The sequence below is a fragment of the Mercenaria mercenaria genome, chromosome 14, assembly GCF_021730395.1.
Source record: "Mercenaria mercenaria strain notata chromosome 14, MADL_Memer_1, whole genome shotgun sequence".
Taxonomy (NCBI): domain Eukaryota; kingdom Metazoa; phylum Mollusca; class Bivalvia; order Venerida; family Veneridae; genus Mercenaria; species Mercenaria mercenaria.
In genome coordinates, this window is record NC_069374.1 from 15,718,443 (window position 1) to 15,862,621 (window position 144,179).

At 33.9% G+C, this 144,179-nt stretch overlaps 2 protein-coding genes across 2 annotated transcripts; one reads left to right on the forward strand and one right to left on the reverse strand.

The window, feature by feature from the left end:
* Nucleotides 1–1,316: 1,316 nt before the first annotated feature.
* Nucleotides 1,317–48,879, reverse strand: LOC123528005 (glycine receptor subunit alpha-4-like). Its single transcript, XM_053522496.1, has 9 exons — nucleotides 48,742–48,879; nucleotides 48,007–48,236; nucleotides 7,906–7,970; nucleotides 5,050–5,117; nucleotides 4,309–4,535; nucleotides 3,095–3,177; nucleotides 2,589–2,729; nucleotides 1,784–2,069; nucleotides 1,317–1,380 (listed from the first exon to the last, which is right to left on the reverse strand). The coding sequence occupies exons 1-9, from the start codon at nucleotides 48,877–48,879 to the stop codon at nucleotides 1,317–1,319; spliced, it is 1,302 nt and encodes a 433-aa protein (XP_053378471.1).
* On the forward strand, nucleotides 23,082–61,593 carry LOC128548376 (uncharacterized). Its single transcript, XM_053522978.1, has 4 exons — nucleotides 23,082–23,224; nucleotides 51,392–51,671; nucleotides 51,949–52,110; nucleotides 57,708–61,593. Exons 2-4 carry the CDS (start codon nucleotides 51,392–51,394, stop codon nucleotides 58,157–58,159), a joined length of 894 nt encoding a protein of 297 aa, XP_053378953.1. The 5' UTR covers nucleotides 23,082–23,224; the 3' UTR covers nucleotides 58,160–61,593.
* The last annotated feature ends 82,586 nt before the right edge of the window (nucleotides 61,594–144,179 follow it).

A 144,179-nucleotide genomic window follows, 5' to 3' on the forward strand; every position in this document is an offset into this window, starting at 1 on the left:
ATAAACATGTATAGATATATAAGGTAAATATCATAAATTTGTTCAATAGCCTGAATAGGATTGACAATATTGAACTAAATAGAAAAAAAGTGCAACAACAAACACTGAATTACGTCACGCACCCGAAATGAAATTCAGGCGTCAGTGTATGGAAAAATATTGACGTTTACGTTACCAGTGTAAGTTAACGGGGAATAGAACTCAGTATGTAATATGAGGAGATGCATGCTCATTCGAATATATATGATTAGAAATCATGCTAAGCTTTATTTTTCGAGGTAGTAATGAACATATTTTATGCCTCTTTGAAATGTAAAATCAATCGATTATTTTAATTATTCTAATTTCAAATGAACAAGGTTTTGCTTGTCTGAAACAATAATGACGTGACAAGAGCATCTAGAAATCTAAGTAAAACATTAAACAGTGTAAACACTTAGGACAACACCGACAGAAGCCTTCGACCTTTAAACACCTGTATAAACAAAAGTTATAGCTGACCTATCTTGAAAAATATCTTAATCATCTACTAGAAATACTTTTAATAACTCGATACGACATGACGACATGATGATACATGTATGAATAGATTGTTTATCACTTTTAGAGAAAAAAATGATAAAAAGAGATCTCATATCTGCATGCTTCAGATTAATGTAATTTTATGTTAATCGAGATTGATGTATTTTTAAAATTGATGACAAACACTGAGTTTTATAATCACAGAAAGTGTTCAGTATATTTTCTATTGATTTAAAAACATAAGTAAATTAATCAGAAAAAAACATTAACCCATTCTTCATTTTTCTTTACCAAACGACCAAATCACATACTTAACACATGCAAACAATGTTAGACCAGTTGCAAATGTAGAAGAGACGTTATGTTTCAATATGATACAAACTGTAGACGTGTATTTCGGTTAGTTTCGAAGTTACGGCATCAGTGTACGTATTTTTGAATGAAATTCCTTATTCATTGAAATCTTACTTCTGTTAGTTGGCCGCGATAGGACAAATAACAAGGCCGATACGAAATAGTATGATTTAAAACATAATATATACATGTTGACCGAAGTGTATGCTATCAGGCCTGTGCATAATGTACGTATTTAACAAATGTACTTAATACAACTATTTTAACTAATGTATAATAAAAAGAGAAGAATATTGGGTAAATAATGTAAGACAAGATTTGTATCTATTTAATGAAAAGTAATTAGTTTCCGTACAGTACACCTAGAAAAAAACCCCAATACACAATATTGAACACAAGGAACACAGATGGGAACACAACCCTTGAAGCAACATCAATCTTCATGGCGACACTGTGGCATCCCCTGTTAATTTGCATATCATATCCTTTTTCTTCAGCATTTCTCTAGAGTGAGAATTAAGATGATCAGGAAAATTAAATAACGATTGAAATAAATTACCCCGGTCCAAAAGTAAAAAGTTGCCCGAGATTTTGCATCAGAGGTGGAATACATGGCATTATGAAATAATTGTAATTTCAGCGGGTCAGAACTAATTGCCTGTAAACTAATTCTGTTAAAAAATGTGTAATAAAATGTTCAATATACTGGTGATGTTTAACCTTTTAAACATTTAGTTTTATGAAATAACAAGAAATCGTTTGAGGTTGAAAATATTAATATCACGTTGATTTTTTTCGTCAGTATGTATGTTGTTTTTTTATTTATTTTAGATTCGAACATTTGACAAAATTCTGTATTTAAACATAGCACATGTAGTTTGTACCTTTTGGACAAAGAAATAAATACTGTAACAGCGCTAAGAAGACAAGGACCAGGCAAGTGGACATGTAAACGTCTATAGCTTTTGTATAAGACACCTTAGGCAGTTGCGAATTCACATCAGCATTGTGCGTTACCATAGTGAGAACTGTCACAATACCCAGACCTAATCTCTCCGAGGCAGCATTGACGTCTATCCAGAAAGATATCCATGATATAATCACGGAAATGACGCAAGGGATATACATCTGCGTTAGGTAATATCCCATATTTCTCACGAAATGTAGTTCCATGCTAGCACGGCTGAAATTACCTGAAACAAGAAATATCTTTTATCAATATGTAGGAAAACTTAAATTGTTGTGGTAAAACACATTAATTGTTTTCTTACAATTCCTATATAAGTTTGTCCAAAAATGATTTCCTTGGTTGTAACAGGATATGTTATAGAACAAAATGTGCCAGACTTCTTTTTAAATGTGGTAAGGAAGCAATGATATTAAATCACATGCAGTGTTTTCCGTGATTTTCTTTCACAGGAAAATCTGTTATTTTTATAATGGCGTAGACTGACCTTTTTTGTTTCTGAACAAATTCTGGAATATTTTAATGCGATATTTAGACAATCTAACCACAATCTACACATATGAAAATTATGATATACGCAAAAAATCAGATTAAAATGCAAAGCTATTCACAGATACTTTTTATAGATTTCAATTTGTAACAATTGTAAGCAATGAAATTGCGACCACGATATCACAAACACTCAGCATAAACGTCCGGTCTAACTGCACTTGGTCGTTCTAGAAAGGTAGTATATATGTCCTACCGTCCTTATCTTTTGCAGTGATTGTATTCGTTTCTATTTTAAAAAGATCGAAATTAGGCAATGATCTAAAACTGTTCCCTTTCAATACTACTGGATTGTTTTCCTTCCATTTCAAAACAATGGTCTGTTCATCATGTAAAACTGGAAATGAATAGAAATAATCGGCGTTCATAAAATCGTAAATACTAAATAGATCTGATTGCAAACGCACATTTTCCTAATAATGCGATTTAAATTTCCAAATTTCTAAATATAACGGTATACGTAGTATTTCATATAATGAATTATTTCAAGGCCAAAGTTATAATTAAAAACAACTTTTAAATAACCCGGCACATATATCCCTATAATGTCAGTAGATCAATGTAAAAATGTGTGACAAGCCGATCTGTTGGAAGTAGGACAAAAACTTAAATATAAAGACGACACTTTCCTCAGAAAGACAAAATATACGAGAAAGCCTCTTGAAGTATGTCCTATTGATGACTATCACATAGTTTACTCACAGCTCTCTATTGCAATCATGCAAGTCTGCTTGTCAAACGGGTAAGCATAAAAATCCATGGGACAGCTCGCCGTCAACGAAAATCTAGGATAAAATAAAAAGATACGTGCAACAAGATTTTTTATTGCAAAATTGTTTGTTCAAGCAGAATAAAAGATGAAAAAATGATTACAGTTTAATTATTGACAGAATAATATTGACATCTTGCTCCAATGATCACGAGAACTGCTTGAAGTAGGCTTATCTGCCAAGTTGCCGTTCGTTTCTGGAACACGAATCCAGATTATTTCTGGTTTTCTTTACAACAGAGTGTTTCTTTTTGTTTAAATAGTGTTTCATTTATGGACCTCTGAACACTTTTGCAATTGCATTGAAATATTGCAACTTTAATTAATAAATCTATATTTTTTCGTGCACATGAAGGCACATGTTTATAGAATTCAATGCTGCTTCTAGTTGGCAATCAATGACAAAATAATTTTCTGTTAAAGTATTTTTGCACGTTTCTGAGAAAAATGTTCTACTAGATAGAATATTATTAAACCACGTTTTTGGCAAAACATCGGTGTAGTTGAAGGCAATTCAACCAGTAAAATAGGTAGAATCGTGTGCATTATGAAAGTATTGTTCGTCTGGCAAGTGTTCACATTTAGCGTCTATCCATATATACAAAACCGCACTTTTGTTGACATCTTTACGTATAAAACATATTCCATAATTTTCAATGAACCTTTTTAGTGTTGCACATTTACCCATTTTCAATAAAATAACTCAGATAAAATGTATAGGTCCTTGCCCTTGAATTTTCACATTTCGCCAAGTATCCTATAGTTACTGCTTATTATATGTTATATTCTAATATCTTTACGCCAAAGCCTATATTTTGTTAAAATTAATCTTCAGAAAAAACGCTGTTTCTTTAACTTTTCAAAAAACAGGGTGTAACAGATCCGAAACCCTTTTTGCGGCTTACAAGCTTTATTCTACGTGTTCCGTATACGTGACGTTACATCGTCACTTCCGGTTAATCACGTGTGCAGGACAACTTTAAAACGATATTTTTCTTACCGTTTTCTGTACCAGCCTCAGGTTCCCGTCGTTCATTACAAAATCTTACATTTAGGGCAAATAAACAAATTTTGCCGTGAAAATACATTAGGCCAAGAGGCATACAGTTAAGAAATGCATTTCACTATAAATATCTGCTATAGCTACCTTGACGAGTATGTCACATTTCCTCCAATATAAAGTGTATACTTCTTATTTGGCAAAAATGTTTTGTGGACATACACTCGCTTTTCGTTAAGGAAATATAGTTCAGGAGTCCAAAACCGATCAACCAATTCGTTATCAAGAACAACTCTGTCTACGTCTTTGACATCAAACTTGCCTAAGAATTCAATGTTATAACTAAACCTCAAGAGGAATGTTAAGGAAATATCCTGAAAAATAAATTATGGTTAAACAACGTAGATTTGTTTTAAAAGAGGAAAGTTTAACCATGAAAAAGTGTCAACTAATACCATATTTGTGACTGCGTGACTGTTACCAGATTTGAATGTCTTGTTCATATATTAATTGGAAAGACTCATTTTGTAATGTTCAAAAGATCATAACCAAGTACTGTATATTTCGGAAAGCCAAGTACTTATATGACACACGTTCAGGCATGAAACAATGTACTTATCAATTCATGTATATGTCATCCTTTATTGATATACATAACAATGAACTAGGGTTAACAAGAGTCACTAGACAGAAATCAGCTTTGAAAAGATTTGAACTTAAAATATATTAGAATGTTTTAATTAAGAAGCAAGTGATAATAGATGACAATGGTAAAATATATTAAATAGGGGCGTCCTGTAATCTGAACATGTAACGTAACGCCGATAATCGCTATTTACGATAAGATAGTCATCAAATTCAATATTTCGAGTAACAAAAACATTATACCATGTCATTTTCATTGATAGAATCGAAACTTTCAATTGTGAGTTCAGACGTAACCACTGCCGGCCTACCTGAAAACATTTTATAGTCCATTAAATATCTCGGAAATAGAATTAAACGCTTCCGAAGAATCTTCTTACAGATTTTATTAACTATCGAAAAAGCGTATTTAAGTCGTATTTATGTCTCCCCCAGGAGACATATTGTTTTTGCCCTGTCCGTCCGTCCGTCCTTCCGTCCGTCCGTCCGTCCGTACGTCACACTTCATTTCCGAGCAATAACTGGAGAACCATTTGACCTAGAACCTTCAAACTTCATAGGGTTGTAGGGCTGCTGGAGTAGACGATCTCTATTGATTTTGGGGTCACTCCGTCAAAGGTCAAGGTCACAGGGGCCTGAACATTGAAAACCATTTCCGATCAATAACTAGAGAACCACTTGACCCAGAATGTTGAAACTTCATAGGATAATTGGTCATGAAGAGTAGATGACCCTTATTGATTTTGGGGTCACTCAATCAAAGGTCAAGGTCACAGGGGCCTGAACATTGAAAACCATTTCCGATCAATAACTAGAGAACCACTTGACCCAGAATGTTGAAACTTCATAGGATGATTGGTCATAAAGAGTAGATGACCTCTATTGATTTCGGGGTCACTCCATCAAAGGTCAAGGTCACAGGGGCCTGAACATTGAAAACCATTTCTGATTAATAACTAGAGAACCACTTGACCCAGAATGTTGAAACTTCATAGGATGATTGTACATGCAAAGTAGATGACCCCTATGGATTTTGGGGTCACTCCATTAAAGGTCAAGGTCACAGGGGCCTGAACATTGAAAACCATTTCCGGTCAGTAACTTGAGAACCACTTGACCCAGAATGTTGAAACTTAATAGGATGATTGGTCATGCAGAGTAGATACCCCAAACTATTTTGGGGTCACTCTGTGAAAGGTCAAGGTCACAGGGGCCTGAACATTGAAGACCATTTCCGGTCAGTAACTTGAGAACCACTTGTCCCAGAATGACGAAACTTCATAGGATGATTGGTCATGCAGAGTAGAGGACCCCTAACGATTTTAGGGTCACTATGTTAAAGGTCAAGGCCACAGGGGCCTGAACATGGAAAACCATTTCCAATCAATAACTTGAGAACCTCTCGACCCAGAATGTTGAAACTTCATAGGATGATTGTTCATTCGGAGTAAATGACCCCTATTGTTTTTGGGGTCACTCCGTCAAAGGTCAAGGTCACAGGGGCCTGAACATTGATAACCAGTTCCGATCAATAACTTGAGAACCACTTGATCCAGAATGTTGAAACTTCATAGGATGATTGAACATGCAGAGTAGATGACCCCTATTGATTTTGGGGTCAGTCTATTAAAGGTCAAGGTCACAGTGGCCTGTTCATGTAAAATCATTTTTTGGAAATAACTTGAGAACCACTTGACCTACAATGTTGAAACTTAGTAGGATGATTGGACATGCAGAGTAGATGACCCTTATTTATTTTGGGGTCACTTGATCAAAGGTCAAGGTCACAGGAGCCTGAACAGTGACTTGAGAACCACTAGGCCAAGAGTGTTGAAATTTAGCGGGATGACTGGACATGCCAAGTAGATGATCCCTATTGCTGCCAACCATCAGTGTCTCTTTGACTTTCGCTCCAGACCCCTATTGACTTCTTGCCTATAGAACTTTGCATTGGGGGAGACATGCGCTTTTTTACAAAAGCATTTTCTAGTTGTATTTAGTGTTTTTATATTTTCCAGTAATTTGGGATCATAAAGTCCATTCAATACCTGTATAATAGAATTCTGCTTAAGCCGGTGTTAGGGGGCGGGAGGGATGTTGCAATTTCAAGGTCAAAACAGGTAAATAGTTTTCCCTATATATTCTATATAAAACTGACATTTTTTAAAGAGCAACCAAACATAGCTAGACCCATTTCAGAGAACAAGTCCTTACTTTTAAAGAGTAATTTTAAAACTGATATAAAATGAATAGAAAAGTAGGGGTCATGTATCTTCTAAGACAGATTTCTCTGATCACATTTGCTTACTGTAAACTGACATCAAAATCACACTGCTGTGACCTGGAAGTACTATTAATACTAAAATTGAGCTTAACTTGACCAAATACAAACTGCTCTCCCATTTTCCCTACCAAAATGTCAAAAATACATTCACAATGAAATTTAAACAGAAACTAGCTTTAATTTAGACCTATGTTGCCATGCGAAAAAATTAGTGTTCAAATACCTGGCAGCCATTACGCGACTAGACCAGATGGCTCCTACGCTTGTTCTTTTACTTAGTTAAACCTTCAATGAACTCCCATGAACAGACTTAATCAAAACGAGTCTTTTTTTTTTGGCTTGGATATCTTACAGATATAGACATACTATGATTAAAACAATATTGGGATACACTTACATATCAAATATATGAACTGACAATATGGTCGTACCATGTTACATAAAACAAATTTGTGCACCTTTATAATACGGAATGATAAATTATATATTAAGTAAGTTTAGAATAATGAAATGTGTAAAATATTAAAAGCGTCTGACTTTATCTGCTTCCGCTCTATATAATATAATATAATATAATATAATATAATATAATATAATATAATATTGAACATTTTGCAAAAATAAAGGATGTTAACAAAACTCAGTAAGTATTGACGTAGTCCAAACTTATATATCCACTAAATAGCAAACTATGCACTGACTGAATATGGCAAAACCTGCACTATGATAAGAAAGAATTTATTTGTTAAATTATCGAGATTGCATATCTATTCTCAATTCTCTAAAAGTAAGTTCACAATGACTAGCAGTCTTACCATCCTCATGATTCGGTAGAGACTTAACTGGCATATAGCTTGATAAATATGAGAGGAATTCATCCCTGAAACGAAATAATATAGTTTTTACAGACATAATATAAATCATGTATTAGATTTTAAAACACAGAAAACGGGCTTGTATTAAAAGTACATATGACTGATTATTCCCTGTTGATGAAAAAATTGTGCTTACTTTCGAGAAGGTGCTAGTCTGAACGGCCAATTACACGGTATAACTTGATGTATTTATGAAGGTAAGGTGCAAATTTTGTACGAAGTATATCATGTCATTTCGTGTGCAACTGATTTATTTCTCTCGAAAAAAATCCCTCAGTACAATGGAAACTCATAAGACAAATTGACAGTACGTTTATTTTGATTGGGTGCATTTTTGTCTACTCTGAATAATGACTTCACATCTTATCCAAAATTAACGTAGTTGCTTAGTAGGGCAGGAATGTGCTTCAGTTGAATGTATATAATTCCGTTACCATAAAATTCACAGTACGTCCGATTCAATACATTATTAATATATATCATATTGTCATTTTTTTATTTTTTAATTTTGAATGTCTACGCAATGCAGTTGTTTAGAATATATTTTCAAAAACTAAGAGTAACAGAAATCCCTTAAACTGTATGCTTAATTTACGTATGTATACTTTCAGACAATTTTCGATGGAGTGGACTGTAGCTGGGCTCGAAATATATTTAATCCAATATAATTAGGCTCCTACTAAAGGGGGATAATACGCATGTTCGCAGAATATGACAGGGTATTAAAAATTGTGTGCATTCAACATTACAGTAATTTTGAAGCTATGTGTTGGGCGAATGGTGGTAGTGCACTGTAAATGAGGCATAATTTGAAATAACATCACGAAACTTAACAGAAGGTAAAAACTTTCTGGGTTGGGGTGGATACTTTTACACTTGCCTTTATTGTATCTGACCCAAATTCAACAGAAATCGTTTGCTAGTACAGTATAAATTCTGAAAGATTTGGCTATAATACAATGTACTTTCTAACCTCGAGCTTGGAAAAACATATTTCCAGAACATCAGTCAGGTCCCTGTGACCTTGACATTTGACCCTTTGACCACAATGTCGGTAGGCATCATTCACACATATTGAAAGTCATACTAAATGACCTATAATACGATAACCATTTTCAAAGTTCCACTTACTGTAGCCTTGACTTTTGACCAATAAACCCCAAAACAGCTTTGATTTTTCTCTTTGATCCTTTTTAAATGGTATTGATTTATCAATTAAAGTTTGAACGTTATACATTGTCCTCTCTTTACTTGTAAATAAAACTTAACACAAACTCGATTTCGTCCTTGTAGCTTTGCACTCTGGCTACGGGACCATTTATTCCGATACGATATGAATGACATACTGTATAACAAATACTATCAACAAAAAGTACGTAAATCTCTTATTGTATCTTATAAATATGAAAAGTTACCACCCTAATGGCCCTTATATTTTAAAAATCGCATTGGACTGTGTTAAAAGCATAATTCAACTACATTTTTGACGCAGCTGAGACGTCACTGGTATAAAGATTTGTAAAATTCGATAAACTCCATTTGAGGCACGGGCTGCACGTGAAAAATGACTTTTTCGAACAATGTCGACATGTACGAAAATTCTATCGCAAATCATTCATCGCACTTGAAAGTTAGCCGACCGACTAAAAGGAATACTTTAAAAAACAAGAATATCTTTGCTAATAATTGCTAATAACAGGGTCTATAAGTAGTAGACCGCGCACAAACGATGAAAAAGTGACGTCAGTATTGTATGAAAAAATAAAGAGGTATATATTAAGTGGTAACTTTTCAATGATGCCCAGTATATAATATAAACATTGTTACTGTGTAAATCCATTCTTACAAAATCCTGTCTTTCATTACATATGCCATTCTTGTATAATCAAAACCTTTTGTCTTATAATGTTTTATTGAAAATCGTACCGGAATTCTCCATATCATTGAACAACACGACGTCCAGGAAGAAAAGGAGAATGCGACTGTGAAAACCTGTGTCCAAAAAACAATTCAGTGCTTTCCTCAATGGTGTGTGTGGACTTCACACATTAAAAAATGTTAATTTAATTGCGACACAAAATTTCTTTATGTGCATAAAATATATTTTATATTGTTAAGAAAAAACTTTCTTCTTACTATCAAGAAAAACTGACTCATTTATGTGCTAAATGAAGTATATCTACAATAGATCTACTTATTAATAACAACTTGTGCTTATTTTTAAAATTCAAATATGTAGCAAAGTTTCAAATGTAAAAACAAAATTATTCAAATCCTTATAAAAATATATATATATACTTCTTTTTTATATTAAGAAACTTGAAATTCATACAGTGCTAAATATGTGCACGCTAGAACTGACAAATATTTACAACACATCATACTTGTAGCTAATGTTAATTTCTAATTGGTCAGTTTGGGAATAAACAAATTCCCATTGGACAATATTCATACATACTTGACCAGTGCGGCTCAATAAACCGTAAATCAAAGACAAAACTTTCCCGCTATACTCCGAAACGCGGGAAAGTAATATTCTACCTTGCAGTCCAAAACAGAAAAAAAAATATCAGAAAATATATCGGATCCCTGTGACATTGATCACTTAGCTAATGACACTTAAACCAATAGGAAACTTGCTCTAGTGGCATTCAGTCACTTTAAAAAGTTTGAAAACTACTGTACTTTTTGACATTTCTTGACTATTGACCTATTTACTCCAAAAAAACCGGAATTCTCCTTATGTTTGAAAGCTGAAGATGTTTTACTTTATGACATATAGTCTGGAAATAATTTTCATTGCCGATTACTGTGACAATTACCTTTTTAGCTGTTTATCACAGAATCAATAGTGGTTCTCCTCAAGTGGTGCTTAATTCATAACGAGGAAAAATTTAAAGGCTATAGCTATTACGCTAGGACGAACAATAGAATTGTGTCAATGATACCTATGTTTAAAAAATCACGAAAGATATTTTGAAGATATAAGAAGCATGTTTCCTGCTCAGAGTCATGGCGTAATTAGTACGTATCTGTGAAAAATCGAACATCGAATCTCCACGGACACAGATATACAACCAGACACGAAGCGTAAAAATAGACTTGGGCAAATAAATTTTAACATGTGCGATTTTTTCACGAACGTGAACACGGATGCGGATACGGACTCGGATCATGGATACGATATACCTGAAATACTCGTTTATTTTCATATTTTCATCATTGTTAATACATAAGGCCAACATTAGGCCAGTTGTTGGTCATATTAGTCAGATATTAATAGAATGTTCTGTGGGTATTTTGTTTTGTTACTTAGTATAACTGTATAATTGCCGATGTAATTTGTAAGGTCATTCTGCTGTATTAAGTTTTACAAAATAAAAACTTTTTTCGTTGAAGTTGCATACTTACGTTTATACCTTTAACAATTTTTCGTTATTTTGTTGTTACTCATTGTCTCAATTCAGCATCTTTAGTGGAAAGTGTAATATGCATTATTGTATTTAATTTGTTTGCCTTATGTTAAGATCCTTGTATTTATTTTACCATGTCAAACGTTTTCTGTATACAGATATCTTAAAGTATCATAATGCCTTTGTTCATAATGTGGCTGCCACACATTTCGTTATCAATGTAAAATATATTAATTTCTTGGTAACTCCTATTTTTAATAATTGTTTTCTCTAATATTTGACCAAGATTTGAATATCATTTTGATATCAGGTGGGGAGTGTACTGCCCACTATAGTTTTTCAATTCTCAGTGGTTTGATTACTTTCTCTTAATTCAATATCTTTTGCCTGATTAAACAGCTCGTAAGCGTGGGCGGTCGGACATGTTGCATTTACTAGGCAGTGGAACTAAAAATACAAATTTCAAGTAGGCCCTGTTTTTAAAAAAAAAAAAAACCCACAAAATTTCACATGCTAACATATGTTGAAAAAGCTACTGCTGGAAAGATAACCATCTCTGCTACCCAAACATGTGCGTCAAAGTAGGGGAAATATCTCTAGAATTATTAGGAAATCAAAGAAAACAATTTTAGGACTGTTAGATGCATGACTGTGTTATCATGCATAGCATTTAATATATATAGCTTACTTTTCCATTGCATTGTGATATAACATAGACAGGTTATGGATTGACAAACGGTGTTCACTCAACAATATCACTCTATAAACAGATTGTTTCCCTTGTATTAAGAGGGGTTAGGGAAAGTTTCTATATTTAGTGCCCTCATGGTGTAAGTTCAAGGCAGATTTTTTTTTCTTTTTGGTATTCTATGTATTGTTAAATGTTTTCAGATAGTACTTTACACATTTCCTGTTAATAACGTTTCGTACCTGGCATGATTCAAACCTTTATTATAAAGTATTTTAGTATCGGTTGTTAAACGTTAATGTAAGTGAAAAAAATAGACCCAATGAATGTTTTTGACTCTTTATAGATATATTTTACTATGTAACACGTTGTGCTTTAATTATTGTTGGCAGTATTGCTTATTTTCATACTAGTTTAATTTGTATTATGCTAACTGCTGTTAAGAATCTATTATTTTGCAATTGTATACAATATATAAAATGCTAGCTTTGACATTACACACCCCTTATGTATCGTTGCTTTTTACCATCATTTGGTGCAATAAATAGTAACATTAAGCATCTGATATTTTGTGGTACCCGGTTAATCGGCTGTCCTACGGAGAAGCACTCTCGGGGACTGGCACAAGACACACCTAGTTTCATAATGTCACTCATGCAATTATTGCACTAAGAGTGTCTTTATAGCAAGAAGGCATAACTAAGCCATATATTAACCTTTTAATAAAATTTATGACGTTTTACATATTTTTCTATATATTCTATTTTTTTCAGTAATATTAATTTATGACAATTCAGTTCCATTTCATATTATGATCGGTAGTTTTGAAGTCTACAGATTGCTTTCGCTTGTTGTATCTGTAGCTGGAAACTTCACAGTCTTTTAGGCAGATGATACCGGGCCGTATTATTGCGTTTTGGTTTTTAAAAGCATGTAATAAACAATCGTTAAAGTAAAAAATAAACTGTACCGAAAGTAGAATATACAGCAAAATTCTAGATGCAATACCTCAAAAATGCGCGTTGACATTTTCGAAAACATTTTCTCTGTGTTTATTCTCATTGCATGCTACTTATTTCACTCCATACGTAGGATTTTGTTTAACCATGAAAGTTAAAATGACCGACCTATTAATTTATATAACCTCTGTAGATAGATTTTTTATATAAATCATTCTGTCTACTTGGATAGTTTAACTATTAGTAGAGATTCCAAGAAACTTATCATAACATTTCTTATCTAGGTAGTGTGAAGCTTTTCTTTTAAAATCCTGTGACTTGGTCAAAACGGGAAAACAAGAAAGTTCCTTTACGAAGAAAGATTGTGCATAAACATTCTTTGCAATTGAATAGTGAATCTTTGATTAGTTATTTGTATTTTAAATCATTTTTAATTCTGTACTATATGCGTTGTTTAATTCGTTTTTGATTGTACAAAAATTATTTGCTAGCAAAAACAGCAAAAATAAAAATATAAATTTTGTCAATTCAAAAACTGTATAGCTTGGCGACCTCTACGAAAGAGGCCGACATTTTTTCAATTTGTGGTTACATATACAAATGTAGTGGTTATGTCTGTGCTATTTTTAAGTTGAATTGGAATATTTTACTTCCTTGATAGCATGCACAGAAATATTCATATGTGGTTGTATAGTTGGTCTCAGCGATACACGATATTGCGTTATACAATACAGTGAATGTGGATTGAAGTATTAGACTAATTATTATATTAATGGTACTCAAATCATGGTCAGTCGTTCTTTTTTTTAAATTTTGAAATGTGGTCAAAAGCCTTTTTTTTTCAAGGGAACGCGTCCGCGTGAATAGTTTTTTTTAACTTCATATTACAGTATATCATTCTTAAGGAAACCATTCTTAATTGAAAACATCCAAAGTTCAGTTGTTTAAATATATCCTTTGAATAATAATGTCTTAGAAATTATGTTTAAAGGAAAATAGCTTTATTTAATCTAGTTTTTAAGACAAAAACGACGAAAATATTTTGTATTTGAATAAGAATAACTGTTAGTGCATAATTTCGGCATCTAGAGGCTTGTATCAAATTTGTAGATTATCGCAGAGATCGCATTGTTTGAGTATAATTTCTTAATTTCCATTTTAATAAAAATATGACCAGTAACAACAATTAACAAAATTACTGGGGCATTTAACTGGAGCATTTGTAAATGCTGTAATTCTTTTGATACAAGGTATTATGCAATAAACGTTCTACCTGTTGACAATATCATACATATTATATGTCAGACTATGGAGCTCCAAAGGTGATAAGAGGATTTTTTTATTTTTAAAAATGTTTATACATTTTGAATTTAATACCAAAACATAATTTTATAACTATAAAGGTCTTTTTAATATATAGTTTTAGCCATATTGAAAACCAGATTTTATTATTTTTCAATTTTTACTTTGTTCGTTGATGTATATTTATGAATTTTTTAGGATTTCTTCGCAAGCATTAAAGCAACATTTCCATTTAATTTGTTCGTTAAATTTCGAAAGAAAACAATTTTTCAAATTTTGTCATTTATCAGAATTTTCCACAGGGAAAATAATATACAAATGCCCAAAAAATTACTAAATATACTTTAAATATATAAAGTTTCATACTTTTAGCCCAAGCAAACCTTTCAATGATGTTTAACCTATTTTTGGATCTTTAAAATAAAAGCTGCATAAAAACACTGTTAAGGATTAGATGGAACAAACAGAATGTTTGTAATACCGTATTTGTGCTAAATTGTAGGAATAGTTTAAACGCATATTCTTTCGTATATCCCGTAAACTCTAACAGAATCTTCTTAAACACGGTTCACTTATGCGTTATATGCACGATATATCTTTATGGTTCGCACCGGGACGAGTATATAACAAACGTGCGTTGATAGCCCATAATCTTATAGCGGACGCAGTGATCCAGAGGTAAAACTGTCAGATTACAACAGTCTCAAAGCCTCCAACAAAACTTTACTTAATTTGGGACAAGTGTCCCGTGCATGTCCCTTTTACAGCTGACATGCTAAAGAATGAGGAAATAAATCTGTAAGAAGATCCTTTGGACGCATAGAAAGCAAAATGTTGGCAGACTCGGTTGGATTAAGTCTGTTCATGAAATGTGCAAATGTGATTTCATAATGTCTCATGAGCAGACTCCTTCCCTCGCGCCCCTAGCACCTGCTTAAGCGGAACTCTGTTACCCATAATCATTTGAATGTACTCCATGCCGGCAAAGGACAAGAAAATATAATAGCACTGAGTTTCTGGAGTTAGAGCATCTTCTGTATTTTGTCCTATCCTCTCACTAACAATACCAGCTGTCTTCTGGAGGAGTCACCCATATGTGGATTACCGAACAAACAAACATGATCACATATTTATTCGCCTATTCAAACACCCAGTTCTGGCAGCTTTATGCTAAAATCGTTGTTGTTTGATGGACACGAAATGTGTATATAGTAATGAACAGATAATAAAATGTAATTTTAGTCTATGGTAGTATCATTATATAACATAAGATTTTAACTTTGAAATTTCATCACGGGTCAGAACATGATATGATCATAAAGGCTGTAGCTTGGTCACGTGATGAAAATTTTATTCTGTCATGGAAGACATAACGAGGTTAACTGATTTATATCTTTACTTAATGTCTTGTATATCAGGCGCGTAGCTACCTATACGCCAGTACGCCAGTGAATCCACATAATTTTGCCATTTTTTATATTTTTTATTTCTTTTTTTACATCTTTATCCTAGATCTAGACTGGATGTGTTCCAAATAGTAATTAGTGTACTATATATGATAAAAGGGGCCTTAATCATAGGCGTAGGAGCCGGGGGCAGCGGGGGGGCCCCCCCCCCCCCCAAGCTAGGGCCGAACGTTAGTTTGCACCCCCTCCCCCCACTACCCCAGTATTTTGGAAAAGAGATATAAATTGCAGTCTAATATAACATTAACTTAGTATCATATAAGTCTTTCCAACCTGATTTCTGATTTGCACTTGGCCTTCCCTTACATTCTGACCTGTCTCTTTCCGTAAAGTGAGTATTGAAACCTGTATGCGCCGAGGATTGTTTGATTACATTTCATAAAAAGAATATAATATATATACAGTTCCGGTTTGAGCGTCTGCAAAAACGATGTAAGTATTTAGCCTGTTTACGTATGTAAACGTTATGTATTTACGTTTTTCATTGTCCATTCAAAGAAAATAATATTTCCACAACTTTATATCACAGTTAGACAACTCCAGCGCTATTTCATTGTATGTCCAATGCTTCAACAGAAGAATGTAAACAAGAAATATCTTTAAAAAAGATGATCGGCGTGATGTAACTGAAGCACAAGTTATATATGGGCAGAAACCTGTATTTTAAATCTTTTGGCTATGTTGAAAGAGGCCTCTGTGAAGTTTTGTATAAACGAGGACAGTAGTTCTGACGAAGACTGTGTTTAGAAAATGTGGAGGGACACACGACGGACACCAAACAATCACAAAAGCTCACTTTGGTGCTTAAAAGATGGTAACAGTAAGCAAACAATATTGAAATACGTTCTATACTTTATTTCTGGAATTGTTGGAAGCAACATGAACCCTTACCGTACCCACTTCAGCTTATTATCAAATTTATTTGTCTATCATCCAGAATATGTACAGTTACTGTACTGTTTTCACCGGAAAGATTAATTTAAAATTTAGAGTCTAAAATTTAATAGTATCGGAAATGTTGTTGCGGGTTAGTAATGATTTGCACTAGTGTAATGCAGGGTAAGAGTTAATGACTGTATAAAACAAATAACCTTTTTGTAAAAACAAAACTTAAGGAATGGAAACTTAACAAAACAGAAATAACTTAACAAGAAAACTTAACAAAACAGAAATATGTCCGGATGAGCGGATGAATATTTGGTTACGCACACCTATTCAAGTAGTACGCAGACAACCCGAAGGTGCTGTATTTACAGAAGTTATAGATGACGAACGCGTTGTCATTTCACTCAGTGTCATACATGACTCAGAGTGAAGCATTTTCAGCGTTTCCTCCAATCAGCGCCACTCTTACAAAATCTCTCATAATGGCTGAAAATACCGAGAATACCTTACCAAGCAATCCGAATGGTGTAATTATTCAGGCGACATAAGGTCATGCGAGGTCATAAAATCGTGCTTTATACGGCACACCGAAAAATATGGCACACTTGATTAGAACAATACATATTTTGACCGATTCAGTTACAAGCTGCAGACAGTAAGCGTATCATCAGAATACTCAATGATTGCTAAAACACAGAGGCTTGAGGGGGCCTATGGCCCATTTGACCCCTGGACAATGCTTTGTCATGAATGCACCGGGGATCCCTTGCCGCCCCCGCTGGCCCCCCTCCCACCCCCTGTCGGAAAGGTTTGCCTCCCGCACCCCCCCCCCACCCATCCCCAAAGTTAAACTCGCTCCTATGCCCATGTTAATTCAAAGCCCGGGTGTTAGTTTTAGAACATGTCCATGGCCGTAGCGAGAGACTAAATTTTACCGAGGCAATTGAGTACGAGCGTTTGTTCATGGCTGTTGGGTAAATTTGAGTGGTAAGGCAAAGCGACGACAGTCAGAGGGGTTAGTAAGAGAGGTTGTGTCCCACACTCCCCCATAGGAGGGTTTGTGGGGGATCCCCCAAGAAAAGTAGGATATTTGATAAAAACACACCTTGTTGCGCTGCTGTTGTACAGTACAACCTCTCCAGAGCGGCCCTCTCTTAAGCAAAAACCTTTCTATAACAACATCATCAAAATTTCCCTAAGCTGAAATATACTATCAAATTTACCTCTCCAGAACAACAGCCTCTACATAGCAGTCAATATTTATCTACCAAAGGGTGTTGCTCTACAGAGGTTGCACTGTAATTAAAGGAAAAAACATTACCCTATTATTCCGCGATCTACCCCGGGTACTTATACCGATTTGTGGTTCGTTTGTAATGTGTCTCTCTTGGGATGGAGGTCACAAGACCTACTTTTTGGGAGGTGTATGAAGAATATTCTTCTTGATGACGCTTATTCGAGTAAAATTAAATGTAAATATGTTCAAACCATAATCCCTATAAAGTTCCGTCTAATGTTGCTCTCATGCTGAAAAGGATATTAGACTTCTCTAAAAATGTTCTTCTTTTATACAATGACAAGGTGGATATCATTATAACTCACAACAGAGATAAGAGCAAAATGCGTATCAAATCATCAATACATTATTTGTGACGTTGATGATTACAGCATAAATAAAGTTTCATCAATTGATCGTGAAACCACATAACCCCGCGGCATCTGCATATAACGCTTCAACAGCAACTTAGCGCTTAAGGACGCTCGCTGCAGTTTCGAAATTTTTTTCTCAATAATAGATTTTGATGAAATGTTTTGTATTAAAAGACCATGTTATGATGTATTGAAAAATGAAATAAAAATACTAGGTCACCAGCTTTGTTTCAATTTAATTTGCCCCTAGATATGGTGCTATTTTAAACATTTTTCAAAATTTCTGTAATCCTAAAATATATTTCAGTAATATACCATAATCAGCATAAATTTGATTATCTAAGCATTTTTATAACGGAAAACAATATATCTATTTGAAACATGCTCAGAGAAATCAAAAGAACATGATTTTGTAAAGAAAGGAATACTTGTTCAGCAGACCCAAGGGCTATTTTTGCATATTTTTGTCAGTTTTAAGTTGGTACTTCTGCTATTTTATCGAGTTTCACATAATAGAATTTAATCAAACTCTGCACATACCTTTGGTTATGTCTACCTAATCTAAAACAAAAAGAAAATTGATAGGTCACCATATTAGATTTCGCTTAAATCAAATTACAACGAGGTGGGGTGTGGCGGGCATTTATACAACGCAGGTTGGTACGGAATACTCTTTCAGTGTTTGAGCAAATGACTTAGAAATATATAAATAAAATTATCAAACGGCAGATCTCTTAATAAGCGGATTTTAAGGTGTTTCTGAAGCATTTTGATGGCATAGAACGATGAAAATATCCACCATTTTTTAACAAAATCTATAGTTTACGAATGTACGGTACGGGATTAGAGACAGCTGTGACTATATGCAGAGTTTGAGCGCTGGTATAAATAACAGACTCCAGTATATGTCGGATTGAAGCAATTTGAACTAAAAGTACTTTAAATGTATATATTTTGTAACCATGGTGATACTTATCCTAACCTTTAATCAGTATATAATACATTTTGTACATTAAATGCATGCGAACATACAATAATTTGCGAATTTTTGCCGTACGCGACATTAGATAATCACTTCCGGGCATGCGCAGAAGACCGCACCAAATCTGCAGTGAGCTACATCGATTACAAATTGGCAAAGTGTTGGGGTAAATATCGACCCGTCCGGAAGAACTGTAGCGAGTGCCTTTAATATTCTTCAAAATCAGCGTTGCCCCATCAATGATATTTTGATAGAATGATATGATATAAACTAAAATCATAAATAATTAAATTTCAAGTGATTTTGCATTTGGCACCAACAAATTCGTCGGTTTATTTTGAATCTAAGCCATGTTTTGAAATTAGATTAGGTTTGGGGAAAACATGAATTTATATTGTAGGAAATTAAACATAAAATCGCAAGAAAACGTGGGATGTAAACTTTCCTTGTGAATGTTTTTGCTCCGGTTGTAAGTGCCCAAGTACGATATGACGATGCGAAGAGCGCGCATTTCAATTCGGGATCCGAATGTTACACGAATGATTTTTTTTTTCGATAATAAAATATAAAAAAAAATGAAAATCAATAAATAAAATTTAAAGGCTGAAGAGATGAGTTGTAAGATGAAATAGATTCAGAGACTTTTGTCACGCATTTAAACCCCAGGGCTCAGTATAAAAGGAATGGCTCCACACACAAAACGTCAATCATTGCAAATTCAAAAAACATTCAGATATCCTTCAGTTTTTTGTATTATTTCTAAATAACTCAAATAAGAATGAAAATTATTAAATATAGTTTGCCTCTGCATCAATTTTATCATGTCATTACTATAGCAACTGCCTGGTAAAGCCTGTCTGAGAAAAGCAGGCTTTCTCAGGTCAGTGACTTGAGAACACTTTTCACTGTTTAAACCTATGATTAAATCCAAGGACATCAGATTGTGTCCATTTTGCATTTAAAAATTATTACGCCCTCATACGACACTGAAAAAGGTCTTTAAAATCCCAAAATATAAAAAAGCGGAAAAAAACAACAAATGTTAACCTTGTGTTTTGTAACCACATCTCTGTTTTGCTGAACACGAAAGAATAATTTCAATTTGTTCCCAAGTGAAATTTTATCCAAAATTCAGTTGCTAGACGGACACCCATTCTCACCAAGCAAACGTTTGAAGTGAATTAAACAGGTCGGAGACTTCCCCTGGATTGAGAGACAATCTCTCGATCTAAACATTGTCTCTCGTTTGAAAGACAAAATGTCTTTCGATCGAAAGACTCAAATTAGCTTAAGCAATGAAAATCAATGAAAGAGTAATTAAAACTCTCTTTTTAGAATGCGCAAATTTATTTCAAATATAGAAAAGCATCTTTCTTTTATCAAATTTTCAAATTCAAAACTATTTGGGAATTTTGTTTAAGCATTATAATGCTTAAGCAAACTTCTATGACAAAGTGTTTCTTGTAAAGTTTACTTGAAATAACAAGCTGTTTCAATGAATAGATAATGCGACTGTAATGAAATGATTGTTTTAATAATGATTTCATGTTTTTTCAACACTTAAGCTAAAAACAGTCTTTCGATCGAAAGACTTTTGTCTTTCAAACGAAAGACAGTGTTTAGATCGAGAGACTGTCTCTCAATCCAGGGGAAGTCTCCGACCTGTTAAATACACACGCCATAACGCCGCTTGGCAGTACCGTTTCATCTACCGTTGATTTTATTCCATGAAAGTTCATTCCAGATGCAATATTCCATGATGTAAATGCAGAGAGCTAAAATCCTGAACAAACGCTTTGCATGAGTCATTTTCCGTTTCTACTAGCGTTTCCGTTATAAAAACATTTTTGTGGTAATTGCAAATATGGTAGGCATACGCTATACATTGTTGGAATGGTTTCACGTACCTATTAAGAGCTCGTTTATAAAAAAAATATTGGCGTAAATGTCTTTTAGCAGTTATTCTAAAAAAACAAGATGGCGTCATTTCGAAAAAAAAATAAAAAAAGAAGTTCGGCAAAACAGCAAAATTTGGTCCACCCCTATTTTTGCACTTTATTTCGCATAATGGTAGGATAAAAATTGTTAATAAATTATGGCATGATAAATAGAATAACAGGTTACTGTCTTTTGAGAAAGGGATTTCTCAGACTCGGCTAGATATGGTCCGGAAGGAGCTCGGCAAGCCTCGCTCCTTCCAGGTCCATATCTAGCCTCGTCTGAGAAACCCTTTCTCAAAAGACAGTAACCTGTTATTCTCAATCTCTAAGTTCTAATCTTTTTAATGATATTAAATTAAAGGTGTACAAAAATATCTCATAGGAGTTATTCTGCTTACAAAATAACAAGAATTTGAAAATTTGAGTTGAAATCTGAAATCTTTACTCTGACATTTGTCATGTGATAAAGCAGAGCAGTCAGCAGGAAAATGTAAACACACGGGTCTTGTCAGGTAACAAGGCACTAGTTGTTCTCAATAGTGATTTATCACACTGGCTACTTTACTGATAAGCTTGCAGTTCTAGATAGTCGGTGGTAATTATAAATTAATTAAATAAAGGTTAATGACATTTATCTATTAATCTGTCAATAAAACAAATTCATATAAATATGTATGCTACTATTGTTTCTTTTTTGTTTTGTTGTTGTTGTTTGATAAATTAATTAGTTCAAATTTGTTACTGTAATTCCTACTAATGTTTACTGTATTGTATTATTTTACATTTCACTAGTCCAAATCAAAGACTATTAACACTTCAAATCACAAAATGTGATCAAGTTAAATTAAATAATATTTACCAATTAAATCCATACTATATTTCACTATAGAAAATTCTGAAAGTGATTCTTTGTAGACTAAAACTAAAAAACATGGATGATTTAATAGTGCCTGTTTAGAATTCAAATTTTACACAATGAGTTTTAGAATAACATACATTACTTATGTATCTTCCATTTTTCTTCAATCGACTAAATTCTAGCAGTAAATTTTGAATACTTCCTCTGACTTTATGTACACAGCTGAGATTCAACAGGGATCAAATTACTCTACTAATATCTTTTATCAGGGTCAGTCGGCTGATTCACCTGGATGGATGGAACAAACTAACCGTTTCTTGACCTCACTCACATTCATGTATTTTTAGGAAGCTCCTCCTACAATCTGGGTATAAGGCCTACACCAGACTGGCCTTTAATGTTAAACTGCGATAGAGGTATACATTACATCCTGCCGTAGCGGTCACCTACAGGTATTTATTAAGCAGCTATTCTAGTATCATAACTTTTTATTAGTATAAAAAACTCGTACAATTTTGAAGGAATGGTAAGTATAAACGTGCAACAAGAAGTTTCTGTCTCTTAATATCATTACAAAGCAGCTGTTAACAGCTTTTTTCCTCATTTTGTTTTACAAATGCAATGACGCTGCAGCTTATGTGCATATAACATAGTAATGTGATCCAAGCAACTGAAATGCGAAGAAAAAAAACATTCTTTGCAGCATTCATTTCGCTATTTACATTTAAAAGCAATTTTTCCATTGTATTGTAAAAACTTTTTTTTTGCATTTAGCCGCAATGTTTCGATTATGAAACAAATGTATCTGATATGATATACTGTCTTTTTTACACAGTAAACAGATTTTAACCGCCATTATATCTGATGAAGATTACTAAAATTTCTTCATTGACGTGTCTGAATAATGAAAGGATCATGAAAGGATATCAAATTATGTTTGTCTGTCATCCACTTTTTGCAATAGTGGTAAAACTTATTTTGACATAAACCAGTATGGTGTCACGGTGAACATTTACAGTGAAATTAAAGTGCGCGACTACAGTAGAACTTATATGAATAACAATTGTGTGATATTTACTAAGCTGTAGGATTAGGAGTACCAAAATCTGCATAAGGTAAATATAAAACATTTATTTTGACCGTATCCCATAGTTTCAGATATGCATATGAAACCGAATGTTTTATCACTCACTGAACTAGATTATAAATAACATTTAAAAGTGGAACATTTTAATTGAACGACTGAAAAATCGAGATCTTATATTTTTTTTAATCATGTCCTCGTAAGTAGAAGTCCGAAATAGATGCAATAATTTACGCAATGATTTGTAACAGTTTTATTGAGGGGAGGAGATTGAGGTATGTGGTATTTAAGATCAAACAAAGTAGTCAAGCTACAGCCCTGTATTTACTTCTGAAATTCACAAGTCTACAACAATACAGTTTACTAATATATGGGCAAACACTGGCACTAGCTTCATACCCTCGCCTGATCTTATCATTGCTTCTTTCGATCTTTTATCCCCCATTTTTAGACTTTGATTGCAAATGTTACTTGGCGCAATGGGCAGAGTGAGTGTGCCGCGCTACGCACCCGGGAGTGACCTATACAGGCTGGTATTTTCGGATGATGCTGAGCCTGGGGAATATTGAAAACACTAATCTGAAATGCGCACTTTGAACAACCGTAGTACGATACTGACATATCTCACATACGTCACACAGTTGTGACCTGGTAGATATAGTTTGTTCCATAGTTTTTATAACACATCTATTCGAATAATACTTTCCAAACCGAGATCAGATTCTTGCAGAACGGCTGGTAATTCATACAGCTAAGGCAAAACAAAACCTGGATACCAAAAATAGTCGCCTTGCAAAAAAATCCACCGAGGCAACTGAGGCAAAAAAAATCGACAGAGGCAGAGGAGGCAGAAAAATTGACCGAGGCAAGTGCCTCGGTTGCCACAGTAGTCGCTACGGCATGATGTCTGGGTATTGGTGGTGGTATTATTGTTTTGTTTTTGTAATGTTTTAGGTGTTACTTTCCAGAGTTCCTTTCAAATAGATGTTACAAAAATATTTTAATACTGTATGCAAGTTATTAATTTACGAATTCATCCACAAGGATTCCCGCGGTTTCCCTCCCTGATTTAGACACAATACATCCAAGGGGACAACTGCCATGGCCATGAACTCTCTATACTCTACTTTTTATCATTAAAAACAACATAATAAAATAAAGAACAAAGATTTATTTAAAACTTATTAAAATCTACACGAACGATACAGCTAAAGATAATTTAACAGAAATTTGTTTGACGACACTGTTCCCTTTATGTTTTTAAAATGCTGCCACTTTTTAGTTATTAAAGATTTTTCTATTCTGTTTTTGATATCTTCTGCCCGTACTGTATTACATATATTTACTATAAAAACGAAATAGCTATTTACGATCGCGCTGTTTGAAATTTTACAGGTAATTTTATAACAAAAAAATCTTATCAAAATTGCCTTAAATTTTCTAGCGGTGCTGGAAGTTTCAGGTGATAATATTAAATAATGAATACACTATCACTGTGTAAGTAACGCCTAAATTTTGCGGTGTGTACATCATCACCGCTGGACTTTCTTATGGTTGCCGGTGTTCCGTGCGCTTGTATGCCACAATAGGTCCCTAACACATACATAAAAGAATGCTGGCCTAACTTTTAATGTTTATTTTGTAATGTTCTTAACTGTGTCCTTCAAAAAGTTATTTTGAGGCCATTTATATTAGTTCTAGTTAGATTAAAGATTATACTGTTTAAAATTTGCTAAAATTGAGTAAAATTCGATAGAATTGGTAAATTTTGATAAAATCAGAGTCGGCCTTTGCCGAAAAATGAAAACACAAAGACTCTGACTCTGATTTCTGACTATTATGTGTACCAAAATATCTTTAAAATTCTGTTCTAGAATTAAAGTTAAAAATAATTTAGTAAAAACCGATGGCCATCTTTGCCGAAATGTAAAGTGGGTGCGAGCTTTTGTCTCCTAATTTTTAACATCATGGTCTAAAATTGGGTTATATATGGCTTAAAATTTGTATTGGTTTATAAGGTTTCTTCAGTTAGAGCTACCATAAATTGTAAAATTTTAATCGGTGATATCAACAATAAGAGCTTGAAATATTAGATTATTTTCTGCAATCCATTTTGTCGCCGGGGGCTCTACCCTGGACCCGATGGGGACCTAAGCCGTCCCCATACCCCTCGCCTTTTTGGTGAATCCACTTTCTTTAGGCCATCCTACGCGCCTGACAAACTCTACAAATTAAACTAAATAATTGCATCCACATAAGTCTCAAGTCCATAAAAGCCTTATCAGCTGAGATAACAACTACTGTTCTGATTGGCTGACCTCACCTGGTGATTTATGACCACACACACACATACAAGCACGCACGCACGCACGCGCACGCACGCACGCACGCACACACACACACACACACACACACACTTATGACTGTTTTTCCACTAATTAGTGAAAGGTCTTCAACTTCAATCAGTTCAATATTAAACAGGAAGTTAAGATGTTGACAAAACTGACACATTTTTTGATTAAAAAAGCAATGATAGTCATAAAGTTTCTTTTATCTTGTTTAAATGTTTACCTACAATCAAGCATCCATTTGCAGGGGTCCCTTTATCTATATAGTTGTAAGTACTTATGAATCAAGAATAAATCAAGAAATAAAACATAATAAAATAATATAATGTTTTAATGAAAAGAATAAAACCAAACATGTACACAAAATGATTCAGGTGGTTCACATAGGATCCCTATGTACATATATATATTCAATGCAACCAGAACACAAAAGAAAACGAAGTGTGAAAAGTTTTGTGTTCACGTTTCAAGAAAAATGCTTAAAACTTATATATCTATAATCAAGATCGTAAAACCTAATGATAATAATTATTGTATTGCTGTCATGGGCGGATCCAGTGAGGGGGTCAGGGGGATCCGGACCCTGTAGAATGGTAAAAACTTTTATTAGACATATTGTGGAATGATTCATTAAAACCGGCAACAGGAGGCATAATGTTTTAGTCGAGTCTGTTATGGACAGGTGAATTGGCATAAATATATGTAAATTATACTGGATCTAAAATAAAATAGAATAAAATACAGCCACATAGATAATGGCAATACATGATTTATATTTCATTTTTGATATTCCTTTGGAAGTCAATGAGTCATTGGCAGTGGCCTTAAACTTAGTCAAGGCCAATTATAAATCTTTGCATGTTCGTCAGTGTACCCCCATTACGGTCGTTTTCATATCATGTGAAAATTTGTAAAATACTATTGGATTACTTATTTCCAAGATTATATTTTTTGATGGGATTTGAGGCTCGAAATTAGCTCTCAGCTCCACTCACCCCAAGGAACAAAAAAATTCCTGTGGAGGCCCCGCGTACCCCCACCAGCAGGAGGCAGACACACTCTTCAGCACCTATCACCATATGGCCCCTCCTGGGAAAAATTCCTGGATTCGCCCCTGGCTGTAATATTAATATCAAAATACAGATAAAAAAACAAACTCACTGCACATTCCATTCTACACCATTTCGATGAGAAGGAATACACACTACATGCAGCTGCAAATAATTATGAACAACCACAACACAAAAGAAAAACTTACAATTTTTGCGCCCAAACTACAGTGTAGTGCACTGTGAAAATAATAGATTGTGGAAATTACAGATTTCACATTCTTGAGTATTTTAAAATTATTAAATTCATAAAATATTCATGTTTTATTCTTTGTAAAATTCATGAATATTTCAATATTTTGTTAATGATTCTTCTGTTCAACATGAAGTGATACACTGTGACCTCAGTCCAACAAAATTCATTTCCAAAACATAAAAAGAAACTAAAATAGTGGAGGAAATTTTCGATTCAATTTTCATCGCTGCCGACACTTTTAAATGCCAATTACTTCACAAATCCAGGCCATAATTGCAAATAAATCTTACATGACTCAACAGGGTATTTAATTCCAACTTAATTTATGTGAAAATTATCATTTCATTTCCAAAATTACAAAATTGAAGATTTTATGTATTGTACTGTACTGTACATGTATTGATGGATAAAATTAACGTTTACCGCGTCACCACGACGTACAATATGAACAATTTAAGCGATTAAACCAATGCATCTTATCTTTATTCATTTTTGTCCTTCGAAGTTTTGATGTTTAGATTGCCCCTCACAAATATAACTTAAACAACCCGAATGCCTAATTATTTTGACTAGGACACACTTTATCATATAAAACTGCATGCATTTCTTTGCGCAGAGGCAGACATGATGGGCATGAACAAGAGATGCATGTTCAAAAGTTACTGATTACGGTATCAGACTCTGATAATGAATATTTCAAATGCTCAAAACAATGTCATAACAATATACAGGATCCAATAAGAGACTTGTATGCAAAATTTAAACAACTTTTATGGGACAAATTATGTATAATTCATGATATTTCCTCAAGCTCAAGTATAGACATCTTTCAAAGTGATGGCCACTGTCCAAAACATTTGCAGGGAGTTCATTCTACTGTTATTTTTGATACTTGTAATAAATGTTAAGCTATTGGTAAACAATTATAAAACACAAAATAAAACTGTGAATATCATTTTGTTCTGTAGGGTGCCTCAAGTAAAAGGACTTAATGAGACACTGAATTCTAACATTGAAAAGAATAAGGTTAAGCCCTGTCGGAATATCTCTGGCTTCCACGACCACACTCATGGCCTTTGTAGAGCCTTGAAAGCTATGGCCTTTATAGAGCCTTGACAGCTATGATCACTGAGACTGGCATCTACTTAACCAACATAACCCACCCATGATTCCATCAAAAAACGCTCAAACAGCTATTTATGGTTCTAGTACAATCTTTTGGAACCACTCCTCGAGTGAATTTCTGTTTTAGTTTTTCACGCCGCATTTACCTTGGTTCAACATGAACAATATACCAAACTTTTTATAATAAGTAGAAGAAACTTTCAAGACTGGCTATATTTTATTGAACAGCATACAAAATTTTGTCCTATATCACATGTACTTTGACTGTTCAAGTTCTGTTTTGTAGAAGATATCAAGTTTCTTTTTCAAAAGTATTTCGTCCTTAATTTTATGATTATTGTGTGTCTAACATATTTCTCCAGGTTCTCTGGAGAGAAAGTTGGTAGATATTTTCTACATAATAGAATGTAGACAATTTAAGTTCAATTGTATTGTAAGACAAAATACATGTTACCGAAAAAGTATTTTCTATCCCCTCAGAACAATTATGTCTATATATGTTATGAATATTACAGGTCTCCAGAGTGAAAGTTTACCCAAGGGATGGACTTTATCCAACTAATTTGACGCGATCCTATAAAATATTTAGATATTTTTTTCATATGGGCAATATCCCCACTCGCGTCAAACACTCGAATGACCAAAATAGTTGAAGCAACTTCCGATGAAATTATCATCGCTGCCGACGCTAATTACATGCTATAAAGGTAAAGGTAAAGATAAGTTTTATTTACTGTCGCTTGGTGAAACAATTAACATAAGCTCTTTAGAGCTTTTCTGCGACCCTATATTAAGAACAGTTAAAACCAATTATTGCTTTAGGTTTTAATGTCAGTTATTTCACGAATCGGCCATAAATTAAAATATAACTTACATGTTTCGAAAGGGGATTCAATTCCTCAATAATCTATGTTAAAATTATCAAATAATATCCAAAATTACGAATTTTCTGGTGATTTAACCTTTGTATGTACTGTAAACGATCAACGTTTACCGTGAGTTTACAAGCGATATAAAACCAATAACTTTACATGACTGTGTACTGTGATTTAACTTCCATTATTTTGGTCCTTCAAAGTTTTGACGTTTAGATTGCCCGTCACAAATATAAAACAATCTGAACGTTGAATTATTTTGACTAGGGGTGGTCTCAAAGGTGTTTACATGCATCCTAATTTTTACCTTTTAAATTATTATATAAAAATTATTTGAAAAAAAAAAATATCCAACTCGTCTATATGATCTTTGTTTCATTTTTAATTATAACATTTTACCTTTATATAAATCCCAGCTTGTTAAAAAGAATATGTTACAACATGATTTAGCTTACCAAAAGGTTCCTTCTAGCGCATATAAAATACCGGTATACTTTTTAAGGGATATTGTTTAAGCATTATGTTACAAATGTTTAATAAGGCAATGAGATATAAATATAATATTTCACTTCCGGATATTTTCATCACGCGACTACACCAGCCAGTACCTGCACACTTAACACAAAGAAATTCCATACATGCATTTGCGATTCGAAAAAAAAATATCACTACAGGAAGAGTAAAACGTACGCAAAAGAAAGCAACGTTAGAAGCTAAAAAATTCACGTGACCAGGGACAATTTCATTACGTAATTTTTTTGTGGCGGGAGTCTATTTTTAGATGATGCATATTCATTTCATTAATCTCGATTCTTTACTATGATATATTCAATTGAGGAGTTACATGATTTAAACTTTATCATTGTGTCTTGTTTTTCTGTTATTATACGTAGTTGTATTGCCCTAAAGACTGAAATAAAGATTATTTATGCGTAAACACATATTGGGCTAGAGGCTATTTAATGAATATGCATGAGTCCAAGATGGCGGCGCCCTACGGGAAATCGGGTTCCTTTGGCGACACCCTTGTATCCATTACATGTTCAGTCAAGTGTGACATGTTTACCATAAGTGTTCCTTCCCTTGAGCACCCTTGTTATCCGGATAATACGAAATGCTGTGATAATTCCAAAATGCTATAAAATGACAGATGAACACTTCTGAAAATTTCAGGTTTTTCGGTAAGTTGTTGTGGCTTGATAAGAGATTTTAACCTCCAGATGTTGCAAAAAGTACGAATGGTGTTTTGTTTCCATGGAACTCAAACTATTTTACTTTATTTTTGTTAATACAAACATAGTTTGTTAAATAGTTCACAAAATCTATGTAAGTTTAGTTTGGGAATTCATAAAAAATAATTAGAATTGTTTTTATGCTTGTAATTCACTGTATATACAGCTCTACCATGTAACTATCTGACATAGTTTAGAGTAAATTGTTTACTTTTGCCATCTTTATGTCGAAACCATTTATATTGATCCTTGTGTGAAAAATAGATAATAGCCAAAAATGACCATGGATAATGCCCTACATGTGTTGTCTTTGAAAGTGGATAATAGCCGTCATTGACTTCTTTCATTTACATACCATTACACATGGACCAGTTTTGTGTGTGGGGGCATGTTTTGGTGAATGAGTTCGTAACTACATGATTATCTGAACTTGTTAACGACTATTTTAGCACGACTATTCAAAGAATAGTCGAGCTATTGGACTCACCCATGCGTCGGCGTCCCTATTTGGTTAAAGTTTTGTATGTAAACAGGTATCTCAGTAACCACTTGTGGGAATGGATTGAAACTTCACACACTTATTCACTGTGATAAACTGACCTACATGGCACAGGTTCCAAAACTTTATCTTGCTTTTTTACAAAATTATGTTTCTTTTTCGACTTAGAAAGTCTTGGTTAAGGTTTTGTATGTAAGCTGGTATCTCAGTTCACTAATGGGAATGGATTGAAACTTCACTCTCTTGTTCACTGTCATGATTTGACATGCACTGTGCAGATCCCATAACTCTATTACATGTATGCATTTTTACAAAATTATGCCCCTTTTTCAAGTTTTTGGTTTTAAGTTTTTGTATGTAAGCTGGTATCTCAGTATCCGCTAATGGGAAAGGATTGAAACTTCACACACTCAGTCATGAGTTTCAGTCATGAGCTGATAAGCACTGTGAAGGTTCCATAACCCTTTTTCCCATTTTAACAAAATTATGTCCCTTTTTCGAATTTTGTATTCATTCAATTGACAAGGCTGTTAAATAGTCGGGCATTGCTGTCCTCCGACAGCTCTTGTTATACTGGTAACAGGCACAGCAAACAAATAAGTAGAGCATATGAGACCCATCGCAGATTAAGAGCTTTTGTCTCATATGTTATCGGAAAGAAATTTTAACACTCTCTTTCCATGACTGAAATCCTAACAATTACAGAGATAGTCCGAATGATGACTTTGGATAAAGACCCGATAAAGAATGCCGATAAGATATGGCCATATATTGGCGCTTGTTTCAGTGCTGGTTGGGGGTACCCGGCAGTCAACCTATACATATCTTTGGCTCCTTTACAGGCACAGCAACCAAATAAGTAGAGCATATGAGACCCATCGCAGATTAAGAGCTTTTGTCTCATATGTTATCGGAAAGAAATTTTAACACTCTCTTTCCATGACTGAAATCCTTACAATTACAGAGATAGTCCGAATGATGACTTTGGATAAAGACCCGATAAAGAATGCCGATAAGATATGGCCATATATTGGCGCTTGTTTCAGTGCTGGTTGGGGGTACCCGGCAGTCAACCTATACATATCTTTGGCTCCTTTAGAAATTACTTTTGGAGTTTGGCTGGAGGTTATCTTCAACCTACCAAGACCTACGAGACGTTAAATACTGTCTTCAAAAATGCCCAGGATTTTCAACACCGCAAAACATACCACAGATTTTGAACAGCAGTCAAAATGCCATGGTTATTATAGTCCAAGAAACAAAGCAAAAAACAATTGATCTCAATTACAATTCATAACACCAACTTAATGTATTGAACTTACAGAAGAAGAGGGAAGAGGATATTGAACAAATATTAAGTTAATGAACGTAGATCTTATCCTAAACACTGGGACCAGCTCTTTATATTTCAGTATAGAAATGCATGTGAGTCTTAAATTTTGGTTGGATGGACCTTGTATGGAAAGTTAAAGTGTACTAAATTATGAAGTACAATATGAAACTATTATCAGTTAGGGGATTAAGGGAATGTACTTATATGAATTCACAGCAGTATTTAACATATTAAAGTGTCATTATTTTCACACTCTTAAAATCCTAACAGACCCCTAGCATACTTAATTTCTAAATATGGGTGTACCCCTTCCCCCTGTGGAATCTCAGCTCATTTAGATTCAGGTGTTACCTGTTCTGGCTTGTTTAATTTTTTAACAAAATCTAGTAGAAAAGATACAGGCGTGTAAGCTTTAGAACCTTCTGACAGCGGACTTAATACTTAATGTTCCTTCTCAACACCCTTGTTATCCGGATAATACGAAATGATGTGATAATTCCAAAATGCTACAAACTGGAGGAAATGTAAAATGTATGGACATTGTTTTTGTCAATATTTTCTTATTACTCATTCTAATTGTTTAAAGTATTATAACTGATTCAACATGGTTTAGAAGCTATACCATTTGCACTAAACAATTTGAATATTGGACATATTGTTCAGTAAGGTCCAGATGTTGTTCTAAAGGTACCGATTGTTGTATATTGAAGAAGTATACTCATAAAATGTGGTAACTAATGGCTGTAGCATGCCCAAGATAATGTTTTATACACATGGTCAGTACCAGATGTTCCTTAAACATTTTATCAAAAGGGTAAATGTCTATATCTTTGTAAAATTCTGTTTTAAAAGTTTGATGAAGCACGCTTCCTTCTCCCGAGCCTTGCAGTAGAAATCATGTGACTTTCTGTGATAATAAATTCGCGTACCCGTTAAATACCGGGTTAAGCCAAAAGTTGTTGCATATTTCATTAACTCAATCAAAACGTGTGTGCTATAAGTTTTCTTGGTTTATGAAGAATTTTCATAAAGTGATGGTAATCAGTGGACTAACTTTAAGTATTACATTAAAGATAAGCAGTATAACACAACTATTTTTCATCAAAAATTCAACAAAATGGATTTTGAGTTAAAAACAACTGATGCACTGAAACATACATTTCTCTTATCGTTTTATTAAAGTTATTATCAGTGTTATCAAATAAACGACAGTATTAAGTGACAAACACGCACCAACTAAACATTACTATTACTAAAAAGCAAACTGTAAAAATGAATTTTTCAAAATATGAAACTGTTAATTTATTATATATAAGCAAAACATTCATGTTTTTAATCTATGCTAAAGTGTGTTTGTTTGTTTTGGGTTTATCGCCGTTTTTCAACACTGATTCTGTCATGAAACCTAACCAGTGTTCCTTGATTCTATGCCAATACAATCCTGTTCTCCGCAAGTAACTGCCAACTTCCCGACATGAATTATCAAAAGTGGAGGTCGAATGATTTCAAACAATGTCTATCAAATCGTCACGGAGAACCTACGCCCCGCCTGGGGATCGAACTCGCGACCCCGCGATATGTAGACCAACGTTCTCCCTACTGAGCTAAGCGGGCGGTCTATTATAGTATGTCAACCAATTAACACCAATAAACACTAAATTGCTTGACTGAATAAAGAACCCCAGGTAAATTTGAAATAGGGGATTCTGATAGCCATTAATTTTCATGACGGTTATTATTATAGCCCTAACATTTTCATGAAGGGGATTATGACACCCCTGCCCCTTTCATAGAGGGCAATTTATACCCTTCAAAACAATTAAGGGGATTTTGTAACACCCTTTCATTTTTCATGGGAGGTGATTTTGATCAAGGGGATTTTGATTGTCCCCCGAAAATACGCACAAGTGTACGCTGTTTTAAACTGACGAAAATAAAGTTGCCCAAATTGGCGAAAATGCATGAAAATTGATGCCTAACACAGGTAAGGCACAAACGCTAGAAAAACAGTGCAAACAGAATTTTTTTTTAAATAAAAAAGCTCAATTACTTCTTGTGTTAACCTGATGTTTTTATTATGCATTGACGGAATTATAATGGCACGTTTTCTTTCATATAAGCTATACAGTTACAAACAATTCAAGCGTTTGATGTGTTTCAGTTTTTTATTATTATTAAAATGATGTTAACAACCGGGATGCTTTTAAAATGGATGTCGGTACAGTTTCTCCACCATAAAAATATGATTTTGATGGTACATCAGATAAGTTAACGTCAAATGATAAGGTCCATTTGTTAACTTGTAAATGGAGAGCAGTGTCCGTTCGTACACTCTCCGATCTAGGTATATCTGTAGTAAAGCTATAATCAATTTTCTTAGTCACTTCATGAATCTTTATGCTACACAAAAATTGGTAATGAAATATGTTTTTTTTTAACAAATTCAAATGTTTCTGTAGTCATAAATGGAGTTTGTGTATAGACACATTTTATTGTTGATAAAAAACATCGTGTGTACAACATGCAAAGTTGTCCACAACTTCCAAATAAAAAAAATGGTCATAAAGTTGATAAAATAGTATGGGAATTGTGCTTAGGTTACAGCTGCAGAAGAATATCACTTGCTTTTATTTCTTAAAGATAACCGATTTCATAACACCAGCTTAAGTAGATTTCTATTATTGGCCGTTTTCTTAAATGTGGCCGAAAAAAGTCTTTAGTAGTGTTACATGGATGTTACGTGTGTCTGAGAAGAGGCGTCATTTTGCAGCCAAATTGTTACACATGTTACATCGCATTTTTTACATTTTGCCATAAAAACGTCTTTAGTTGTTTTATATAGATGTTACAAGGATGTTACATAAATGTTACTTATGTTACGTGTGAGAAGAGGCGTCTTTTTCTAGCCAAAATGTCTTTAGTAATGCTATATAGATGTAACAAGGATGTTACAAGGATGTTACATAGATGTTACTTATGTTACGTGTGTCTGCGAAGAGGCGTCTTTTTGTAGTCAAAATGTTACACATGTTACACCTCATTTCTTAAATTTGGCCGAAAAACGCCTTAAGTTATGTTATATAGATGTAACAAGGATGTTACAAGGATGTTACATGGGTGTTACTTGTGTTACGCGTGTCTGAGAAGAGGCGTCTTTTTGTAGTCAAAATGTTACACCTGTTACACCTCATTTCTTAAATTTGGCCGAAAAACGTCTTTAGTAGTGTTATATAGATGTAACAAGAATGTTACAAGGATGTTACACGGATGTTACTTATGTTACGTGTGTCTGAGAAGAGGCGTCTTTTTGTAGCCAAAATGTTACACATGTTACACCTCATTTCTTAAATTCGGCCGAAATACGTTTAGTAATGTTATATAGATGTAACAAGGATGTTACATAGATGTTACTTATGTTACATATGACATATGGTTCACAGACGAAGCACATTTTACGCTTGATGGACGGGTTAACACACAAAATATGAGATATTGGTCAAACTTGAAGCCCGAGTTTTACAGTGAAAATGCCTTACATAGTGACAAGTTCACAACATGTGTTGCATTAAGTTCTAGGGGAATCATCGGTCCATTCTCTTATGTAGTGGGTGGAGTAACAACTACTGTAAAGTCTGATAGATACTTGGAAATACTGACTGATAAGTTTATCCCTAACTTAACGAGTAAATATGGACTCCGTGCTGATGATATATTCTATCAACAAAATGGAGCAGCTCTGCATACATCATCTGTTGCGTTTGACTGGCTGTCTGAAACATTTGGTGGTAGAGTCATTTCATGGAAAACGGACACAGTCTGGTCGCCCCACTCTCCAAACTTGAACCTCCTAGATTTTTATCTTTGGGGACATCTTAAAAGCAAAGTATATCTCCCAAACCGACAAGTCTGAGCAGTCTGAAGAGGGTCATTGGACGAGAGATCAGTAAAATCAGTGTTTACACCTACAAGGCAGTAATCACTAATTTCAGAACCAGCATTTCTATGGTAAAATCGCAAAAAGGGAGACATATAGAACATCTTATGTGAAAAACATTGTGACTGTGATATATACATCCAAAGTATTGTTATAAATTCTCTAATAATTTTTTTTCTTTGTAAGTAAATATTAGTTTAATATATTGTTTAACAATAAAGTTATACAAGCTCAAAGATGTATCATGTTTTCTTGGGACACCTGGTATGAAATATGAAAACCATATATACGTACTGAACAGTCACTTCCTATTTGGTGTAAAGTTGACACGGTTGCTCTGTCTCGGGGCAATATATTGCTTTTAATAAGTGTAAGGATTTCGGTGATGAGACTAAGATAGAGCACAGTATATTGACAGAAGACCACCGGAAATGCATTTTGAAAGCATTCGCGTTTGTTTCCATGCTCTAATTTGTTAATGTCTGCTGCTATTTTCAGTTAAATATGAAGGCGATATGATACATGGAAAAAGGTAAAAATACAAAGATGCCATTTATAAGTCTTTGACAGAAAGTTGAGTAAGTTTCGCCCATATTAAAGCATGTCCTTATGTCGATACGATATATTCACTTTAATTGTTTATAATTAAAACCGAAAAATACAACATTGCCAATTAATAAACAGGCCCCGTGTTCACAAAACATTTTCAGTCTCAGCTGAGTTTGATAATGAAACGTTATTTGTCATTTATATCAGTTGGAATTTAACCTTGAAGTTTTAGTAAAAAGGATACTAAAATTTCAAACTCAAACTCAGCTGAGTCCGAAAATTGTTTTGTGAACACGGGGCCAGAGCATAATTTTTAGGATTTCAGAGGTTCTGATATCATACTCTTTTCTTGCTCAGTGCTTATTGAAATGAAGAGTGAACTTTCATAGTTGGTAATAGCTGTAGTGTCTTAACCTGAAAATTATTTCAAATGACTAAAACAGTATGTCGTCTTTTAGCTTTTATATTTGATATATCACTTATTGTCACTTTACCCGAGGATGTTTAATATTGCCATTATAAGTGGATTTCTAAAGTAACTGGAATATCATTTTTCTTCAGTATTGATTACCATAAATTTAAGAAATTACTCTAATTGGTGTCTGTTCATGTGAAGACTTACAAAGTCTATAAAAGATCAAGTAATCTGTCAGAAATTTTTTTTTCTTCATAAAGACATTTATAATTTCTAAGAAAACCTTTTTCTCTCTAGGCTCATCTCAACAGAGTCGGAGGGAAGAAATACTGTATTTTGTTTTTCGCTAAAAGTGCTATTTGAGAGGATTTAATGACAGAGATATTTATTTTAAAGGATTATAACGACGGAGGTCAGTCTACATTTATTACAATAAGTGACACATACGATGTCACAAGTGTATTTTATAGAGCCATCAGTATATTCTTCCGGGTATTACACGATCAGAATGAGTCACTGATTATCCGGTGTGTTGGGGAGAAAATGGACATAATCATGCAAAATTTGAATAGCCTCAGGAGTTATCGCTAGTGAACAAAACGTGCATGTCCATGTTTTATGTAAGCCAGTTCCTAATTTATAGCATTATGGACCTACACTTAACATTTTGGAGCATTTTCAAGGAGCATTTTGCATATACAGAAATGCACACAAACCTTATTACACATGTGTTCATAGTATCCATACTTAAGCTGTGAGTTTGGAAGATGTTCCATAGTGTTGACCAGTCAGATAAAATTCTACTGCTTCTACTTCTACGGCGTTACTCCCAACAATCATTTACTGATTATAACTGGGAGGTCGGGGGCAATCTGTTAAAAAAACCTGTGTAATATGATGAAAACCTAAATTGTAAGACTGCTACATACAATGTTAAGAGTAAAAACGACATGATGGATTAGTCAGTTAGTGCATGAAAGTATTAAGACTGACAGTGAAGCTTGCAAGGCCTTCACTGGCCTTGATGTTGTAAGGAAAGTTGTTCCAGTAACGAACAGTCCTGGGAAAGAGAGTTCATACGGTATTGTGTTCGTGAAGAAGGAATAAAGTAGTTGTGATTTCTTGCCTGAGTAAGATGGTTATGGTCTACAAATACGAGGTTATTACTGATTTTATACAACATGATTAATGAAGCTTGTTTTCTTCTTTGTTCTAGTGTTTGCCATTTGAGAGTTTCTAGCATAGATGTGACGCTGCTAAATTGAGAATAACCGTTTAAAACATATATAACCGCAGCCCTTTGCCTTTGAAAAATCCATTACAATTAAATCAGTTTGTTTTCCAGCTTCTAAATTGTTAAACATTTCTTGAGTGAATAAAAGAAATTGAGTCTCACAGCTGTGTTTTGAATGAAATCCATGTCTGAATGGAGAAAGTAGGTTATTGGAGTCAATGTAAGTCATGATATTTGAAACTAGGATGTGCTCAATTAATTTTGAGGCAATGCAAGACACATGACCCCTACTTTTCCTGGTACATTTTGTGGTTCATTTTAACCCATAAGGCTATATACCTAGAATTCTTTTTCTTAACTGGCTTAGATATGCATACCAGCTCTCAGAAAACTGTTGTTTTATTAAGGGATCCAGTAAAATTTCCACTGCTGTGCTACCTAAACCCTGTTCTGGTAGCATACTTAATTTATCATTTCAATTAGCGCACCAACTGCAACGCCTTTGAATGTTGCCTTCTTTCTAATTAAATAAAGGTCGTAGCAAAAGATCAGTTTGTAGATTAATAGTATAAATTTTATACACAATAACTATTCAAAATCTCTAACTTCCTGCAACTGTGGACGGTAGATCTAGTCTTGCTATTCTGAATAAAAAAAAATGCCCTATTATTCCGCTGTTATTTCTGTGTCACTTCAGCAGTGATTACTCATAAACTTCTTTCAACAACCATTCATGTTCTGCTTTTGTCGTACGCCAGTATAAAAATGTAAAAAAAAAATGTAAAAAAGTATACGCATTCTTCAAATTGATACTTAGAGAAGTAAAAAAGAAAAGGTAGAAACTTCACAGGTCGCACAACACGACAAAAACGAAAATGTTACAGGCTTGATTTGATTGAGCCTGTTCATTGACGGTAATGGAAATTGAAGCTACTGTCCACTCCCTTTAGCCTCGGATTGAGCAGAACTCAACATTTACACATGCTTCAAGTACAAAAAAACAATTTAGAGATATCCGCAGATGTGTTCATATGGCGGTTCACATAGAATCTTCAATGATACACTAGCGTGTAATTCCATGAAAAGCGACGTATTGTCCCAAGTCCAAAAAAAAATGGGTTTGCCCTAAACAAAAGCACAAAGGGCAGACAGAAATATACAGACTGGAATTTAGAAAGGGGATCTGAGGTTATGGAAGAACTGCCTAAAGACAAACTTAAAAAGCAGGAACCATTTCCAGGGGGTAATTATACAATATCCAAATGTATGAAAACGGGAATATTGGAATCCCCAAGTTCAAAATGTCCAAGCTGAGAAACTAAACAATAACAATAACACGATATGTATGAGAGTGTGCTAAACGATCTGAGAAGATCAAAATATAACAGCCCTGACTGAATGTACGGGAATGTATTTTACAGCCGTCACACGGCACAAACAAATGTAATAACGAAGTAGAACAAGAGGGGAATGATCTCAGATGTTAAACTTGGCCTTAGCATCATCAAGATAAACATTCTGACCAAGACTCATGAAGAAAGGGTCATAAATATGGCCTCTACAGTGTTAACAAGCTTTTCCTTTCATTTGGATGGTGACCTTGTTTTTGACCCGACATGCCCCAGTTTCAGTTTTGGCCTATGAATCATCAATATAAACATTCTGACCAAGTTGCATGGAAATAGTGTCATAAATGTGGCCTTAATAGAATTTACAAACTTTTTATTTGATTTGACCAGGTGACCTAGTTTTTGATGACATATATACCAGATTTAAACTTTGCACTAGAATCATCAAGATAAACATTCTGACAGTGATCCATGAAGATAGGATCATAAATGTGGCCTCTATGGTGTTTACAAGCTTTTCCTTTTATTTGACCCCGTGACCTAGTTTTTGACCTCACATAACCCAATTTCTAGCTTGGCCTAGAGATTATCGAGGTAAATATTGTATGCAAGTTTGTTTCAAATCAAAGCATAAATGAAACTTCTATATGGTTGTACAGGGCCGAAATAGAAAATTTTCCTCCTATCAGAGGCAGCAACAAGTGTGGTTAAAATCGAATATAAAATGTCGGGACAAAATTACTGAAACACATCTATGTCAATAAAGGTGACCGAGAAATGGCTGTAATGATATATGAATATCATTCATCACGTGAAGATATGAACCTTGGGTTATGTTGTGGATTTCACTCAGCATGAACAGGGTTGTGACTCCTGGCTCAATCAAAGACATGTATAAAGGGCCTAACAATTTGTGTCACAAAAAGCATATGACCTAGAATCATAATACTTTTTAGGAATGTTAATAGCATATGAGGTTGTGCACCCTCCCAAACAATTTGTTTTACTCTTTCAGTTTCCATTATTTTTATTTTTTGTTCCTTTATGATGTTTTGATATATCCATAACCCCCTCCACGGACTTGCATCCCATCCCGAGTAATATGAACGTTAACTTAGTTTTCAAATGTTAATAAGCAACATATGTACGTACAGGGACAGAAAAGTTTGAGCACCAGTTGCTTATTGACAGACATCTAGTTTTTATGCATTGGATGACAAATTCTCCCCAATGATTGTAACATTTAAGTCTTTTATAAAAGAGGGTAGTATATATATATTGAATAGATGACATCAATATTTTTCAAACTTATTTGATGTACATGAAGGAGTGTGGAATTGAACGGAGATGGCAAATTTCAAAAGATCTGGACATGCTGGATAGAAGTACCTAATTTCTAATGACGGTATCATAGGGCAACATAAGACTTTTGCAGTAAAATCCAATGTCACTGCTCTTTTGAATTCTATTGCTTGAAATATTACAAAATGTCCGCTATCTAAAACAATAACTTTTTTACTAAATCTTCATTTTGAATTCATTTTTATACCCGTATATATGGACTGATTCATTTTTAATTTTAGGACCAAGTGATGCATTTGCCCGAGGTTACGCCGTTTTTTCGCATTTGACTGTGCACATGTATGTCAAAAATGTCTCCTTCTTTGAAGCAATACACATGTTTATATATATATCTCCACGAAAAAAGTTACTGAAATGTACTGCTTGATTTTCGTTTTATATTGACCTTTTGGGAATTAAATTAAATATTGTTCATCAAATTGTCGGAGGAGACATTTTGTTTGTTTTTGGCTCAACGCGAAATCACGAAATTACGATATCGAAAACGCGACAACACGATGACGATAACGCGATCCTGCGATAACGAAAACACGACAATGCGATATTACGATGATGATAATGCGATATACTATCGCGTTTTCACAATCGTCCTATTGCGTTTTTCACCATCGTAATATCGTATTTTCGAGTTTCCGTTATCGTAGTATCATGATTTCGCAATTTTATTATCGTACTATCGCATTAACACCATCGTACTGTCCCGTTATTACTATAGTACTGTCACGTTATCATCAAAGTATCGCGTCTTTTTAACATAAAAATGCTGCTATTTAACAGCAAATGTCTGAGCTCCATTTTGACACCATCTGTTTTATCACAAAAACTGACCAAGATATGACTGCTCATCATCAATATGGTTGTCTTTTCCAAAATAAACGGTTGGCATGGAAACAGTGAAATCATTTATAGTTCAAAAGAATGTTTTCATGGGAACAGTTTTTAATTTGAAAGTGTTGGTCCAGCCGAACAATTTGGTACCTATGAAAAAGGTCTTGGTTGGTGCATGGTAGACCTTATTGGCCCCCCTACTATTATTTTCACACACAAGAAACCGCGTTCGAATCGATAACGAAAACGCGATCATCCTACTATCGTATTATTGCGTTTTCGTTATGGTAGTATCGCGTAATCATCATCGTTTTGTTTCGTTATCGTAGTTTCGTGATTTCGCGTTTTCATCATTGTACTGTCGGGTATCACGTTTCAGCTGAACACATTCAAAAGCGATGGCCCAAGTTTAAGTTAGTTACACTATCAGCAAAATACGTTGTTTAGTTACACAAACTATATTTTTGTTACATAGACTATTCATATCAAGATTTCCAAATTTCCAATTGACTACCTCATATTTTATCAAACATAGGCAAGAGATAAAGTTCTTCAAAAGATCATAGTTATAACATAAATCACCAGGGGTCGTATTCATAAAACATTTTAAGTATAAGTATAAGAAATTGATTATTTACTTAAGTATTACCTAGGTAAGAAATTCTTTTACTTAAGTATATTTGTTATTCATAAAACAACTTAATAAATAATTCTTGACTTTTATTGTGGACGAAAACATTAAAAAAGCAACATTAATTTCAGGCATATACAACATGCACAATTATGTTTAAAGTGCTTTTATCTGAAAAACAACACTTTAATCGTACTCACGACGCCATTTTGTTTTCTAACTCAAGTAATTTCTTACGTATCTTAAGTTTTAGCTTTTTTATGAATATGACTTAATTTTTTACTTAGACTTTTTTTGGTCAATTGATGGGTACTATTTATCCTAGGGAGCTTCAGTTAATTAAAACTAACAATTCGGATACTGATGCTTCATTTTTAGATTTACATCTCTCTATTTATGACAGTTTTATACATACCAAAATTTATGACAAGAGGGATGATTTTAATTTTAGTACTGTAAATTTCCCCCATTTGGATGGGGATGTACCTCAGGCTACATCTTATGGGGTATATATTTCTCAATTAATTCGATTTGCCAGAGCGTGTAGTCATGTCAAGCATTTCAATGAACGTAATCAATATATTACAAGTAAACTTCCTCAGCAAGGCTACCGTTATTACAAATTGCGTAAATATTTTGCTAAATTTTATTATCGTAATTCTGATTTAGTTTTAAAATTCAATAGTAATTTAAAGACACTTCTGCGAGAAGGTATTTCTAAACCCGTTTTTTATGGGGATGTGGTTTACAAACTTCGTAAGATCTTGGGTCATGGTAATTTTCCAAATGTATTTGGAAAGATTATCAAACGTTTTATTAAAAGAGGTTACGACCCAACTGTTTTGAGACATACCGCATGTTTAGTGTTCAACCCGTTTACAGTTGGACACTACGCTTCCCTCTTTGATTGCGTCTGACGGAAGAGGGGGGAGGACTCTATGATAAGCAGTTTTTAAATCCTACCAGGACTGAACTGTTTTGATATTTGTCTTCTGGCCTGTTTCGTCGGGCCCTTAAGGGTGTTTCTCTTGTTGCTCTGTCTTCTGAATAGGCATTGAGTACATACGTTTTTGGTTCTTAAGGTTTGTTTTTTATATATTTATACACGAGCATTTTTGTGTTTTACATGCCATACCTTTTTGTTTCCATTACGTGTGTAAGAGATTCACTTGGAGGGGATTACTTTTATTTACACTGTCCCATGTCTTTGGAACATGGTGGGGGTAAGAGTGAGGTTAGGTGCACCATAAACCGGTTTAAGCTCCCCAGTGGTGTTTTTGCCACTGACCGTTCCAAGGCGGTGCCCCACTGTGTTCCTTTGTTTGTTCGTTTTGTCCTTATGTGTTGGCTTTATGTGCGTGTGTGTTGTTCGTTTTGTCCTTATGTGTTTGCTTTGAGTGTGTGTGTGTGTGTGTGTGTGTGTGTGTGTGTGTGTGTGTGTGTGTGCACGCGTCTGCGTGCTGGGTGTTTCGTTTTGGGGAGGCTGCGTTTTTGGTGCGTGGCATTCCCTGTTTGATATTTTTCTTTGTTTTTTTTAGCTGAAATCACCACAAACTTAAGTAAAACCTTCAAATTGAGTCAAAACTTATACTTAAGATGCTTTATGAATACGGCCCCAGATATTGATTTAAATCTTACAGAGAAATATAAACCTCTCAAAATGACAACCTGAAATTGGTCACAGGTACAAAACTCGATAAGCTACAACTGTTCACATATTTATCATTATAAAAAATCAAATGGTGTGTACTTAAATAAGATACATTCCAAGGGAATGAAGAATTTGGTTATTCAGATAAATCTGATAAAGAAACCGTCGATTTCAAATTCGATTCTGTTACAATGATCACCATTGAAAGCTACGTTAAGAATGTGAGCTACTATTTCTTTTGATTTAATCAAGATGGCGCCATTTTCAAAATACATTCCTGAAAAGACGTTAGAATAATAAGATTTAAAAAGCTGCTTTTAACTGAAGACCATACGCCGCTTTTCATGGAATTACAATCTATGCACCATTGAAAGTTCCATGTGAACGGCCGTACGAAAACATCTGTGGATGTCTCTAAATTTAACTTATTAAACTTATAACATGTGTAAATTTTGACTCCTGCTCATCCCGGGGCTAGAGGGCTTTTTCTATTTTGTCGTGTGCCAGCCGTAAAAAGTCTCCCCGTACCTACTATCAGAGCTGTTATAACTATATTTCGATCAGAACGTTAAGCACGACATTTATGTTGTGTACTGATTAATTATTCATCTTGAATACCTCGGCTAGGATGGTCCCAATACTCCAGCTTTAATAGCTTAGGTATTGTTTGTTACCACTTGGATATAATGCCAGCTTTTTAATTTTGTCTTTTGGAATTTTCTGTGATATGCAGAATCGGATCCTCTCTCCTCTTCTGATTTGTTTAGTTTTGTTCATTGTCTTTTCGTTTAGAGCAAAGACATTATGTAAACTTGGGACCATACGCTGTTTTACATGGACTTGCACTCTGTACATCATTGAGTGTTCCATGTGCACCACCGTATGAATGCATCTGCGGATGGTACTTATAACAAGTGTATATGCTTAGTTCTGCTCAACTCGGTGCTATAGTGCGTGGACGGTAGCCCTAGTTTCCGCTACCGTCCATGAACAGGCTCAATCAACCCGAGCATGCAACATTTTAGTTCTTGTTGTGTTGGACAACCTTTGGTTTTCCACTTAATCTATATTTCTTTTAAAATAAATATAATACTCCCAATTTTCATTAAGAGGGTTTTGAATGTAACGAATATTGTTTGGTTTAGAGTTGGTGCATGTTAGATATTACATATACAGTGTATCCGAGTAAAATAACGAGCAATAGAGAATCGAAGATAGAAAGAAACTCTCGCTTTCATTTGATAGTCAATTGAAAAAAGATCATTGTTAATAAATAGTTATATATTAAAAATCAAAAGAATTTATAAAGTTTATGTTAAATGCTAATTGCATTTTCGTCACAGTTCAGGTGAGTTTTTCTGATCACTCGATGTCCGGCGTCTGTCGTCTGTCTGTCTGTCTGTCGTCTGTCGTCTGTCAACATTTAGCTTGTGTATGCGATAGAGGCTGTATTTTTCAACTGATCTTCATGAAATTTGGTCAGAATAATAACCTTGATGAAATCTAGGCCGAGTTTGAAAATGGGTCATCTGGGGGTAAAAACTAGGTCACTAGGTCAAATCAAAGAAACACCTTGTGTATGCGATAGAGGCTGTGTTTTTCAATTAATCTTCATGAATATTGGTTAGAATGATTTCTTTCATGAAATCTAGGCCGAGTTCGAAAATGGGTCATCTCGGGTCAAAAACTAGGTCACAAGGTCAAATCAAAGAAAATCCTTGTGTATGCGATAGAGGCTGTATTTTTCAATTAATCTTCATGAATATTGGTCAGAATGATAAGCTTGATGAAATCTAGGCCGAATTTGAAAATCCGTTTACTTCAGGCACCCTAGGGAAAATGATATTGACACTTTTATTTTAAGTTTTATAATTGTTTACCAATAGTTTATGCATATATGTATCTATACATGTACAAGGAACTTATCATATTTTCAAAGAGGGATATCTCGCAACCTCTCATACGTTAAAGTTTAGATTATATTTCTGTCATACGTCGATAGACTGATGTTACGGTGTAGTTTGTCTGCCTATGTAGTTCTGAAACATACGTTACCAAAACTGGATAAAGGTAGTTACGTACTAGCTTTAATGTCTTAGACACGGCTCCATACTGAAGTAGACTATATGGAACAGTTGAAATACATCTTTTCTTTTGAATAAATTGTTATTGTGCTTATTAATATTTTTAAAAGACGCACATATCTAAATAAGAACTCGGAATAAGCATCAATGATATTACAATATGAACCAGTCTTCCCATTGCTTTTAATAAAGAAAATATGCTAACGTCTCAAACAATGGGGACTTGTCATTTCCTTGAGCTTAGTCATTGATCTTGGTTGTGATTTGAACTGTTTCAGTGGCATTTTCTTGCAAGCTGACAGTAACGAAAACTCAGCATTGTACACATATGTGTTGATCTACATAATATGACCAACTAATCACATATCATACACCCCTATGTTCGTTTTAATCTTATCCAAACATGTGTATTTTTACCAAGAGACATTCGTTTCGGCTGGTTCATATTCACTCCTGATTTTATATCATTTTCCAGCATGGGAATCACTATAGTCTTTGCACATATTATCTAAAGTAATACTATTCAATTGTTTGTTCAAGATAAGTGTCATCCTTTTGTTCAATCTGAGCTTTGTATAAATCACCATTGTTTTCCAGTTTACTCACTGACTCAGTCACATTTCCTAACAGGATATGCATCTTTCGTATAGAACTGTAGGATTATTTACCTCTGTTATTAAGCAATGTAATTTTTGTTGACATCCCTAGGATAAAAAAAAATCTCTTGAACACATTAGAGTTAACACGATGGTGCATATTTTGATGTCTTTTTACATTTACAGGCCATACAATCGCCATTTTTATGATACGGTAAAGTTCAGCAAAGAGTTTTATGTTTTAGGTCATTGTGACGCGTTGGTCACTACTAATTGATCAATTTAATCCGAAACAACTAATTTTGACAGTTTTGATAACTTTTGGGGCCATTTTCTCCAGATAAGAGGGTTGGATTTTGGCAATGACTTCAGCAGCTCAAGCTTTCAGGCCTAAAATCACATTTGGCTCTTGTTTTAATACATTTTCAGTACAAAGAATACAATGCTGAACATAGATGTAAGAAAGATACTCTGCATTCAGACTTTATTGTAATTAAAAGCTATAGGTCTATAAAAGCCCTTTTAATATAACATTTTGTACTATTGTACAATAAATTTCTACCTACAGCCAGTATAATATTTGTACAGATTAAAAAAATTATCTTCATTACTTATTTATAGCAAAAGATAAAGTAAATCGCAATGGAACATGCCTAAGGACTAAGATCATAAATTATCCTGTCTTATAGAGGAAATGTCTGTTGCTTAACATTGTCTTTATATCCGCGTCAATATTTAAACGCTATAAACTGTCATAAATATACTAATCTAAATACAGATTTAAATACAAATATGTATTGAGTCTAGCACTTTTTTGTATTTTTCGAGAGTGCAGTATTACATAAATACTTGTTTTGTCATAAATTTAACGTCGCTACCTATAAACGAAAGAAATTCGGAACGGTCTTAATCTTATTTGATCAGTTTGTAGTTATAATGATAAATATAGTTCATCAGATGGTTGGATACTCCTGTTATCAAGAAGAAAGATACTTGTGATTACTTTTGATATCAGTGAGATACATTAAATTTATGTGTTCGACTGTATTTTCTGTATTTTTACATTAATAAACTGAGTCTTACAGTTTCTCTGGTTTACTTAGTTCTCCAGTACATTGAATCAAGAATATACCCTATTTGCGTTACCATTTACTTGAGTAAAGTTTGCCCAGAGGTCTACAATGCGCCTAGCCTACCAGTCTCCAAAGAACCACCAGTCGTAACAATATGATATGATTGCACAGAATAGTAATTCCTCCAAAAATAAGTTATTTAAAAAATTAGTCAAAGAAACAGAACTATTTGAAGATATATGTTTTACCAAACGTGATTATGATATTCGTCCATCGCTCAGCGAAGATGACCATGACATCATGCTCTATGTAGATGACTGGGTTCGGTGTGTCCGAAGGTGACTCGTCAGGCCAATTCGGGCACGAAAATATCTGCCACAGGTCGGGCACCTGTGTTCAGTGTCTGTAGTTGAGGTTCTCGTTGACCTCATCTTGCAAAGCGTACGTCTCCTCTTGCACTCCTCCAACCGTGTTGACTCAGCGTTTCTGGCTCCTGTTGATATTGCTGTTGTCCATGCTGTACGGCCCTTCGCCAATTCCTCCCATGTGTCTGTGTCAAATCCAAGGAACTTCAGGGATGCTTTCAGTCTTTGAAGCGTTTCCGCTGAACACCTACGGACCTAATGTTTGAGGATCATTGTATCTAGCATGCAGCAGATGTGACAAACCAACGTATATTGTGATCGAGGGAGGATGACGTATGTCGAGGGGAGTTTAGCTCGAGTGAGTATATCAGTGTCTGGGATTTTGTCTTGCTTCTTGGTATCCGCCAGCTTGCGAAGGTAGGTCAAGTGAAAGTGGTTTAGTCGTCGGGCGTGTCTGGCATAAAGTTTCCATGTTTTGCAAGCATATAGCAATTGTTGTAATGACGACAGCCCTGTAGACACTTGTCTTTGTTTCGAGATGTATGCCGCGACGTTTCCATACTGTGGGTTGCAGTCTCCCAAATGCAGCACAGGCTTTTGCTATACGACAGAGCGCTATAAAGGTAAGTAAACTTGTCGACGGCTTGCAGCTTAGCATCGTTCACTTGTATGCTGGGTTCGACATATGGCTTGCCTAGTGCGGGTGGTGGAGCACTTCGGTCTTCTTTGAGCTTATGGTAAGCCCGAAGTTGTCACATGCCCTGGATAATTGGTTGACAGTGTGCTGCATGTCTGGCTCTATTGTTGCATTGATGGCACAGTCGTCGGCAAACAGCAGATCACGGATAATGGATTCCTCCACGTTTATGACAAAAATAACATTTGTTTCACTACCCATGTTGCACCTGTATATGCATGATGTGCTATAAGAACAAAATGTGCAGTGTTTATTTTCATCAGGAATTACATCAGCAACTTTGAACATATAATACCTATAAACCGATAATTTTAGTAAATATTACAATCTTGTCTTTCATTAAATATCCAAAAACAAACGCATTGAAATATAAAAGCCACTGTCTTGAAGTCGCCGCAGTACAACGTGACGTATACACTATCCTAGTTTAAGTGTTACCTAACGTTCTATGTTATCTCAGTAACGGATATTTCATTTCATAATTTATGTTTCATTTCATCCTTGTAACGCTGTATCAAATGACTGAGTAGGAACTTTGCAGTGTTAATAAGCATGATTTATGCATTAGCCAGGCAGAATGATATACGAGATATGAAATTGTATCAAGGTGGCTTTTATAACAAGGTAGCGTATGTTTGTTTCTTTTCTCTCTTTTGTTTTCTTTTGAACTGCTTAAACATTTTTATATGTAGATATACATTTTTCAACAACACACATCAAACAATATGTGAACAGTTCATACTTCCAGAGAATATAAATAGGTATTTTCATATTCTTAAGTTGTTTCTTATTTTCATTACATGTATTTTAAAAAGCTCTTTAGAACGTATGTCTTATATATTTTTGTTTTCGAAAAACTTGATAAGTATATAAACATCGGTGTATAAATTGTTCCACATGTTCAAATTTTTTATTCTTTTTTCACTCAAAAAAAATATGATTTATATATACCGTATGAAATTGTGTTTAACAGTAGATTAATATCGTTATATCCCTTTAGTTCTACTTTATAGTCAATTATAATGCTTTTTAAATTTTTGAAAGATTTATTTATTCCACATTTTCTAAAAGTGGTGTCAAATTTTGACCAGAATGAATCTAAGTATATGCAACTAAGGAAGAAATGGTCATAGTCTTTGAATTCGTTACGAAATTTGCAATAAGGAATACTTTCAATGTTTCATTTTAACAAGTTTGAATTAGTTGCGAGTACAGTGGAACCTGTCTAATCCGAACATGCTCGGACCAACAAAAAAGTTCGGATTAATCAGATTATAAGCAGCATGTAGATTGCTTTGGTGTAATGTAAATTTCATGCTAATTCAACTCAATATAACTTGTAAACATTTTTTCACCATTCCTACATTCCCAGAAAGTAGCTAAAAGGAGAATATTTTACTTGTCCGGTTATTATAATGATCCGATTTAGTGCCACTTTCAGTAAATAAATTTGCAACTTTAAATGAACAAATTGCACAAACAGTTTTGAGGAAGGTACAGGATATTAAACAGATTAATATGGAACTATTACATTGGCAGAACTTATTGCATATAATGTCTATTCTTCCAAACTTCTGTTCAAACAAACTACTTGAGCTTGCTTCTTTTACACCTGTGCTTATTGCAAGGATCTACAAAGCAAAAATCTGGCATGAGTTTTGATCATCAGTGTTTGGGTCTATTGTTGTTGACTCCTTTATAAAGAGTAATAGTTAAAATTGTAAACAGACTCAAACAAGTCAAAAAGAGCAAGGTTTACATCAGAAACATTGACTAAGGTTCGGATTAGAAGAGTAGATTTTAATGCAATTAGATATAAAAATCACAAACGTTTGTACGGCTTTCGGAGTAGAGAGGTTTCGGATTACAAGGGTATTTTTACAAAAGAGAATGAATAAGAAAAAATGGGACCAAATAATTCGTTCAGTTTAGAGAGGTTTTCGGATTAGAGGGGTTCGGATTAGGGAGGTTCCACTGTATTCTGTGTATGGCTCTATATTTGAATTGTTTTATTTTGTTGTCAACATTACATTTGTTCAACATATAGTAAAAAGAATTCCAGTTAATTTCGTAGGACATAATATCTTCCCAGTATTAAATATGTATGTATGGTTTTGTAACTTGTGAAGAAAAAAGATATTATATATATCTCTGTTCGAACACACAAACGTTTCGGATTTGATATTATATTTCCATTCATTAGGCAATGATGGTTTGATGGTATTAATTTCTGCGATCCAGTTTTGTTTTCTGGCTAAATTTTTGGTAGGTAAAATTTGGATCTAATTCGCCATTGTTTGAAACAATATCATTTACAAAAATCAAATCAGAGACGATCCATGCATTGGTAAACATTTTATGTTAAATAAATTCGTTTCCCCAGATCAGTTGCTTACGAGTGTCGTAAAAAGTATGTACTTTCTTTGTTTTTTATTTCCCATGTATATATACTGTATCGTTTTTTAGAAGAAATATGCGTGCTGTATAGATATATTTGCAATTGAAATTTTATCTTTAGATAAAGAAAATTAACTGCTTCGGAGTTTTGGTGATTTGTTAAGAAAAGTTTAAATTTTACCACCAAAGGTAAACTTTTTTATAATCAATCTAATATTTTTGCTCAAAAATATTGACTGTAGTTCATATAACATTAAGGATATGATAATATGCTGATAATATATGCTAAAATATATAGTTATTTACTTTATTCCAGATGGAGGGATGGACATTGTGTATTATCATAATTATGATTGTGTTTGTAATTCCTGAAACGATTTTCCTATTCGTGGGATTCTTCACTCCTCACTGGGTGTCAGATTCGGCTTGTGATGCAGTTGGTTTGTTCTATAAATGTTGTTCAGTGTCCGACGACAACATTCGAAATATAACCGCCAATAGCACCAGTGATGTCAACCTCAGCAGTATGATTATTGTTAGCCGTTCTAACAATGAAACAGCTGTAACCACAAAATGTGAATATAAAGGTGCAGAGAGTAAGTACATGTATATAACCGACTGCACCGTGCTATATTATCATAGAAATACGATTTAAAGGGAATAACCCATATATGTTAGGCGAAAACTTATTTCTCTCAAAAATCCATAAAAAGTGAGTACTCTGAAAGTTGTTTGTGGTACAAACTTATTGACTAAGATTTATGCAAGATATTTTTATAAATAACCCAACATATTGTGCAGAAGATAGTAAACCGTTAGAACGCTTTTTTGTCTTTCTTTTCTTTGTCATTTGGATAACTCTTTTACTGCCAGGTCTAGATGTCCGTATTCTTGGACTAGAAGCAACAACATTAGCATTGGTAATGCTACCCGTTCTCTTGATACCTCTGTTGATACGCAATGATGTATGGATAGGATATAAAGACTTCTTGGAATGGTTTACAATTTTAAGTACCTTTAGCCATCTCATTGCAGGTATAGTCTTTAAAAACATCATTATTGATAAAAGCTGTTTGTTTTTGCGGGTAAACGAGGAATTCCATCGAACTGTGTTATGGTTAAAAGGTGAGGTTAGTAGCCTGTAAAATAGTTTACGTTACGCAGTGGTGATTTTTTCAACTGACCGTTCTAAAGTGGTGCTGTGCATAAGTTTCTTTTGTACATATTATTGTGTCTTTTTCTTTTTAAATATTACATTTTGTGTTTATGAATACACGTGTCTGGTTAGTGTACACGTGTAACATTTTGAATATACCCCTATATTTTATTATTATTATAATAAATTATATCTGCGATAGCAGAGAGATTAGTTGCTTATCATAGACAATAAAGACATTTTGTGAGACCAGCGAGGATATATCCCACAAAATATCAGTTTAAATTCCTACTGGTCTCTCAGTCGGGCGTGGACGGTAGCTTGCATTTCCACTACCGGCCGTGAACAGGCTCAACCAAACCGAGTCTGCAATATTTTCATTTCATTTCAAGTGTGGGCAACCTTTGGTTTTCCACTTTTTATACGCCCTTCTGAAAGACGGGACGTATTATGGGAACGCTTTCGGCGGGCGGGCAGGCGGGCGGTGTCCGCAAACATTGTCCGGAGCATTAACTTGGCACAAGTATTCACCATCATAAGATGGAGTGTCATGCGCAAGAACCAGGTTACTAAGTCTAAGCTCAAAGTCACACTTAGAGGTCAGAGGTCAGATTCAAGAATGACTTTGTCCGGAGGATTTTTTCTTCATGCATGGAGGCATTTTGATGTAACTTGGCACAATTGGTCACCATCATAAGACGGAGCGTTATGCGCAAGAACCAGGTCCTAGGTTTAAGATCAAGTTCACATTTAGAGGTCAAAGGTCAGAGACAAGAATGACAACTTTGTCCAGGGCTTTTTGTCTTCATGCATGGAGAGATTTTGATGTAACTTAACAAAAATGTTTATCACCATGAGACGGAGTGTCATGAGCAAAAACCAGGTCCCTAGGTTAAGGTCAAGGTCACACTTAGAGGCCAAAGGTCAGATACAAGAATGACTTTGTCCGGAACACTACTTCCTCATGCATGGAGGGATTTTGATGTAACTTGGCACAAATGTTTACATCCAGGTCCCTAGGTCTAAGGTCAAGGTCACACTTAGAGGTCAAATGTCAGATGCAAGAAAGACAACTTTGTCTGGAGCATTGCTTTGACCTAGATCTCAAGACTTATTGTATGGGTACCTGGAGACCTACTAAGACTAAAATTGTTACCTATACATTCACTGATAAATATGCAATTCAGGCAGCATCCATCGTTTTTAATGATAACCCTTGTTTTCGTATTTTTTAAGCTATTGTCATGATATTCGAATCAAATGTGCAGTTCTGTAACAAAACCTTTCTTCTAACAAGCTCTCTACGGGCGTATTTTGTGACTATGGCACCCTTGTTCTATCTTATTATCACAGCATGGCGGCCGTGAAACGTCTCCCCGTACTTTCACTTAGAGTTGTTTTCGATCTTTTCAGATCGACATTTATGTTGCGTTTGTAAACTGTTTAATTTTTCAGCCTGATCATTTTAGCTTGGGTGGTCCCAGTATTCCCGTTTTCATAGCTTGGATATGATGCCTGCTTTTTAATTTTGTCTTTTGGCAGTTTCTGTGATATGCAGGCTCCATAACCTTAGGTCCCCAATTCAATTTTCCAGCTTTCTGTCGTTTATGTAACACAATACAATAGAAGAACGGGCATTGCAATCTTAAGGTGATTAAAGAGATAGCTGTAATAGATACAGGCGAAAACATGCAAATGTGAATTACAATGCATGGGCAATGAATAGAGAGTAATGGAATGGTTTTATACCTGCGTATACTAAGTCAATACGTGCGTTTTCTTTTTAATTAAAAAAGGCTTCACAGCAGTAAACCATTTTTGGGAGTGCCATTTTTTCCGGTAAACTAAGACAATACAGTGTTTTTCTGCTCCGTAATGTTATTGTCAAACGGATTATTTCCTAAAAGTAGCAACAACGTACAAATAAAATTTGCGTAGGAAGCTTACCCATTTTTTGTTTAAATAAATTGAACTATACATTTACAGTCTTTAGAGAACCTAATGTAGTATTTCATAATTATTCCTTGTCTAAAGGTAAATAAGAATTTCAAGGTATTAGAACTACAGAACACTTTAAGAATATCGAAAACCTTCATGACAAGAGATTTTGTCCGGGTTTTACTGATGTTCGGTATTGTCAGAGTCTTGATAGAAATCATCAAATCATACGTATTTACCAGTAAGCGGGTAAAAACTCAACTAAGAGACATAAATCTCTGTATTTGTAATATTTATTCAGCCAACCTCTTTCATATTTATACGTATAGTAGAAACTAAAAATAAACGAATTTTCTGGATCGTTTATAACAAATAGCATTCGGGTTTGTCAACTTTCAGGATTGGCAAGAGTTCGTTTTTCTCAGAGTGTACTGTATAAACATTTCCGAGGACCGCCATTAATGTTGTATATTTACATTCACTATATAATTTTATAGAAAGAATAGAAAAAAACTGTTTAGTTTCGTATAAACAGCATTGCATTGGTGCAATAATATCAAGGGTTGTCCTTCCCGCGAGATTGCATGCGTTAGTTCAGATCATTAACAAAACATGAACAGAATAGCGTCGTTCGAAACTCTCTTTAGGATTTGTTTTAAAAAACAGAACATTACGTTATAAGTAAACATGTTTTTGTTCTGACGGTAATGTTACTGGATTTTATGATATTTTAAATAAAACTCAGGAACTGGATTTTTTATTTGAATGTCAATTCCAATTTAACATGGATCGATAGTCTGACGCATTGTTTTCTAAAACTTATAGAAAGAAAACACCTTTTTTGTAGCAAGCTACCGTAAAAAAGTAAACGTAAGAATTGGATGTTATTTTTATGCATTGAGACGGGTTTTAACCGCATTGGTATTTCTGGCAAATTATTCAAGAACCACTAGCGCCTAATATTTCAATGTGGTTTACAACCGTCTGAACGCACAAAAATAACATTTAATCCTGAATTTAACAGGAGATAAATCTTGTTTATCTCATAATTTATTGATTTCAGGCAGCATGTCATTAAATACGTTGATTTAGTACCAAAAACAGGTTGTTTGTTTATCAAAATGTCATAAATCTGATTTACAGTAGGATTTCTATGAAGTCTTCATTTCTTTCCAGCTATTCACAAGGCGCATTCGTGGTAACTATGAAAAGGTCAAGTTAATGTTCATCGATGTTATCGAACCTAGGTTTAAGAAGTTTTGAATTTTATCCCTTTTCATTTTTGATTAATCTGTGTCTTTTTAAAAGTATAGGAAACTTACCGTGAAAAGGTGTATATTTGAATCTAATGATGTGCGGGGAGCGGTGGTAATAATAATATAAAGCCACACATAAAGTAAATAATAGTAAATCAGAGACAAAGTTATAAAATTTTCACCAGTTAAAGTCCTGCAGGCATGTCATGATTTTTAGATGCGGAGTACATGCATAACCTAACAAATCGTTCGAAATATTTCACAGGATGAACAAAATGACATAAACTATAATATGATAAAACGGATTGTCACAAATATTGATATCCCATTTCTTTGAGTGATGGAGAAACATTGACTGTCAATGTCTGTCAGAGGGAACGTATCTGTACATTTCTACTAGCTGATGAAACAGCCAACAAATCTCTTTCATTACAACAATTTAATTCGATATATTGATTTAAATCGAATGTTTATATATGTACTTTATCTAAATGGTAGTCGTCAACGAAAAATACTTCATTCAGTTAATTTCGTAATACTAAAACATGGATGAATAATCAACTTGTAAACCCACTTAAGTGAAAGACACCAAGGAAAGATATCCGTTTGCAGATACTCGCTGTCTAATATGCCTTACAAGTCTGACTCATCTTTTGAAGGAAGACGATCAACTTCTAGATAGAGCGGAAATGGGTAGTTAGTAGGCAATAGGTGGGAAATTTAGGTAGTGTATGTAGTGTCTAGGTTGTAGTACATGACTGGAAGTAATTTTATCTACTCTGTATTTTAATATAGTATATGTTCGTAACTGATACTTAAACACATTATAGGTCTTTAGCTCATCTGTCACGTAGTGACAGTGTGAGCTTTTGTGATCGCATTTTGTCCGTCGTCCGTCCGTCCGTCCGTCGTCCGTTCACAATTTATTGTAAACACGATAGAGACCAGATCTCTTCATGAGTTCCAGAGTTATGGCCCCTTAAAGGGCCAAAATTTGCTATTTTTATCTTGTGAGCATGATAGAGACCACATTTTGCAATCAACTTTAATCAAACTCGCACACAACTTGTACTGGCATAATATCTCGGTTCTTTTTGAAAACTGGCCAGATCTCATCATGGGTTTCAGAGTAATGGCCCCTTAAAGGGCCAAACTTTGCTACCAAATCAAAGGAAAAGCTTGTTAACACTCTTGAGGCCACATTTATGACCCTATCTTCATGACACTTAGTCAGAATGTTTATCTTGATGATTCCTAGGTTAAGTTTGAAACTGGGTTATATGGAGTCAAAAGCTAGGTCACCCGGTCAAATCAAAGAATAAGCTTGTTTACACCCAAGAGGCCACTTCTTTTGGTCCAGTCTTAATGAATATTGGTCAGAATATTTGTCTCCGATGAAATCACTAGGTAAAACATGTTTACACTGTCACGTGGCCTAGTGGTTAAGGCGTCCGCCTCGGAATCGGGAGGTCGAAGGTTCGAGCCACATGGGGAGCGTTCGTCCGGGGGACTCGTTCCGAAAAAGCCGGTTCTCGAATGAATGAATGGTTACCGATTTCTATCCGCCTGGCGCCTGGCATAATGGTAGGAGTTGGGAGGTAATTGGTACAATAAAGGTGTCTCATAAGCCAAATTGGCTGGCCCTTTCAATAGGGGTGACACTGTAATAAACAAGACCTTTACCTTTTACCTTTTACGCTGTTATTGTGTGTTACTGAAGTGAGCGACTTAGGACCATCTTGGCCCTCTTGTTTTATAAATGGTACTGCAGCGAGGTTTTTCAATTCAACTTCTTCTCGGCGATATATGGCCAACATTTTCATTCATTTATTCTTTTTACAAAAGAATATTTGCCATAGAATTTAATTCATTTTACAGAACATACAACCGTCAGTTTTAAAAGTACATTTAAAAATTAATACACTTTACTCCTCTTTTCGTGGATTAATCTAATGATATGGCGCTAGCAAGTTTGCTGTCAAAAGCTACTGTAAAGTAAATCAAAAACAAAGTGTATATTTGCCGAGAGCATTTCCCTTAAAAGGCATGTAGGTAGTAGATAATTAAACAAAGTATAAATACGTGCAATGATGTATCTCGGAAAAAATTCTAATACAGTGCATGAAAAGTTTTCGATTTACGGAATTGATGCTTGATTGAGCTAGCATATATTTTGTCTGATAAAGAGCTACTGGAAATATATTTTATGGAAAGGAAATATTACAAATATTGATATAAATGTACAAGTATTTCTAAAAACACTACTGTCATTTCTATTTCAGCCGTCTTCAGTTTTTCTGGGTGCATGATTGTTGTAAGCGAGTACGAATCTTCTCAGTTTGGATATTCGTTCATTCTCTGTTTGAGTCATGGTTGTTACGGACTGTTTGCATTAGGTACACTTTCCGTTTCGTCTGTGATCGGTTATATGAAAGACAAGTCATCAAAGTCATGCGATCTTCAAAATCAGACATCAGGTCCTCAAACTCATAAAACCGTTGAAAAAAGGGAAAGTACTTTAATTGCGTCTGATGAGATTAACAGTGAGAGCACTCTTTTTCCGACTCCTACTCCCAATACCCTCGAACATGACTTTGGCAGCGATGGTAACTCAAAAGATAAAAACGAAAGCAATATTGTGCATGTACTGAGTAAGCTGAATTTTAAAAAGTTCTTTGTTTTTTCGGTTGGAAAGTGTCATTGTGTTTACGTCAAAAATAAGGATGACAATTAACTGAAAATGCATACACGTTTTGTGAGAATAGTGTTGTTAGATTCAAAATGACCTTTCTAAACATGTTATAGGTATTTAAATGTAAGGACGATATTTTTGGACAAATAGGTAAAAGCGAGGTGTAGTTCACATATAACGAATGGATAACCGTCTTATGTTACGATATTATGTTTTCAGAATACCATGCATTTGTATATATATCATAAACCTATAGGCAGAAGAGTAACAATATCTGTGAAAATAATTTTAAATCCGACGTCTCTCATATAAACATTGGGTGGTCGAATTGAAACGCTTTTCTTTTTTTAGCTCACCTGTCACATAGTGACAAGGTGAGCTTTTGTGATCACGCAGCCTCCGTCGTCCATCGTCCGTCCGTAAACTTTTGCTTGTGACCACTCTAGAGGTCACATTTTTTGTGGGATCTTTATGAAAGTTGGTCAGAATGTTTATCCTGATGATATCTAGGTCAAGTTCGAAACTGGGTCACGTGCCATCAAAAACTAGGTCAGTAGGTCTAAAAATAGAAAAATCTTGTGACCTCTCTAGAGGCCATATATTTCATAAGATCTTCATGAAAATTGATCAGAACGTTCAACTTGATGATATCTAGGTCAGGTTCGAAACTGGGTCACGTGCCAAAAGAAACTAGGTCAGTAGGTCAAATAATAGAAAAACATTGTGACCTCTCTAAAGGCCATATTTTTCATGGGATCTGTATGAAAGTTGGTCTGAATGTTCATCTTGATGATATCTAGGTCAAGTTCGAAACTGGGTCATGTGCGGTCAAAAACAAGGTCAGTAGGTCTAAAAATAGAAAAACATTGTAACCTCTCTAAAGGCCATATATTTCAAAAAATCTTCATGAAAATCGGTCAGAATGTTCAACTTGATGATATCTAGGTCAGGTTTGAAAGTTAGTCATGTGCCGTCAAAAACTAGGTCAGTAGGTCAAATAATAGAAAAACATTGTGACCTCTCTAGAGACCATATTTTTCATGGGATCTGTATGAAAGTTGGTCTGAATGTTCACCTTGATGATATCTAGATTAAGTTTGAAAGTGGGTTACGTGCCATCAAAAACTAGGTCAGTAGGTCAAATAATAGAAAAACCTTGTGACCTCTCTATAAAGGCCATATTTTTCATGGGATGTATGGAAGTTGGTCTGAATATTCATCTTGATGATATCTAGGTCAAGTTCAAAACAGGGTCATGTGCGGTCAAAAACTAGGTAAGTAGGTCTAAAAATAGAAAAACCTTGTGACCTCTCTAGAGGCCATACCCTTGAATGGATCTTCATGAAAATTGGTCAGAATGTTCACTTTGATGATATCTAGGCCAAGTTTGAAACTGGGTTACGTGCCTTAAAAACTAGGTCAGTAGGTCAAATAATAAAAAAAACCTTGTGACCTCTCTAGAGGCCATACTTTTCATGGGATCTGTATGAAAGTTGGTCTGAATGTTCATCTTGATGAAATCTAGGTCAAGTTTGAAACTGGGTTAACTGCGGTCAAAAACTAGGTCATTAGGTCTAAAATTGTTAAAATCTTTTGACCTCTCTAGAGGCCATATTTTTCAATGGATCTTCATGAAAATTGATCTGAGTGTTCATCTTGATGATGTCTAGGTCAGTTTCGAAACTTGGTCACGTGCGGTCAAAAACTAGGCCAGTAGATATAAAAATAGAAAAACCTTGTGACCTCTCTAGAGGCCATATTTTTCATGAGATCTTCATAAAAATTAGTGAGAATGTTCATCTTGATGATATCTAAGTAATGTTTAAAACAGGGTCACGTACCTTCGAAAACAAGGTCAATAGGTCAAATAATAGAAAAACCTTGTGACCTATCTAGAGACCATATTTTTCAATGGATCTTCATGAAAATTGGTCAGAATTTTAATCTTGATAATATCTAGGTCAAGTTCAAAACTGGGTCACATGAGCTCAAAAACTAGGTCACTATGTCAAATAGTAGAAAAACGACGTCATACTCAAAACTGGGTCATTTGGGAAGAGGTGAGCGATTCAGGACCATCATGGTCCTCTTGTTTATGTTTATCCTATGCTTAAGTATTGTGTTATATAATGCACTATACGATGGTGTTTGTAAGAGTTGATCTGTGACAGAAGTTGTTTAAGCACAGATATGTCACAGTGATTTTAAAGATTCTAATAATAATACTTCATTTTTTAACTCTTCAATACGATATTGATTTCTACCAAATTTAATTTTCCAAGAGTAAAATACTTTGACGTAAGTTGCTATATAATAAGCGCTGTGATTTTAAACATTATGCTAATAAACCTTTTTTCATTTCTACAACCCGAATATGACTATATTGCTTCACATCCTGGCTGAATTTTTACCAAGAACTCCCGTGGTGAAATATTTTATGGGAATGTTTGTTTATTTTGGTGCGTTTACAGTCACAGTGACGTAATTTAGATCTTATGGTGACTTTTCCAGCTAGGGCTACTATAGAAAGCACTTTTATCGCCGTTTTTGCAAGTGTAAATGATCGCTTCTGGTAATCAAGCCATATCGTTTAATAAATTAAGAATTCAATTTATAGTGTAAAACATTTTATGTTACAATTCATTTCAATTAATATATATGCAAAGATGGAAGGATCACAGCTTTAATGCATTTTTTACCTGTAATATTGATATTGCATTTGACGCATTTTGTAAGAAAACCTGTTCCACCGGTTCAAAGCTTAAGGACGAGTATATTTTCCTGAACAGGATGGAAATTGTAGGAGCTAGGAGTCGTATGTAAAATGTAAAAATGTAAAATCCAAAATGGTGGTGCAACGCATGAAAACAATTCGGACAAAACAAACTTGAAAGAACACGTATGTTTGCTTCATGCAGATGATGTGTATCAAGCTACGCTTCTATTGGACGGAAACCTTAAGAGATGGTTACACAAGATAACTTGTCACTGATGGATGGACTGCCAGTACTTGTTTCCCGTGTTTTCGACCCCGGGTACAAATTCTAACAACAAAGAACGTGTTTCTGAAATTGAAGAACAGTATCGAATATCTTTATGCCTTACTGACTTGCCTTTTGATGGTCTTAAACTTTATTATGTTCTCTTTGTTTTGTTACGTATCTAACATATGAGTTATTCCAGTGGTCCCTACGCATTCTTTTTTGTATCATGGTCCACCAATATGAACAACACATTCGGCTACTAACTTTGATTGACAAATTAACATTCCGTTTAAAGCGTTGGTACTATCACGTGACACGCGTACTCTAACTGAGATAGAGAACGGTTTCAGAAAGTTCAACATTTCCCTACAGTATTCTATAAGCGGGCGGGGCCTAAGACATTTTATCTAATTATCTCAGTTATAATGACACTGCAGGTAAACCATGATACAAGTCAGTGTTATTTACACAAATATGGTACCGGTATTAGATTAACAAAATAACTGGCCGGCACTTATTCAAAATATCCAAAAACAATAAATCAATTTTATTTAAATTGACGTTGGGCATAATATATAATACAGCTTATATTTTTATCTTGCATCCCAACTCCATGGCGTGACTAAAGATAGAGTGGTAATGTACATAATTATATGCATAGTATAAAATTTTGTTTCAGTTGCAATATGTTTATACGGAAATAAACAGGAAAATTTATCATACAGACTATACGTGTACTTTCATTTGTGTTTTCAAACAGATCAGTATTATACGATGGATATTCAGAACGAGACTAATGAGCTTCGGCAGAAACTATTACATGTATTAGCATGATTTTTTTTTACCTGGATTTGTAGAGGGATTAATGGCAACGTACATTGCAATTTTTAACACAATAGGTTTTGGTTTAGCTGAGTTACAAGCGTTATTACACACCACACTCTTATTAATTTATCGTAAGGTGGAGGCTCTGGGTAGGAAGGAATAAAGTCCTACATACACATGTTTTATTCTGTGAAAATACCAGTCATGCAGATTCTACAAGATCTTAATACTGTTGCAGTGATTCCTCCCCAGCCAAAACCACTGTTGATAGGCGGGTAAATGTATTTTAAGGGAGAATCTAGAGTCCCAGTTCAAATTCATGTAGGGCGCCCTAAAACGTCAGCATCCTATCAAATCATTATTGCTGTAGCAGCCATTGTAACAGAACGACTCGAGATATATATTTTCCAAAACGGCTGCGTCGGTGAGCATTTCATCGGGAAATGTTCATGAAGTTCAGACTAAACACTTGAAATTATCGAATGTATGTGCAAGGTGGGTTCTCCATCTTTTGACCAAAGAGCAAAATTAAAAATCTTTCCAATTGCAGAATAAAGGACGTTTATTTCTAACAGGGGAATATAAATGGGTATGTAATTTCGAACCTCAAGCGCAGATAAAGAACAAAAGGGCAATGACCAGCGATCGCAAAAAGAACAGAACTCAAAGCTGCAAACGGGTTATTTACACAGTTTTCTTCAATTCTGGTGTGCAAATACCCAGTGCACCGGACAGATCTGTTACTGGAAAATGTTACAGGGACATTGTTCTGAAATCAGTAAGTAAACATTACGTTAAATGTCGCCTAAAATTGGTTAACGGGGCATCTGCTGTATTCTTGACAATGCATCTGCGCACAAGAGCAATATTTTACAGCAGCATTTACACAACCAGCTGGTCAAGCAATTGCCGCAACCCCCATATTTGCCTTAGATTTTGCTTTCCTTCTGATGCTAAAGAATAATGCTAGCTCGGCAGCGCTACAATACCAAAAGCGCCATTGGTAGCACAGGTTCATAGTATACCAATGGTACGACTTTCAGGTTATGGATAGCCCGGATGGGATAGTGCCTTTCTATTAAGGGTGATACATTTTTAGTGTAAGCAATTTGCTTGAATACATATTTTTCTGTATTTTATATGGTCAGCTTTGAAAATTCTGAATTCCCTCGAACGACTTATCCGAACACAAAATATAATTTCTATCTTACATTCCAAATCTATCGAGAAACTAACACTTTAGAGAGTTACACAGAGTGTACACAGTCTGGATCAAACCAGACAGTGTAACTCTAAAATGATTTGACCAAGTATATAAGCTTGCAGTGTCAAACTGGAAGCAAAGCCCTTTTGCGTAAAATAGACTTTAAGGTATTGGACCCCTAATAGTAATGTTTAAAAAATGGTATTTGCTAAGTATATTCTTAAGTTGACTTTGTTTTGCATTGTGTTGCAAATTTTAAACAACTTTTATCGTGCCGTTTTTATAGATTTTGTATCATTTATGGTATTTCCTCAAGCTGAAGTAGAGACAAATTGCAAAGTGATGGCTACTGTCCTAAACGTTTGCAGAGAATTCATTTTACCATTAATTTTAATAAAAGAAACACCAAACTATTGGTAAACAATAATACAACACAACATAAAACTGTCAATATCATTTTCTCTAGGGTGTCTCAAGTAAACGGATTTTATGAGACAGATTTCTAACTCAAACATTGAAAAATTACGGTCGAGTCTTTTGGGACTGTTTTAAATTTGGCTCATTTCATTCAAAACTAATCTTGGGGCAGAAGTAAAACCTACCTACATTTCTTCCACAATATGTAATTTAAAGGGTAAAGGCAAAATAGAGACCTTTTGCCGCATGTAACTCAGTATTTTTAAAGATGTCTAACTCTGCACCCCCCCCCCCTCCCCCTCACCCCCACCCCCACCCACCATTCCCACTTCTGTTTCAGAGGTAAATTCACTTTGAACAGCAAAAAATTGCTTATCAAATGAAAACTTTCCACTTTTGTACAATAAATCAATAATACTCTTGAAAAAAATAAAACTAATTAGGGAAAAAAGGAAAATAAGGAGGAGAAAAAGTTGACCCCAGTGGGGCTTGAACCAACGCCCCTTGAAAAATTTCTTTCAATTCCTTTAAAGTAGGTTTATTGTAGGAATTGAATACTCTTCCAAAATGAGATACTCTATTACGGGTCTAATACCTTAATATGATTGAAATGACTTAAGCCATATTGGAGTCAACAAAATGTCTAGACGGGCACTATAAACTTGTCCACTGAAAATGACCGTGAGGACACTCCTTCAGGGCTGTCGCCGGCTTCGAAAAAGTCGTCCGACCGTGGGACCGTGAGTGCCGAAGGCAGGGGAGGGGTAAAAGCAGGAGAGGGGAGATTTTGCCCCTCTCTTTAAAAGGGGGTTCCGAGAAAATATTAAGATTTGGGATACCAGTTAGTGCGTTTTTCTTGCATCTTGAAAGCATATTTATAAGATTTTCAGTCAATTTCATAATATTTTTCCAGGATAACTATCCAAAATTTGCCCAAATTTAGCAGATTAAATGTTGATGTATTTTAGTTTCAGAGTGTCAGCCAAAACATAGAAAAGCACTATTTCGACCCCTCTGTGAGTCTCATCAGGCGATGGCATCAAACTTAATGCAACGGTTAAGTCTGATACACATATCCCCGCTATAGGTTTCTTTTAATCTTTTGAATCTTTTTAGCCCAAATAATTAGAAGAAATTAGCTTTCGGTTAGTTTTGTTTTATTACGCCGCGAAAAACACAGTTGTTTCCATCATTTGTTTTAAGCATACGGCATGCTTGTTTTTACTGAAACAATAATAATAGATTATGAAAGAAATCGTCCTTTAAATCATACCGGATTAAAGATCCATCAGATAAACGTTTAACTAAGATTAATCCAATACGCGTGACACGAAGTGTGCCGAAGTTGTTTTTTCACCTGCGGGCAATTATGACAGATAACGCTCCTTGTGGATAATTACATTAACAAGGCAATATTTCGGCACTTTTAGTCAAAGCAAAAGATGAAATTTAATGAGAAAAAACTGGCGATATTATTATATGCTCGGCCAAAAAAGTGGTCTGGCCATGGCTTGACCGGCCGGACCGTCCGCGACGGCCTTGTCCTTTGAAAAATATTTTAGTTTATAAATATGCTTACCTGATCCTTTCACCTTCATATCTTTAATGTCAATGACTGAATTCCCCCAGGATAATACATGGTTACGCGTTTCATAACATTGTACTTTATCCCGTATACGGTCCTTACCGTATTACCGGATACAGGCATTAACACAATAACTTTATTAACTCCTCAGCACAAATCTATATAAACATGTGACGTCACGCAATGGCTTAGACGATGAAAGAAATTTTGTTGAAACTGTTGATTTTGTTTGTCTGTAGGGTGACAGCGACAAGTAAGCACAGTTCCGTGTATATTTTAGTTGTCCTTAGAAAACTACACCACTCAATGAGACCCACAATCTGTTTTTCGAAATTTTCTTGTTTATATGTGGTGGGTGGGTGTGAATGCGTTGCATTCCTGGTGTTTTTTTATATAGAGGGGGTCTTTTTTAAATAGACTAGTGTTGGCTTATAGATAGAATTTCAGGTTCCTGTGACAATACTTAGATCATCACAACAATATTATGTTGACGTCACGTGGAGGTGGTAATTAGCGCCATGTATGCATCTAGAAATAGCGCTTTCATTCTTGATCAAATATTTTTTCTTAATAGCGTGTGTAAAATGAAATGTTAAATTGCACAACTGTCTGTCTTGATTAATTTATACACATACTGAGTGAGATTACATCAAAATATCACAGTCCTGCTTAGCGTTCGAAAGGTCTCGCTGAGTTGATTTTTAAAAAGGTATACCTTTATAGGTCTTTCTCTTATCCTTTTAGAGATATTGGAGTTAGAAAAACGCCGATGGAATTTCATTCATGCATATTCTTTTTAAATATGACAAAAATACAAACATTTCAAGATTTCATCGAAATCGATGTCAGAGCATGCATTATTCGTCACCTGAAATGGGTTACATATATTTTATACATGTTTTCTGATACTTAAGAGGTTGAAACGGCGAAATATCTCTCATTTTTAGCGTCATACTGCGGGTTATTAAAATTATTAAATACAAGTTTAAAACTCAAATTTTATTATGGTACCAGTGTTCAAGCACGTGCTGGCCATATATTTGAGTAAATACCGGTCACAAAAATGATTTCATGACAATTTTACAGAAAGCTGATTTATTCGGTTGGTTTATGTACCACATACTATAAAATAAGTTAAAACTACGGCTTACTGTTGTATCTTAAATATATTTCTTTAATTCAATTTTTATGTTTATCTGTTTTTCAACGTGTGATATTTTCTTAAGACAAGAGACAAAATACTTCTATTGTATTCTGAATAGTGAAAATTGCAATATCTACTCGTTGATTGTAAAAATAATCGGGGTGTGCCTGGTTTGAGAGAAACGGTGTTTAGAAAAATTAGATGATTAGTAAGGGTCTTCAGGTTATGAGGTCAATTTTAGAAATAATGTAATAGTGATGTGAACGTAAGAATATAGAGATATTGACTAAAATTGATAGAAATTGAGTTTTGAGTATTGACTTATAAATATACCGGTAGTTAATTAATAATTCTATAAAAATATCGTGATTAAATTAGTGTCAATTCGATTTAAAATGTTCAAGTTAACTATATGAATGAAGACAAAACAATGTTTAGCTTGAAAATAACAATTTTCTGGCATTTCATACCCAAATTTTCTCAGAGACGTTTTCGAACCAATAACATACTATCACAAATGCCTATAAGCACATTTAAATCGAAGCTTTTGAAACAACAATTATCTTAAGATTTACAAGTCGTGTGCCTTAACAATCTTATATGAAACTTTATATGGTGGTCTTCTAAGTTATTTTTGGAAGTCAGTGAGTCTTGACAGGGGGACTTAATTAGTTTTACAAATACTCTTTCTTCCCTTCTTATCCAGGTTCAGTAACAAATGACACCGCGAGGAACTAATAAGCACAATTTAAGCTTTTCCCCGCTGAAATGTTCATTTGTTTATTTGTTACCACTGCCGAATGCCGAATGACAAGTTCCCACTGTTAAATGACAAGTAACCCTGACATCGAATCACATCAGAATGAAATTGAAATGATAATACCAACTGAATGGCATAGGTTTCATATCTTTTGCTATCATTTTGGTAAAGTTATTCCCCTTTTTCGTATTTAGAAAAGCCATTTTAACACTCAAGAAGCCACATTTTTGACCTGATTTTCACGATATCTGGTCAGATGTGTCAAAAGGGGTAAAAATAATCAGTGTCACAAAGTTTGGGGCCAAGTTTCCTGTTCATATGGCTATGACACACATTACACGCCCTCATTTTTTAAAACAAACATTGTAAGTTTTATTTACTTAAGTTTCTCGATATGTGCTCCATAGTGTACGTAAACACCCCTCCCCCTATCTCCCCCACCCCTTGTCTATTATTCTTTTAATACTTACAATTTCTCTTTATGGTCTTTCTCAAAGTAGAAATGTATACCTCAGTTCCCTTCCCACATTACACTCGTACCTCGGCCCCATGCCTCATCCACAGTTGCAAACACTTTTAAAAAAGTTATATGCACTGTTTTTATATAGTTCTTTTTTATATTTTGGTATTGGGACGCTTAGTGGATATTTTCTATGAAATCTTTGGAAGTTCTGACGATCTGTTTCTTTCGAGAAGACTTTATGCACGAAAGGATCAATTGCAATTTTCAAACTTCAAAGGCAAAGTTTCTATTCAATGAAACTTGGAATTTCGACGAACGGCAATAAAGGAAAGTAGAGGACAAGAACCACACCTTTTCCTTGACTTTTCAAAACATTTACTTATTCAAAGCATATCTTCAAAAGTACTGAAGACATTTCAATAAAAACTTAGTCAAAAATAATAGATAACAATAACAGGAAGTGCGGAATATAAAGAACAATCTCTGTCCTGATTAGTTTTCAACTTATGTATAAGTTTGTTTATGAATTGACCACAACTGAAAAGCACTCGAGATACTCCAATGAAAGTTGCAAGTCAGATGAAAGTCATTGTTACCAGTTAAGCATTTCAGCAGTTCGAACGGACACACGCACAAACGCACACACAGAAATTATTACTGTATCTTCCTTGGCTTTACTGCTCGCAAATGATAAACGATAAAATGATGATGAACTGTCTGAATAAACTCAACATGAACCATTGAAGACAATGACTAAAAACATACTTTGAAACTATTTTATGCAAATATAGCACACTGGAACAACAGAAACATTTTTGAAAGCCCACTGAAAAATATATCCGATATATATGAATTAAAAACAACAAAATACAAAATGTATTGAGCAACAAATCACCGGAAAAACAATATGGCACGATATACTCGTACAATTAAATATATGGAATAAAACTAGCAAAATGGTGGGTATATCCATAATGTCTCCAGATGGTGCAGCGCTGCTATCAATACTATAAGGAAAGATTAACCATTTTTGAAGAAAATGTGGGAAACAAGAAATAGATAACAGATATTTTGTTCATCTGGCGGCACACCCTTTAGTGTTTTAGGCAACTGACAAGTATGTCTAGAATTTTGTGCAAGGACATTAACTTCAAGCTGATCACAAGTTAAAATAGTTTACAACCATTAAACATTCAAATCACTACAGATTGAAAAGAAAAAATAACCTTAGTAAACATCAATAGATATAAGAAAATATATGTGTCAGCACACATATGATAGAAATGCATAAACAAAGAAAGTATGATATGTCAGCTGGCCACCTTTGGAAAGTTCTACGTTTTTCTATATTCAGTACAAACTTCATTGGCATTAATTAATAAATAACTTTGCTACGTAAGTTTGATTAAGGTACTGATATATCAACTAGTAACAAAACATAATTTGTTTGTACAGTTATAAAAATGTAGTTGAGCTCCATGAATTAACTACCAAAAGTGGAATTATGTAAATGTGTATCTTGGCATTTCAGCAAGCTTTTTTTGGAATCGTCTTTATCTTCGTGAAGAACTAGCTCAGTCAAAGTTGACAATGACTCTAAAAGTAGGTATCTCAGAGTGAAAAATCCTATAACACCTTAGAATATTTTAACGAACCATTCTGTCATATTCTGAATATCTGGATACCTCTATATAGGATCAAAGTGTCCCCTTTTTAGCTAAAGAACTGAGTAGTGGCATTACTTTTAAATTTCGAACACCCCTCGTATCGGTTTTATAAAACATATAAATATGTATTAAATGTAGATACTCACATAGGCAATGCAGTACATATCAAACTTATAAAACATTATAAGTGAAACAACAATTAAGAATGATAAATGCCATGGGTTCTTCATATGTTTAAGTAATTCAGTAAATATAGTCAGTGTTGTAGTAAGGATACATCATACATGTATTGCATGGTAAATCTTGAAAAAGTCTAGGCTTGTCTCCTAATAATGGCTAATATATTGAAAAATTAAATAAATAAGTCTATATTACTGAAAAAGCTGGTTGGCTTGAACAGTTGCAAGTGGCTGTCTGTTTACAAACACTGACTATATATAGCAATCAGTTGTCAGTATTGGTTTTTACCTGCCTCTATTTATAGTTGCATGTATAAATGGTTATTTTTAACTGTCTATTAATAGGTACAGTGTAGAGATAATTGACCATTATATAGGTGATGTGTGTACATACCATGCAGGTATTGGGTTTTTACTGATCCAATAATAGAATAAGTAGATTAATCCTTTAGGCTTTATGTATATACTCAGGTGTGCATTGCATGTATTTGTTTAGCTTTATTTACGGGTTTAAGCCTTAGTGAAATTAGTCCTTGAGAATTCTATATAATGATGTAGTCTTTTAAAATATTGTATTTGAAGGTATTATTACTTGATAGTACATACTTAGAACTGTAAGTCACTGGCCTCGCCTCAGTTTCCAGTGCCTTATCATTGCTTTTCTTTTTGCTGTAGTTTTTCTTTTCTTTTTTAATTTATATTTTGTTGCAACATTCAAGGGAGTCATGTTAAGTTACTTGTACACATACTTACTGGTATGCAGTAAAGTTGATGTGTCACTCATTCATTCTGGTGTTTATAATTTGATACACAATTTCGAACAGAATATCTGAATTGAAAAATAATATGGACAGGATTTGTTCGTACGTCCGAACAAAATTCCAAATTGCATTTTTTTTTAAGAATAAATTCTTTTTCATTCTCTCATTTGTTCGTACGTACGAACAAATCCAGGCTGTTCGTACATACGAACAAATGATAGTGAGAAATGAAAAAGAATTTTTAAAGCATCTTGGAATTTTGTTCGTACGTCCGAACAAATCTGGGCTGTTTGAACAGAATATCAGAATTGAAAAAAAATATGGACAAGATTTGTTCGTACGTACGAACAAAATTCCAAATTGCATTTTTTTAAGAATAAATTCTTTTTCAGTTCTCTCATTTGTTCGTACATACGAACAAATGATAGTGAGAAATGAAAAAGAATTTTTAAAGCAGTTTGGAATTTTGTTCGTACGTCCGAACAAATCTGGGCTGTTCGAACAGAATATCAGAATTGAAAAATAATATGGACAGGATTTGTTCGTACGTATGAACAAAATTCCAAATTGCATTTTTTTAAGAAAAAATTCTTGTCGAACAAAATATCAGAATTAAAAAATAATATGGACAGGATTTGTTCGTACGTACGAACAAAATTCCAAATTGCATTTTTTTAAGAATAAATTCTTTTTCGGTTCTCTCATTTGTTCGTACGTACGAACAAATCAAGGCTGTTCATACGTATGAACAAATGATAGTGAGAAATGAAAAAGAAATTTTAAAGCTATTTTGGAATTTTGTTCGGACGTCCGAACAAATCTGGGCTGTTTGAACAGAATATCTGAATTGAAAAATAATATGGACAGGATTTGTTCGTACGTACGAACAAAATTCCAAATTGCATTTTTTTCAGAATAAATTCTTTTTCAGTTCTCTCATTTGTTCGTACGTACGAACAAATCCAGGCTGTTCATACGTATGAACAAATGATAGTGAGAAATGAAAAAGAAATTTTAAAGCTATTTTGGAATTTTGTTCGGACGTACGAACAAATCTGAGCTGTTTGAATAGCATGTCAGAACTGAAAAATAATACGGAATATGGATTATTGTTCGTACGTACGAACAGCCAGGATTTGTTCGTACGTACGAACAAAATTCCAAATTGCATTTTAAAATGTGAGAAATGAACAAGAATTTGTAAATTTTATTTGGAATTTTGTTCGTACGTACGAACAAATTTTGATTTTCTGTTGCTGTGGTCTGCGCTTTCTTCAATTTTTGCTGTGATTTTCACCAGTAAAAACTCCGTATAGCGGCAAAAAAGAGGGACAGACCGGAAGATCCTCTTTTATTCCGGAAGCAGATTTTAGTTAAACCTTCAATGAACTCCCATGAACAGACTCAATCCAAACGAGTCTGCAGTTATTTTGGCTTGGTTATCTTACAGATATAGACATACCATGATTAAAAGAATATTGGGATACACTTACATATCAAATATATGAACTGACAATATGGTCGTACCATGTTACATAAAATACATTTGTGCACCTTTATAATACGGAATGATAAATTATATATTAAGTAAGCTTAGAATAATAAAATGTGTAAAATATTAAAAGCATCTGACTTTATCTGTTTCCGCTCTATATAATATAATATAATATAATATAATATAATATAATATAATATAATAATATAATATAATATAATATAATATAATATAATATAATATAATATAATATAATATAATATAATATAATATTGAACATGAAAGGATGTTAACAAAAACTCAGTAAGTATTGACGTAGTCCAAACCTATATATCCACTAAATAGCAAACTATGCACTGACTGAATATGGCAAAAACTGCACTATGATAAGAAAGAATTGCTTTGTTAAATTATAGAGATTGCATATCTATTCTCAATTCTCTAAAAGTAAGTTCACAATGACTAACAGTAGGACGTTATGGATATGTAGCAGACTTACCATCCTCATGCTTCGGTAGAGACTTAATTGGCATATAGCTTGATAAATATGAGAGGAATTCATCCCTGAAACGAAATAATATAGTTTTTACAGACATAATATAAATCATGTATTAGATTTTAAAACACAGAAAACGGGCTTGTATTAACAGTATTTATGACTGATTATTTTATGTTGATGAAAACATTGTGCTTACTTTCGAGAAGGTGCTAGTCTGAACAGCCAATTACACAGTACTTGATGTATTTATGAAGTTAAGGTGCAAATTTTGTACGAAGTACATCATGTCATTTCGTGTGCAACAGATTTATTTCCCTCGAAAAAAATCCCTCAGTACAATGGAAACTTATGAAAAAAAACAATCAAGGACAGTGATCTAATAGGAACAGTCATAAGACAAATTGACAGTACGTTTATTTTGATTGGGTGCATTTTTGTCTACTCTGAATAACGACTTCACACCTTATCGATAATTAACGAAGTTGCTTAGTAGGGCAGGAATGTGCTTTAGTAGAATGTATAGAATTCCGTTACCATAAAACTCACAGTACGTCCGATTCAATATATTTTTAATATATATCATATTGTCATTTTTTTTTTTTAAATTTTGAATGTCTACGCAATGCAGTTGTTAAGAATATATTTTCAAACTTTAAGAGTAACAGAAATCCCTTAAACTGTTTGCTTAATTTACGTATGCATACTTTCAGACAATTTTCGATGGAGTGGACTGTAGCTGAGCTCGAAATATATTTAATTCAATATAATTAGGCTCCTACTAAAGGGGGATAATACGCATGTTTGCAGAATATGACAGGGTATTAAAAATGGTGTGCATTCAACACAACAGTAATTTTTGAGCTATGTGTTGGGCGAATGGTGGTAGTGCACTGTAGATGAGGCATAATTTGAAATAACACCACGAAACTTAACAGAAGGTAAAAACTTACTGGGTTGGGGTGGATACTTTTACACTTGCCTCTATTGTATCTGACCCAAATTCAACAGAAATCATTTGCTAGTACAGTATAAATTCTGAAAGATTTGGCTATAATACAATGTACTTTCTGACCTCGAGCTTGGAAAAACATATTTCCAGAACATCAGTCAGGTCCCTGTGACCTTGACATTTGACCCTTTGACCACAATGTCGGTAGGCATCATTCACACATATTGAAAGTCATATCTAATGACCTATAATACGATAACCGTTTTCAAAGTTCCACTTACTGTAGCCTTGACTTTTGACCAATAAACCCCAAAACAGCTTTGATTTTTCTCTTTGATCCTTTTTAAATGGTATTGATTTATCAATTAAAGTTTGAACGTTATACATTGTCCTCTCTTTACTTATAAATAAAACTTAACACAAACTCGATTTCGTCCTTGTAGCTTTGCACTCTGGCTACGGGACCATTTATTCCGATACGATATGAATGACATACTGTATAACAAATACTATCAACAAAAAGTACGTAAATCTCTTATTGTATCTTATAAATATGAAAAGTTACCACCCTAATGGCCCTTATATTTTAAAAATCGCATTGGACTGTGTTAAAAGCATAACTCAACTACATTTTTGACGCAGCTGAGACGTCACTGGTATAAAGATTTGTAAAATTCGATTAACTCCATTTGAGGCACGGGCTGCACGTGCAAAATGACTTTTTCGAACAATGTCGACATGTACGAAAATTCTATCGCAAATCATTCATCGCACTTGAAAGTTAGCCGACCGACTAAAAGGAATACGTTAAAAAACAAGAATATCTTTGCTAAGAATTCCATGTTTAAGGCACGATCAACGCCATCAGGGCATTGGCACGGTTGACGCCGAACTTTCATGTTGTTAAATTGCACGTCGTATGTGCTGTTTTCACCTGACAGTCATGAAATGGGTTAAGAGACATGATTAGACAGGGTCTATAAGTAGTAGACCGCGCACAAACAATGAAAAAGTGACGTCAGTATTGTATGAAAAAAATAAAGAGGTATATATTAAGTGGTAACTTTTCAATGACGCCCAGTATATAATATAAACATTGTTACTGTGTAAATCCATTCTTACAAACTCCTGTCTTTCATTACATATGCCATTCTTGTATAATCAAAACCTTTTGTCTTATAATGTTTTATTGAAAATTCGTACCGGAATTCTCCATATCATTGAACAACACGACGTCCAGGAAGAAACAGAGAATGCGACTGTGAAAACCTGTGTCCAAAAAACAACTCAGTGCTTTCCTCAATGGTGTGTGTGGACTTCACACATTAAAAAGTGTTAATTTAATTGCGACACAAAATTTCTTTATGTGCATAAAATATATTTTATATTGTTAAGAAAAAACTTTCTTCTTACTATCAAGAAAAACTGACTCATTTATGTGCTAAATGAAGTATATCTACAATAGATCTACTTATTAATAATAACTTGTGCTTATTTTTAAAATTCAAATATGTAGCAAAGTTTCAAATGTAAAAACAAAATTATTCAAATCCTTATAATAAAAAAAATATATATACTTCTTTTTTATATTAAGAAACTTGAAATTCATACAGTGCTAAATATGTGCACGCTAGAACTGACAAATATTTACAACACATCATACTTGTAGCTAATGTTAATTTCTAATTGGTCAGTTTGGGAATAAACAAATTCCCATTGGACAATATTCATACATACTTGACCAGTGCGGCTCAATAAACCGTAAATCAAAGACAAAACTTTGCCGCTATACTCCGAAACGCGGGAAAGTAAAATTCTACCTTGCAGTCCAAAACAGAAAAAAAAATATCAGAAAATATATCGGATCCCTGTGACATTGATAACTTAGCCAATGACACTTAAACCAATAGGAATCTTGCTCTAGTGGCACTCAGTCACTTTAAAAAGTTTGAAAACTACTGTACTTTTTGACATAGAGTCCGGAAACCATTTCTTGACTATTGACCTATTTACTCCAAAACAACCGGAATTCTCCTTATGTTTGAAAGCTGAAGATGTTTTACTTTATGACATATAGTCTGGAAATAATTTTCATTGCCGATTACTGTGACAATTACCTTTTAGCTGTTTATCACAGAATCAATAGTGGTTTTCCTCAAGTGGTGCTCAATTCATAACAAGGAAAAATTTAAAGGCTATAGCTATTACGCTAGGACGAACAATAGAATTGTATCAATGATACCTATGTTTAAAAAATCACGAAAGATATTTTGAAGATATAAGAAGCATGCTTCCTGCTCAGAGTCATGGCCGTAATTAGTACGTATCTGTGAAAAATCGAACATCGAATCGCCACGGCCATGAGATAAACCCAGACACGAAACGTAAAAATAGACTTGGGCAAATAAATTTTAACTTGTGCGATTTTTTCACGAACGTGAACACGGATGCGGATACGGACTCGGATACGATATACCTGACATACTCGTATATTTTCATATTTTCATCATTGTAAATACCTGCTGGTTCTTTTTGTCAGCATTACGTGTACTAGTTGCACCATTTTGTTTGAAAGTATTTACTTAAGCCCACCTCCCCATGTAGACCTGCATGCGCGCAGTGACGCACGCAAGCAAGCATACATGTTCTTCGTATCTCAACCATCAGCATTAAGTGTTGATACGTGTTACATTTTTCTGTGGAAGGCCGGCCTTAAGTGTTGAAAAAAGCTTATGATCGACCCATTTTCCTTTATTTACGAATCTGTTTCCTCTTTACTGTATCAACATGTATGTAGCACAAATTGAAATAATCTGATTAACTAAATCAAAATAAAGCATGTAGACAGTAACATTATCAATTTATCAATATATGATTCTATAATATCATAAAAAAACGATGTGTTCCGATCACACCTTAAAAACTTGTCATTACAGTTCAACCACTTAATGGTAAGGTAAAAAAAGGTGTAATGAGCGTAAAGTTTAAAAACATATTGCATTCTTGGTAATGTTTACATAGTACCCAACTCTGATCTTCACCAGATGTACAATTATTGAAAAGGTCAAACGCAAATTTTAGCCTAGTCCAAATAGTTGTGACGTTGCTAATTTTACGGCGATTAGTTTCAGGGCGTCCATTTAATACACAAAGTTGTTTTAAATTAATATAACAGGCCCGTTGAAAACTACACGATGATGTAATGTTCAAGTATGTACTCCGACCATTCGTAAGTGAACGCTTACTTTTATCTAAAGTTATGCAAGATTTTTTCTATGAAATTACTGTTTTCGAGCGGAATGACTAAGTTGTGTGTAAGAAATGTTCCTTAGATTTATCTAAAAAGCTAAAATTTTCATCTATATTGTTTTACTGTAAAATGAGCGAAAATACAAGGGCTCCGACTTCGTTTTCGCTGTAATGTCTTAAATTTCCCCTACCATGCTTTTCACGCGCAGACTTTGCGAATCAAACTTTAACAAAGGACAGTTTGTATTTAACATGTTTGAAGGAAAATAAGTTAATCACAAAAAAAATACAACAACATAAATTTCATTTTAGCGTATTCTAATTTTGTAACTCACTTTTCAAATTCTTACCGATTTCCATTGTCACACTTGTATATCCCGACGCATGTTACACGCAAAAAAAGCGTAATGGAAAAAGATGATACTTCTTTCTAAACATTATTGCATTATTAAATTTTTCTTATTTTGTCCGGCACCTGGAGATATTAGTTCGAGCCCGACATCGCTCCATAAGTGGGAAAGACGTCTACTTTTTACGGAGAGTGCCTGCTTGTCAGAAGTTATATAGACAGGTTGTGTAAGCAGACCGCCGTGACATATTTGGAAGAATGATAAGAAACGATGTAAACCCAACACATTTTATGGTTACCCAATGCATAAGCGCAATAATTTATTTACTTCATGTCCGTACACTTTTAACTTGTGGCGTTAATTTCATGTCGTTTTTACTGTGCTTATTTCAACCAACTTAAAAGTCAGAATTTGGCGAGAATAAAAGTTGTTTGTTTTTCGTTTCAACATTTTATTTTTTACAAGTACTAATTTAAAACATTTTTTTTCCACAGTAAATTACACCCCCGCCCCTACCCCCATTGAAAAATATAAATCACGGATAGAGTGACCGTGCCGGACATCAAACCTATGATCGCTCGACTGAGGGGCGAACGCTCCAACCAGTGTGCAATTTGGTCCGACATAACGGGTTTGGGGTAATTTTTGATTGGATGAATTAGACAAGAGACTTTTTCTAAGGGTCCGTTGTATTTGTAGTTTAAAAACTAGACTCGTTTTAAAATCTGAATTGTACATACTTGTTAACCGTTGTTTAAAATGTTCATTTAAAAAGATGAAAGTCAACATTGTGAGAATGGCTGTATATGCCGATGTTGAAATAACTTGTAGCCCGACCCAAATGGTTTTTGTTCTGAGTTACGAAGATATGCCTGTATTTTTATGATTTTATGTATGAAACAAAGAGCAATCAAATATGTTTAAAAGAAAGAAGTTAGCAGTTATGTGGTAAAACGCGAAAGTTCATTGCCATCACAACCCTCACTTTTATTTATATCAAATATACCGTGTTTGTTGTTGTTATTGTTGTTTTATTGTGTTTTGTTTCTTTGTTGTTCTGTTGTTTTTTCTTTTGACAGTGCTGTTTTAAAAACAGACACTGAGCAGTCATGTTTCGGGGGACCCAGGTTCTAAATTTTTTATCTGAGTTTATCTCTATAAACTACGAATACGGTCAAATGCTGCTAAAATCTAAGCCATATTTTTACCCTAAATATAAGTAAATAATTTTTGTGCTTCAAGGCGTCCATTTCAAGCTTTGATGGAAAAGAATATTTTAGAAAATGTATTGAAAGTAGGCAGTAGTAATATGTACTCTTTTTTATGAAATACAAGTAAATATCTAATTGTTAAGATATGATGAAAAACTGGTTGTAAAATTAAATCTTAAGCATACAGCTGTTTACCACCAACGCTTAAAACGCAAAAACGTGGCGTCGCCAAGCGTAATGTTTGACGTTCTTTAGATAGCACTATATTACGCCTTCTTGACCTTAAAGGGAATTCCTATAGTTTTTTATGCGCATCTTTCTGCGCAGCCGACACTTTCTATGGAAAACTGAACTGAAGTCAACATTTGTTGAAACTTGTTACAGACAGTCTTAAATATGAGGAATCTTGAATGAAATAACATTTTTGATAAGTTTTGTCAGTAATCAAATATTGATACAGGTTTAAGTTGTATTGACAAGTATCATGCCTGACAGGTATCTTGCTATTTTTGTGGTTGTGTCTTCACATCGCTTTTTAGTACAAAGACAGTGTTTTTCATATAATGTAAGATAATTGACTTAGTACGGATAAGACAATATCACCTTTCAGATTATTTAGTATTCAATTATAGAAAGAATTAAGAATTTTTAAAACTTTTTTTTAACTTCTAGCACACATACATGTAATCAATCTGGCCAGGTTCGCGCCATTTTCCGTCCGAACAGGTGTTGTATTCTAGCGGTCTTAACATAAAATTTAGCCTGGTGACCCATACATTTTTAGCCATTTTTATGATCACAATACAATTATCTATACACAAGAAAACAGGAAAAAATTCTATGGAAGAGTTTTTTCAAAATTTAAAAAAAAAAAAAATCTTCACTGTGGGTATTTTTCACTGAAAAAGGTTCACAAAAGTAAATATGGAACAATGTTTTTTTTCATTTGTACCCATTATTGTAAGGATAGAGTATTACAAATATGACTATGATATCAAATAAGTATATAATAAAATCTGTAAAAGAAAAAAAACCTTATTGTGCTGTATTGATGTATATTTTGGTTGGTATTTATAAAAAAGCAGAAAATTATGAAAATGTTGAAAAATCGCTGGCAGTTTCAGCAACAGTGGGTGTGTTCAAAACAATTTTTTACAAAAACAAGCCTGGTGACCTATTGTTTTTATTTGTTCATTATTTTCAGCACAAATTTTCCTATCATATATGTGAATTTAAAAAAATTCTATGAAAGGAAAAAAACTATAGGAATTCTCTTTAATTGAAGCTTTATAATATTTTTGATATAATAAAGTAGATATCAATATCCTGTAGCTTCCTTTATTAACGATAACTTCCATCACAGAAACGAAATATACTATTTCTAACCTGTATTACTTTGCTTTATGTTTATTTTATTTAAATTAATATTATATTTACCGACTATTAAATTCCACAATATGTCCACTGCTACAATATTCCACCACTAAAGACGTGTAAATCAAAAACCTCTGCAAGAACATTTCACCACTATTATTTATTTTCGTTGTTGGTTATCTCATCTATATTTCATTTTTGTTATCACTACATATTGTCTGCAGCAGCTACAGTATGCAGCAACGCTAAGCCTTCCAGCTGAAAATGAGGCTTTTAGAATGTGAGCTGTGTGTGCATTAATTAGATGTACTACGTACATGAAATCCGTAACGACTTTACTTTAAAAGCATTTTATAATCCGTTCAAAGCTATAAATAGTGACATAATTAATTAAAAAGGACAATAAAAAACACATTGTACTACATTTACAAAACATGGATTCCCGATAAAGACTTAGTTTTGAATCCTTGTTTGTGAAAAGGCAATACATGTGAACAAAGTTAGTTTTTCAATAGTTAGATATTATTTTATCTTTTATACAAAATAGCAGCTTTAACATTTTATCATTTATGGTAAGATTCTATAATCGTTGGATGGTCGTAGTCCAAAAATTGTTCAAGGAACTTCAACTTAACTACACAGGAATGTTCAATAATAGTCTAAATTTGTTACGATCGTCAATGCACACACATTTAACCTAAATATTTTCTTAGCAACTCGTCAATTTCAAACCTAATTCCGCAAAAAAATATTTTTTAGAGAACGAGACAGGTTTTCCTTATTCGGCTACCGCTGAGACTTTGGAAATCGTCTTGCCACAAATTTGATTTCAATTTCATTAAAATGTTCCAATGTCTAAGCAAATAAAGGTGATCTTTTAAAACCTTACGGATAATTCCACATTGTCAAAGGTTTGGCCACAAAAATGACAGTTTTTTTAGTATATAGCTATATTGAAATACTTGAAAAAATCTTAAAAGACTAATCTTGTTTAAAAAGAATTTTATAGAAATGAACCTTTGATTGTCCTTTACCAAGCACATTCAAGTTATTATGAACCGTCGAAAAACATCGCGACCAGATGGCGTCATCACGCTTTCCTTTCCTATATGTTTAAGATCGAAAATCTAAAATGTTCTCGCCAGAAAGTAAATAATTTCCTGAAAATATATTTTGCGATCCTGTTCAAGAGTGTTCAATTGGTTTTCGATTCATAATAAAATGGCCCGTAGATTGGTTTGCAATTAAATGATTATGTGAACTACCACTACATCTGTACTTTTTGAGTTTTTGTTTACAGCATTTGTTTTCGCAAAATGTTCAATTTAATAGCAATAACACGCTTTTCTGAATTGCCCAATTTTAAATTAATTTCATGCGTAATCGATCACTAGTTCTCAAACTTGAAAAGTATATACCTACATATGCTCAATATGTTATCTTTAACCAGTTTTCACTGAATTTTTCATTTCATAACACCTCGCAGCTTTTGTCGTACTTGGGGAAATACAATAATTGTTTATAGCGTCGTTTCATTAATTAAGGATATGTAACGCTTCATGCATCAGGTATTCTGTGGATGCATCTTGCCATTCTATGTGTCAGGGTTTGCCGATTTCCCATTTTACGTTTCAGGTATTACGTTAGCGTATATCGTTGTTTCATTTTCAGGATATCCCCAATACACCGTTCTAATTATGTAAATGCTTTATTCTTTGGTATGTCGTTAATTGCCCATTTTATTGCTTTATGTACATTTATTATAATATAATATAAACGCATCTAACCATTTTACTTGTACCAGAGTTTGCCCATCTTACCATTTCGTATATCAGGTATGTATCAGAATTTGCCGATCTTAACATTTCATGTATATTACATTATATTATATATAGCGGAAATAATGAAGTAAGATGCCTTTAATATTTCACAGATTTTATTATTCTTATCTAACTTATGTATTTCATAATTCCTAATTATAAATGTACGTAACTTTATTTTTAGTAACATGGTACGACCATATTGCCAGTTCATATATTTGATATGTAAGCGTATTAATCATGGAATGTCCACATCTGTAAGAAGATAACTTGAATGCATAGAATGCAACCTAGCAAAAATAATAGCAGACTCGGTTTGATCGAGTCTGTTTATGGGAGGTAATTGAAATTACAACATCACTCGCGCACCCTTACACCAGCTTATTAATAAGCGGAATTCTATTAAGAAGATATTGAATGGAGTTCATGACCCTAAAGGACTAGAAAATATAAGAACTCTAAATCCAAGTACGGGGAGACGTTTTACAGCCACGATACGATACTTAAGTTTTCTTTTGACAGTTAATAAAATCTGTAAGAAGATACTTCGGAAGAATTGAATTCTATTTCCGAGATATTTAATGGACATTAAAATCATTAAAGGTAAGCCGTTAGTGGTAAGATTTGAAATTTTGCAATTGAGAATGACAAGGCATAATGTTTTTGTTACTCGAAATATCAAAGTTAATGACTATCATATCGTACATAGCGATTATTGGCGTTTAGTGACATATTCAGATTAAAGGACGCTCCTGTTTCATATATTTTACCCTTGTCATCTTTTATCACTTGCTTCTTAACTAGAACATTCTAATATAATATATTTTAAGTTCACATCTTTTCAAAGCTTATGTCTGTCTAGTGACTCTTGTAAACACTGGTTCGTAATTATACAACAATGACAAATGAATTGATTACTACTGCGAATCTATTACATCCCGTGTTTGAACAGTTAAAGAGCCAACGTTATCATCTTTCTTAAGATTATTTTAAGAAAATGTAGGCTTTTAGTATACATACATATAATAAGCAGTAACAAAGGGACTCTAACTGATGCTTGGCGAAATTCGAACTAACAAGGGCTAGAGCAATGACCTATATTTTATTTGAGTTATTTGATTGAAGATAGGCAAATGTGCAACACTGAAAAGGTCCATTGATAATTTTTCTATGTATTGACACTCATTGTGAACACAGACAAACAATATATCCATAAATAATGCACATGACTCTATTTGTTTACTGGTTGAATTTCTTTCAGATACATCAATGTTATGACGAAATAAAATGTTTTAATAATATTTTACCCTGTAGAAGATTTTTGTCTTCGAAATGTGCAGAAAAACATTATCGGAAAAACATTTTGTCATTGATTGCCGCCTAAAAGCAGCCTTTTCTATTAGCATGTGCCTTGATGTGCACAAAAATGAAACGGTTGATTTATTAATTAATGATGCGATGTTTCAATTCATTTGCAACCATGTTCAGAGGTTCATAAATTGAACACTATTAAAAGAAAGAGAAAGCATACACTTGTCAAAAAGACATAAATACAGTACAACCGCTACAGAACGGCACTTTTTTAAGAAAAAGGCTCTCTATGACAACATCATCAAAACTTCCCTAAGCTAAAAGATAAGATACTATCAAACTAACCTCTCCAGAACAACAACCTCTACATAACAGTCACTATTTGTGTCTCCCAAAGGGTGTTGCTCTACAGAGGTTTGCACTGTAGTCTGGATTCGTGCTCCAGAAACGAACGGCAACTTGACAGATAAGCCGTCTTCAAGCATTTCTCCTGATCATTGGAGCAAGATGTCAATCTTTAAGCTGTAATCATTGTTCCATCTATTATTCTGCTTTAATGAAAAATTTTGCAATAAAAGATCTTGCTGCATATATCATTTTTTCATATCCTTGATTTTCGTTGACGGCGTACTGTCCCATGGATTTTCATGCTTACCCGTTTGACAAGCAGACTTTCAGGATTGCAACGGAGATCTGTGAGTATAATAATTATATGATAGTTATGAACTGTTGCACTTCACAATTCACTTTGGGCACACTTTAAGAGCCTGTCTAGTGTATTTTGTCTTTATGCGGAAGGTATCGTCATTATACGTAAATTTTATCCTACTTCCAACGAATCATCCTGTTAGTTAAATAAAATATGTCATAAGAAATATATAGTATAAGAATTATTATACGTAGTACATCACTGTCACATTTCATCACAAGCGTCTAGGAAAACTTTTTTAAAAACATTCTTAAACTCCACCACTCCCAATCTAACCCTACAAAGTTTCAAGAAATTCCACGATCCGATGATAAGTTTATAAAACACAAAATAAAAATGTCAATATCATTTTTTCTAGGGTGCCTCAAGTAAACGGATTTAATGAGACAGAATTCTAACTTCAACATTGAAAAAATAAGGTCGAATCCTGTGTTTCTGATTTGAATTTTGCTTACTTCATTCAAAAATAACCTTGGGGCAGACGTAAAACCTACCTAAATTTCTACCACGATATGTAGTCTAAAGAGTGAAAGCAAAATAGAGAACTTTTACTGCATGTAACTGAATATTTTTAAAGCTGTGTAATTCTATCCCTTCTGTTTAAGTAGTAAATTCACCTTGAACAGCAAGAAATCGCTTATCAAATTTTTTTTTCCATTTTTGTACAATAAATCAATTATTAGTCTTGAAAGAGGTAAAATCTTACTATAAAGAAAAGGAAAATAAGGAAATAAATTAGTCCCAGTGGGGCTTGAACCTACGCTCCCCCTGAGAATTGCAGTAAAAGTAGGTTTATGCTAGGAATTGAATACTCTTCAAAAAGGAGGTACTCTATTACTCTTCTAATACCTTAAGGTCGTTTCTTGTTTAGAACTGATTTCGCACATTTTTTTCATTTCTTCTTCTGTCAATCATTTTTCAAATATGATTAAAGTAAAATATTAATATCGCGGTCGCAATTTCATTGCTTACAGTTGTAGCAATAACGTCCTTTACATTTTAATCTTAATATTTCTTTGCGGATATCATAATTTTCAATTGTGTATCCATTTAGATTGTCTAAATATCACATTAAAATATTCCAGAATTTGTTCACAAACAAAACGTCTTTTTCGCCAAAAGATATATCTGCTGAAGTTGGAACTAACGTTTAAGAAAAAATAAAATTCAGAACTTGGTTTTAGCACGGATATAAAACAGTCAAACCAGTTACAAAATAATTCAGATTTTCCTGATACATAGATACGATACCTATAGACCTTTTTGTTTAAGGTTGAGGTAAACCAGCATATTTTGGTATGAACTTCGGTCAAGGTATAGTTTATGTTATCATGTTATTTATTAAATTATTTCGTATTGGCCTTGTTATTTGTTCCATTTGTGAACGGCTAATTGAAGCAAAACTAATAGATGTTTAATTTAAATAAGTACCAGGATCATTACAAATTACGTACAATGACTCAAATTTAACCAACATACACGTCTTCAGTTTCTATCATTTTGAAACATAATGTCTGCATATGCACCAGGTCCATAGGTGTTATCATGCGCTCCGTATGTGCTGTGATCGTTTGGTTAGGGAAAGGGCCCACGTAAGAGACTTCAAAACGTCAGCTTTGTTTACAATGCTTTTCCTAATTAATTTACTTCTGTTTTTAGATCGACAGAAGATATACTGAACAATTTCTGTGATTATGAAAATCAGTTCGTATCATTAATTTCAACAGGATATCAATCTCGTTTGACTAATCTGAAGCATGCAGATATGAGATCTCCTTTTTATCAATTATTTACCTAAAACTCATAAAATAGTATGTTCATACATGTATTATGCTTGATCGTGTTATCAAATGGTTTGCTAGTGGACGAGTAAGATATTTCAAGATAAGGCAACTAAAACTGTTGTTTATACAGTATTCTAACATGGCCCCATTGGATTTCCAGTTAAACAAAGTAGGAATTCAAGCTCTGTATATTTTGCGATAAAAAAACGGTTAACGCGCGGACCGGTAAGAGAGCATTATGACGTCAATTTAGACGTCATATTACCACATGACGTCCGTTATATTACTCCTCGGGTAAATGATGTCTAGCATTATATTTATTAAAATATGTGAATGAGCATGTTAGAATGAAAATAATAAAGGTGTTTTTGCGATTTAGCGTCTAATTTATCACGGTTCATCGTTTAGACGCTTCAGTATTCAGTGGTTCAATTCCTACGCATCTGAACTCTGAACCATGGTAAATTAGACGATAAAAAAACTCGGAGGCCTTGATTATTAGTTAAATTTAAAGATTAAAAGTTTCTGTCGGTGATTTTCTAACAATTAAATGTTTTGCTTAGATTTTCTAAATGTTCTTGTCACGTCATTTTTTGTTTCAGAAAGAAAGACAAAACGATGTTCATTTTAAACTAGAATCACCGAATTCACGTTGAATTTCAAAGAGACATTGAATATTATCATTACTACCTGGATACATGAAGCCTTGCATGACTTTTTACCAAAATATTTGTATGAGCATGTAAGAATTATACCTTTTTGTATCAGATGCTTAGATATTTAACCACTCGGGCTAATATTCTCGCACATCTGAACTCTGAACCATAAAGATGCAGGTGAGAAACATCTCGGAGGACTATTTGATGACGTTATTTTAATAATGCGGCAATGTCAAATTACGTAATCAGGTTTGGCGTACTTTACGTTTGTCGTAAGAATCCATTGTTGATTCAAATTACCTGAAATAATATATAGCATCACATATCAATAAATAAAGTAAAAACTAATGACACGGAAATATACATGACATAGAAATCGATTATACCTATTGTTGTTAAAATATGGCATATTAGCAATACATGCAGTACTTTGGCATTCGTGTAATAAAACTGTACTGAGTGTATTTATCCACACAGCTTTTTCTCGGACTTGAATTTGTCTAGAGGACTGACTGTCATTTTTCACATTTTCCTGAGCCGGAATAATATCAGGACATTCTCTGAAGATTTCGTATGTTTTGTAAGTACAGTTTTCTTCCTTTCGCTCGTCAGCCGTACTCAACTCAGGGAAGCCATAAAACAAGAGTGTCGCTCATAGATCGGGCCTGTAGATCTATCATTTCTTAAGCTTTTCATAGTCCTATAAAATTTGTCGTGTCTGTTCTGTGTGTAAGGTTTTATCAATGGTTGATTGCTTCAATTTAATTTCGTCACTTAACTGTGAGTCCTATGCCCTACTGGCCTCCATTTCATTCATTTTGGAGTGATAATAGTTCACTTTTGTCCCTAGAAAAGTAACTCTCGTATCAATATTTGACAATTTTTGATACAGTGTTAAAATCTGCGACCCAGTTTTATCTAATTTCTTCAAGCTCGTTTCCACAGACACGGCCTGTTCAAAAACTGCATAGAAAAACTGAAATGAATTACGATTGGTCAATTAGTATATTTCATCAAAACGTTCAACTTATATGAGAAAACAACAGTTTCGACAACCATGTGGTGGGCTAAATATCTATAGAGAGCCCATAAGACCTTTTTATCTCTTTTATACTTCAAAATTGACAGCACCGAGTGGAAGGTATTAAAGAGAATTTTATTTATTTCAGTTTTTCTATGCTACATGTATTATAAAATACAGGAAAACTACATTAATGCAATATGTTTATCGCAAAGGAGCAATTTTAAAGATCGTGTTTATTGTTAGTTGTAGTACACATATCCATCTGTAATCATGATTATAGTTTCTGAAGGTCTTAAAGCTTTTTAAGGATACACATTGATATGCTTCAAATGTTTTTTTCTATCGAAACATTCTTTCGTTAACTACTTTTTTTTCTTACTTTACTAAGGTGTCCTGCTAATCATATTCACTGCTTAAGTCAAGCATCTCTTTTTTCTAACGATGCAACATTTATCACAGATAGATCAGAAAAAAACCTTTACCTGTTTACTAAGCAAAATCAAAGAATTCAATCATTTTTTCTCATTTAAAACAGTAAACCTAAAAGTCAACAATTTTCGAATCGGGTCCCTTAAATACCCGCCCGCTTAGCTCAGTAGGGAGAGCGTTGGTCTACGGATCGCGGGGTTGCGAGTTCGACCCCCGGGCGCGGGGGGCGTATGTTCTCCGTGACGATTTGATAAAAGACATAGTCTCTGATATCATTCGTCCTCCACCTCTGGTTATTCATGTTGGGAAGTTGGCAGTTACTTGAGGAGAGCAGGTTTTTACTGGTACAGAATCCAGGAACACTGGTTAGGTTAACTGCCCGCCGTTACATGACTGAAATACTGTTGAACCCAAAACAAACAAACTTAAATACACAGACGAAATAGTTTGCAAGATGAAATCATTGAACTTGACATCTGACAAAGCCACAACGCCATGAATTGTATTTACTAATCAAAAATAGAATTGAATTTGAATAAAAGATTAGAACAGTTATATTTCTGCTTAAATAGATGGCAAAAACACAAAATGATTTTACTTTGAAAAATTATAATAAAATTAAAAAAAAAATGGAATTAAGCATTTTGCTTTATCTAAAATAATATACTCTTTGACGGTCCTGGAAAATCTCCCAGAACATATACTGACAAATGTAACAAAACGTATGTACTCTTTTCTTTGGGATAACAAATTTGGAAGTTTTATACATATTCTATACCTTTGTTATTTAAGAATTATTTGATACTTGACCAGAAATCTTGTACGACTTAACACTCCCAAAAAAGATTTTTCGAGGATTCTACCCCCATGTTACGAAACTCGCATATGCTAGATTCGATTTTGTTTCATTTATGCAGAAACTGATTTTTTGTTTTAATCATTTTAAGATATAAATTTGTATTGGAAACATGGTAATTTTCAGTCTCTACAACTAGAAAAGTCGCGCTGTATATCATTCTCTAATTCCAATTTTCATAGAAACTATTCATAACGTTTTGGATAATTACAATCTATTTGTCTCATCAAATTGATTTTAATTTATTTGCTTTTCCTTCCATTCACTTGGAATATTCAAACGATCGTATAATAATTAAGGAATTCTGACCTGTTTAGATTAAATCTATTTTGAACTGTTACAAATGACAAAAACTGATTTTTTTCCTAAAGTCACATAATTATATTTTTAATGTATATAACTCCAGCTGTAAATCAATCTTTTTTTTTTTCATTTTTGATAAAAGAATTGTTCCGTATGATTTCTTTTCATATACTTCCTACGTCTGAGTTGAAGTTTATACGTGCCCAACTTATAGGTACGAAATTTATTCTTTATTTTTTCCTTTTATATCGTTTTCAAAGATGTTTGTTTCAAAAACCAAGTTACCGCCAAATTTTTGTATTTTCTTTATGTTTATAGAATAAAGAAGTGGAAAACCGCCGGCCGTCCGACATGACATAAACGAAAATGTTGCAGGCTCGTTTTGAAGTCTTTGTATTCAATATTTGTTATTCGCTTTACCCAACTTGCTTTATTGAGCTTGTATATATGCTCTTAAGTCCGCCTTCTTGATATTTTTTTTTATAATTACAGTTAGTGCGATTTTACTGGATTACGTTCATTGAAATGCTTAACATGACTACACGCTCAAGCAAACCGAATTAATTGAGAAATATATACCCCATAAGATGTAGCCTGAGGTACATCCCCATCCAAATGGGGAAAATTTACAATACTAAAGTTAAAATCATCCCTCTTGTCATAAATTTTGGTATGTATATTATTGTCATAAATAGAGAGATGTAAATCTAAAAACGAAGCATCAGTATCCGAATTGTTAGTTTTAATTAACTGAAGCTCCCTAGGATAAATAGTACCCAGCCATTATTTAAACTTGGGACCATACGCCGCTTTTCATGGACTTGCACTCTGTGCATCAATGAGTGTTCCATGTGCACCACCATATGAATACATCTGTGGATGTCTCGAAATTGTCTTCTAGTACTTATAACATGTGTATATGTTGAGTTCTCCTCAACCCGGTGCTACAGAGCGTGGACGGTAGCCCTCATTTCCACTACCGTCCATGAAAAGGCTCAATCAAACCGAGCATGCGACATTTTCGTTTTTGTTGTGTTGAACAACCTTTAGTTTTCCACTTGTTCTATTTATTTCTTTTAAAATAGATATAATACTCCCAATTTTCATTAAGAGGGTATTGAATGTAACGAATATTGTTTGTATTAGAATTGGTACCTGTTAGATATTACATATGTACAGTGTGAAATAACCAGCAATGGAGAATCGAAGATAGAAAGAAACTCTCACTTTCATTTGATAGTCAACTGAAAAAGATCATTGTAAATTAATAGTTATATATTTAAAAGTAAAAGAATTTATAAAGTTTATGTTTAAATGCTACTTGCATTTTTGTCACAGTTCAGTTTTTTCGACCTCTTTTTAAATGACAAAGCGCTTTCTGATTACACATACGGAAATGATCATATACAGTTTCAAACCTTTCAAAGCAGTTTATGCTACATATATATTTGATGTACTTTTCGGTAGTACTTTGAAATAAAAAAAAATCAGATATACGATAATGCCAAATCCCTTCAATATCCGTCAACAAAAACCTTTCGATGCGTAGGCCAATGAAATAGTGCCAAACTATTATAAATACATCTATAGCCATGCATTTTCTTGACATTATGAAGAGGTAGTACAGAGTTTAACAGCTATTAATTGAGCATGTCCTGGAATCAAGAAGTGTGTCGCGAATCGTATCTCTGTATGTTGTTTTTTTACAAATATGTCATATCAATGCACCACTGATGTGTTCCAAACAAATAGTGCAGGCTTTGTAAGTATGTATATATGCATCTATGCATGTATGAGAAATTTATCATATTTTCAAAAAGTGACCCCGCAACCTCTCATACGTCAAATGTTAGAGCATATTTCTGTCATATGTTGTAGATTGGTGTTATAATGTGTCTGCTTATGTAGCTCTGAAACATACGTTACCAAAACTGGATAAAGGTAGTTACTAGATTTAATGTTTTAAGCACAGTTCCATACTGAGGTAGACTATACGTAACAGTTGAAATAATCTTTTCTTTTGAATAAATTATTATTGTACTTATTAATATTTTTAAAAGACGCATATTGACATTTTAGTAAGAACTCAAAATTAGCAACAATAATACCATAATATGAACAAGGAGGCTCCCCTTTGCTTTTCATTAAGGACATATTGTAATGCCTCAAACAATGGGGACTTACCATTTTCTTGTTTTATAAGCTTAGTTATTGATTTTGGTTGTGATTTGAACTGTTTCAGTGACATTTTCTTGCAAGCAGACAGTAACGAAACACAGAATTGTACACATGTGTTGATCTACATAATATGACCAACTGATCACATATCATACACCCCCATGTTCGTTTAAATCTTATCCGAACTCTGTTTATTTTTACCGAGAGACAATCGTTTTGGCTAGTTCATATACAATCCTGATTGTGTATCATTTTCCAGCATGTGAATCACTATAGTCTTTACACAAATTATCTAAAGTATTTAATTGTTTGTTCAAGATAAGTGTGATCCTTTTGTTCAATCCGAGGTTTGTATAAATCATCATTATTTTCCAGATAACTCACTGAATCTGTCACATTTCCTAACAGGATATTCATCTTTCGCATTGAATTGTAGGATTATTTACCCCTGTTACGAAGCAATATAAATTTTCGTTGTCATCCCTAGGATGATACAATCCCTTGAACACGATGGTGCATACAAAACAACCAATTTTGACTGTTTTGATAACTTTTGGGGTCATTTTCTCCAGATAACTATAACAGGGCCAGATTTTGGCTCTTGTTTTTAATAAATTTTCACTAAAAAGAATACTACTATGCTGAACATAGACGTAAGAAAGTTACTTTGCAATCAGACTTTATTGTAATTAAAAGTTATAGGTCTATAAATGCCCTTTTGTTATAACATTTTGTTACATTTTACAAGCAATTTCTACCTTCAGCCAGTATATTATTTGTACTGATGAATATTCATCTTCATTACTTATTTAAAGTAAAGTAAATCGCAATGGAGCAGGCCTAAGTACTTAGATTATAAACTGTCCTGTCTTATAGAGGGAATGTCTGTTGCTGAACATTGTCTTTATACCCGCGTCGAAATTTACAAGCTATGGAATGCTGGATCAGTCATAAATAGATTAATCTAAATACATATTTAAATACAAATGTGTATTGAGTCTAGCATTTTTTTGTATTTTTGAGAGTGTGCATTATTACATAAATACTTGTTTTGCGATATATTTAAATCTAACTTCGCTACCTATAAACTAAGGAAAGCCGGAACGGTCTTAAATTTATTTGATCAGTTTGTAATTATAATGATGAATTTTAACCATCAGATAGTTGGATACTCCTATTATCAAGTAGAAAGAAACTTGTGATTACATTTGATATCAGTGAGATACATTAAATTTATGTGTTCACCTGTATTTTCACGAGAATTATATTTTTACTTTAATAAACATCATTAACTGTTATCCTGAGTCTTATAATTTCTCTGGTTACTTAGTTCTCCAGTGCATTGAATCAAGGATATACCCTATTTGCGTTACCATCTACTTGAGTAAAGTTTACCCAGAGTTCTACAGTACGCCTAGCCTACCTGTCTCCACAACACCACAAGTCGTAACAATATGATATGAGTGCACAGATTAGTAATTCCTCCAAAATTATAAGTTATATTTACACAAAAATAATAGTCAAAGAAACAGAACTATTTGAAGATATATGTTTTACCAAAAGTAACATTTGTTTCCCTACCCATGTTGTATCTGTATATGCATGATGTGCTATAAGAACAAAATGTGCAGTGTTTATTTACATCATGAATTACATCAGCAACTTTGAACACATAATACCTATAAACCGATAATTTCAGTAAATATTACAATCTTACCTTTCATTAAATATCCCAAAACAAACGCATTGAAATATAAAAGTCACTCTCTTGAAGTCACCACATTTCAACGTAACATATACACTATCCTAGCTTTAGTGTTACTTAACGTTCTATGTTACCTTAGTAACGTATATTTCATAATTTAAGTTTCATTTCATCCTTGTAGTGCTGTATCAAATGACCTAGTAGGAGCTTTGCAATCTTAATAAGCATGATTTATGCATTAGCCAGACAGAATGATATACGAGATATGAAATTGTATCAAGGTGGCTTTTAAAACCTAGGTAACGTATGTTTGATTCTTTTATTTTTTTGTTGTTTTTTTTAACTGCTTAAAGACAGTCCGTTTATTGACATTTCTACATGTACACATACATTTTTAAACAACATCACATCACAATGATGTATTACAAATTAACAGTTCAAACTGTCAAAGAAAATAAATTGGTATTTTCATTTTCTTCTTCTTAAGTTGTTCCTTATTTTCATTACATGTATTTTAAAAAGCTCTTTAGAACCTATGTACATATATTTATGTTTTCGAAAGACTTGATAAGTATTAAACCATCGGTATATAAGATGTTCCAAATGTTCAAATTTTTCATTCTTCTTTCACTCAAATATTTGACAATTTGTATTCAAATTGTAATTTTATGAATAAATTATACTTACCTGACATATGTACATATGGATTTTCTTCTCTCAAGGGACGTAACTCGCTCTAACAGTAAATCCGGTACGTTCCGTTTTAAACGGATTTTAGCCTACCGGAAGTAGTCAAACATATGCAAAATAAAAGTGAAAGCAGTGATGTTTGACATTCAGTTTTCAGAGGTGCCAGATGATCCATCTTGAACAAATATAATCTGACAGTAACTTAACCCGAACATATTACTGTGTACACTATTTACAGTAGCTTCTGATACCAAAAAACTGTCTTCACTGAAACTCGCCGGAAAGGGAAAACTCACACTGATCAAATTATTATAGATTAATTAGATCACTTATGACCTATGAACTTCAAAACATCAACACTGACATCTCTTAGGTAATTTTTAGTGAAAGTTGTTGAGCGACTCCAATCCGCACTGTTGAGTACATCATTCATAGAAGCTCCTTTAAACAGAGCCCAAGATGGAGCAATTGCCCTAATAGAATGCCCTTTAACTTTTGGGTCCATTAATTGATTTACTCTGTAAGCTTTTTTGATTGCTTTTACGATCCATGTTGAAATTGTCTGTGCTGAAGCAGGGCGATGTGGTTTGATAGTTGTGAGAAAAAGTTTCAATTCTTCAGATTCTGTCCTGAATTCTTCAGTTCTTTTCAGATACCAAGTCAGTGCCCTTTTTGGGTCTAGAAGCTTGTTTTCTCTGAAAAAAAGGAACAAAAACAGTTTTACTCTGATGGTTTTGTCTATCTTGCTTAGCTAAACCATGTCTGAGAAAGGTAATACCTTTCTTTTGAATGTTCACAGAATTGTTACCAATGCGCAAAGCTTGCAAATCACTGCATCTTCTGAAAGTTGTAATGGCAATCAGAAAAACAGTCTTCCAAGTAAGATATTTGAGGCTAGCTTTATCAATGGGCTCAAAAGGAGGCTGTTGTAACATTTTTTAAACTATAGGCAAATCCCATTCAGGTATCAACTTATGTAGTGGTGGTCTTGAGTTAAACAACCTAATAATACTAGGATGTTGTCCTACCGGGAACTTTTCGACTGGTGGTAAAACAGCCGAAAGCATAGACCTGTACCCAGCTATTGTTCGGTATTTAAGTCCTTGATCATACAAAACGGCCAAGAAATTTACACAATCTGTTTAAGATGCCTGAAAAAGATTCAATTTGTTGCGAATTACATCAGCTATTGAATTTTCTGAACTTGGAAGAATAGTCTTTTTGTGTGCCTGATCTCCAAGAAGCCGTGAGCAATTTTGAAAAACCCTTTGCTTTGTACTGTTGGTTGATAACCTCCAAGCAGGCAGTTTTAGAAACTGGGGGTTCTGGTGAATTACTCCGTTCTGACATAGGAGTTTCGATTGATCCGTCAGATATATCGGGTAATCTATCAACATTTGCAGAAGTAAAGGGTACCAATGCTGTCTTGGCCACATTGGTGCAATTAAGATCAGTTCGCACTGAAAATTGCTCATGTGGTTCAGAACTCTTGGAATCACGCAAAATGGTTGATAGGCATAAGCAAACATTCTCTCCCAGTGAACTGATAGGGCATCTTGTGCAAATGCTTTGGGATGAGGTTGCCAAGCACAGAACACTAGACATTGACGGTTCTCTGCTGTTGCAAACAAGTCTATTACTGGCTGACCCCAAACCTGAAAAAGTCATTGACATATGAATGGATTCAGTGACCGTTCTGTTGAGTGCAATATTTTCCTGCTCAGGGACTCTGCTATTATATTCAATTTTTCTTGCAGATGTGCAGCTTTCAGGATTATTTGTAAAAGAGTTTTCCCCGTTTAATATGGCTTGCCTTTTTATATGGATGGACAAAACTATGCATCTGCATTTTTCTTTCAGTATGTTAAACAATCTTTTTCAATTTTGTATGTTTGTATGCAATAAATAACTAACCAGATAACCGCGACCTTTACATAATGCAACAGACCTAGAGGACATACTACATGTTGATTGGCTCAATACACGTGTTTCACGGGGATCCGTATGTGTTTATAAGTGCAGTTTTATCATCATCTTAACTACACATGTAAAACCATTTACGAAAATTTAAGTTTTATCTTTTTTGTATGTATTATATTAAAAGTTACTTATAGTAATAAAAAATAATAGGTCCTTGATCAACATAGCAGCAGGAAAAGCGAAAGGAGAAGCAAATTGTCCCCTTTGGATACTCAAGGTTTATCCCTGTACCCGCCCGTGCCTGAAATAAGGAGGGGCAACCGGTGCCTTCTTCCACCATCAAAATCTGGGATGTAACTTTCCTTGGTTGGACAATCTAATAAAATTGCATAGTTCGGTTAAATAAATGCATAAATCAACCTTGGTACTAATGTTACTTATTCGCGATGTCGTTAATTGGTATGTATTACATCAGTTATTTTAGACAAAATGATCCTGTAACATAACAGTTCTTCTGCAAGAACATTATTTCTACAGTATTAAACAACTGAGGAAGCTGTGAGATAATTCTGGTTATGATTAGATAAAGGCTTGAGCTGTTCTACATATGTATATAGAGAGTAATACCACGGGCATAAGAAGAATTTATTTAATTAATCCTTAATAGCAACAGCCATAACTGCAACTGAAACGTCATTTTCCAGAATAGTACGAACTAGTACGAAATGTCACAGCAAAAAGCATGAAGATAGCAACAGTTCACTGCTAAACAAAAATATCGCCAGTCAAGTTCCATTTCGTAAACCAATGTTTGCCCAAAATAACGTAAAGATTGCAGGGCAGTTTTGGTTCATTCAGTTGTACGTTTTTCAAGTCCAGACAGCTGATTTCAATTTATGGAAACAAGAATATATTTACTTTCGTGTGCTATCCTCAACTTTTTTCATCGAGGCGTGTCTTTAGCTTATAACTGTACTGCGGAAATCGCCGGGGATTACGGAAAATTCAAGCCTCACTAATTGACGTTGAATTATAGTCGTTATAAATGTACTAAATTTTGTCCTTGCTCCGGTTCTCTCTGACTGGTTGCCAATTGTGATAAAACCGTCAATATTTTTGGGCTCACTGAAGGGAGTGTTTTTAAACATATAATTCTGATTTTTAGACAAATTGTGATTGTGAGGGTATAAATGGAATAATATAAACACGAAGTATTTAGGATATATTCACATTCAGTCAAAAAACACGAAAAGTTTGCTTTTTGAAACGTTTATTGTAAACAACAATGAAAAGAAATTGTATCGCTTGTTGATAAAACCTTGATCTTTATATTTAATTTATGTTTTTTCCCACGGTTTTTATTGGTTTTCAGTTCGACCTAGATATAGAACGTGCGTGCGCATTTTCTAATGCCTACTGTAACAGTAAAGAAATTTATGAATCATCCTTTGTCTTGTGCTTATTTAAAAGGTTACATGCATTTTGTTAGCATTTGATCCGACATATATATTTGTAATCTGGTAAGAGAAACTGAAGGGCAAAATTGATCACATTGTTTTGAAAAATCCATCTAAATCTCTTTATAACTATGTGTTAATCTTTACAGATGCCTAAATAAATCAGGTCATATTAAGAGCATATCTGAGTACATAACAATCTATTACTTTCAGGGTAAAAGTGTGCGTAAGTGTGGGAGGGTTGGGGGAAGGGGGGGGGGAAGGGGAAGGTTAAGACTTTTGTTTTTGAAAAAGAAACATCCATAGATACACTGAAGTATTACTATGAAAGGATTTATTTTGAATATTTTTATCGTGAGAAAAGTGATCTTAGTGATCTTTTTGTTTATATTAATGTTTTTGCAGTCTTTAACTGATCATTTTTAGACAAAACCACTGAGAACATTAACACTGAATTAACACATGTCTGTGTTGAACAAAATACCATCTACAACACATTTTAGATCTAAGATATTTAACTTTTAATGTTTAATCATCATAAGGCGTATGTGTGTATCTATCGTTACTGATGTCAATCACTATTGAAAACTGTGATGAACAGATTACAATAACATGATATAATTCTAGTGACGGCTACTTGGCAATGCTACTTGTAGAACAAGGGACAATCTTATATCAAAATGGGTGATTTACATATCAACAAATTACTAGAAAATAATTGGTGAACACGTGAGAGGCTTTGCTTCACATTAAATCCATTCTTCTTGGTTCTTCAGCCGCATGTCCGGTTTTTAGTGTCAAGAAATAAAGGCTCAAAAGATAACAGCACAGGCTCTCTGGGGATTACTGAATTACCATAAACATTTAGACATCAACTTACATGGGGCTTTAAGTGAAGGACTATGAAAAACATAGAAACCCTCATTGCTTTATTGCTGAAAGACAACTTCACAGGTCATTTTTACTATTTTGTTAAGAATTATCGACATCCTAACTTCCGGTTTGGTTGAAAAACTTTTAAATTGTGTCACTGCTTCAATCCATGCAAGCTGTAAGGCATGGTCAAAGGGTTCCGTATGCTTCAATTGTTGGGAATATAGCGACTAAATACATCGCCGCTGATATGGATTGAAACGTCTTTATGGAGGAAATACTAAAGCATGAATTTTCCTGTCTGAAACAAATGAAACTCTGGAAACGGGCAAGGCATTTATACTGTTAAATGAATTTGTCAAGGATATTGAGAATAAAGACCAAATAAACATACAAGGAAATTCAGCATATATTGTAGATGTTCAAACATTAACAGAAGTTTAGAAAAAGAGGGAGTAAAACATTTGTTAATTATACTGATTTATATGGTGAAAGATTTTGAACAAAAGTCAAAGTTATCAAAGCCTCGGTGTAGTGTTTGACCGGTATAGTCATCAGTTTATCAAATTAAACACCCGAAAACAACGTACAATGACAAATCGATTAATGAGAAGAGTAATTGAAATTAGGTCTGTAGCATTTCCAAAATCATTGGACAAGCTGTTTAGCGTTTCCTGTGAATAACATTGACTTCGCAATATTTTGTATCAGAAAAGCTGATCATGCAAGCCGCATTGGTTGCTGTTGGGGGCTTTAAGAAGAAGAAACCGTTGAAAAAAATGCTAGTGAACTTAATTTAGTTATTTGCCTTAAAGGCTTAACACGAAGAAGCTAACAGATGACAGAAGAAATCATTCTCCGTGATGTTCCTTGCAGGAAACGATCAAATTCTAAAAACGTTTGTTTTACTTATACCGTGTCAAATGCAGGAAATAAATGCAAAAGTATGGATAATGTCAGCACAGTGTCATTAATATCTGATACGGTGGGAAGAAATTAGCTTGCCTATCATGCATCCGCCGGCAGAGGTTCTACATCATATGTATTTGAAATCTCTAAAGATATCTTCATTTCAGATATTTAGAGCCAGAAGGTAAACGACAACTGTGAAGTACCGAAAAACTGTGAATATTGTATTTGCAAATATAGTAGATGCTGACCGTGCTCGAAATGTTATGCCTAGCAGGTCTATATGTCTTCTAAACACATGAAGCGACAGGTCGAATGGAAGGTGGACAATGACACACTTAAGCCCGTTCTTATTACCCATGACATCATTCCTCAAGCTTGAATGAAGTTTATTGCTTCCAAGTGTACATCTTGATGAAGGACTTTTAATTGTAAATGCAAAAATGTAAATGTACATGTGATAAAAACATTTCTTCTAGTTTATGAACTCGAGTAGATTAACTGATGAACTGGAACCATCTAAGGTTGTAATGTTTCAGTGATGTGTCAATATAATATGGAAAATAAGAATGTGACGAACATTTCATGGATTTAGCTTCTAATAGCCTAGTTTGCAATGATAACTAACCTGGCTTGTCTAGTAACAATTCCATTTTGGCTAAAATATCAAATTAGAGCTTTATGTTATTATTTTTTGTCAATCATAATTGGACACATAATTAAGCTAGAAGCAATTTATCTTTAAAAATTGCTACATTTTAATCAATAGCCATGTTATACATTACTTATATGTATAGGGATTAATTATATTTAAAATTTCTTTTTTTTTGATATCATCAAATATCTCTGTTGCTATCAAGGATATTGACTTGAAGCTTGGAATAGTTATATATTGTCAAAGTCAACTCCAGAATTTCTCCTGTTCTGATCCACATAACTCTGATTCAAATTTTGATAGAGCTATCCCCCTTTTTTACTTAAAATTTATTTTTGGTTAAAGTTTTGATTAAGTCTCTGCTATTATCAAAGCGTTTGACTTGAAACTATAAATGGTCATTTACTATAAAAATCTTCACCATGAGGAACAATCTCCATAACTTTGATTTGAATTTTGACAGAGTTATGCCACTTTTTAAGTTAGAATGTCTTGGCCACAGTGTATCATAAAATTTTCACTTGCAATTCAGGGTCAAGCAGTAAGAAAGTTCGATAGCGCTGTCTTACGGACAGTTTTTGTGTTAAATTTTAATAGAATTTTAATATTTAATCTTAATATGTTCTTAATATGTATAGATGTTTTTAATTTGTATACAGTCTCTTATAAATCAAATTTGATTGGTACTATACTTTGTTTGTAACTCTTTTATTTGTGTTTGTATTGTTTTTCATGTATAGTAATGAGACTCTAATAAAGATAATAATAATAAAAATAGGTAATGGTGCTAATATTAGATATGTTTTATCTTGAAATTATCTTAATTTGGCGGCCATTTTGTTTTCTGCAATTTTGACACATAAAGACTATTTGCTAGATAGCTAACATATATATTTGACATCGGCATACCTGAATTATACAAGAAACCTTTACGGGACCAAATACTAAGAAAATATGCTTGTAATTATAATATTGATTAAATCTGGTCTAGACTATATATTTGACTTAAACTTCTCTGAATTAATGAACTGTAAATTGTCTTTTGATTACACAATGATTTTTTTTTTAAACTTATAAATTTGGCAAATAAAACAGATAGGGCCGTGTGTTTTATGATTTCAATATGTGGGGAAACCAAAAATTCTGTGATTTTATCATGTAGATTTTAATCAAGCTTTGACATTAACTGGCTTTTGAATCAACACTTCTGTTTTGCCGGGTAAAAGAACAATGCGATTTGTTAAAATGCATTATTGCAACGAAATATACTTTTTAAGTATGTAAGTCTATGTGCAGCTTTTTACAGAAGAAAAATGGACAAGCTTCATTCATTTCAGACCGTGTTAATACCTATACCGTGATGTCATTTTACAGATACAGATATTGCATTCTTATAATGTCACCTTCTGCAAGAATTGTCAACATTGCTTGTATGGTATTGATGGTGGCGTTTATCATGGATTCATGTAGGTAGACGTTTTAGATTAAGGTATTAGGCCAATAATAGAGTACCTCCTTTTTGGAGAGTATTCAATTCCTACCATATACCTACTTTGACTGCAATTTTCAAGGTGGTGGGGAGGGGGAGGGGGGGGGGGCGTAGGTTAAAACCCCACTGGAACCATGTTTTTTCTCCTTATTTTCCTTTTTCCTAGTAAGTTTTTACTTCTTTCAAGACTTGTTATTGTTTTATTGTACAAAAGTAAAAAAAAAATCATTTTATAAAGCAATTTCTTGCTGTGAAAGGGAATTTACCTCTGAAACAGAAGGGGTAGAGTTAGACATCTTTTAAAATACCAAGTTACATGCGGTAAATGTTCTCTATTTTGCCTTCATTCTTTAGATTACATATTGTGGAAGAAATGTAGGTAGGTTTTACTTCTGCCCCAAGGTTATTTTTGAATGAAGTGAGCAAAATTCAGAACAGACCTGCAAGATTCGACCTAAATTTTTCAATGTTGGAAAAAATTCTCTCTCATTAAATCCGTTTACTTTGTGAGGTACCCTAGAAATAATGATATTGGGAATTTGATTTTAAGTTTAATAATTGTTCACCAATAGTTTGATGTTTGTTTCATAAAAAATAATGGTAAAATGAATTCACTGTAAACGTTTTGGATAAAGGCCGCCAGTTTGAAATTTGTCTCTACTTCAGCTTGAGGAAATACCATAAATTACACAAAATTTATAAAAAACGGCACGGTAAAAGTTTTTAAAAAGTTGCAACAAAGTGCGAAGCACGGTCAACTGTAAGAATATACCAAGCAAATGCCATTATTTAAACATCACTATTAGGGGCTTGTGGATGTTTTTGATACTAAGAAATGTCGCCAAAAATGTTACATAGCCTCAATGTCGTTCCAGAGATTCGTCTTCTAGATCTTATAAATATGAAAAACGAATGAGCCGCGCCATGAGGAAACCAATATAGTGGGTTTGCGAACCAGCATGGATCCATTAGCGCAGTCTGGTCAGGATCCATGCTGTTCGCTTTCAAAGCCTATTGCAATTAGAGAAACCGTAAGGGAACATCATGGAAGGTCTGGATTCATGCTGGTCGCAAACCCAATATGTTGGTTTTCTCATGGCGTGGCTCAAATACTGTTTTAATCAATAACAAAGATAAGACAAATATGGTGTTATACCCAAAATGTTCATATTAATTTTTGCCAAGATCACATTATTTCTAACAGCATTGTTAGTTGTTCTATGTTTCGATTTCGTATGTAACAATTATTCTTTTCAGGTACACATTTAACTGTATATGTGAACAAATGTGTTGTCCTTATCAATAAATTGCTGAAAGGATTCAAAAGTCTCGTTGATCAGGAGATGTGGCTTATTACCGCTGGCATAATAAATATATATTGCTGATCGTTTTCCAGCCTGATTTGTCCAGGTACTTTAAGTCTAGATTTTAAAATCATTGTGTGGTAATTTGTACTGGAGCTTTATGGGAATGTTCATGTCAAATCAATGCAAGTATAATCAAGAAGTGTAATAAAAATTACCCTCATAAAAATTACCCAAGTATTTCGCTCTGAAGGATTTGTTTCATGTGAGTAAGCCATCCAGGTGGCTAAAAAAAAAGAGGGAAGGTTCGACACAGGTATGTGTCTGTGCGTGAAATAATATCCTGGTGGGCTTATGCGGTCTTCTTCTACTATGAAAAGCAGCTAGAAAGCCGCCATATAAATTTCATCACGGCAAGTTATTTTCTTTTTGAATAAACGTAATGTGTAGGACTACTTATAAAACAGACTACAGTCCACTCGATGGTAAAGCAATATCATTTTTATTAGAAACATACAAATGCGAGAAAAAAAAAACAACAAACAAACCATTATCATTCGCAGGTTCATTACTAAATCTGAAGACAAAAATTTGTGCATATACACAGCGTTGCATAGTGTCCCAGTGTTACAAATTTATTATCTCTTATTTCATATCGGATATACGTTCATTAGCGTTGCATAGTGTCCCAGTGTTACAAATTGATTATCTCTTATTTCATATCGGATATACGTTCAGTAGTACTCCAGCATACATTTAGTGATAAAACCATTGTAAGTAGATCAGCAAATCTCAATATAGTTCGTATTTTTGCTCTGTTTATTCAAGGAATCTATTCAGAATGCAAACAAGTTTTCCAGTTTCACAGAACAAAGGACTTTCAAAATTGTATAATTGAAAGTTAGTTTGAAGTTTTGCTGAAGACAAACGTACACTGATTTGATTTCTATCATTTTCGATGGACAATTACTACCCTGAATTAAATTGTTGTATTGACTGTTAGCGGTAAGATAAAATGTCAAAAAGAAATAGCTCGTATATGATACACTATAAAACATAAAGCATCATTTGCTTCATTTAAAGCTTTTGCTTTGCTATTTAAAAAGTCACATTTTACCTACTATCGCAATCGAAAAATTTAAATAAATGTTACTATAACATTAAGGAAACTTATACTTATTTCAGAGAAAGTCATACGCAAGATGTTCCGATTGTATTTGTATATTTACACCATTAATGGTTACCCCTTTCCAAGTACCGGCCAAGTACAGGTAAATCATTCTAGCAGAAAAGAACCATTTTGTCTGCTTGTAACACATGTGACGTTTAAATGTACTTTTAGCTTTCTTCATGTATCATTTGCTAAATAATTATTTTTGCGACGAGGAGCAAACTACTCTGAGAAATGTAAGTATCAAAACCCTATCCCATTTAGTACGCATTTAGAGGCAATGGTATATTTTTCTATAGCATGGACTGTCGTCTTTACCCCGATGGTTATCAATGTTTAGTCGCCAAGAATAAAGTTAAGCCCGTATTTAGATAGGAATTTTGCTTGAAGACAACAAAATACACTCAAACATTCTTTCATACATTGCTTTCTTTGCAAATTGTTATTGGCAGGCAAGCTTAGAGCCAGCTTACCTGTCGCTAATAGCCGAAAGAGACTTTGTCTAAATTAAGGATACATGTATGTATTTGCTATCGATGTATTCTACTAAATGGTTCAACATAGATGTTACAATTTATTCAAAGTTAATTTAAATCTAAACCAGGCTTGATTTGTGCAAAACAAAGATGCCTGTCAGAAATGAGTGCATTTTTTTTTTAAAATTGGCCTACAAGTTTATAGTTTGTAATATATATTACATTTTGTTTTGTTTTGACATTGTCCTAAATTAGGTCATAGCGACAGATCTTTAAGTCATAACAGTAGCATTATATACAGGTAATTGCCTAGCTTTTACAAAATACTACCTTTATACAAAATGTACTACCTTTATGTTCTATTACAGAAGAATTGAAAACTGAAAACGCTGCATTACATTTTGGTCCTATTGTTTGTGCTTCATCCCAGTAGTTCATAAGATACTATTTTTGCATGCGTTTCTGGTCTCTGTGTGCTCTTGTACTATGTGTGTTTCTTCAATTACATTAAATATGAGTAGGAGGCTAATCACAATATTCCACTGCGTTTTTATCCTTAATTTTGTGTGTATGTGTTCAATTAATAATGAGCATTTTAAGACATTTTTTACCTTTGAGGAGATGTGATATATAGTAGATGTTAAATCTTGGGCTAGCTAGCGCTTGTTCGATGCTTTACAATCTTCCTGAGAGAAAGTATATATAAAAGTATATACAAAAAAAAACAGAAAGAACGATCTATAGTCAGGGTATGGTGAACAAGCATGTTCGTTTTATATTCCATAGTTGAAGGTGATGTCACAGAGAACAGAAAACGGACAGAACGCATAATGTTCATCCACTGTAAACACGAAACAGAGAAGTTATTTACATTCCATGTGGACATTTCTTATATTGTACTATCTGTGACAATCTAAAGTATCACAGAAAGTACCCTTTATGCCACGCCAGAATTAGAGGGTCAGTCTGTGAGGGGCAATAGTTTAAGTGTGCCATTTTAGTATCAGTGAGTCTGTGATACAAAATTTATTTATTTTTCATCTTCGGTTCATGCAGAGGCTTGTTTAGCCTAGACTTTCTTTATGTCTTTCATTTTCAAAGTGTATATCCTTACTGATAGATAAACATGCTCCCTTGCGCACAAAAACCATTGTTCTTCGACCTAGCTGTCCGTGGTTTACAGACGAACTTTATGAGGCTAAACACTTGAAACGCAAGCTTGAGCAGAAATGGCGTAAATCTAAGCTAACAGTCGACCATCAACTTTATAGGGACCAATGTGCTACCATGAATAAACTCCTAATTCAGGCCCAAACTGATTACTTCTCTGAGAAGGTAAAGTCGTGTGGCACTGACCACAAAAGTTTGGCCAAGATAACCAAAAATCTACTAGGAGACAGCCATGATGCTTCCCGTCCCTCAAACTCATCATCAAGGGAACTTGCGCAGAAGCTTAGTGACTTTTTCATCGAGAAAATTGAAAACATTAGGAATGAAATTATGTCGCACAGCCATAATGATTGTGATTTAGTTGACTTGCATTGTTCAGAACACCAAGAAGTAGCAAACTGTCTTATTGATTTGGCTCCTACAACGATAGAAGTGGTAAAACAAATTATACAAAAATCTCCAAACAAATCCTGTGAACTTGACCCTTTACCAACATGGCTTTTGAAGAAATGTCTCGATGAGCTCTTGCCATTGATAACAAACATCATAAATACATCAATGGAATTAGGTTATGTACCAAAAGAGTTTAAAAGTGCTATGATAAGACCCCTGCTTAAGAAACCAGGTCTTGAACTAAACATTCTCAAAAACTACAGGCCTGTGTCCAACCTCCCTTTCATTTCAAAAATCTTAGAAAAGGTAGTAGATGCGCGTCTTGAGCGACACTTGAGTGAAAACAAGCTACATGAGGGACTGCAGTCTGCTTACAGAAAGTTTCATTCAACTGAGTCGGCTTTGATAAAGGTACAGAATGACATCCTCACATCCCTTGACCATAATTCTGTAGCAGTCCTCGTACTACTCGATCTGTCTGCAGCTTTCGACACGATTGACCACCAAACGCTGTTACATCGACTTGAACATCATTTTGGAGTCACAGACAAAGCACTTGCATGGATGTCATCATATCTTAGTGACCGCTATCAAACTGTGTGCGTTGACGGTGAGTTGTCGACGCCTATGTTGATGAAATACAATGTGCCCCAGGGATCAGTGCTTGGTCCAAAGAACTATATCATGTACACTAAACCCGTGGGTGCCATATGCAGACGTCATGGACTTCTACACCATTTCTATGCCGATGACTCTCAATTATACCTATCCTTTAAGCCGATAGAGGCTGTGGCTAGAAGTGAGGCTTTACGCCGCGTTGAGAGCTGTCTGGCTGAAATTGTCTCGTGGATGCATTGCAACATGCTGAAGCTTAATGCTGATAAAACGGAGGTAATGCTATTCACATCAAAGCGTAACTCGAAGTACATTGATGACCTCTCTATTAAGGTCGGTGACTCTGTGATAACATCCACAAAATGTGTTAGGAATCTTGGTGCAGTACTTGACAGCAATATGGATATGGAACAACAAATCAACCCCGTGTGCCGGGCTGGATATGCACAACTTTGCAGAATAGGTCATATCAGACGGTATCTTACCAGTGATGCCACAAAGACCCTTATCAACAGCCTGGTTACTTCACGGTTAGACTACTGTAATGCCTTGTTAAGTGGTATTCCAAACAGCACAATTAACAAGTTGCAACATGTCCAGAACGCGGCAGCTCGCGTCACCACCAAGACGCCCCGTCGCAATCATATAACACCGGTTCTGAAGGAGCTCCATTGGTTGCCAGTAAAATACAGGGTGCAGTACAAGGTTCTGACCCACACATTTAAGGCTTTACACAGTCAGTCCCCTGCTTATATTAGGGATATGATAGAAGTGTATAAACCGGTCAGAAACCTAATATCACAAGACACACTGTCACTGGTTATGCCAAAAACTAAAACCATGATGTATGGCAATCGCAGCTTTTCTTGCACTGCTTCGAAGCTTTGGAACTCCCTTCCCGTCAAGATCAGGGAAGCTGACACGCTAGCTGCTTTTAAAAGCATGTTAAAAACCCACTTCTTTGTACAATATTTTGTTAACTGACCGATACATTGATGCTTTTTTTAAAAATTTCTTCTTCAAAAAACTGCGTAGAACAGTATTTTATCCTAGGGTAACCTAAATACTTTTAAATATGTATGTATGTTTGTCTTGTTTAATCTATACGTTTTACATTTATGAATTTTGTTAATGTGGAATGCATTATTTTTGTATGTATGTTTGTTAGTATGTTTGCAATTTTTCTGTGAAGCACTTTTGAACGTGTACACGTGCATGAAAAGAGTGCTATATAAATGTGGTATAATAATAATGATAATATACATGCATTAAGTCGTTATGTAACACAAGAATTGTGAATTTGTGAAAGTCACTTTAATAATCGCATATTTAAAGATTATTTCATACAATTATTTCAAAAGTAATGAATTCTGTCTTTGTATTTGTTGGGGATTTGTTTATAAAATTGAGGATCTAGGTCGTGTTAGAATGTAGTGCCAAATCATCCAAACGGATTTGCCATCTGTCAATCTTGTCATTTCGTTTTTTCGGACAAGATGGGCGGAACGATGGTATAGATCTTGTTTAAATTTATTCATGTATGGAATTACGTACAAGTTCAAGTTTTCTTACATCTGCCTTCCACTGTCAATTTTAGCTTGACTTATTGCGTTCCAAATACAAGAAATGTGTCTGTTTGTATTAAAGATTTGACATATTTCATCCAAGATATATATAATAGATCTTTCAATATTATTCTGAGGGGAAAATCATAAAATGATGTTTTTTTTTATGACAGAAACATTTTTTGTCTGAAAATGTATTTTGGTTATAGATTGATGGCCATTTTGGATTATATATATTTTATTGTAAAATGTGTGGGCATGGCTGTTGCATGATGAAATACAGTTAAGTGTTATTAAGAATTACAATAATTGATTAATTACACCACGATGATAATTTGTACACCTTGATGGCCATCTTAACGGTCATATTGAATTTTTGTTACAGCATTGCATATCACTTTTTTCATAGTTCTTAAAAAAGGCTTAACATTTTTTTAGTTTGCAGTTGTTTATCCTAACTACATGTATACATCTACCAACATCATTATTCAAGATGCATATGTTATATCACTGCAAAGTGTTTATATATTCTCCGATAGATATGCTAAACTTAGTAGGTATCATTGTGCATCTTATTTCAAATTCGTAACCAACTGTATGACGTTGCTAATCTGTGCCACATGGGTTTAATGACCTTCTGGATTTAATAAATAAACTTTGAAACTTTTTAAATATAATTTGACCACATTTTCATATGTTAATATACATCAACCATTATGGCACAAAGTCCCGCTCAGCAATGTTTCTGCCATTCGGGGAGCGTTAGAAGAAAAAAGCAAACCAAAGAGAGTTATTCAGTCATTGTCTTTTCGCTGCAGAAAACATACTGTTTTGTTCTGATCTGTCTCCAAAATTAGTAAAATGACTCACACACTTTATGGATCTAGCAGAATATTCGCACCTACTATTGACTTCTTTTAGAATTAACTTTCAATTATTAAAATATTAGCATTTATACACATTTAACAAAGGAACGCTAAATATTTACACCTTTATTTTTTATGTCACTTCTTAAATGGTCATGCTGTTATATTTTACAGATTTGCTTTATTTTGAAAGTAATAAAAGGAAGAAAACTGGTAACAATGTCTTGTGTCCTATTTTATATACAGTGAGATGATGACTCACTATCAAGTTATAATGTTTTGCACTTAGGCGTATTGTTTACATTTAAATCATACTTCACTTTCCGCTTATCACTATTTTCGGTCAGTCATGCAATCAGCATAATTCTATCTTAATAGTACTTGTATTTCACGTACTCAACTGGAAACACTGTATAAGTATATTAAGATAGATTATTCTGCGAGACATTAGTATTTTATGCATAAGTTAAAGGAATAACAGTTAATGAAGAATTAGATTTTATGAAAAATACAAAGGATCCTATTCAATTAGACATACATGTAAATAGGAATATTAGTGTAAGTTTTGTTTTTGATTATTTTAATATTAGTATTTCTTAAAACTGGACCGATGAAATATAGTCTATAATCAAATAACAAGAGTTTTAACCGGATATAATGTTTATGTGTCACGGGGACGGAACGCACTAAAATGTAAGTCATTTATTTAATATTTTTTATTGTTCTTTCGTTCAGCCCTTTTATATTCATCCATATTCATCACTATGAAATAAAGAAACTATCTTTATATTACCTGGTAGATCTTTTTTCAAGTTTTTTTTTGTGGCTATACTCCATTAAGACTGCAAACATTTGAATGATTTCCCCTTATTTGTGACAAATGTTCCAGTGGGGGAACACCCTGTGTCCTACAGACACATTCTAGTTTTCAGAGTTTATTCCATTCATTTATTAATATTGTTTGAGTCATTCCTGAAAACAATGTTGATGTTTTGGCTGTACCATTTATGTTGTACCATGACCTTAAATGGGGGCAAATTCTTATCCGTGGCCTAAATCATGACATAGATAGTTTGCCTAATATACCAATATCACTTGGTTCTCTACCCAAAGTTTCATTCATTACCCCAGCTATGTCTTCAGTCATTCAGTTTTCTCTCTATGATAGTTGTTTGTATATTCACATGTGTGTTTGTGTGCATTCGCATTAAGTGTCAACTGTGGAGTTATAAGCTAGATTGGAGGTTATCTAAATCGGTCGGAATCTAAGGTATCTTTAAGTGGCAATTGATTTCTGTAAATAATCTAGAGAATTGTTTAGAGCAGTACTTAACTGAATCTTAAGATTATTGCCTTTAGGAACATTTGTTGGATTAAACACTTTTTCAAGTGTATAACAGATCAGTTGTGGGGGTCGGAGCATAATTATCTGATTGGATATTTACGCTTTCAGTAAAGCGTTTATTCTAAGTCTTGTATACTAAATGAATTTAATATTTTATCATAATTTTTTTTTGATCATGATTATTTGGATTTTGATACAGAAAATGAATAACATTCTGTTTCTAAGTCTTTTGATTTTTGATTTTCAGGTGTTTTTAATATTATGTAGTTTGTTATTAACTGTAAAGAAACATTTACTGGTGAAAGAACCATTTACAAGATGATCAGTTTGCCTCCAGTCGTTCTTACGTAAGTTATTTTAATGATATTTTTAAATGAATCCCCCATAAATTTTGATCATATAAAATTTAATGTAAACAGATGGTTTTATTTCATTGATTCTTTGCACATTTAACAATTTTTCAGTTTAGTGTTTAGATTCTTTTGCAGCATTATAGGTCTGTAATACATTTATCTTCCCTTCAGTTGTGCCAGCACAAGGTCAGAGATTGGATTGAAGTAATTTCCTATAGTTATGGAACTAAATTAGTCAATTGTTTCAACAGTTGTTGTCTTACATTGTTTCAAAAATATTTTCTGAGCTTACATCATTTTGTTTATAATTGTTAACCCTAATCATGCTGGACACAATTGATTCTGCCTTTGCGACCAGTTTTCAAGGTTTTTATTTTGTTTAATGAAATGTCAGTTCTTTCTTGACCACTAGTAACCATTTTTTCAAAACCATACTCACAGAAAGGAACTTATTGTCTCATTTTAGATTTGGTATTACATCCTCATTTGCATCCAACATATTAATTCTTAGAACGCAATAATTGTTACTTTGCCTTCGTCTCTCTTATAATCGGGCTGCTTGTTAGTACTATCATAAACATTTTCATTAATTCTTTTATAAATTATTCATACTTTGACACTTCAAGGTACTTATTATTGTTAGATAATATAGTTATATTTGTGAGCTGTATTTTGCTGTTTTTCTCATAAGAAATCTCTGTAAATTTATAGGCCTAGAGCTGGAAGGTGAAACCCTCCCCCCCCTCTAGGGATTTTTGTAGACCCAATTAGTTTTGAAGCCCATTGTATGTAGATCATATTTCTGAATTCTGCCATCTGGCAAGCGGGTTCTCTATGAGTTACAGCCTGTTATTTACGTTACCTTAACAATTATTTAATAAATGATAAAACTCGAATGTGGTGATTTATATGGTAGAAACAACCAAAATCTCTAGCAAGTGGGTTTAGTAATATGCAGAATATGCTGTTATCAATGTTCCCGCTTAGGTTTGTTCTCTGAATCGATTAATTCATTTTGTAATTTACGTTACCATATGTTTTATAAAAAATCTCATATCAGTTAATTCAATAGGTTTAATTGTCAGATAATATCAGATATGTCTAAATTATAGTATTTTCAGATACACATTACTTTAGTATTTAAGAATTTATCGTTCAGCAGTTTTAAGAACAAGTACGTTACCATTATATACGTTACTAAAATTCACGATATAATATTTTCATTTCTCAGTCAATAGATTGTTTATGTTATCCTTATTATGGTGTTTAAACTTAAATAATGCGAGTATTTTAACAAGTTCGATCTAGTTTGATATAAAAATGCATATAGCACAGGACTGATATCGTAACATACGTTACGATACGTTACTGATTTTCTGGACCAGATTTTTATCCACTTTCATCTACTTTTGGTATAAATGGGTAAATTGATATTTCACACGTGTTATGTGCATTTTAAGTGACAATTGGCACAGTGGAAATAGACTCGTGTCCATGCTATTATATTAGCTCAGGACATTGCCAGCACATACTTTGCAAGAAACCTGTCATAATATAAGTTTGTTGATGTTATTGTATTCTTCAGACCATAGATTGCACAGACAATATTTTCGATGCCGTTAAGAGGTCATCCGATCAGTGATGATAACAGCTGTTGCAACATACACCTGTTTTTTCTCTACTAATTTGAGCGGTGTCACTTTCTCTGCGCGAACAAAAGCACTGATTGTGTCAACCAGTCAGACAGTGTATTGCAGAAAAAATTGAGGAGATTCTTTTTCCTTTGCTTATAAAGATGCTGTGAGCATTTAAATGGTATCTCTTATTTCCTGTTCCAGTGTAAATTAAAACAGTATTTTGTACTTTTGAACGTATCACCAATAACACAAACGCGTCTGTATCTGGGGATCTAACTTGAATTTTCGTCTTTCGTGAAGTGCTAGAAGTACTGATGTCTATGCAAAGAATATTATTCTTGTGTCCGCTTCTTCCTTTGTATAGAAATAGTGGTACGGTATATTAGGTCAAGCTTGAACTTTGTTCCCATTTTCACTTGTGAGTAAACAACACTTTTCGCCATTGACAAAATACAGTTGTCCTCTTCATCTTTGGTGCATAGGAATCACATTTTCATTGTTCGAAAATTAGATTGATCAACTGTGTTTTGTTTTCACTATTTGACATGAATGCTTTTCAGTCACATGGTACTTTGGTTTTCATTCCTGACAAGCAAGAATTTTGGAGCAGATCCACGTCTTCCACGCTGATATGATTTGATCGATTGAGGACTAAAAGTGTCAGTTATAATATCGACATGAGCTGTCTTAGGTAGCTGCCTTCAGCTACCTGTTGGAATGTTGCATGGATGGTTACTTACTAAGCTTTGCAGCAGGTCGCTACTGTCAATCAACAAAAAATGTCATCTGTTTCGGATGGCTGCAGTCTTTACATAGTGAAGTAGTTTTGACTTGTCTGTTTTCATTGGCATTCCAGTCGCAGTGGCTATAACAGCCAGGGGATAGGTCCTAGAGGAACAGAAAGTGCCAATTCTAGATCTAGTTATACTGAACAGCCAAAAGTACAAACTGTTCATACACGTTACTTACTGCTCTTATCTGTAGTATTTTGTTTTGAGTATTTTAACTTCAGCTGTGGCAAATGTTTTGAGTTTTCTTCTCTTAAATGGTGTCTTGAAAAGGAACTGATTTTTCAAACAATCTCCTTTTGGTAATCCATCCATTGTCTTTTCACCAATTTCAGTTGCCTTAAGGTCATGAGTGACTTCTGCTTTCACAGGAATACCAGACGACACACAGTAAATTTCATCTTTGTTGTTCTTTTTTCAGCCTGGAATGGGTTCGTGAAGAATTCTATGACATCAAATGAAAAAAAAAGAATTCTATGACATCATAACTCTGTTAACTTCTTCTTCACTCCTGCGTATCTGAGTAGGCTATACTTCTTTGTGTTGGGACATGTCTTCTCTGTGTATGTCTGCATTCTGAAGTGTTGCTTCAACATACCTGGTTCTGTAATGATGGGTCATTCACCAGTGGACATATGCAGCATAGTTTTTACTGAAACCAAGTATGCTAACCTCAGACTTTGCATGTCTGTTACTTGTCTGCTCTGTAGAAATATCTACAGCATTTTCAATGCTGGTACAGAAGACCTAGATACACTAAAATCCTTACTTCGGAGTATCTTTTCTGCACCTGGATCAAAATTCATCTATGTCAACAGGTAAACGAGGAGGTAGCGGGCATCATTATTGCTATCAAATGCGAAGAACAAAGGGCACAGTTTTTACAGAGATGCTGTATGTAAACAAAAGCATTAATCTGTGTTGCTTTGATGAGCAACAACATCATGTGAATTATGTCTACATATATTAACCAAAATTGAACAATTGTGCCACTTTCACCCTTTCTGATTTCTGATTTGAAGTGCCCATGTCTATTGAAATTTCTTCAGTCAGGAGAGTTATTTATATAATTTTAAACACCTTTGCATGGACTTTCAGTCCGTTTTAGTAATATTAGTTTCTTCTAAAATGCTTTCCTTGCAGGGTTTGTCTCTTCAAACTTGCATAGGAGCAAATGCTCAAGAGCTTCCTTTACAGTCTTGTCACTGTGTACATTTAGGGTATGGTTGTAGCGTTTACCTGGTAATACTTCATAAAGTGAACGACTAGAACAAATTCCTGATTCTATTACAAGTTCTGTAAGACCATTGCCCTTCATTAATTTTCCTACAGGCCCAAATATAGAGCAGATTGTGTGAAACTCACCCATTTTAACAATTATTGTGTAACAAAGTCCATCTCTAGACTGCAGAACCAAAGAATATGTCTTCTTAGCAACAGCCGAGACACATGTCACTATATTTATGGCAAAACTTCATTACTTGCATCTACTGACGTTTTTATCATATGCTGGACTGTAGCATTATCATTGATTGAATAATTCAAAGGTGCCATATATATGAAGCAAGCTTGAGCACTCACTCTCTGCAAACTATTTCACACATTTGTAATTTATTTATTTATTTCATTCCATTTATTGAAATCAGTTTCATTTCACCTGAAAAATGTTGTTGTTTTTTTTTGTTAATCTTGATTGTAAATTCAGTTTGGAGAAAACTATATATAATTTATGTAATTAGTAATTTTTGTCACATAGATTTATATTTTGTAATATATTTATATGTTTTAAAATATATAGTACACATTTATGGAATTTGTACATGTTACATATCTGATAAAACAAAATACTTTGCAATATCCAAAATATTCTTCGACTTTTTAAAAAAAATAATTATTATAAATTTGAAACTCATATTGTCAACATTATATCATTTCATCTACTTTATACTATACATTACCCGCTTATTTTTTCATAATAATAAGAAATATCTTACAACTGATATAATTATGTCAAGCTCTCATCTGTTATAACCACAACCTCTTTTATAACACTTTTGACTTTATAACACTTCAAATAAAATCACATTGTTATATTTTCTATTTTCGTTACAATTTTTGGTAACGTACATTTGATAACGTAAAGCACATGCCTATAAGTGTCAATTTTACCTGCAAAATGTAAATCTGTATATGCTGTCTTTATATATTGACATATTGTGTAGCTAGTAAACCATTTATGGCCAACTGTAGTGCCAGTCAGTATTTTCTAGAAATTATTAATGGTAACGTAAAAAAGCAGGCTGTAACGTAAAAAGAACCCGGCTGCCAGATGGCAGAATTTCTGGAATGATAGCTCATATCATATGCTTTAAGAAAATCATAGCGTAGAAATATCCCTAGAGGGGGGGATGGGGGGTTATTGTCAGCTCAAGGTCTATTAGTTTCAGTCTCGGTCCTCCTGCTACGCGACTTTTTGCCAATATTTCAATACTGATCTAGATTGATCTATTTTATTCAGTCTTTAATTAATATCTATTGTTAAGGCTTCCCTTAAATAAAAGTTATTTGAAGCTGAAAGGAACGTTGTCTGTAGTTACTATAATTTAGGAATATTTTAACTTGGGCGCTACCGGTCTTTTTAACTTGGGAGCTACCAGCTTTTTTTAACTTTGGCGGCGCACAATCTATGGGGTCGCGGCCAGACCCTAGTTGAGTCTACATATTGTAATCCCAATAATAATTAACACCATAGTATTGTATTTGGAAGACTATAGGCCCTTGCCCTTGGCCTATTTATTTGACAGATACCCCACCCATGTATGTTACCATGGAGGCACACTACAATAGTTTTAAAACGGCCTTTTAATATGTATACGCTGTGATTCATCGTGGTTCCATGTACTATGTCGAGCCCCTGTCCCTCATTATTGGTTTGTAGACTTCCTTTTCTGTTTACGATCCTTTAAATCTGAATGCTTGTATGCATTGACAAAAATCACACGATCAATAAATCTTAAAAACGATGAACAGTATAGCGTTTAAAAGTTATTTTCAAATAGTTAACTCTTTTCATTGTTAAATAATTGTAATTAAATAATTATACGATTTTGATAGTAATGTTCCCCGTTGATAGCCTTACCGTAGTAAACAAGTTTTTATGATTTGTAAAATATTCCATTGACTAGGCCTATGGGGTTCAATTAAGGGTTAACTTAACAATGTTGTGATAACAGTTTACAAGTATCTTCATCATGTATAATTTGGATAAGTTCTTGTTTAAAAGACTAATGACTGGTTTATCTGATGTTTTCAAAGCTTGATAAGGAAAGTTTTACTAGTCTTGATATAAATTGTACATTTCAGGTAAGTTTTATATAAAGTATTGGCAGTTTGTGATGAAATTAGGGCCGCGCACAGTGTCTTAGCGCTGGGCTAAATTGTTATTGTTTAGTTGGGTGTATGTCATACCGGCGCAGGTTAGTTTGTATATGTTTGGATGTTTCTTTATGCTGGTGCCTCGGTAGAAAAACCAGCTTTCCGCATTCTTCTGGATAACAAGCGTAAAGGATGACCCGAGCAGGGATAGAACCAACCAAGGTGAGGGGCGAGTGACTCAAAGTCAGCGATCTTATCCACTCGACCACAGACGCCCAACAAATGTTTAAAAGTCAAATTTGTCTTAATTACCTCTTGTTAAACATTGCATTGCGTACATGTGAAATAAGCCAATGTTAATAAGACTCGGCGTTTAAAGAAATGACTATGAAAACACAGAAAACCTCGTCGCTTAAGTGCAAAATGAAAACTTCAGAGGTCAGAGGAAAAGGTGTATTGGAACTAACTAAAGGTGAGCCCTATTTACGCGGGGTGAACCACTGGCACTAGACCAGAATGAAAATGTCACTCTACATGTTATACTCTACCCCTTGGTATATTATAAAAACCATGGTCATGAACGGGAAAATGCACTAACCCATTTCTCACCTGAAACGCGCAGTTCGATGAATGGGTACCAAGCATATTGAACAAGCAGTAATTTTTCCTCCATTGTTCACCAGTCACATTGTCTCAATACTTCATATTGCAGAGATACTCCACATACTTTATGCTTTTGTCAATCCATAGTACATATTTAACGAACTTCGCGATTAAGCTGAGAAATGCGAGATTCAAATGGATTAGTATATTTTCCCGTTCATGATCATGGTTCTTAAATTATAACTAGGGTTAGGGTATAACATGTGCGGAGGCATTTTCTAGTCTGGTGCCAGTGGGGTGAACGCGTGTTTTTGGACTTTTCTATTGAAGGAAAGTTTCAGCCTTTGTTCAAATTTTGTTCACAGGCCAAATTGGGACAGCGGAGATCTTCTATCCAGACCTCTGTCTGTTCAATTCCAGACGAGATTCTTACTTCGGATGTCACATGAAGATGTGCTCTCAGTATTATCATCATTTATACACAAGTCAGATATAAAGGCAATTCAAATAACCTAGTATGAATGCATAATAACTTTGAAACATGAAGAAGTCAAAAACAAGGTCATTCATCACGGTTTACGCATTCAAAGTAGGTAAATCTATATAACGGACTTTGAACATTTGATCACAAATATAACAGTTAAAGACGCCCAATATGAGCTGCCTGTTCTTTACAAAAATGCGGTTTGTGTCAACCCCACCCCCACCCCTATCTGACTTTTTTCTACTTGTTCGAAACAGATTAGATTCCTACTTGATTAAAAAAAAACAACACTTCTTTCTGAAAATGTTTTATTTGCTATTGAAAAATAGTTCTCCTCTCTGAAGATTGTTTATTTGGTAAAGAAATATATATATAATCCTCTTTTATTAAAAAATGCTCTCCTCTCTGAAAATGTGTTATCTGCTATATAGCCGATATATATGTTGAACAACTATTTTAGGTAGACATAAAAAACATGTACAAATTTTAATTCTAAGAATGAATATACGGTTTTGTTTTCAATTATTCTTCAAGCATCTAACATTAGTATTCGTGCTTCCTTGCAACTAGACTATGAATGCATTATGAATAGTTATATATATAATAATAAAAATAATCTTACCAAAATTTTATAACTACTGATAAAAATGAAAGAATTTCTTTCAAAACTGCTTGCTTGATCAATTGTATTTAAAATGCAAAAAAAAAAACAACAAAAAAAAAAACCAAACTTTATATACTTACTTAAGCACATTTTCTGAAATAAAACACGAATTTCAATATGTTCTGATATAATGAATGAAGTCAATGTCGTTTCGTGTATTTTGGTATTCGAAATATGACTCATAACATGTTTATTTAAAATGATACAAGTTGTAAATTTTTGTTATCTAAATGTGACCCAGACAGGAATACGTTTACTACTAAACATGCTAAATAGATTATATTTCAGTCAAGGTTGTATAGTTCGTAATAATTACATTTTATTATCAGTGAAGTGTTTCGTACAATTATCGATTGCGTTACTCGTATGTCGGGGGGTTTGTAGTTCATTTCGAAAATCAGCATATCATATTTCGAATCATTAACAAGGTAACAACACTTTCACCTGGTAATCCGCAAGTATTTTTACATAATTTTCCTTTTTCAACTGTTATATTTGAAGTGAGTTTAAAATGTCTGTTTCTGTGTGTGTTTTTTAAAATGGTCAAATGTGCACAACGTTAAGAACATGAATTACTACTGCATGTTTTAAAGATCCTGTAACTACATTACCTAAATTTAAAGCCAAATTTTAGTTTAAAACGTATCTTTACATGCGCTTCATGTATGCGTTCTCTATTTTCATTAAAACAGTAATCACTAATCACACTGTAGATACACTAGAAACTGTACAGGATGTGTTTCTGTTATTTTTTCTGTTCAATATTCCTACTGTACATATCTTAATGCTGTAAGTATAAAGACTAAGGTGTATAATAATTACTTTTTATTATTTTTATCATTCAAAATATAGTCTACTTCTTATAGTCTGAAATATTTTAATTACACATTTTTATGACATTTGGAATTAATACAGATATGACGTTTTACTCTCTTGTTGACGTCACTGGCAATATATAGCCGTAGATTTAGAAAATGATTTACGTAATATTAATGTGTTCCCGTAATCTAGTTCTAATTTTTTTTATCGAGATCTATGACATGAACGTATACTTCTGTAAAATGTTACACATATAACTGAATCTGAGAAAACAAAAACAACAACAACAAAAAATTAACATATCTTTGTTGAACAGAATACCATCTACAACACATTTTATCCAAAGTCATATTACGAGTTTTACGAACAAATTATTAGAGTTCAATTAATTATGTTCGTCTTCAAAACGTTCTTCCCTCGTCGATGATGATATCCAGAACACACTGGGTGATATTGCTAATTTAATCAAAGTTCACCAAGAACGCGAAAATTGGTGTCACAAATTCGTGTACATCAAACATTCGTTGATATGTTCCTTGTTCACGATACCTATACTGTCCTTTATGTGTTGAAATATGTTTTCCCCAATCAAATTGTATAATCTTTATAAATTACCGTATAATTACGCTGATTTCAATTAAAATGTATAGTGTTTATTCTTTTTTCCAATATGGCGGATCCAAATTACACATAAATTATCTTATGGCATGAAGGTAGTAATTCGCCGGATATGCCTCCGTGGTCCACTCGAATGTTGTCCATATAAATATATAGTGCATAATATATAGCTTTTTTTCATGCCAGATATAAGTTTTATTGATGCTTCTTTGTTAAGAGGAATGTCTGCGGATGATTTTAAGATACGTTATGTGCTTCAAAAATTGAGTCGAAGCTGTTTGGTAAAATGAAAGTGAAAGTAGGTATTTCCTGATGTCTACCTACGCACTATTAGCGTTTTCATCACGTGTCTCAGTCACGTGACCATGGTTTTATTGCATTATGGTCAACCCCAATTTTTGTTTTGGTATTTTTTGATTGCCTAAAGACAGACCTTCAAGACAAGGGTTGTCTCGCAGGAAGTGAAAGGCTAGAAATGCTGATAAAAATATGTTATAAATTGTTGTTTTTACATAGAAAATAGTAGCGGAGGCATTTAATATCATCTACCCTATAATTGAACTTACACAGAATACTGTGCCTTTGTCCAACGTATATTTCGACCCAGTGCCTTTTTCCATCTAGCTCTTAAGAAGTTAATAAGAAAGCACCCATAAATACTTCTATTTAATGATAAATTGAGTTTTATCCTGTTAAGATAATTTCATTGCAATGTAACTTTTAATGTTTAATCATCATTATAAGTCATGTATGTTTCTATCGTTACTGATGTCCATCACTACTGACAATTGTGATGTACAGATTACAATACCATAATATAATTCTAGTGACGGCTACTTGTCATTGGTAGTTGTTCTCGGACTGAATGTGAGTGAAAATGATGCGATAAACTTAGTTCATAATTTTCTATTTAGTATATGGGGGCCGAGAACTTCTAGATAAAGACTTTTACCCTAAAGACCCTGAATCTGATAAACAGATAAAATATCTAATATTGTACAAGATATTGTATATGGAGTGAGTCATGTTAAAAATTGACTCCTAAACACATTGTTGTTGCAAGTATATTGCACCAGATGACTAGGTCAAAACATTAAATTAACCTATTTCAAGCAAACCCAAAACAAACAAATATCACTTAAAGTTTGCTAAGTGCTGATCATACAAGCACCAGCCCATGATATCGACACATTTAAAAACACTATTGTTCAGAGGGGTAGGCATATATCAGCAGAACTAGGGCAGTCCCATGCATTCATAACTGTAGACTGTCTCCTAAACTCATGAAGCTACAGGCCGGATGAAAATGGCCAATGACACACTTAAGTCCGTTCTTATTACACATGACCTCTTTCCTCAAGCTTGTATGAAGTTTAGTGCTTGCAAGTGTACATCTTGATCTAGGACTTTTATATCTAAAGGCAAAACAATTGCATAGATATACTAAGCATGTAAATGTGATAAAAGCATTTTCAGTTTATGAACTGGAGTAAATCAACAGATGAACTGGTACTATTAAAGTTTGTAATGTTTCTATGACGTGTCGATATAATTTAAAAATAACAATGTGACGAACATTACATGGATTCAGCTTCTAATAGTCTAGTTTGCAATGATAACCAACAATGGCTTGTTTAGTAATCATTTTGTTTTGGCGTAAAATGTCATTTCAGAGATCTTATCGTTACTATTTTTGATAATCATAAGTGGACACATATTTAAACTAAAAGAAATTTATCTATAAAAATTGTTACTTGTAATACTATCAAATATTTGTACTGGAAAATATCTTAGTTCGGCGGCCATTTTGTTTTATGCCATTTTAACTTGTACAATTGTTTTTTGCAAGATAGCTAATATATATTTTTGAAATCGGCAAAACTGAATTTTACAAAAAAAAACCTATACGGGACAAAATACTAACAAAATACTTCTATATATAACATTTATGAAATCTGGTCTAAAATTCTTTTATAAATTTATATCTGAATTTATGAGCTGTTAAGGTTTAGGAGGAAATATTTTACAAACGAACAACATCTTTACCAACATTTACCTGAACATCACATGTTCTGCCGTACTGTCCCGTGCGATGGATACTGAAAGTATTCTCAAAAATATGCCCCCTTTAAAAATGAATAACCTTAGTAAAGAAATAGATATAGATAATTACTGAAAACTACGTTCAAACTACGCGCTGAACTGTCCGAAAGTGTGTCCCCTTTATGCAGCCCTTTTCCTGAATTCAATGTATGTATTAGTAAACTTACAGTTGTTGTGTAGGGTAAAACATGTTTTTTATGCTTTCAATTTTGATGTGAAACAATCTTTCCTTTCTATGATTTGGTGCTGTTTGAATTTTATTTTCACTATGTGCAAGATTGTCTTTTGATTAAAGCAGTTTTTTTTCAAAACCTCAGAATGTACTTAGAAAATTCGGCAAATAAAAAAGATAGAACCGTGTGCTTGATATTTTGCTAGACTAATAATAGTTTGACCTCCCTAAGTTTTTATAATGGCAGTCTACTAGTATTTGAAAATCACAGTCTAGATGATATTTACAATGAAGATTTTAATTAAGCTCTGACATAAACTGGCTTTTGAATCAACACTTCTGTTTTTCCGGGGCAAAGTATTATGCGAATTGTTAAAATGCATTATTCCAAATGAAATATACATTTTGTGTATGTAAGTCTATGTGCAGGTTTTTATAACAGAAAAAATGGACAAAATGCATTCATTTCAGGCAGCATTAAAACCTATACCGTGACGTCATTTTACAGATACTGACACAGCATCTTTATAAATGTCACCTTCTGCAGGAATCGTCATCATTGCTTGTATGGTACTGAAGGTGGCGTTTACCATGAACTCATGTAGGTAGAAGTTTTAGAATAAAGACGTATTTGATATTCAGAAATGTCGCCCAAAAGTGTTGTATAGACTCAATGTCGTTACCTTTTCTGGTATTTTGGGATCTTGGTGTCCGTTCGATATATGTTTGATAGAATTCCTCTTCAGCCGATGCTAATTTAAGGTGAGTGGGGAGTGTTGCATATTTCATTACCTCTCATGAACCGTGTCTGATATTGATTTTCATGGTTGCTTTCCATTCTTCCAAAGATTTGTCTTGTAGACTATATTAATATGAAAAAAACGTTGTTTTAATCAATAACCAAGATAAAATAAATATGGTGTTATACCGAAAATGTTCAAATTAAATTTTGTCAAGAACACATTATTTTTACCACATTGTTAATTGTTCTATGTTTCCATTTCGTATGTAGCAATTATAAGTCCCCAGCTGGTTGAAAACAAGTTAAGGGGACTATAGGAATGCGCTTTCCGTCCGTCCGTCATTCCGTCCGTCCGTGCGTCCTTCCGTCCGTCCGCAATTTCGTGTCTATCATCCATGAAGGGATTTTAATATTACTTGGCACAAATGTTCCCCATGATGAGACGACGTGTCATGACCCCTAGCTTAAAGGTCAAGGTCACAATTTGAGGTCAAAGGTCAACAGGGCCTTTTTCCTGTCCGATCCATAACTCTGCCATCCATGAAGGGATTTTAATATTACTTGATACAAATGTTCCCCATGATGAGATGACGTGTCATGCGCAAAACCCTGACCACTAGCTCACAGGTCAAGGTCACAATAGGGGTCAAAGGTCAATAAGTTTTTTTTCCTGTCCGGTCCAGAACACTGACATCCATCAAGGGATTTTAATATTACTTGGCATAAATGTTCCCCATGGTGAAACGACGTGTCATGCGCAACACCTAGAACCCTATCTTAAATGTCAAGGTCACACTTTAAGATCATAGGTTAATGGGACATTTTTCCTGTCCGGTGTATAACTTTGTCATGCAAAACAGGATTTGAATATTACTTGGCACAAATGTTCACCACTATGAGAGGGAGTGTCACGCACAAGAACCTGGTCCCTTGGTCGAAGATCAAGGTCACACACAGATGCCAAATGTCAGATACAAGAATGACTTTGTCTGGAACACTTCTTCTTCATGCATGGAGGGATTTTTTGATGTGACTTGGCATTAATGTTCACTATCATGAGACATATTGTTGTGCGCAAGAACCAGGTCCCTAGGTCTAAGGTCAAGGTCACGCTTAGAGGTCAAATGCCAAACTCAAGAATGACTTTGTCCGGAACAGTTCTTCTTTATGCATGGAGGGATTTTGAGATGTAACTTGGCACAAATTTTCATCACCTTGAGGCACTCTTGTGTTTTAGAATTATTTCCCTTTGTTGTTACTATAAATAGCTTATATTGTAACTTACTTATTACAGGTCGTAGGGAAAACTCGAGACCAATTTTCTGTGGTACAACATGCATGTTACATCAATTTTTAGGTGTATTTTGACCTATCTCTACCTGGTAAAGAGTTTTGTGTGGACTTATATGGATTTTTTTTACTTACTAAATAACGTTACCTTTTTGATAATCTGCCAAAAATGCTATATGAAAACAACTGTAGGGTTTTACATATACTTAATCAAGCCTTGTTTATAACATACTGTATATATAGTACAATATTGTTTATACATCATTGACAGATATCAGTTCATTATGCTATACTGCAGTAGAGAAAATTAGGTGCTTTCCAGTAGGGGACTTTGTATTGCATGGCAATACTTCATTCACTTGTTCCTTTCAGGTATACATTTAACTCTATATGTGAACAAAACTGCTGTCCTTATCAATATACTGCTGAAGGCATTCAAAAATCTCTTTGATCAGGAGTTGTGGCTTATCACCGCTGGCATGATACATATCTTGCTGATTTCGTTTTCCCGCATGATTTGTCCAGGTACTTAATGTCTAGATTTTAAAACCAGTTTGTGGTAATTTCTACCTCGTAAAATTTACTTAAGAATTTTACTCTGAAGGTTGTGGGTTCGAAATCTCGCTTGGAGCGTAGATTTGTTTCATGTAAGTAAGCCATCCAGCTGACTAATAGAAGGACGTACGTTCGAAACAGGTGCGTGTCTGCGCCTTTAATGATGTCCTGATGGGCTTCTGTATCCTTCTTCTACCATGAAACGCAGCTAGAAAGCCGTCATATGAGTTTCATCACGACAAGTTATTTTCTTTTTGAATAAATGTAATATGTAGGACAGGCTTACAAAACTGACTCAGTCCACTCCATGGTAAAGCAATATCATTTTTATGCAGTTCTTATATATTTTTATCTGATTTTGAAGACCCATATAAATACGAAAAAAGAACATTATCATTCGCAGGTTCATTACTAGATCTGAAGACAAAAGGATGTGCATATACACAGCATTGCATAATGTGTTGCAAATTGATGATCTCTTATTTCATATCGGATTTACGTCCAGCAGTTCTCCAGCATGTATCTGGTGATAAAACCGTGGTAAGCAAATCGGCAAATCATCATATAATTCGTATTTTTGCTCTGTTTTATTATCTATTCAGAATGCAAACAAGTTTTTCAGCTTTCACAGAACAAATGATGTCGATCTTGTATAGCTGAAAGTTAGTTTCATGTTTTCTTGAAGACAAACGTACACTGATTCTATTTTTACCGTTTTCGATGGTCAATCACTACCATGAATTTAATAGTAGTATTGATTGTTAGTGTCGACATAAAAAGTACTTATGAAAATGAAATTCACAATTAAACATAAGGACTCATTTGCTTCTTCTATAGCTTTTGCTAAAATGCTATTTAATATGTCACACATATTTTACCTATTATCTCTATCTGAAAATTTAAATAAAAGGTTACTACAACATTATGGGAACTTATACTTATTTCAGAGAAAGACAGTTGCAAGTTGTTCCGATGGTTTTTGTACATTTACACCAATAATGGTTCCCTCTATCCAAGTACCGACCTTGACAAGCAATGTAACAGGTAAATCATTCTACCAAAAAAAAAAAAATGAATTAAAACAATTAAAAACTATTAATTTTACTGCTTGTTTCACATGCGCAATTTAATTGTACTTTTAGCTTTCTTCATGTATCGTTTGCTAAATAAATAGTTTTTTTGGCAAGGGACAAGCAACCCTGGAAAATGTATCAAAATCCTATTCCATTTAGTACGCATTTAAAAGAAATGGTATACATGGGGTGTAATATCTTCATTGGTTATACATGTCTAATGGCCCAGAACAATTCTGATTTTACATTTTCAAATGTATATTTAACACACTTTGCTAGGTGAAGTTTGCAAGAAAACTATTACAATGTATTCCCAAATATCATATACCCTTCTCAAATGCACTAATTTGATTGGTCGAAATGAGTGCACACGCAGGTCCGCAAAAAGCGATATTGTACTGCCAAAGTGATAATGACTTGTGATATCACTCTTTCTTATATGTATGAAATATGGGCAAGTCAAATGAATGCATTTGAGAAGGGCATATAATATAACAATTATAGACTTATGTTGAGGTCAATATGTGTTTTTACGGACCTGCAAAAATGACTGCGTCCTCGGTCAATATCATTTTACAGGTCCGTAAAAACACATATTGACCTCAACATAAGTCAATAACTGTATAATACACTACGATAGAATGTTTGTTGAAAAAAAAATACACCGACGCTTTCGAGTACCATGGGTTATTCTTATATTGCTTTCATTGCAATATGTAATTGGCAGGCAAGTTTAGAGGCAGCTTCTCTGTCGCTAATAGCCCAAAGAGACTTTGTCTAAATAAAGCAGATTGCACGCGTTGTCTGTACTCTACTACGTGGTTCGACATAGATACAATTGCAAGTTATTGAAAATTAATTTAAATCTAAACCAGGCTTGATTTGTGCAAGATAAAGATGCCAGTCAGAAAAGAGTGCATTTTTTTTAAAGTTTGGCCTATACGTTTATGGTTTGTACTATATTCAATTTTCCTTTGTTTGAAGTAAAGACGGACATTGCTCCAAATTAGGTCATAGCGACAGATCGTCAAGTTATGGTTATGTATACAGGTCACTGACTAGCTTTTACAAAATATTAAGTATATGTACAGAAAAATTGAAAACAGAAAATCCTGCATTGTGGTCTGGTCTTATTGTCTGAGCTTTTTCTCAGCAGTTCATAAGATACTCATTTTGCACGCGTTTCTCATCATCGGAGCTCGCGTACTATGTGTGTTTCTTCAATTACTTTTAATTTGAGTAGGAGACTAATTATAATAGTCAACTGCATTTCTATCTTTAATTTTGTGTCAAATTATTTTAAGCACATTTCTTTACCTTTAAGGAGATGTGATTTACAATAGATATTAAATCTTGGGCTAGCTAGCACCTGTTCAATGTCTTATCATTTTTGAGAGAGAAATTATATATAAAAGTAAATAGAAAACATAGTACGATCGATCTATAGTCAGGGTATGGTTAACAAGCATGTTTGTTTTATATTCCAAAGTTGAAGGTAATGTCATAGAGGAGAACAGAAGACTGACAGAATGCATAATGTGCATCCACTGTAAAACACGAAACAGAGAAGTTATTTACATTCCATGTGGACATTTCTTATATTGTACAATCTGTGACAATCTAAAGTATCACAGAAATTGCCCTTTATGTCACGCCAGAATTAGAGGGTCAGTCCGTGAGGGGCAATAGTTTAACCGTGCCAACTTGGTATCAGTGAGTCTGTGATACAAAATTTATTCATTTTTTCTTCAGACTTGTTTAGCCTAGACATTCATTGTGTCTTTCATTTTGTATATACATGCATTTCATTCGTTATGTAACACAAGAATTGTGAATGTTGAACAATAGTGTGAATAATTAATGTTACTTTATTGTCTAAATGTGGTGGACGGATAGCTCAGTGGTTTGCACACTGGTCTTCCAATCCTGAGATCGGGGGTTCGATCCCCGGCAGCTACTCGGGAATTTTCAGAAACGCTTTTCAGTGTTTCCCACCCAACTAGAGGTGTACTGGTCAGGAACCCAGGCAATCCTTGCGTGTATCATTGCTATACATTGGGCACGTTAAAGAACCAGGCTGTCTATTCGAAACGAGCTAGGCTAAGTTAGCCGGACAAGCCTGTATCTGATTTCTGATCTCTCTGTCGTGGGGGCTTTGTCTCACTCTGTCCCTCTGCTCAGATCGTTCTGTGTCTGTACTAGTAGAGGATGAATTATGCGCCCTGCAAATGTGGCTGCATTTGAACTATGTAAAGCGCCTTTGAACGTGAAATTGGTCATGGAAAGGGCGCTATATAAATCTGGTATTATAATAATAATATAATAATAATAATAAATAACCGCATTTTTTAAAGATTATTTCACGGCTTGGGGAGATACTGTGATTGAAGTAAACGTCAGTTTGATCATAGTTAATTATGCCGCGGTTTTAGATGGTAGGGGAACGAGTGTTTCGTATTCATGATTCTCAATGTTTGCATTTGTACTAATCCTGATTAAACTTGTGCTCTGTGGTATAACAGTATTATCTGCTTCGAAATGATACTCTTAATATATAACTCTATAATTAACAGGCATTCAAACCAACCCAATTCCCTCTTAAGTTCAAGGAAACTTAGGCATTTTCTTTATTTTGAACACATGCCATACACTCGTTTGTGTATTTAAATATAATTTGACCACATTTGCATATGTTAATATACATCAACCTTTATATGGCACCAAGTCCTGCTCAGAAATGTGCCTGTCATTCGGGGAGTGCTGCAGAAAACACCGTTTCGTTCAATCTGCCTAAAAAATGACTCAGACAATTTATGGATCTAGATGTAGCAGAATATTTCCACCTACTATTGACTTCTTAAAGAATTAACTTTCAATGATTAAAACATTGTTATTTATACACATATAACAAAGGAACCCTATATATTTACACTTTTATTTTTTTTATATCACTTCAAAAATAGTCGTGCTGTTATATTTTACAGATTTCTTTATTTTCAGTGTAAAATAAGGAAGAAACTTGCAAAGCTGTCTCATGTCCTGTTTATATACAGTGAAAATGATGACTTCCAATCAAGTTATAAATGTTTTCATTGCAGTTTAGTTTACTGCTTTAGATCATCCTTCTCTTACAATTTATCACCATGCAATCAGCGTAATTCAGTCTTTATTGTACTATTATTTGACGTACTCAACCGGAAACGTTGTAAAAATATCTAAAGGTAGATTATTCTGCGAGACATAAGTATTTCATGTATAAGCTAAAGTAATTACAGTAAATAAAAAAGTAATATTATAAAAAAATAAATGCATTGGATCCTATTCAAATAGACATAAATAAAAATATTAGTGTTAGTTTTGTTTTTGAGTATTTAAATATTAGTATTTTATAAATTAAACTGGACCGATGAAATAACGTCTATATCTAAATAACGTGCAGCACATTCAAATAACAAAAGTTATCACTTTTAAGAGTATGTTCATTAAGTGGTCCGGATATAAGTTTTATGTGTCAAGGGGACAGCACGCACTAAAGTGTAAGTCAGTATCTAATATTTCTATTGTTGTTTCTTTCATCCCTTTCACATTCGTTCATAGATAACGATGAAATAAAGAAACCATTTTTATATTACCTGGTAGATCTGTTTTTTAAATATTTTATTTGATTTAACAATAACTTATTTCGTCATATCAATTGACTAAAGTCATATAATCAAAGCCTTGAAATGTCTGATGGTTGCGGGTTTTTGGTAGATTTATTTTTTGTTTAAATGCCAGTTTATGAATATACATGAATGAAAAACAAATACAAATTTAATGTGCCTCATATCTAAGATGAACTCTGCCTGACCTGTGATGTAACCATGGGCTGGAATACCTTATCATTGATAGATCTTATATAATCTAAATGGTCAGTGCGAGTTGATACAGGTTGAATAAGAACTGCTTTTTCATTGATAATTCATGCGCATTGTTCATGAAATGGGACTATTTTGTGTAGCACATGAACATTGTTTGGGTGTGATTCGGAATAAAATAAAGATGCTATGATTGTCAGAAATATACTTTAACTTTGGTAGCGGGATAAATCCGCAACCAAAAACTATAATTAATTAATTAATTATCTGTAAATCTTGAAATGTCAATTCCTTCTTGACTACAAGTAATCATATTTCAATATTTCAAGACAATACTCACAGAATGAAACTTACCCCATACACCTGTAAATTTTCACCATGTAATCGTGATAAAAAAATAACAGTGGTTATACTTCAACAATGTATGAGATGTATTAAAAGTTTTTGATTTAAAATACAACTGAATTTGTTTTCTTAACTAGGAATATGGATATCATTGTATTTTGTTATGGAAATGCAAACCTAAAGGTTCAGAAGTTGGATTCACGGGGGACTATCCCAAAGAGATGAGATAAGCAATGTACGAAAAGTGTTTTGTTCAAACTATCAGGACATCCAAAAGAAGTATGAAATACTATTTCTGTCTGATTTGAATAAAACTAGGCGTACTGAATGTACTCTAAGTCCTCCTCGGTTTCAGCTGTACCACTATTCACAAACGGTAATGACCTATGAACGCCTTTTGACAGCTCAATAGAATGAGCAGGCACGGACAAGTAAGAGCTTTGGCACCATAATCATTCCAACAGCAGTTTCTATACTGATGCGCAACTTAGTGACCATAACATTCAGCACAACGAAGCATGTCCTTGCTGCGCGTCCGTTACCCTTATCTTTTAAACACATTCAGCCTAAAACCATTATTTTTATGACGTCAAACTGCTGAGATGGTCAGACCGCAAGTTTTCTCTGCCCACGAGCCAATAATACTTGATAGACCAATTGAAAGAACTAACAATATAGATTAAATAATAATGTCAATAAATATGGCTTAAGCAATCGTTAAACCTGACATAACCACTGCCCAACATAATATATCTGATGTAATTTCTTTCACCAAAGGTAAATGGTTATTCTTAGACCGTCTCTACATTCATATATTGGGCAAAAGGTTGGCCCACAAGTTCTTGCAACATTAGTAACGGGTCTTCCCAACGATGACGGATAGTTATCGTAATCTTACAATGTAGTAAAGATTTGAATTTCATGACTACGTTATATCTTTTGTTCTTTTTTTTTTACTTATTTATTTTTCATATCTTAAACTTTTCAAATAAAAAATGATATCTCATGATTTAAAGAAAATATTGTACTTTTTTCGAAATAGTTGTTTTTAAATTAGGAAGAATTATTCCTATTCTGCTAGGTCGATACAATTCATCTGAAAAAATATATTTAAATATTTAGAGCATAAGATCAAAACAGATATATATAAAAATGTTTTAAAAGCTACCTTTGATGATTTATTATGCAAATTTATGTTAATATTGGACAAAGAATAAGCATATGGACAAGTTTAAAATAAAAAAAAAAACAACAAGCAAAACAAAACACATAAACCGTGGACCTAGTCGCGACCGTGTGATTATCACGCTGATTACTACCAGTCTTTTCATCCCCTGGATGCATCAGCCCTTGTTGTTTCGCCTCCCAAAACTAGCATGAATAGTATGATTTATTTAAGTTGAATGTTTAGATTAAATGATTCAACAAATTTTAATGAAAAGAATGGCTATAAACATGCAATAATGATATGTAATGTTAGTTGATTATTGGTGAATACGCCTTTGTAGATAAATATGACAGATGGTTATTAAAAAGATGTATTAAAATGACAGATATATGTATCAATAGATGTTCTGTTAAATGAATTTAAACTTTTTACTATTTTCAGTTTTCAAAACAGTAACAATGAAATTAACAGCACATAAATATAATTAGTTCAATGACATTTTTTCATAATAAAAATATATTTGATGTATTGAATTGTATTGTATTGTATTGTATTAAATAAACTACTTGTCACACCTAAATACAAATAAGGATGTTAAGTTACATGTGTACATAATCAAAGGAATAAACTAATCCAATTATCACATATCATGATTAAGTGTCAGTTTGCTGCAAAGTGTGTGATGTGCAGTTGCAACAAATAAAGATATAAAAACTGTAAAAATGGCATTTACAGCATAAGCAATTAATTATATTAACTACATTAACTCCAATTTAAACTATGATACTACTATTTTTCTACACAGGTAAAATACTTTGTGGTCGCTCAACTGTTTGCGAGTTACTGCATTTATGTTATTTCATCTTCAATAAGTAACTTCAGCTAATAAAATATAACTGTTTTTTGGGTACCGTACAAATTCTAAATAAGACCCCGTTACCTAAGCTGAGTCCTTCGTTGCATGGTTAAATTCAAGGCTTTCTGCAAGTTACAGAATGTGACTGTAGGTTTAATGTAATTGAGCATTCACATGTGTGCATGCAAATGTGTTACCACAGTATCATCGACAGACCTTAGACATCGGCATCCTAAACTTTAAGAGAAGCGAGATGCTAAGTTCTTATAATAGTGCGAGGCATAAGACCTTATATTTTAGTTTCATGCAATTGTCTGGTATTGCTTTTACGGCCTTTCCGTAGTTTCAAAATTGTTAGGCTATCTGTCAGCTACTCTAAAATCACAATTCACTGTTCTGTAACAGTTCTAGGTATTATTCAATAGTCACATTATTCAATTGTTGTTTACTAAATTATACATTCCAAAATATTAGGTCACGAGGTTGTTTCAGTTAGCGAAACTTTCGCAGGGATTCGTTATAAAAGTACGCGATGTCAGCCTGAATTATTTAACAGTTCAATCAACAATTACCTGCTTTATTAAATCAAACGACGTTTTCATTTAATGTCCACTGTTGATTGTAAAAGCTTGGAATTTTTGTACCTTCATCGCTTCATACTCAGGATAACTAGTTAGCTATCTATTGTCAAGTATTTGATATTTAAGGTGATGTCACTTTTTGAATTTCCGGTGAATAACAAAAAACCAAAGAATATTCAGTTCTTTCCAAAAACCGATATATCATGATTCAACCAAATAGTTTCCTTTGTCTACCAGAAAGGAACAATTCTTATATCTTAATATTGAGATTTGATACCTTTATAACAGACAATAAACTAAAACAATAGACATTCATATGTGACGTCGGTGAGCTCAACAAAGCAATTTCAAGCACAAATATTAATGTGGAATATAAAGTAAGTTGCACATTACAATATCCGTCCAAGATACTTTCAAAAACAATGCATTTGCAGAATAGAGAGATAAAAATAAGTTTGACAGCTCGCGAAAACTAATGACAAATTTTGACAGGTATATGATGACTCATGACCTAATTAATTTTTTTCTGTTATTTCTAACTTCCAGATTGATTTTCATAAAATGGGTATTCTTTATTGTAGCTTACAACTCATACATTTAAACAATAAAAGAATATATTGTTACCTCACTGTTGTTTTGTCTATCCATCTCTCGTACGAATTCCTATTGTTTCAGTCATTTGTCAGTAATTAGAGCAACTCACAGTGTTGCAATCATACAAAACACATCCCTTGTTTTCACATAGATATTGAGGATTTATCTAATTAGCACATGTATTGGAAACACAATTTCAATACCGACTGTGTATTGTAATAATGCTAAACTATCTCAGTCGTGACGTCTCCTTAATACTTGGCATGTAGTGATGATTTGCAGCGTTCTATATTATTTCATTATTACATGTTGTCCCACTAAGGCTGTTTTCACTTGTTTAGAGGTTAAGCTCCGCCTAATTTACATATAAAGAAACATTCGGATCCGAATGACGCCATGGTCGGCCGAAGTATGTTCGTAGCCCCAACTCGGTTACGGACCTGTACGAGTATTTCCGACTTCAGCCTGAAAGAAAAAATCTCTGTACATTTGTTTCAATCTCAGTCCGCCTGCTACGCGACTTTTTGCCGATATTTCATTACTGATGAGTCTTTTTTATTCAGTCTTTAATTTTATCTTATGTAAAGGCTTCCTTTAAAGAGAATGTAGACTATTCAACTTATGAATATTTTAACTTGGGCGCGGCTCTACCAGTTTTTTTTTAACTTGGGCGCTACCAGCCTATATGGTCGCTGCCAGATCTTAGTTTAATCCACATATTGTAATCTCAATAATAATTAATACTATAGTGTTGTAGTTGGACGACTTATAACCTTCTAAAATTATATGCATACTTTACATTCCATTGCCAGAACGAGGCTGAGATGGGTCAGTTGTAAACATTATCTCAGAGCAGTATTACTGCTTCCAGTGCTTAAGTATACTGTTTATGATCAAATAAAAAGAAAACACACAAAGTTTAATAATTAATTACTTTTGCTGTGTTCCAAAGTGTAATTCAAATGGCTGATATTATTTCGTTCTGAGTTTTCATAAATGTTCTAAAGATGAACTAAGTAGTTAAAATCAGATAAGATGTGTGTCCTGATTTCTAGGTATGTACAATATTCATTATACTAGTAGTCACATTTTTTTTTGGAAATGAAGTCAAATTTCATTAAAAGAAGGTTATTAGACATTGTCGGCTTAAGTTGATGTGGACAATGAACTGTGAATGTGCTGTAAATCCTGGGGGTCTTCTCAAGACATACTTGTATTTCATTCACTGTTACAGTAGCTGACTTTGTTCATAAAAGAGCGTCATTTAAGTATTATATAAACAGACTGAATGAAACTGAGTCTTGGTTATGTTCTATGCTTGTATAGGAAGTAATTAAATCCGGGACAATATAAATGAATGTTAGTATAGGAATGTTCTCATAAGACATTAGAAGAGTTGCTTTAACCAAGCATGAGTAAAGTGTTTTATCAAGAGCTCTCCAAAATATACATGTACTTAGAATAAGATTTTTTTTTAAAGAAAGATAGTAATTCTACAAAAGTTCCATACAGTATGTTTTCCATTTCATTTTATACATTTTGTTTCTGCCTTCGTCATATGTACGTCCGTCTGTCCGTCTTCATATAGCCTGATCTAGCTTCTCAAATTCCTCTGGTAGGATTTAAACGGAACTTCACAGAAAATATGAAGCCTTTTTGTGCGCATCCTTGGTTTTTTTGTTTTGTTGAGTCAGGGTCCCTTAAATGTAGTTTTTGATTGAAATTTGTTCGAACTGCTTTATAATTAGCGGGATTTGAAAGCAATTTCTTGGGAATGATCCGTACAAGCTCTAGCTGAGAATGTATTACGAGGTTCATATTTAAATGATCTTGTATTGAGTAATGGCCCTTTGATTGTCATACATAAACTCTGTGAAGAGTTTTTTTCTGTAATTCATCTCCAAATTTCATTGAAGCCTAAGCGATTTATTGAAATAAGATGTGCATCTTATTGTTACATACTGCTCTAAATATTTTCTCCGACTTATGTCTGTTATCTATTTTACTGAAAAAATGTTCGGACTACTTCTCCTAGTATATTGTTTGTGTGGTTTGACTAAAACGTCTTAGGAATGATAGTTGCAGGTCTATATTATTCGTCAGTTATGGATTGTACGTTGAATGATTTGACAAATTAATTGTATTTCATTATTACAGATAGAAACTATGTACTAGACAGGTATTTTTTCATCATTTTGGGAACGCCATCAACACCAGTGGAATTGGGAAAATGCTCTTGAAAATTGTTTTACTTGAAAAAAATTCCAATAAACAAAATCTGTGTAAAGATATTTTTGTGTAAAATATTAATGGACTGCATTTCAGTAATTGTTCAACAGTATAACTGTTGTTTTAATGACCAAAATATACATACAAATTAGCAAAACTATTTTAAACCGGCAAAATTCCCAAAAGGTAACACTAATTTGGGAATGCTAAATTCAGAATTGGGGAAAAATACTTTTTTTGCTTTGAGATTACCTCCTGTTACTGGATGGAATTTATTGGGGAAAAAGCCCTGCTAGAAATTTTTGTCAACGCTTCATTTCAAAATTCTAGTCCAGATTTCAATGATAGTAGGAAGTGCTTGGTATAAAGCTTTGTTGAGCATATCATTGGCACGTCCACTCGAAATATTGTTTACGGAGTTATTACTCTTAAAATCATTTTTGAATAAAATGAGTAGAAAACCTAGGTACGGGTCCTGCCGCTAAACAATTTTTCACTGATATATGATCCTTAATTTTTACACTAAAGTTCACATAACACCGTTAATTAATTTCATAGTATTCAGTTACAAAGTTTACATTTTTTATTTTACATCGTTTTTTAGAAACTTAATGTAAATGTAAACTGTCATTTATATACATTTCATTCCGCTATTGTGAAAAGGTAAATAGTAATACATAATCAGTTTCGCATAAAAGTAATGCTCTGATCTTTCTAAAAATCATATTCTATAATATAAAGAATCATCATCAGACTTAATATAAAGGTTACAGCGTTAATAATAGTAAATATAGGCAGGTTGGCGAGCGTAGCAAGCCGAAAAAAGGACATTGAAGGGTATTTTGATATAATGAAAAATGAAAGCTTTACCGAAAAGGGAGTGCGATCGAACCCGCCGCACCCCCTTCCTCGCCCCGCTGGATACACCCGTACAGTATATGTTTCTTTGTTGTAAGTTAACATTAACTTCCCCGTTTTATTTTCTCAACAAGGGAGAAGAATCGTTTTTGAAATATCTCTCATTAATTGACGAGCACTTTAATGTATAAGAGACTGTCGAGAAAATAATGTAAAAAAGAGAATAATTTGTTTAGCATTGCGCACTTGAAAATGAAATGCACGGCTTCTACTAATTTCATCCACTATGGATACACATTTTGACACAATTTCTACACTACCTTAAAGTGAACCTCAGATGATCACCAAACTGTAATTACATGGTCTCCGATCAGTCTAATTTCAGTAATGGGTGTGATTTGTCACTGTTATAAAGCAATTTAAAAATAGTTTGCTCGTTCTTGTTACATTTTAACGTTTTCCATGAAAAAAAAAGCAACAATTACTGAGAACAGATTAATTTGTACCGGTAAACAATCCAGGAACACTGGCAAGGCCAACTGCCTGCCGTTACATAACAGAAATACTGTAAGAAACGGCGCTTACCAAAACAAACCAACAAATGAATAAAATGTTTTTTGAAACGCTCCCTTGACAGTCCGCATTCGATGTTCACAGTCAGACTTCACTTAAACCGACAATGTCTATTAGAGTAATAGTATATGTTACTACAGTGCATTTTACCGTATTTATGATTCAGATACCATACTATATTTTTTCTGAACAGATCTCAAAGTTGGCAGTTGTTTGTTCCTAACACTTCAAAAATGAGGATTAAACAGGCTGACCACAACTTAAGAGAAGCTAAAGAAAGAGTAGTACCTAGCATTTTCGGATGGACTTATGATGCAACACCAAGACGAGTCTTAAAAAAGAACACTAATAGTTGATTAAAATATTGCTGACACTCTGTTGTACTTTGGGGATTTCAGCGTTCAGAAATGAAGAGGACTGTTTTCAAATTCCTTTAATTTATTAATTTCTGACAAAAATGTGAAACAATAGAGAGGACAAAAAAAGACACATCTGCAAGTAGACGAAAAATATTGATAACAGTCTAAGCACGGGAAAACCGGAAATAGCAACACTGAAGGAGGAGCTGCATCAGAAAAATTAAGAATGAATTGCTTTAGCCAGCCAACTTAAACATTTAGTGACTTAAACTTGAGGGTTTTGTTGTTTCTCCACAATATGTTTCAGTTTTATGCCGGTTATACATATGTAATGTTTGCAACACTTTTAAGTGTACTGAACCATCAAGAAGAAATAGATCTATATTAAGTATATTGTTGAGTTTTTTTTTGCCGTAGTCCAGCCATCCTGGTTTTTTATAGGATGATCATTTCTTTCCCCTGAATTAAACTTGAAGGTATTTGATTTTTAATAGCCCAAGTGGAGGGATTTCTAGTCGGATCATAGACCTGTCTGTATAGACTTGTATTTAACCAGGGTGCCCCAAAACTGATAAACAACCCGTAAGGGTTTTATCCGGTTTTCACAGACTTTAGCGTACCTTTTGTCTGTTACTGGTATATAAGTTAGCCTGTGTTGTTATCACTTAAGATAGGAAAGGATCTGACTAGTCTTAATAAACTTTATCATGTAAAGCTCCTCCCAACCCCCTCCCCACATACACCCAATAGTGTTATCTAACTAGTATTTTAAGTAATAAAATAAACAGTGCAACTTTCTAGCTCTTATAATAAGTACAAACAATCAATGTTTATAATCAGAACTTTAAAAGCTGGCCACTTCTACAATCTACAGCTGCATGAACTGACCGATTAGTTACAGATTGTTCAGAGATAAGATGTATATTGATGATTTAGTTTCATATAGGTAAATTAGCAGAAAAAAAACAACAACAAAATAAGATATTTGTTCTTACTTGTAAAAAAGTGTATGTAACTTTCACTATAATATTCATAAATATTCCTAAGAAGAGAGTTTTTAAGTATCAATATAATCTTCAACGGAAGAAAATGTTATATAAGGGTTTAAACTGGTGTATATCACAATTACTATACGTAGCTGCCATTCTGCTTATCAGCAATGTTTACAACTGACCCATCTCAGCCTCGTTCTGGGAATCTCATTCAATATTCTTGAGATAATATTAAGAATGGTCTAATAGTAGACTCTTGACCTTGGTCTGTTTATTTGATAATTTGATAGAACTTTACCCAAGCCATGTACGACACCGCATGGGCGCTACAGATTTTGGTGGTATTTACTTCCAGTATTTAAAGATAAGCGAGCTTGACATTTGTAAACGTGTGTAAACTTGACCTGGATAATGTACTTCCGTGACAGAGTGAACTGATTGCTTTTAAATCACCTCAGTATACTGAGAACTCGAGACTTGATTTAGCTGAATCCAGTGCCATTCTTTACCAGTGCTGATTTATTTGTGGAGACCGCAGCCTAATTATTTTGAATAAAATATTGTACTATATATTGTATTTATTCTAATATAAAAAGGTAGTCCAGGTTTAAAGTAATAGATAGCAACTTAAGACTATTTCTAAGCCTTGGTAAATAAAAGCAAATGCGTAGACCAGGAGTAGTATAGACTTAAAAATGTAGTAAAAAGCTAGTATTACCACCAGTGATTTGTTCTGAAAGTGGCCTCGAGACTTTGTAAGGTCATTACCAGACCTTGCCCTTGGCTTGGTAAAGTCGTAACATGACTTTGGTAAGCTATGTTTCGTCCATCTGAAAATTGGTTTGTTGGTTGGTGTGCCTTGTTCTTGGTACACTTCATAGAGCCGTGCCCTACCGCTTATTAAATATCTAGACAACCATCCTGTTGAATACTGAAGCCGTCTCCAGGCTAGTATTGTGACTAGTTCCAGGTCAGTGTATAGTGGTAAATCCGTGCCTAGGCTAAGGTAAAAAATATATTTCATTGAATACTATTTTATTCCTGACCTTTGTGTGGAAAAGCTGTCTGTGAAAACCAGTTCCTTATAGCAAGTTTAATTGCTAACTGTTACCAAGTTAGCTTTAAAGAACCTTGGCTCGGGGGTCAGGGAAAGCCTTGCAATATGTTGAAGGTATTTTTACCGAGTTTTTGTACTTCAAATTATGATGCGTGTGCACCCTGTGCACATGTATCCGGTACGATCCAGGGTTATATGATTAATAGTCGCTGGTCACAACCAGATGTTGGCAAACTGGATGAACCTTTGACGGGATATCTGGGTGTTAGGGGCCGAGTTGCTATAGAGGCCAGTACATAAGGGTTCCTTGGTCCTCGTGATACTCGTGCTGATGCCGACTTCAATGTTTTTTTTTTACCTAGGAATAGAAATGTTGGAAGGCCATTGTCTTCGGACATGCCACCTGAACCTTTACAGTAACCAGTACAAACCCCGATTATGACAAGTATGACTACTAAGCTATCAAACAACATTAAACCACCCACTTATGACGGTACTTCTGACCTTAGTTACTATTTAACACAGTTTGAAATGACAAGCGACCTAAACCTTGCAATCCTTGCGTGTATCAGTGCTATACACTGGGCACGTTAAAGAACCAGGCTGTCTATTCGCAACGAGCTAGCCTAAGTTAGCCGGACAAGCCTGTATCTGATTTCTGATCTCTCTGTTGTGGTGGCTTTGTCTCACTCTGTCCCTCTGGTCAGATCGCTCTGTGTCTGTACTAGTAGAGGATGAATTATGCGCCCTGTGTGGCTGCATTTGAACTATGTAAAGCGCCTTTGAACGTGAAATTGATCATGAAAAGGGCGCTATATAAATCTGGTATAATAATAATAATAATGATAATAATAATAAACAATTGGACCGGTGATAAGAAGTTTTTCCAGTTGGCCGTAAGTCTGCGGGGCAATGCTACTGAAATAGCAAATGATTACGAGACGATGATCTAATAGTAGTAGTAGAACATCTTGGAGAACGGTTTCAGCCTCTAAATCAGAGAACATTACATGTAGCTAAATTAAGGACACGTATTTGGAAACGTAAGTCTTTAGATGGCCTAGACAATGACATAAAAACTAGTTAGATTAGCCTATCCAGATCTAGATATGAATTGCAGGGAAGAGATGGACCTTGAAGCTTTTGCGGAGGGCCCTTAACGACGACCGGTCACGCAGAGACCTGATAGTAGGATGCCCCAAAACAATGTCTGATGCCTTTAGATTAGCTGTAGAATCAGAATTAAATCAAGACGAGGCTCTTATTCCCGTATGGTTCAAAATGAACCAAATTGAAAATGCATTGGAAAGAATGAAGCCAGAAATAACAGGTCGGATAAACACTCTTAGCCTTTATGATTTTGAAGTGCAACATAGAAGTTGAAATCGTCATAGAAACACAGATGCGTTGTCCCGGAGACCATGTGGTACACTGTGAGAAACAAAAACAGCTGGATAAAGAGACAGAACAAGAATAAAAAACAATACATGGGATCCTGTGTTGCTGTGATTGTTTGTCAAGCTTACCTTGAAGGTATTCAGTGTCAGCATGAGAAGGAACGGAATGGTTATACAGGAAAGAATTAGAGTAAAGTTACAAATGACCAAGCAAGGGCCCTGGAAAGTGATCTGTTGATAAATGTTACCGAGAGATGAGTTTTGAAGGTTCCAATAAGAATAATGATCCTCTGAGGAATACTGGAAGAACGCCATAGGATACACCTGAGGTTGACTGGTCGACAATTTAGCAGGAAGATTCCAACATAGGTCCTCTTAAGTCATTTCTAGCTAAATATGAAAGGCCTACTAGTGCAGAAATTTCACATTTAATATGATTTAATTGTATGGGTCTGTTTTGATTTTTTAAGTGTATTTTTATTCTGGACCACTTTTGTGACATTGTTTGCAGTAGGACTTTAATCAGTTTATAGTTGTTGTTTTCAAGAAATGCTGTTGGTACCACATTAATTTTACAGTATTTTGTTTTGGTAAACAGTTGGTTAAAGGTAAATTTTTGGTAGTATTTACCTCTGACATAATAAACTCGTAAGTATATCTCTAGTATTTCAACTTTTATAAGGGAAAGTAGATTTTTGACTTTGTCATGTTTTTTTCTTTTAGCACTGTTGTCAGTCAGTGGTCAAGTAATCGTCTGATAAATTTTAATGTTAAAAAGTATATTTTACATTTCAACTATTTACTGTTGAACATTACTGAGCCCTGGAATAAACTACTGTAAGAATTGTTATTTATTGTTACATATTGTTAAAAAAGTCTTTATTATTATTTAATTGCTCAAATGACAAATTGCTCAATTGTTTGAAAAGACAAACTTCACTTCAGTATGATCTTATGTAGTTATCTAAAATGTTGTCAGTATTTTTAGTATGGCACTGCCAAAATCTGTGAAATGATGTGGTATCGCATCTTCCAGAACATGTTCGAATCCTGGTATCCTGTGTATACTACCTTCAGTGTAAAAACAATTGTATTAGATTCAATGAAATCAATACTTTATAATCGCAGTGCAAAGATTCGAACGATTTTGTTTAATGTATATGATTATATTGATATGCCTGTAGGCTACCTGGTGCATAATTGTAAATTGTACTTAATGCATGAAGTTAATTAATATGTTTCTCATCAATATTGCTGTAAAGTAATTATTATTGTTATACTTTGTATAACAGGCTGTATATTTTCAATTTCGAGGACAAAATTTTGTCAGTAGGTAGGGTATTGTGAGGCATGAGGCCTCACATCCTCATTTCATGCAGTTGTATTGTACATTGTATTGCTTTTACGACCTATCTGGCCATCCTCATTAGCATTCCGCTAGTTAAGACTTCCCTTAAATAAAAGGTGTTTTTTTTTGAAGCCGAAAGGAACGTTGCCTGTATTTTATTTAACTTAGGATTATTTTAACTTTGGCTCTACCGGCCTTTTTAACTTGGGAGCTATCAGTTGTTCTAACATGGGCGCTACCAGCCTATAGGGTCTCGGGCAGACCCTAGTTTAGTCCAAATATTGTAATCCTCATATTAATTAACACTATATTATTGTATTTGGAGGACTTACTACCCTGCCTGTAGGTCCTTTCCGCGAAGGCACTACAATAGTTTCAAAACGGCTTTTTATATTTATACGGAAAAGTATAATCACTGTGATTCATATGAATCACGGTTCGCCGTACTATGTCGAACCCCTGTCTGAGGTTCATTATAGGTTTGTCGACTTCCTTTTCAGTTTTCGAAAGAGTCTTTTTACGATTCTTTAAATTTTGGTTTCATGTATGCATTGACAAAATGTCGCACACTCATTAAATGTTTAAAACGATGAACAATTTAAATAGCCTTTAAATGTTATTTTCAAATACGTAATAAACACCTCTTTTTATTGTGAAATAATTATACGACTTAGATAGTAATGTTCCCCGTTGATAGCTCTACCGTAGCAAACAAGTTATTTAAATATTTATTATTTGTAAAATATTTCATTGACTAGGCCTATGGGGTTCAATTCGGGGTTAACTTCAATGTTGTGATAACAGTTTACAAGTATCTTCATCATGCTTAATTTGGATAAGTTCTTGTTTAAAGAATAAGGACTGGTTTTTCTGATGTTTTCAAAGCTTGATAAGGAATGTTTTACTAGTCTTTATATACATTGTACATCCTTTTCCAAATGTTGAAATGATAATAAGAAACAGTCTGCTTTTTTCGCATAAATGTTCCTCGTCAATCTAGTAAAACTTTTTAAACTAAAGAATCCACTTTTCATTTTAAGAGCTTCAATGCCTCTTTTGTATAGACAAGCTCCTAGACTATCATGTATTGTGCCTTTTCCTTTTTTCAATTGCAGTTAATGAGATATGTCCCTATATTCATTAACAGACAATTTCTTTAAATTTGAAAGTGGAAAATAGAAAAATACCAGTGAGTCATGACATAATTTTAATCTGTTTAAACAGCGCGGTTATTTTCTAGCTCATTCCCTGCTGGATGCCTCTTGTAACTGCTGTGACGTCAGAGTAGCGGATTTTCTTCTCTGTACAGCTATCCAATTGCATTCATAAACACACGTGACGTTATAAACCGCAAAATACTATACTATAATATTGTTGCATAAGCGTGCATTCTGTCAATTAAAATCCGCAGTGGACTATCTACAAAGCGGTAAGTACATGGTATTTTAGTATTTAATAATATTTAAAAATATCAATGTTTTCGTCTGTTTAGACATAACATTTTGTACATACTTGTAAATAAACGTGCATTGCATGATTATTTTTAGTACACATGTACTCATATGAAACCGGTCCAGTGTATGATTGTTTCAGTTAGATAGCTGTAAGGTGAAGGGTTCGAACTTTGACCTTCAAAAGCTGATCATACAATCGAGTCAGCCTTCAAAAATAGTTTCTTTTTCGTCGTATGTAGTCTTAAAAATTGCTGTTTTAGTTAATTAACAAGTCAAAAGTTTTTCCGCCGCCAGAAATGTATATATATTCAGATCAGTCATAATGAATGCCAATTTTTATTGTGAGCAATGTTTTGAGGGCTAATGATCTCAAAAACAACTGGGGTCATAACAGGTCATGGCAATCTAAATATATAAAATTATATCCAAAATAAAATCTAATATCTATAGTTTATGCAAACTAACCACACTTTCCTAACCAGAATCCTAAAAGATGTAATGTAAACACATTTCCATTTACTCAACAAACTTTAACTATCTCTATCAAAGGTTATCATCTCACTGAACAGCTGATTATTTGTTTACATGTTATGTACGCAGATATTGATGACGTCATACGCATCAATCCGTTGTTACTATTTAATATAGACAAAACGCATTATTCTACAAATCTCCGATAATCGTGGTAATCCTACATCACAACCAATTATAAAATTCTTGTATCTAAGCCGAATGTACCACATGAAAGGCGAAAATTGTAAAAATAAAAATGTAAACAAAAGGATCGTGTGAACTAGGTCACAGCCATCCGAAAGCGAAAGTTGAAGATGGTCGTAACTTACGGTGTGTAACGAAGATGGTCGAAACGTGTCACGTGACCCAAGTTTTTTTCTTATTTTTAAAAAAATGTTAAAATATATATACATAAATATAATATTTTATCATTTAAATAAAGTATTAATGTATCACACATGTACTAATAAAAAAAATCTGTACAGTATCGAAAACCTGTCACGTGACTTGCTCCATGTCCCACACGCGAAAACATTTTATGGGGGCAAGGGACAGTAGATTTGAAAATTCCACAAATCTACGCTGATACCAGTGCGAAAAAAATAATGAAAAATCAAATTTTGACAAATTCAAGGTAAGTGTTGAGCAAATGTATTGTATAGACTTAGCACTTCATTATGTGACATTTTCAGCCTGCCGATTCTGTTGCTTCTGTGATAAGAACGAGTAAAACGCAGGTTTCAGGACACTAAAGTTTGAGGCAAAAATGGCCCAAAATGCACACCTTGCGCGACCTGTACTATATTATCTGTAAATGACTGACCTAAAACACATGTATATTTTTAAAGCATGTGACCAGACGAAAATATTGGTTGGAAGAAAATTGTCTCATAACCGTTTACCTTTTCCGCAATTTTGAGCTGAATCTAGATCGATGAATGACATTTCCATTTCGTCTGAATTCCGTTACCTCAGGTAAGACTTTAGACCCGGCCGTCTACACGGAGTTAGGAAAATGGATTCAAGAACGTATTTACTTTACGCAATAACTACTCGTCCGCAGGAATCCTCAGTTCTATAAACATCATAAATAACCAGTTGAATATAAATGCCTTTAAAGTGCATCTGTCTATTTTACTGAAAAAAAAAACGTACCCATGCGAAACTGGCCCCTGCCACTTTAGCATACCAGTAAACCCACCGCCTCCTGGCGGCAGGTAATAATGATATCATCTTGACCCTTGATTGAATACTCAGCTTTTGTTTAGTTTCGGGAAGTGGTAAGATCTGACAAGCGTTACTGGTCCATGCAGAATGTACTATCCTTACTCATTCGGCTTAATATGAGATGGCTTTTTTAGTTTTTGATATTTCATATTTGCCAGCCCTCTAACGGGACAGCGACACGCTGTCGCAAAAACGTCTGATTATTTCGACTATTGCCAGACATGTACAAGTAAGAGAAAAATATCATTGTGCTGACACGATAAGCGTGTAAATATAGAGAGTTTTATATTAAGGGAATAACTTTAAAAGGAAATAGTACGACTTAGGTAAGTTCTTTAAACAGTATTTACAGTTTGTGATGAAATAAAGGCTGCGCACGATGTCTTTAACGCTGTGGTAAATTACAATTGTTTAGTTTGGTGTATGTCACACCGGCGCTAGTTTGTATTTCAACTTTTAGACTTTAATTAATGGTGTCTCTGGGGGTATTTCCGTTGGATGATGCCTTGGTAGAACCACCAACCTTCCGCTTTCTTCTAGATAACAATCGTAAAGGATGGCACGAGCAGGGATCGAACCAACCGAG

Excerpts from the sequence above, each read along its gene's own strand:
- LOC123528005 (XM_053522496.1), bottom strand. The coding sequence starts at position 48,879 with ATGGGTAGTGAAACAAATGTTATTTTTGTCATAAACGTGGAGGAATCC. Across the intron at positions 5,118-7,905 it reads TCTACCGAATCATGAGGATG|GTAGGCCGGCAGTGGTTACG; the intron begins GTAAGACTGCTA and ends AAATGTTTTCAG. Across the intron at positions 1,381-1,783 it reads GTCTTCTTAGCGCTGTTACA|AGAAATGCTGAAGAAAAAGG; the intron begins GTATTTATTTCT and ends TTCTCACTCTAG.
- LOC128548376 (XM_053522978.1), top strand. The coding sequence starts at position 51,392 with ATGGAGGGATGGACATTGTGTATTATCATAATTATGATTGTGTTTGTA. Across the intron at positions 51,672-51,948 it reads TGAATATAAAGGTGCAGAGA|GTCTAGATGTCCGTATTCTT; the intron begins GTAAGTACATGT and ends TTTTACTGCCAG. Across the intron at positions 52,111-57,707 it reads CTTTAGCCATCTCATTGCAG|CCGTCTTCAGTTTTTCTGGG; the intron begins GTATAGTCTTTA and ends TTTCTATTTCAG.